The sequence below is a fragment of the Lytechinus pictus genome, chromosome 16, assembly GCF_037042905.1.
Source record: "Lytechinus pictus isolate F3 Inbred chromosome 16, Lp3.0, whole genome shotgun sequence".
Lineage (NCBI taxonomy): Eukaryota > Metazoa > Echinodermata > Echinoidea > Temnopleuroida > Toxopneustidae > Lytechinus > Lytechinus pictus.
Genome location: NC_087260.1, coordinates 4198604 through 4333647, shown reverse-complemented (window position 1 = coordinate 4333647; position 135044 = coordinate 4198604). Strand labels below are relative to the sequence as shown.

Below are 135044 nucleotides of genomic sequence, written 5' to 3'. Positions count from 1 at the left end.
CCCCCACCTTGTGAGGTGGGGGGGATGCATCCCCCTCATCCCCCCCGTTGTCTACGCCCCTGATTATCATTATTATTTTAATCCTTATCCTTACCATTATTCTATTCATTTGAGTTTATTAAACAAATATTTTGCGGTTTGTGATCGAGGTGGATGATCACGTCACTGGTCGATCAAATCAAAATCGATTGCTTTGCTGCCATCTACGACAATAAGTTATACAGCTTTTGTCAAGATGGCTAGTTCCAACAAAACCCAGCCCCGCGATGCCGAAATTATGACAGCTATTTTGAAAGATATGGGAGTGACAGATTACGAGCCAAGAGTGATAAATCAGATGCTGGAATTTGCATATAGTGAGTATTGTAAATGAAAATGAGTAAGAAATAAACTATAAGTCAAAAATATCTTGAAGAATCGGGCACATCCAGTGCAGTGGCAGTGGGACCATGTCCATGGACTATGACGATTTGCACTCGCGGGCCCCATGCCATGGGGCGCGGTGGGGCCGGGCAGGAGCTATGATAACCCAGGGAGCTCCCGCCCGCGCAGCGGGAGGGAGCCCAGGACTGGCAGGAGCTTACCGTGTATTTGACCATAGTCACCGGACTAGGCCTAGGGTGATTTATGGTCTAAATATTTCTCCAAATGAATTGTGAAAACAGAAAGTATACCACAATTATATGGATGAAGGTCTAACGAGTGGCAGTTTCCGGACATCTGGGCACAGACTGGAACCTCAAAAAAACGAAAAGTTCTCTCCTCTACCCCAGTCCCCAGTCTCGATCGGCCATTTTGTTACGATTTTTAACAAAAATGGCCGATCGAGACGGGGGTAGAAGGAGAGAACTTTTCGTTTTTTTGAGGTTCAAGTCTGTGCCCAGATGTCAGGAAACTGCCACTCGTTAGACCTTCATCCATATAATCGTGGTAATTGTATACTTTCTGTTTTCACAATTCATTTGGAGAAATATTTAGACCATAAATCACCCTAGTCCGGTGACTATGGTAAAATACACGGTAAGCCCCTGGGCTCCTGCCCGCTGCGCGGGCGCTCCCTGGGTTAGGGCTATGACTGAGTATGACGGCGTCCGCGTCAAGGACGTGGACGTTTTATAGTAATAGTGGCAAGGTGCCCCAAGACTGTTCAGTGCCCTTTAGGCTTTAATAAAAAGAAGATACCAAAGACCACAAAATATAGAATCTACACCCCTGAAATACATACACAGATAGGCGTGTTCATTAAAAAATCCGACTCAAAATGGTGGAAAAATATTGAATTCAGATTTCAGGCATTTCAATGTCACACTGGGGTCACGGCCTCAAAATGCAGCCTTTTTTACTTTATCATCAAAATCGTGTGTAACGTTAAAGTAAATGGGTGCGCGGACAAGTCAAGGGGCACCTTCTTTTGTTCAATCTGAAAATGACTGTCCGAGGGTTTTTCCAAGAATTTAATAGAAAATCATATATATTTTTTTCAAATTTTCACGAGATTTTTGGCTTACGGTACCCATTAAGAATATAGATAAGGAACAACATCAACTGAAAACTTTTGTGGAATAAAATTCATGTTTAACTTTAATCTTAAGTTAAAGTTTTAGGTGCGCAGACATGGGGCTCCCCTTCATACTAGTGGATCGTATTATTACCGATTGCTTTTCATGAATTCAATCATATCAAACCAAATATTCTTATAAAATTCACCAAACTTTCACCATAAATGCATGAATACCTAAGTTATAAATAATCTAGAACCTATGTAAAAATTTTTCCAAAATCGTTTTCTTTTTTACGCTATCAGCATCTAAGCCAAGGCAATTGGACCCCTCTTCACAGTCCTCGGCTTTGCATGTCGCCATGTGAACTGAAATCTACTACTGAACATACTGTTTTCTATGGGTGAAGTTGAGAAAGCAACAAAATCGCTGTTGAGCTAATTATTTTTAAAATATTGTATGAGTTTGAGAATAAAGATCTAGATCTGACAAAAGACTTTGAAAATGTATTTTGGACAATTTTCATCATCTTTCTATTCAATTTCTCTTTAGAATGATGTTGCAAAGTTTTGAGGGTATGAAATTATACTCTGACGCATCCTTTAAGTTTGGGACGTTGAGCTCTTTTGTTCCCCATAATCAGACTCTGGGCAGAAGATCCTATTAGGTTATATGAGTGATGCGCGCGTTCTCTAGACTGTAGACTCACTAGACTACTGACTTTACACTATTATTCCTATTAACAATTTTTTTGTTTTCTTTGTAGCCTAATGCTAGGCTCAATTTTTGTACTGCTTTTCTTTAAAATGTTGATCCCTTAATTTGTATCTGATTTATATTTGTATTTGGAATAATATATATATTAATAGTTGTTTGTATGGAAAGCAAATAAGAATCAAAGAATGGAAAGGTGTTTCAATGTGAAAAAGTTCCTTTATGAATGATGCAAAGTAGGTCTAGGCTACACCCTTTCATGTAATTTGCTTCTGGGTCACAATACTCCAGACTTTTTTATCGGATGGGCGAAAACATTTTTCAGATATTAGATTCAGGATTCAATTATATTTAATTGGTTGATGCATTCATGCAAGCTTACAAAGAAATTGGCTTTCAAATGCACAAAATACACAAAAGATGGAGAATACAATGTATCATAACAATTGAAACCTAATTTCAATTTCAATTTATTGACCATTAAAAAAAACATCAAAATATTTACAGAAATAACATGATACCAACAAAATAATACAAAATATAATGGGTAAAAAAAAGGTTATGAATAAACACACACACCCACACATCATCACACAATGCAAAAACAACACAGAAGATAGAATAGAAGATAAGACAAGAAAAAAAATGATAAAATACAATTACATGGGGGGATTGGAGTTGTTTAAATAATTGAACAAAAAATGACTTTGATAGTGACTTAAATCGCGAATGTTGTGCTGTTTTTTGATATCATATGTGAGAGAATTCCATTCTTTCACCCCGATATATCTGATCGAATTACGAATAAAATTAATTTTAGAAAAAGGAATACGTAAGTTGATATGTTGTCTAGTAGGGTAATTATGAATTTGAGAGTTTGAAAGATTGGGGAGAAATTTTCTGGAAGGGTGGCTTTGTGAAATTTAAACATGAAAATCCATGTATTTAAAGGGATGGTCCGGGCTGAAAATATTTATAATTTAATACATAGAGTAGAATTCACTGAGCAAAATGCTGAAAATTTCATCAAAATCGAATAACAAATAATAAAGTTATTGAAGTTTAAAGTTTAGCAATATTTTGTGAATAACAGTCGTCATGAATATTCATTAGGTGGGTTGATGATGTCACATCTCCACTTTCCGTTTTCTTATGTTATTACATAAAATCATAATTTTTTCATTATTTCATACTTGTGTGAATAATATGTCTCCCTTATAATGAAATAAGTTGCAGCAATAAATATCTAATGCACTAAATCAGTTGTCAATCCAATTTTTCTAGTTCTTGGTGGAAAAAATTTGAATAAACCTTATTTCATATAACAAAATACAAAAGAACAAGTGGAGATGTGACATCATCAGCCCACCTAATGAATATTCATGACGACTGTTTTCACAAAATATTGCTAATCTTTTAGTTTAAAATTCAATAACTTTGTTATTTGTTATCCGATTTTGATGAAAATTTCGGCATTTTGCTCAGTGAATTCTACTCTATTTATTAAGCTATAAATACTTTCAGCCCGGACCATGCCTTTAAATGAATTAAATCAAATAAAGGTAACACCTTGTGTTTAACAAAAAGTGGTGCACTTGACTCATATAATGAGAATTTGTTAACAAACAAACAGCTTTCTTTTGTAAAATAAGCAATTTAGATAAATTTGATTTAAAGGTGTTACCCCAAATAATATTACAATAGTTAAGATGGTGAAATAATATAGAATAATAAATATTAAGTAATACGCTGAGGGGCAAAAATCCTTAAGTCTGTACAGAACTCCCAATACATTTTAGAACTTTGTTACAAACATGATCAATGTGTTTTTTCCAAACAAAATAACTTTATGCTTGTAAGTTTCTTCAAGAACTTGATACCCTTCAAATTTCATTGGTACAGCGTATAATGATTAGATTACTACCATGAGGCAGGCAAAGAATAGTATTTCATTTTCAGGGGCTACTTTTCACAATCTGCTTCATAAATCTGCAACATTGGATTTATAAGCTTTAACACTGCAGTGATTCAGGATTTTTCAGGGCACTTTAGACAATTTTGGGGGTGAAAGCAACATCAACCAAAGCCCTGGTGTAATTTTTCCCCTGTTGCAAATAACATATTTGACTGCATATCTGTTTTTTCTCTGACATATCACCAGGGTATGTGACGGATGTCTTGGATGAAAGCAACATCAACCAAAGCCCTGGTGTAATTTTTCCCCTGTTGTAAATAACATATTTGACTGCATATCTGTTTTTTCTCTGACATATCACCAGGGTATGTGACGGATGTCTTGGATGAAAGCAACATCAACCAAAGCCCTGGTGTAATTTTTCCCCTGTTGTAAATAACATATTTGACTGCATATCTGTTTTTTCTCTGACATATCACCAGGGTATGTGACGGATGTCTTGGATGAAAGCAACATCAACCCGAGCCCTGGTGTAATTTTTCCCCTGTTGCAAATAACATATTTGACTGCATATCTGTTTTTTCTCTGATATATCACCAGGGTATGTGACGGATGTCTTGGATGATTCTCAAGTGTACAGCGGACACGCAGGAAGGAGGGACATTGATGTCGAAGACATCAAATTGGCAATTCAGACCAGATTAGATCATTCATTTACAACACCGCCCCCTAGAGAGGTAAGGCTTAAAGGGATAATTAACGCTACTTGTTTTAAGAAAAGCTGCTTCATCATTTGGATTGGCACATGGGAAAATCATAAAATCCAACCTCTGTTTATTTAAAATTTTTACTTCACAAACTACTGTAACCATGATAATTTAAGAGCAATACAAATTTTCATATGAAGCACAAAGCGCAGATGAATCATTTTGGGAAGATCCTGCATATAGCAGTCTGTGGCCTGTAATACAATACTTAGCAATCATTGTAGAACATTTTTCTATAATCGATTGCATGACTACAATGTACAATTAATCATGAAAATCGTACGATTAATCGCTGATCTTCGTGTTATGGGACCCAGATGTATCTAAAAGGTTCTAATTCTTGGAAACAGCAATTTGTTTCCAGGCACAAAGTTATAATACTAATAAATGTGATTTGTATAGTGCCAAATCCACTCTGTAATGTGCCCAAGGTGCAGTGAAAGAAAGAAAGAAAGAGAGAGAGAGAACAGTACAAATAGAAAGATAAATTAAGGAACAATTAAGAAAAGGAAGCATTGAACAGACGCATCTTAAGGAAGCATTGAAATGTGTCAATGGAAGTGCAGTCATGGATAACCAGGTTATCTAAGTTATCCGCATACTTTGACTTAATACATGCTTCATAGTATTATCATGAAAGTTTTCTTTTCTTTCCTGCAGTTCTTGATGGAGATAGCCAAGCAGAAGAATAGCAGTCCTCTGCCAGCCATTAAACCTCACAATGGACCCAGATTACCACCAGATAGATACTGCCTGTCTTCTTGCAACTACAGACTCAAACCACCTCATAAGAGAGTAAGTGAACAGACACCGACTTACAACATTCCATGGAAATATAAACACAACGAGAAAGCCAATAAATGACGTATTAAAAGCCATTGAGTTGGGATATGTGGTGACAATGAAGAATTTCGCACATGCAGGACACATTTTGTAGTCACTAGGCTGCACTAAATTTGGACTGATCAAACTTTGTGAGAACCAGTATCAGTTCTGAAATATCCATTCTATTCAAGACTCCTAAATATTTATCTCTGTGTGAAACAGCCCCCTTGCCTTGTCTAAGGACCTACATCAAAGGACAAGGCCAAGGCCATTTCTTCAAGGTTAATCATATCCTCGAGGAGCACAACTCTGCTTCCAACACTGTACGATGTCTTACATTACAGAATTATTGAGGTATAAAACCAGTAATCATGGTCGCAATTTGCGCAGTTCAACAGATCCTCTGCTTTTACAGATTCCATCCTTCAAAACAAAAGGAAAGCTTAGGTGATCGAGCATTTGCTCGTGTAGACCCCAAGCTCTGGAATAGCTTACCCCTGGAAGTTAGGAAAGCACCATCCGTAAACAACTTTAAATCAAAGCTCAAAACACGTCTATTTAATCAATAACAAGTCCCATGAAGCGCAGTAGAATATATACTTTATGGAATAGTTTCTGTGCTCTATAAATTTATATATTATTATTATTATTACACATTATATCACTTTTTTGATTTCTTGCAGCCCACTTTGACACTACCCCCCAGATTATCTCTTGGCTCAAGTAAGTAGTATGGACCCTTTTACCTTTATTAATGAAATATTATAGTGTTTACATCACTTATTTACGATGTAATATTTTTCTGGCTACTCTGTTTTTTAGTAGAGCTTGTCATTCAGAGCTGTCCGCCCTTGCCGCTGCCCCCACCCGCCAAAGGAAAAATTTATATTTCCATCGTTTAATGGAGATTTTCCTTTATTATATTAATTATTGGTATTTATATAGCACCATCTATCTAGAAATAATCTATTGTATGTTGTTATAATTATTATTATAATTATTATTATTGTTGTTATTATTGTTATCATCATTATTATTATTACCCTGGCTTTAGCTTTACTACTGACACTCCAATCCAATCCAAAGGTAATTTGATATAGCCCCTTTTCCTTTCTGTGACAAAGCCCTTTAAATAGCACACAAATACCCATGTTTGGGCCACTTAAAGGCGACCGCACACCTTACGACTGGTCTGTGACCCGATTTCAGAAAAAAATGTAGTAGAATTTGATGCTAATATTGAGACTTGGAATATTTACTGTGTAATGTTCGAAATCATCATACGAATACCTATGTTCAAATCTGTGACTATGCTATCATCCTTCTTAGAATAAAAGCGAATTTAATATCTAGTCGTAATGATTTCATAGCAGTCGTACGATTGGCTATGATTTGAAACTAATTTGGCCTTTACTCCAAAATAAAGGCTTGCAATCTTTCAAAATTGTGATATTAGTATACTTTCAATTAATTTTAACCTCAAATAAAATGATATGTTCCATTCACATTTTCAGAAAATGAACAAAATGCGATTTGTTCAAAAATCGGATCGCGAACAGTGGTAAGGTGTGCGGTGGCCTTTAAGCAATAATCAAACACCTCAGAATGGTCAGCTTAGTCCATGCAATTCATTGTCCATTGTTACCATTAGATTATCGTTTTGATGCTTCAGGTATAGGTTCCAAACCAAGTCCTACTTTCTCCATCGTCTCCAAGAGTTCTTCGTTCAGTCTGAAGAGTAGTAGTTCATCCTACACCATGGTCACTCAGTCACCAACTGTCAGTAAACCAGCCATTAATATCATCTCTGGACTAGGCAGTAGTTTAAAAGGTAAGTCATACAATGTGATAAATTGTGAGCAGCCACCCTAATACCAATAATAAGTCTTCCGGGAATGGTCTCTGTAAATGGTGACACAACATTTGCTCGTGCGACAATTGCTCCGGTCATAATATCACAGAGGGCATAGGATTAGAGATAGGATTGTAATACAGTTTTTGGTTCAGAATATTGTAATGATTACGATTAGGGTTTATTCAGTTTTGGAGGTTAGGTTTTATGTTTCACTTCATGTGTAGATTTTCCATCGGAGCAATTGTCGCCGGAGCAAATGTCATGGAACCCTGTAAATAGCCAAAGCAAAAAAATAGAAAATTAGCTTATCTGAAAGAGTTATTTTTTGTCTTCATACTGTCAGACTTCAAGTTCTAAAGTTGAATATAAAACAAAATACAAGAGGGCTCTTTGACATCAGTTTTGTGGACTACTTGGAAGTTTAACTGAGGATGCACAGTGCACATCTCATGTTTGAGTGAACCCTGAACTTCAAACATTGTTTTCTCCTGATATTTTGAAGCTCTTGCTGAGTTTCTTTTGCCTTCAATCGAGTACATATGTGGGTTATAAAATGAGGATGTGCACTTCAAACTCTATGAAATCCTCAAAATTAATTTTGGACGACTTTTTGTTGTTTTTGGGGGTGATGGTCACATTTTTGCATTTCAGAATGCATGTGCCATCAACGTTCATTATCATGAGAGACCTGTTAATAAAATATAGCACCTGCCGCGAGTGACAGTTGAAGTGTTTAATGATTATTTTACTGAATGATGAATCCTAAATGCAGGAAAGAGTGTTGTGTTGAAGTACTAGTAATGTTTGTGATGGCTTTAAAAGAGAAACACTGGATGATATTAAGTCTGGTGTTGGTGTTGGTGTGGAATCACACAATTTTGATTGCGTTTCTTAGCTCCAAAACTTATTCTGAGTTTACCCAAATAATCCAGATCACAATATTGACAGCTTAACACCTAGTGAGTGACTTTCAGGACCATCTTTTTTTCATGTTTGGTGTTATAGCTGTGCTTCCACTTTTCAAAACAAAACATCCTGGAATTGACTCTGAAAATTACTGCAATTTTACAAAATATCTCAGAATTTTACAAATGTTCTCCAGTCTTTCGTAAGATGTTGTACTTCTCTTCTATACACAAAAAAGATGAAATATAGGGCCCAGTGCTGTAATGAGACAAACATTTTGAGGGGCGAAATATGACTAAAGACGTATATCGGGCAAAAGAATTGCGAACGAAGCAAGCGAGCAAAAATGTTGACATTTTCATTACAAAGATCCCATTTTGAGATAGATTTTGACATAATATTCAGAAAAAAATATCATTCTTGGAAATGGAAACTTCCCGGAATTGCTCACTTCCCGAAATGATCTTGGAAAATAGCAAAACTTCCCGGAATTTCCTGGATTTTGGGAAGAGTTTGAAGCTCTGTGTTATAGTCATGTGAAGATTGACCTATATTGTAACACCAACACCAAAAGGTCAACATTGAACTTGAAGTGACCCACTGTGAGTGATGTATGGTGTAGAGTACACAGCGGCCAACCAATCTCTGGATTGACACAGATGCATGACGTCACAATATGGGCGCACCTTGCGCACATGTATTATGAAACATAAATTGTGTGATAGTTATTGGCCTCAGGGGGAAAATAATTTTCGGGGGCTACTTTTCACAATCTACGGTCTTGAGCCCATGTGTATTTTTTTTTTTGGGGGGGGAGTAATGTTTTGTGCATGTCACCAAAGCACAGAACTGGCATTTCAGGAAACAGAAAATTGGGGTCTCTATTCGAGCACCTTATGAATTATCTAAAGATGCAACATTGTATGAGTAATATTATTCTCATAAACATTGTTTTATTTACAAAGTAATTCTTTTCTGTCCATACAGGTACCTCCAGTAATCAAAGCGATGTCAAGCCTGATGTCAAACCAGTTATCATCGACATGAAGGCAGGTGTGAAAAGGAAACGTGAAGAGAATGACTGAGGTGGCCATCAAACCTTCATTCTTGATGGCAGCATTCCATGCACTTCTGCTTGCAAACATTGTCTTTGAGCTGGTACTCTCTTCACATGGACAAGTAGACGTTGGCTCAAAAGCAGGTGTGAAAACTAAACGCTTCCAGTCTTAACTGGAAATTTACATGCACTTCTGCTTGCAGACATTGTCTTCGAGCTGGTACTCTCTTCACATGGGCAAGTGGACATTCTTCTAATCTGCATTATTTACCATAAAAAAACTGGAACTTATCATGCAGTTCTGCTTGCAGACATTGTCTTCGAGCTGGGACTCTCTTCACATGGGCAAGTGGACATCAATTCTAAGCCAGGTGTGAAAATGAAATGTGAAAAGAATGATTGACTGAGTTGGCTGTCAAACATTCATTCTTAACTGGAACTTCACATACACTTCTGCTTGCAGACATTGTCTTTGAGGTGGTACTCTCTTCTCATGGACAAGTGGACATTGACTCTAAAGCAGGTGGTAAAAGGAATTGTTAAAAGAATTAATGACTGAGTTGGCCATCATACCTTCATTCTTATCTGGAACTTCCCATGCACTTCTGCTTGTAGACATAGTCTGCTGTGCGAACTCTTCACTCTAGATAAGGGTCTGAATGTGCAGCCTATAATGCCTTGTGTAACTGAAGGCCCCCCCCCAGCAAGTTTTAAATATGCTAGTCTTTGCGTGGAGGCCCACTTGTTTTTCAAAGTTTCAATCAGGGTCTGTGCCTGCAGACTGCTCTTTTCACGTGGAACAAGTGAACATTGTTCTCTGAATTTACCATTCTTTACTGGAACTTTACATGCACTTCTGCTTGTAGACGTCTTCGATTCAGTACTCTCTTCAAATGGACCAGTGGATATTCTAATCTGCATTTAATATTACTATTAACTGGAACTTTACATGCACATCTGATGGCAGATATTGTCTTTGAATTTATACCCTTTCCACCATATAGGTGTACCAATCTTAGATATGTTTGATTGATGTGACACAACAGTTATTCAGTCTGTATCATTGCTGGCGAGTAAATGTGAAAAGATTGAAAAAGTTGGGCAGTCCCTCCAGCAACATCTGTACATGTCATTCAGTGCACTTGTTTTCAGAACAAGCTAACAACTTATGGGTCATTCCATGCCAATTCACCCAATCAATGTGCAATTTTGGACCCGACCCTCTCAGAATTCGTTGTAATTTGGTACACATAAAATTCCCCATGGCCCAAGCACAAAACAAAATAATTAGTCCAATCGGTCCGTCGGTTCTCCCGCTACAAGGAGAAAAGGGCGGGTCATAGCACGAGAACCGACGTACCGATTGGACTAATTTTGTTTTGTTTTGTGCTTGGGCCATGGGGAATTTTATGTGTACCAATTTACAACAAAAACTGAGAGGGTCGGGTGCAACCACCGGGTGAATCCAGATAGAATGACCCTTATGTTTCTCTTGAATTTTCTTCATACTATTCTATTTGAATATTGTTATCACTTGGGTAGCATAACTATCAGTAGAGAGTTTCTGCAACCATTACGCAGATGCTTTCTGGAACGTAGAGAATCTATTGTCAAAAGCCTGTCACGACAAAGCAGTCTTCGTTGAAAATTGGTGAATCAAAACAGCAGTTTCATCCTTATCTCTGGACAAACGACATATTTGCATTGTTTTGTCAGCTCTGAATCTTAAGACGATATGCTGTCATGGTGGGTGTTTCATAAAGCTGGTCGTAAGTTAACAGCGACTTTAAGATCGACTGGTGATCCTTTCTTACACGCTAAACCATCGCCAATGAATATACCATTTACAACAAGAAAGGATCACCAGTCGTTCTTAAAGTCGCTCTTATGAACAGCTTTATGAAACACCCACTTGGTTCACCATTTTTTGACAAAGGCCTTTCATCTGTTCATTGTGATTTTACAGGCATTTTCAATGCATTTACTAATTATGTTCTAGAATCTGTCCCTTTTGCTATTGCGAAAACTCGCTATTTCACCTTGATAAGAAGTTTGCTTCAGTTCACTTGAATTTGATAGAAATATGGACCAGTCCTAGGTGTTGATTTGAGGTTGATATACAGACCTAAGTCTGCTAGTGGGTGTTTCATAAAGCTGTTTGTAAAGTCAAGCTTAACTCTCAGAATGACTTTATGAAACACACACCCGGTTTGTAAGAAATATATAGAAGTGCATGCAGCTGTATCTACAATGTATATGGGGGGGGGTACTTGAATTATAACATGATACCTATTTGCCACACCAAAGTCGAAATAAGGGCCCCGGAATTAAATCTTGGTCTTAAAATGAGGGGGTCTCCGGAACGGCTTTTGGATCAATGATTGCTAAAAATGCAATGTTCTTGAACTGACCACATAAAAAAAGGGGGTCTCCTGAACTCATTATCATGTGCGTCTTGCTAGATTCATATCAGGCTACAGCACTAGCTAGCTGTGGTCGCAGGGAGTTTCGGCGGCTTAGCACTATGGCTCCACGCTGATCGAGCTTGCCACTCTGACCGGCCGAGTAGTTCATGATGGGTGTGCACTGGAACAAGAAACCACAAATTTGAGGGTCTCTGGAACGGGGAAAATAAGAATTTGTATGGCTTTCTGAATTGATGATGCTCTGGACCCGATATTTAGACTGAAAATTGGGGTCTTGACTGTGCCACATACGTAAGATATATTTATACCGAGTAGCCTACCCCCTCCCCCCCCCCCCCCGAGATTTCTTACTATATACTGTTGTAGATATGTAAATTGTTATCTGGAAGAAGATAAAAATTGTAAATAAATCCTATCTGCATGAGTTTCCATCGTATTTATGTAATAAGTCCAAAATACTAATAGAGAAAACAAAGATAAAAGAGATAATAATCTTAGGAAGCAGTTAATAATAAAGAAAGGTATTCAAAAGCAGAAAGAGAAGATAGAGTGGGAGAGAAAATATGAGTAATAGATGGGTAGGAAGGAAGGAGGAAGATAGAAGGGGGGCAGGTTAAAGTGAGAGAGAGGGAGAAAGGCAGGATAAAGTGAGAGAGGGGAAGTCTGCTGTGCAAACCCTCCACTTGAGTTAAGGGACTGAATGTGCAGCCTACTCCTGCCTTGTGTACTGAAGGCCCTTGAAACAGCAAGTTTTGTATGTGCAGGGAGACGAACTTTTTGATCAAAGTTTCAATCGGACTGTGCCTGCAGATGAGAGGGGGAAGAAGGGAGATAGATGGGGGAAGGGCAGGATAAAGTGAGAGAGAGTAGGAAATAGGAGTGAGAACGGATGGGGGATCAAGGGAGAGAGATGAGAGAAGGAATTTCTTTTTAGAAAGGGTATGAGAGAGAATGACATTAGCCCGGGACATGAGGAAGAGAGAAAGAGGGAGATCACGCATAAGGGGGAAAAAGATGTGGGGAGAGAATATAGGAGAAATAAATAAAGACTGATAACTATATGAAGACTGAAACGTGTTACAAAAGTCAGGAGGTAAACAAGAGATGGAGCTCAAGAAAAAATAGGAGATGGGAAATTAAGGGTAACCAAGTTGAAGGGGCAGGATCCCATCATTTTATAGAGGGGGAGGGGTGCAATCCTCCTGACCCCCCGGGCCTGATGACCCATGCACCGGTCGACCAAAATTTATACACAAATTAGAATGTTCCCCCCCTTTCCCCCTTAGAAGAGAGGATGGGAATTAGTCTCCCCTCTTGTTTTTCTTTGAATATAATGAAGACAATTTTGGCTAACTGCTATACCCACCAGACCCCCCCCCCCCCATGGGCATCCAATTAGGGCATGATCACCCGGCCCCATCAGGATTTTTGAGGGGGGATCCATAATATAGATGAAGATCACAGGAGGCCATGGTTATCACCGGAGGTTTATCATTAGATTATATGTATTTTAATAGTGCATATTTTCCAAAACTACAAAATAGTTGTGGACTCCTACACGCGGGAAGATCACTTGCTCGGAGACCGTGGCCACCGGATCGCGGAGCGGCGGGCGCGGCTGGCCTCGGCCTCGGATAGCCGCGCCGGTCGAGAACTCTAGTTGGCCACCACCAGATGCATGCTCCCGTGACTTGAGAAATCATGGATGAAATAGAACTATCAGATTTCAAGTATTCCCATTTAGATGATGATAGGAAAGAAGCGATAGAAAATGGTCATCTTGAATCAGAACATGCATGCCTACTTGATTCGGAAAATGGTGAGTACCGGTACCGTACCGTATCTTGAAATTTTTATTTTTCTATCTGGACTGCGGTGAAGTGCAGACTACGGAGTTTCACCAATTGTCAACCCGCCAGTACCGGGTCAATTCGTCGGTGATTTTACGATCCGGCTCAAACATCGGCTGGTCTCCAAAACACGATTTCGAGATTGATTCTGATCGCGTTCAAAGTCAAACCATTTATACTTTTTAGGCTCCAGAATTGATTTTTTTGATGGATTAAAAAAGAAAGAGAGAAATCGAGAGAAGAAAGAAAGAAATGGATTGGAATGAAGGAAAGATAGTCATGATAAATCTATTAATTATTTAAATGATAGTGAAGTGAGCTACTTGTCCGCTAATCGTTTACGAAGCCCTCTTTGCCAAGATCAGGGACAACAACCTGACTAAATATTTATGACAGCTCCGAACCTGTCATAACTTCTCTCTTAATGACGTAGTGGCATCACAGTGTAGGTATGTGACAAAAAAAATGAAAATCATCAAATATGAATAAATTTGGTATCACTTGAAAGCTCTTAAATTAAAAAGACCTTTAAAATGATACCAAGAACTTTAGTTTTCATAAAGAAATTATAAAGTTATTCCAGTTTAAGTCGCACATATTCATCCAAATTTGTGGTCATTGTCTTAATGTAAAGTCAATGGAGTACAGAATCGATTTTTGTGACCATTTTGTCATTTTTGTGACCATTTTGAACCCAAGTCTTCAACAGGCTCTAACTTCTTTGTTTTTGAGCCCTATGAAGTAATTTAGGTATCAATGGAAAGGTGAGAGAATGCTTAATTGATGTGTATCAATTCATCTAGTAATTTTTCTTATTATGTGTAAAATAATTTCTTCTAATTAATTCTAATTAATTATGCAAATAACAGAAAATCACAATTACTTGCCTCTTTTTTTTTGCCAAATGAAGGTGATTATGATAGATAATTCATATAATTTAGTTGGCATCAAAACAGCATCATGTAGATAATTTCCTAATGAATTTGTCTAAAGTATTGTTTTTGTAATTTCTAATGTATTTCTTTGTTTTCTGATATAAATTACAAGCTCTTTTTCAACTTAGTATTGTAATTTTGTATATGTGTTTGTACGGGGGTCCTTTTTTACATATGAAAAAAAAATCTTTTGTACTTTGTATGACCAAATAAAAATATGTGTGCTTTTTTCTGATGTATTTTATTGTTTCACCAATTCCTTATGTATTCTATTGTTTCAACAATTTGTTATAATATGTAGCTTTTGATTTGAGAGACAATGGACATGTGATTACATTTTTAGAAGGAATGAGCAGCTGAGTGTAAAATATGTATGTAGAATTGTATGCAATTTATTTCAAGTATCAAGAAGGACGAAAATGAAGTTTTAATATATTGTATCAGTTGTCAATTTCTTAGATTTGTATACATACATTGTATTACAAAAGCCATGTTTGAGCTCTCTTTTTAAAGAAAAATAAATTCAAATTATTAGTCGAATCCAAAAGAAAAGGAAAAGAGTGGTCTATTTCTTTCAAAACAAAGCAAAAAACAACCAGGGAAAATATATAACAAAGCTTTAAACAACAACAACAAAACAGACATCAAAGCTCCAAACAAGCACTAAAAACAAGAGAAACAAAAACTTGTACCAATCCCATCCCCATTTTCCAATTCAAAATACAACCCCCACCTGCACCCCTAAAAAAAGAAAAGTGAACAAAAAAATAAATAGTACAATTAATAATAAACATAAATACAGGACTCAGACCCATCTGGAAATGAAATATTCTTTCCTCTGAGTTTTCATGTATTTTCTTACAAGAGTGAAAAAAATTACAACATAAAATAAACAACATCTAGTTCGTGCATTTTAATAAAAAAATCAACATTTAAGATATTCTCCTTTCAAAAGCAAATCCAGTCTCCAAATAATGAAATATGAAAAAAAATGAAAAAAATAAACAATACAATAATTTAAAAAAGAAACTTGAAAAAATATATTAAAAAAAAAGAAACTAAAAAATAAACATAATTTTTGCATTTTAATTAAAAAGTCAACATTTATGATATTCTCCTTTCAAAAGCAAATCCAGTCTCAAAATAATGTTCTACAAAAGAAAAAAAAGAAACACTATAGATTTTGCATTTTAATTTAATAAGTCAACATTAATATTCCACTTCCAAAAGAATCCAGTTTCCAAATGATAAAATATGATTCTATAACCTTAGGAGGAAAGAATGTTTTTGTGACAAAATGTATATATTTAAATCAATATCAGAATAACAATCTACGGTATAATGACAGCCATTTTCAGAAAAAGGCACAATATTATCAAGTGAACAATTTAGATCCAGTTCAATCCAGCATGAACGACTCACTATCGACCACTCCCGTCACCAAGCCCTCCGCATCGGGTACCGGTAGCTCGACTGCCGAAAGACCGTCGGGAGCCCACCGCATCGGGCAGCTCGACTGCCGAGAGACCGGCTGTGACAAGGGTAGCTCGCGCCGCTTATAATCTGGACTGCTCCACGAAAGAATCTTTTGATTTTAGTTTTTTTATCAATTTGAATATATTATCTAACAGTGAGGATACATAATTGGATCGTAGTTCTACTTACAATAAAAAAATTTCGATCATTTGCGCATCCAAAAATTTGATGAACTTTCAAGCTCCGATATCCACACTTCACAGGCGAGTATCCACATTGAAACTTATATGTACAGAAAGAGCAAGTTTTCAACTGTCTGTATCAAGGCACGAGATTGCATCAACTATGTGCGCATGCGCATGAAACCCCATTTTCGATGAGCCGCCCAGACAGAGGCGATGCCACTTGCAGCAAAACCCGCGCGAAAACCGTGCAGCCAAAACCAGCGCTCGCGATGCGCCCGTATTCACACATACCTACGATCACATGGGTAGACCACTCAATACTCATTCAATGTCAATGAACAGTCAAGATTATGAATATGATATAACCTTGTTCTCAGAACTTTAGATTACATCTCCATGTGTGGCAATATAAGGGTGGCAATTTTGGCTTATTTTCTCTTTTTCTATGGGACAAATTGTTGATTTTCTTACACTGTCGGTTTCCAATACAGCTATTTATCATATAACTTGGCTCTTATGTAAATTTGATTCTTTAAATTATTTTTTCTTAAAGGAGAATGAAACCAGCTGAATCCATATCAAAGAGAAAAATCAAAGAAACATATTGTTAAAAGTTTGAGGAAGATTGAATGAATGATAAGAAAGTTATCAGCATTTGAATATTGAGATCACTAATGCCATGTAGTTCCTCCCATTGGCAATGCGACCAAGATCTGTGATGTCACACACGTACAACTCCCTCTTTACTTTAGTACTTATTTCACTTATATTCTCACTTTTTATACCTTTATACCGCATCTACTGGAAAAATACAGTTGTTCCTGCAGTCAAGTTTCCAGGTCTATCTTGTTGTCTTCCTATCTTGTTGTCTTCCTAGCTTGTTGTCTTCCTAGCTTGGATAAGTTCGAAAACTGAGTCTGTGCTATTTGTGCAATGTGCTGTGCCAATTAATGTATTGGAATGAAATAGGCACTATTCCCATGCGTGAACATAATGCCACGCAGACCAGAACTTGTCTAACTTTGTCTTGAAGCCATTGATTGTTGATGCTGTGACTACCTCAGTAGGCAAAGAGTTCCAGTCATTAACCACTTTAACACTGAAGGTGTTTTGTCTCACTGCCAGTCTACTCCTTTTCAAAAATAGCTTGTAAGGGTGGCCACGCGTTGCTTGAGTGGTAGCTGATGTGAAGAATAGGTCTCTATTCACATCATCAATGCCATAAATTATTTTATAGGTTTGTATCATGTCTCCTCTGCGCAGTCTGTACTTGATGGAGGGTAATTTCATTTCACGCAGTCTTCTGCCATAGTCCATTTCTTTCAGGGCTGGTACTAGCTTGGTCGCTCGTCGCTGGACTTTCTCAATAGCCTTCAAGTCAGAAGCATATCTTGGGTACCATATTCCATTCGCATATTCAAGAATTGGTCTCACGAGTGACTTGTACAACCTTTTGATGTTTTCTTTGTCTCTATGCAAGAAAGTGCTTCGAATCATAGCAAGCACACGATTAGCTTTCAAGACTGCGTTGGCTACTTGGGAATGGAATTTCAGTTGAGAGTCCATAATGACTCCCAAGTCTTTTTCCTCTGAAACTTCCTCCAGCACATCTCCATCTAGATGATACTGATGATGGGTATTCTGATGACCTAGATGGAGGGATCTGCACTTCGTTGTATTAAACTGGAGCTGCCACTTCTTGGACCACTCAGCTAAGTTGTCTAAGTCAGCTTGTAGCCTGTCATAGTCATCTTCCATTCTGATCTCTCTGAAGAGTTTGGTGTCGTCAGCGTATATCTTTACGATACTGCTTACTACCTCAGGGAGATCGTTGATGAATACCACAAAAACTGTCGGTCCGAGGACACTACCCTGAGGCACTCCACTTCTAACAGGTAACCACTGTGAAGTTTTTCTATTTTATAGAGTCTATCACAAGGTGAGGTGTTCTCTTTATGAGAGGACAAGTACAGAGGTTTCACAACATTATATCATTGATGAATCGTTTGTCATATGATTAGAACGAGCAAAAAGAGATGTTTTGGGGTATATATTTTCAGTGTCCAAAAGGGGAGAGTTGTTCATCTGTGACATCATAGATCTTGGTCGCATTGCCAATGGGAGGATCTCCATAGCATTAGTGATCTCGACATTCAAATGTTCATAACTCTTCTATTGCTAGTCCTATTTTACTCAAACTTTTGTTGATGTTATTCTTTGATTTTTCTGCTTTCACAAAAGCTAACTTGCTCCAAGAGTTTCATTCTCCTTTAATTAAAAATAGAGATTGAAAAATGAAAATTTTCTTGCCATATTATTATTACTTTGCACCAATAGAGGGCGTACACAAAAATTTGCCAAAAATTCATGTTTTTGAGTGCTCTGGTGAATATAAAAATTATTCCCAAGTTGCTAATTAATGAAAAATAAATTGCAACTGTATGGAAATTAGTAATTTTGGTCACAAAAGTGATATTTTTTAAATTGTGTGCTATGACAGCATTGGCATATTATAGTCCTACCTGTACTATAGATTCCCCACAGGCAGGATGGTTGCAGTGAACAAGTGGGGTATACTATGACAAGCAAAAGTGCATCAAAATTTGAAAATTATTATCTTACGTAATCAATCATAGAAGTTGATATTACATTGCAAAACATCATTCAATAATAATGTTGATACTCAGATAAAAAGCCACTAAACCATTTAATTTGAAATAGTAAAATAATTGAATCAAAGATTATGCCATGGTATGTTTCGGTATCTAAAGATATAAAAAGTTTATGTTACTCTATATCTTGAAGATGTTTGAAATCATAGAAAGGCGTACCATCATCATTTTACAAAGGGAACCTTTTATGGTTTACTTTCGTAAACGATTAAAAACTATTAAAAATCTCAACGTCCATACCGGTATGTGATTTTTGAGTCATGAGATGAATCATTCATAATGTAATTTTCTCATCAATTGAATGCTCCAATCTTTACGGTTTGAGTGTATGATGTATAATACATATTTTGCCTCTGCTACAATTTAATAGATGTATTTCCCAATTTCATCACAATGATAGCTGAGACTGGTTTCCAAAAAGTTGACCAAAATTTTTGACCCCCTATTACAACGGAATGGTAACCAGTCTCGGGGCGCCCCGAGACAGCTTTCTGTGCATTTACACCAAATTACCAAAGCTGTCCGAGATAGGTTTGGGAGGTTGCCAAGTGCGTGCTGTATTTGTTGTTTGGATAATCGTTCCATGTGTAGGACATCAAGTGTTACCTGTCTTGGACCAATCTCGGGCAAGTTTGCGTTTACATTGAATCCAATGCAGTCTCGGGGCACCCCGAGACAGGTCTCGGAATACATCGCGAGGTGATCCGAGATAGGTTTGCTCAGGAGGGGTCTTGGGTAGGTTTGTGCGTTTACGGTACACCGAATCAGAAACCTACCCAAGAGTGGTCTTGGGGCCGTGCCCTGAGACTACTTAAGAAATCTGGTGTAACAGGGGTCTGAGTAATATTTTTGTACTGGTAGTGGTAGATCTCCTCATTAAGGCACTCAAAATCTGTTATTTGAAGTATGATTGCTTTTTAGGCCATTCATTGAAGAGAAAAAAAATTATCACACAATAGCATGACTTGTACATGTATGCCACAAACATTTTTTTTTTACACAGACAATGGAATCAGGAAAAGCCTTGATCAAGGGCATTGTGATAAGTACTGTACCGTATGTAGATGTACATGTACATGTAGCAAGTCATTGTTCTACAAATCTAGCATTGACCGAGTAGATATATAGGCCTAGAGTATTTAATAGACGAAATGTTTGTTAACCTTGGTCTAGTTCTGGCTTGATATACATAGTGATACAAAGGCAAGATGTTTATTAAAGATGATCAATTAGGTTGATTAACCTACAGTATGTAGATGACTATGATTTTGGCTTTGACCAATTTGAGGGAGCCCTGGGGCCTGTTTCTCAACACCTGGACAAGTTAGTCATATCTTTATATGGGTGCGTCGTGGTCTAGTGGTTCTGACTCTCGCCTTTGAAACAGAGGGTCGTGTGTTCGAATCGTAGCCATGACGTATTTTCCTTCAGCAAGAAATTTATCCACACTGTGCTGCACTCGACCCAGGTGAGGTGAATGGGTACCCGGCAGGAGTAATTCCTTGCATGCACTGAGCGCCGGTGATGGTAGCTCGAGCTAAAGCCGGGGTAATTATAGCAGCGCTTTGTATCCTCTGGCAAAAAGCGCTTTATAAATCCAACTATTATTATTATTATTATTTATCCACCAGCCACAGAGTTAGTTCTAATCTTACTCAACCCGTTTCACGAAGGGCTTCCTAACTAGAATCCCTTGATATCGATACTATCGGTAGAAAGAGCAGACGAGACGTAACCTTAGTCACAAAAAGCATAATTAAAAAAATCTAAATTATTATAAAACTGCAACTATTGTGATGAATTGGGAAATGCATCTAATCAAAATAATAGTAGAGGCAAAATATGCACCATACATACTTAAACCATGAAGACAAAGCATTCAATTGCTGAGAAGTGAAATTATGAATAATTCATATTTATTGATTCAATTATTTTACTATTTCAAAATATTATGGTTTTTTTTGTGGCATATTACCAACAGTTTTTAATAGTTCCTTTACATGACAATATTATTGAATGATCGACCACTCTTATTTTGCAATGTACATGTAATGATGATTCTATGATTGATTACATTTAAGATTATAATTTTCAAATTTCCAGGCACTTTTGCATGTCATAGTCTACCCACGTGATGCCACTACGTCATTAAGAAAAAAGTTATGACATGTTCGGAGGTGTCATAAATATTTAGGGCTTCGTGAAACAGCGGACAAGTAGCTCACTATCTCTGATTTAGTCAAGAAGTTAGACTTATGACGGTGTTGATAAACGGGCCCCTGTACAGTATGCCTCAAATACCAGTATAATAAAAAAAAGACATTTATAAATATAATGCGCAAAACATATAGTATATAAAAGGGTGCTCAAGTATTTTTTTTTAAACTTAAAATCAGAATTAATGATTCCAAATGTTCTTCACCCTCCCCTTCGGGCATGTAGTGAGAAGCACTATGCAAATTGCGTTAAAATAGTCCTTCCATAAAGTGTTTCGTAATTCCAAAATCACCATATTTTTCCTTATTTTTTTTTTGGGGGGGTATTAAGCCTTTTTATTTTCAGTTTGTTTGTTTTTTTTCTTGCTTTTTTTTTCTTTCTGTTTCAAGTATATTACCATTTTTATTGGCCATTTTATTACAGGGATCAACATCTTATAACTGGCTATTTTGCTGTTTTTGTTAACTAATTCTCATGAAATCATGCATTTTTATCTGTTTTGATGATGTACTTTGTGTACATGTATGTCCATTAGGTCGGGTTTTCTTTATGATTATTTGCTCATGTATGATTGTATTGCATTTTTATTACGGAGAATGAACTTTGAATTTGATTTGCTGTCAAGCGTCCTATCTGTAATAATGATTTTTAATAGCCTCTAGATAGTAGTAGAGTAATGGGCATGTTGTGCTTATAGGTTCGTAGTCAGCAATTTAAATGTTTTTTTTTGTCGTTTTCAGATGATGAAAAAGAGTACACCGTTGAGGAAGCAATTGATGCCCTTGGGTTTGGTTGGTTCCAAATCAGAACTGCCAGCATTGTTGGGTTTCATAGTGTGAGTATGAGATAAGATGGGTTCGGGAGCATTTCATGAAAGGACTTGTTGGGTGTTTTTATCCAACAAGTCACGGGGGGAGAGGGGGGGTCAGAGTCATTGCTGACAATTTCAGAGACATCCTTCATGTTGATTGGAGGAGAGGCACTGGCCTCTGACTGTTGCTATGGTATCTGTTGGAGGAAGAAAACTTGTCAGTGCTGACAACTTTCATGAAATGGGTCCCCGTTTTATCCTAAAGTTACCATGTAGTAATTTGATTCGTAGCCAATCAAAGTCCAGGAAAGTGTTAGACAACAAATATTGATGAAATGCTCCCCTGTCCTGTTTGCAAAACATATCTCATAGGGTGATTTCAAGTTTGGTGTTGACCTTTTGGTGTTGGTGGTAGGTCAAATTTTACAGGAGCGTAGCACTAAGCATTCAATGAAGTTGGTCCAGAAAAGTCACTCACTATGTGTTGAACTGTCTATATTGTGATTTGTATCATTAGTGTGAACTCAGAATAGGTTTTGGTGCTTGGAAATACAATCCAAATTGTGCTTCACCAACACCAGCACCAGACTTGAAATCGCCCATTGAGTGTACATTTCAGGTTGGGGACAGAGGGTAGGGAAAAGTAAACCCCCCCCTTCCCCAACCCTCTCACTTCTGTGTATTTCTACATACATCTTGCTCTATTGGAAAATCCCCCCCCCCACCATCCAAAAATATGACTGAATACACAGAAATACCTATTGTATAAAATATATCCTTCACTTTGCTCTTTAGGTTTCTTTAAAGACCACAAAGAATTCGAACCCCCTCCCCTTTCCACCTGTGATGAAAAATATGCACATTTGTTTTCTATTTGATTGCATTTTGTGTGTTGTGACCATTTCAGGGTTTTAATGTTCAATTAATTAGTTTTGTCAAATCTAGCATGAATTGAATAAAATTTACATAATCCTTTGTAATGATGAAACAAAACTGAATATGTATATAGCAATTTCAAAATAATATACACAACAAAAAAAGTAAGTCCCCCCTTGAACAAGCATCAATAATTTCCGAACCAATGCGAGTTTTTTATATATTTTTACATGAGCGTGTAGGTAATTTTATAAGCTACCATCTGAGTAAATGTTATGGGCGTATTTTACGTCATGCTTCAGTGATCACCGTCAGAAGGCAAAAATGTCACCTTTCAAAAGTCACAAGCCAAATATCATGACTTTGAATCCATTTTATTGGAACCGATTCCACATTCTCATCATGAAAAATAGTCAGAAGGCTTGTAAAGGTTACTTTCTAAAGGACGATACAACTTTTTTGGCGAAATTTCACGGTTGAATAAACACAAGTCCAAATTTGCTATAATTTGATTTTTTACACATTTTTATCACTAAAAATGATAGAATATTATGACAGTTATTTTTGGGAAGAGTATCTTCAACAATATTCTTCGTTTCACGGTTCAATGAACATTTATTGAAAACAAAAAATACGATTTTCAAATATCATAGGAAAGTATTGTTTAATTTTGGTAACTGAAACTGATCTTTTATCAACTTTTTCGTTATGTTCATGACCAATTAACATGCTTCAATGATTCTAAGGCGTTTGATTAAACATTCACGCTTGAATGAACATGTGGAATGTGATTAGCTCTTTTTTACGTTATTGGAAAAAATGCAATTTGTAACTATGGATATCTGTCACAAACCTCCTTGCATAGTTCATTTGATTTGATTTTTATGAAAATCCCGATGTTTAATGCATCAGTGAGCACACAATATTCGAAAATTATGCAAATGAGAAGAAAGTTCAAGGCCTTGGCCCCACTCTGTGCCGTATTGAATTGTTATTTTGGTGTGCGCGCCTTTTGGATAGTGTTACTCTGAAGCCATGTGCGAAGTTTCATGAAATAACTGTTGGCAGAAGTAACAAAAACCGTCCATGAAACAAACCCTTACATGTATTTCATATTTGTTAAAATTTTGACTACCTCTCTCATAGACTTGTGTACATTATGGGTGCATATGTTTAAGAATAAGTAACCTCTTATTCAATATGGTGGAACTTTTTTTCAAGGCTGTCTTTAGCAATATCATTCGGCAGTAATGTTTATCAACCTATGGGCAGAATTCTGTGCAAAAATGAAGTAGATTTGTTTATTTATGGATGAGTGAGCACGCATCACAGTGGGAAAATTGGTATTTTCAATGTCACAGACTCATTTTAAAGTGTAATAAGGTGAATATTGGGGGCAAATTCGGTTTCAAATGTGACTTTAATTGCTGTTGTTTTTATCATCCATCATTTCTATCACCACACACTTTCCGAACTTATAACATTTTCATGGTTGAGCGAGCACATTCGAAAACTTAGGAATGAATACTCTTTATACTGCATAAATGTATTCTTTTCCTAACAATTTCTCATGATCAGTTTAATTTATGGACAAATCAGGGGTGGATCCAGAATTTAAAAATGGGGGAGGGGCCTATAATCGGGGGAGCCACCAACATTTTCAAAATTTAATATGACCTAACAAGTTGTAGAGGATACTACCAAAAACCTCTATGATGATACGTCACAATACAGGGGCCGCGGAACGGTGTTCAAAGTGTGCGGGAGGGGCTTAGCCAAAAGTGGGGGGGGGGGGCTGACCATGCAAAAAATCACAATTGTATCGTCATTTTTACATTTTTGTACATGCTTTTGGAAAAAAGTGGGGGGGGGGGGCCTCCAGCCCCCACCCCGCTTCTGTGGCCCCTGCAATATTGTGCTCACTCAACCATGAACATACGATATCAAAATTGTGTGTGGAGTGGCTAAATGATGGATAGTAAAACAGCATTAACATCATAAAATTCACCTAACAACAACTTTTGCCCAACTTTGTATTCGCACAATCTGGAAAAAGACGCTTGTGACTTTTAAAATTGGTCATTTTTAATTCAATCTTTAATTACTCATGCATGACTCGACCGATCAATCTCATTTTTCCCTAGGAGTTGCCTAATGAGTGTAAAAAACCACCTACGAAATATCATATCTCAAAAAATTCCGTTCAAAAGCTACATCAATTTGATTTAGGGGGGACTTACTTTTTTTGTTGTGTATATTTGATTTGTACTGCAGTGAGTTTATAAGGCTCCGAAAACAGATATATTTAAATGTTTGATTTGTTTTATGTTCCTTACACTTTAGATGGCCGATGCATTTGAGATCATGCTGGTTAGCGTGCTCTCTAACAAGCTCAAGTGTGAATGGAGATTGTCGTCATGGCAACAGGCACTCTTCACCACCGTGGTGTTCGGAGGCTATTTCTTGAGCGCTCCGCTGTGGGGTCTGATCGCTGATAGACTAGGCAGGAGATCAGTAAGTAGACTTCATGTTGATACAACAATTTGTGCAATATTGGCCTTTGTTTGTGTAATATTTCTGGTACTGAGCCATCCAGTATCATGATTAGTCTATGTACTAAAGGGGAAGTTCACCCTGACGAAAAGTTTATTGTAAAAATAGCAGAAAAATATTAAGAAGTATTGGCAAAGGTTTGAGGAAAACCCATCAAAGAATAAACAATTCATTCGAATTTAAATATTTGGTTTGTGACGTTGTATGCGAGCAGCTTTCGTACACATCATATGGTAAACAAATCAATGAATAGTCATTTTCTGGGAAAATTGAAAATGGTTATTATTGTACCTTCAGTATATGAATACACAAATCATTTCACAAGCGCTTCTAAAGAGAAAATAAAAAATAAGTCATCATGAACCATTAAAAAATTAAATTTATGCATGTTATATTACGTAGTATGGGGTAGGTGCTTGTTTATGACGTCACAAATCAAAAACATTAAATCCTTATAGCTTTTTTAATATTTAATGGATTTTCCTCAAACCTTCACCAATATCATAAAAATCAGAGCAATGTATCTAGAGAGGAAGCCTGTGTTTAGAGTTCTTGACAGCTTGACTTTCTTTGAAATTTACAATGATTCATTTGATTTATTTTTTTATTTTACCAATTAAGATACAGTGTAGTTCATGGATTATTTTGTCATAGTTTTATTTGGAAATTGTCCTTTCATTCCCTTATTATTCCAAAGCGTGCCAAGGATTTACAGGTGTATACTAAATGGACTTGTATACATGTTTTCACACAAATACCCTATAAGGCATATATGAGTGGGGCACATTGTTTATTAAATCACAAATGTGGAATATTCAATAGGGCACTACATTTGTTTTTTTGAAGGGGACAGTGAGGCCGATCAATAGGGCATCCAAATATTGGACTTGGATTATTTACATTACCCGGTACATGTATTTTCAAAGGGCATATATAATTAAAAAGAGAAAATGTTTGATATTTCAACATCACATAATCCACACTGCTACATGTACATGTACTTTATCAAATTATGTAATGCTGACGAGAATGCACAGGTATAACATTTTTTTACTTCATATTTTTAATTCATTGAAATGTATCATTTTTCGACGATTGGCGTACCATATTTGCGATCTACAAACATAGTATCCAAAAGTATGGTATGTCATATCTTTGTATGAAAACATATCAATACAGGTAATTTCTATCTCTTTCAATGTTTTTCTTTTCATCCAGACACTTGGTTTATGTTCATTCTACATTTTCTACTTCGGAGCTCTGAGTTCATTATCGCCCAATTATTTATGGCTTCTCTTCTTGCGAGGACTGGTCGGGTTCGGATTAGGAGGGGCATCTCAGGGGTATGCATGGTGTCTTTAAAAAGAAAATTTCATTTATTAACCACTCATTCTAGCAGCATAGGAAATACATTAGGGCCACCGGTGACATTTCCCCTCTTCACAGCCAAAATTACCCAAATTCCCCAAATTGAATGCTTTCTTGGGACCATCTTTTGTAGTGTCGCCCCCAGATCTTAAACGAAATTTGGAAAATATGTGGAAAATCACTATTCTACATCCAGCAGAATACTGATATTTACATACACCAATTAATTGCTTGTTACAACAAAGAAGGAGCACTTAAATAAAAGAAATATCTCCCAAATTTTCAGTAATTACCCCAATGCAAAAAAAAAATAATAATCCCTAGAAAATGAAAATATTTCCTACCTTGCATTCTAGTTTTGTTCATTGTTAAGTCATTCAAGTCATATTGTTTTTTTTTGTTACTTTATATTATATTGAAATGGAATAGGACCTTTCTTATTTTTATTTATAATGTCAGTCTTCTTTTTTTTTTAATTTGTATATTTTATTTTTACATCATAATCATTACATTGTTGAATATACTACATGTATGCCTCCATCATATGCATGTACATGTACATGTATATTTGGATCATTATCTGTGGAATTGATATTTTTCCCATGTAATGTTCTGAGGCGTGTGTTCCTATCATCAATTTGAAGAGGGTTTTATGAAACAATCATAATTCATTCATTCCTTTATTTTTTCATTGATTAATTAATTTGTTAATTGTAAACAAATTAGAACCAAGCAGCCACCTTATTACTGTAACAGTCCTATCTAACAAGCATGATTCCTGTTTCTTCAACATTTTTCATGAAATAAGACGACACACTTCTCACTTTCATTCATTTCCTATGTTTGTGTACCTTTGTTTGTTTGTTTTGTTTAGAGTTACAATTTTAGCAGAATTCTTACCCTCGAAGACAAGAGGCCTGTGTATTGCATTCCTCTCTGTGAGTAGAAATTGTTTAAGGCCTTCTCACTAGTCATAAGAATACAGGGTGCTACATATTGCTTTTTTGAAGCACTTGCCCGGTCAGGCTAGTAAATTTCTAAACAAATGGAATATACTTGACTGAACATACATGTATATTTTACTTCCCCCCCCCCAAAAAAAAAAAAAAAAATCCTTCAAAACAAAGGCTTTAAAGGAAACCAAAACCCAAGAAGAGAAGCAATTTTATTGGAAAGAGTAAAATGAGAGGAACAATTTAAAGCAAGTTTCATCAAAATTGGTTACGAAATAAGCAAGTTATGGACGTGTAAAAAGTCTTGTACTTTCTATGGGGATCCTCAAATTGGCAAACATGCTTCAAAATGGCTGATTTTGTGGACAGCTCTCCATTTGTTTTGTACACAAATTTTAAGATTTTTCCCTTGATTTTACATATTTCACATTATCTCCTCCTGACCTTGACATATGTGATGTGAATTATATTTTCCCATGACATATGCAATTTGAAAGATAATGAGGAAAATCTGAATATTTGTGTACAAAACAAATGGAGAGTTGTCCACAAAATCAGCCATTTTGAAGCACGTTTGCCAATTTGAGGATCCTCATAGAAAGTACATCAAGACTTTTTAAACCTCCATAACTTGCTTATTTCATAACCGATTTTGATGAAACTTTTTGTTTAATTGTTCCGCTCATTTTACTCTTTCCAATAAGATTGCTTCTCTCCTAGGGTTTTGGTTTCCTTTAACAACATTTTGTAAGTGCATGTCAGACCCGAAATTGCTCAAAAACGTGATTCCGTGTACAAAGTCAATGCAAATTTTGTTTTTCAACCAAAAATCATAGATGTATGATTATTTCTACTTTTTTTGGTTTAAATGGATTTATTTTATGCTATTTATGATCGCAGAAGGGTCCCTGACAAAGTTCATTGGAAAAAACAATAAAAAACAAAGGTTTGAAAAAACAAAGAAATACATAAGAATTTAAAAAACAAAATACATAAGAAATTAATTATGTTTTTGCAATTTTTTTGTAGATATTTGTTAGAAATGTAATAATTGATACTCCAACCAAAAATTAGCATTCTACTAGCTATATAAATTGAGTTAAAGGCAAAAACAAACACAAAAAACAAAATTTAGGGCAAATTTCATACGCTTATTTGCATAGTTAATTAATTAAAAATATTAAAAATTAATTTTTTAAAAATTTTACCATACAGTCTTGTAGTTTACATCCGGCTTTACGCGCGTGCAAATTTTCACAGCGATGGCGCGATCAGCGGCGGAGATCTGAGGGAGGGTCAAATTGACCACCCAGTATACTGGTCTGAAATAGCCCAGTTAAGATAGGGTTAAAGGACATATTATGGTTTGTATACCATTGTCTCTCATATTATAGTTAACATGTACTGATGTGCCTTGTTGAATTTTTCTTTTCAAAGGGATTTTATCTTGCCCGCCATGACCAAAATTATGGTCAATATGCAATCTAATCAATCTCCTCTCATATATTCTCATGTATTTTCTAGGGGCCCAAGGCATAAACAATAAAAAGGGGGAACAAATTTCTCACTCTATCTCCTGTATTTTTGCTTGTGAAATATGGGAAAACTTCATAAAATTGTATTTCTCTGTGAGAATTTTGCTTGCCCGATTTGGGGCAAGTAGTAGTTTTTGTCTTTACTTTAAACGCTTTCCCCGGGCAATCAGGCAAGCAGGTGCTTATGTTGCACCCTGTGTTAGTCATAGGGACTGCTAGAGATCCTACATGTACATTATATTTACAATGAACACAACCTGTTCATGGTATTTTTTTTTTAATATTTCATTGTTTCCTTTTGTCTAAATCACTTTTTTATTGTTATTTTTTCAATGGAATCATCAGCAAATTCTTCTGATCACAAACCCTAATAAATCAATGAATTTGATCGGTAATTAATTTGCATGAGATTTGTACATATGAAATCAGGTTTTTGAGCAATTTGGGGTTTGACATTCACTTGAATAATGTTGTGTACGGTAATTTTTGGAACTACCTTCCTGGATGTCACAATGTTGGTATTAAAAGCTACGTGATACCTGAAACAAGAAACTAAAGAAACGTTGCTGCGTGAGCATTTCATGTTAATGATTTATCTCACAATGCCCCCCCCCCCTCCCACTGACAAGATTGAAAGAAAGAAAACATCCAATCAGCACATGCTCTGTACAATAACTCTGGTCATGGTTTATTGGTTCTGACTAATTTTTCCAACAGAGGGTTGCGGGTTCAAATCCGACTCATGGCATGTTTTCCTTCCGCATGAAATTTACCCACATTGTGCACTCGTCCCATGTGAGGAGAATTGGTACCCGGCAGAATGAATTCCTGGAATGCTCTGAGCACTGCATATAGCAGCTCTAAGCAAAGCCAGGTTGACAGCTAGTAATTGCGCCATGGAACAATTAAATCTAGATAGATGGAGCTATACAAATGGCTATTATTATTATTATTTTTATTATTATTATTATCATTATTATTATTTTTATTATTATTATTATTATTATAACTAAGGAAATTCAAAACCTATCATGCACAAATAAATTTTTCATATTCGTAATCTTCTGTCCTCATTGATGTCTATCTTTTCAAATTCCCCAAAGATGTTGACTAGTTCTGTTGTGTGATTCAGGAATGTTTTACCATTTTGCCTCATTTTTGCTTCTTCGGTCCCATATATTGACATTTTTGTGATTGTTTCTCTTTTTGTACACGTACATGTATGTAGGTGTTTTGGGTAACGGGAGTATGCCTCCAGGTGGTGCTATCATTGATTGTAATGCCTTGGCTGGGATGGCGATACCTCATGTTCTTTTCATCCTTTCCACTCTTTTTCTTCTTTTTACTGCTGAAGGTAAGTAGTCAATAATCCAGTTCAATTTATTTTTTTTTAAGCTAAAAAAATCATATTGTAACAATTCATAAATATTGTGGTGTAACCGGGCTCTGTCGGGGTAGCGTTCTTCCGTCTTGCAGTCTCCAGAACCCGGTCCACGCTTCTCCTCACTTTGATATCTCCTTTTAGGCAGATTGCTCTCAAAAGTCTATTGTGCAACGTGATACACTCTCAAATATACCAAATCACCTGCTCACTCAACCCAAATCATGCAAATGAAGCAAATTGGGAGATATTCGGTATACAGTTCAACTGAATTTATTCAGAGCTTACATGTTACAACCGCACGCCACCATGGCTCCCAGCGAACTGACGTACTTCTCCAATAATAGCAAAGTATCACAACATAAATATATTGCCCTCTACGATCAATGACATATTGAGGTACAACATATGGACATACAATGTTCATGAATATGTAGGGGAAGGCGGGGTAAGTTGAGCATAAGGGCAAGTTGAGCCACCGCCCCCAGGCCAATAATGAATTAGTTAGACATTATGGTGGTGTCATGTATTGATGACCCATTACATAACCCTTAACCCCACAACATTGTTTTCAACTTTGAAACAAAAAGTACTTTTTTAGAGGGAAAATTACAAATTTCAGCCAAAAAAGTAAAAAAGGGTGTGAAATAGATAAGTGTTTTTTACACACACACTTCTTTACATATAATAAAGCATATGAACAACATTGTCAGTCCAGTTATGGATCTTCATTCTTGTCACAGTTTTTTACATGATGGATACATAAGAAATGTGTGGATGCGAAATTATCGCATTAAGTTCGGACTGGGGTAATAGTCTGGTCTGTTAGCGGAATTATGTGGACACGGTGGACAAAAGCATGATTTTTTCTCCAGACCTTTGTTTATGTATGAGAATTAAAAATGGGGTATGCTCCAAAAAATTTGGCTGCAGGAACAGTGAAAAAATGGGTGAAAATGTCAAAATTTATGAGTTTAGATTGGTCTGATATATAGACTAGCACTAGTGCAAAACTCAATTACAGTGCATTATTTTGCATTGGTTTAGTTCTTGAATTCAGACCCTTTTTGAACAAATATTCTGTTTGTCCTCACATCTCAATGCACTAAATATCTTAATGCAGATGCTAAACAAGCCGGAGGGTGGTGGTGGAGGGGGTTGAATGTTGGTGTGTATGTACATATTTTGGTCTTGGGGTAAAGATGTGCCATACACATTTTTTGCATGTGTTGGAAATTGTGTTGCCATGGTAACAGTGTATTATGGCAAAAATAAGGTACAAATCTTGCAGTTAGAACTACTTCCTCTGTTGTCATCCGATTCTCATGATATTTGGCACACACATTGGTCTTGAGGTGAAGATGTCTAAGACACATTTTTGTGTGTCTTTCAAAAATCTTGTTGCCATGGTAACAACATATTATTTGGTGAAAATTGGGAAAAAAATTACAATTCAAACTGCTTCATCAGTTTTAAATCAATTCTCATGAAATTTGACACACACATTGGTATTAGAGTAAAGATGTACAAGGCACTTTTTGTATGTGTTTCAGAAATTGCGTTGCCATGGTAACAACATATTATATGGCAAAATTTAGGTAAAAACCTTGCAATTTGAACAACTTCATCAGTTTTGAACCATTTCTCATGAAATTTGGCTCATACATTTGCCTTGAGGTAAAGATGTGCAGGAACCATTTTTTGTGTGCATTTGTCAGAGAGTATATTGCCATGGTAACCACATATGATAGCCAGAAATGCAGGAAAACTAATTGTGGATCAAACAACTTCCCCTTTTTTTAGTCAGTGCTCATAAAAGTTGGAAGAAATATTCATCTTTGGGTAAAGATTCATATCAAATTCTAAACTGCATTAAAATATATGAGTGTGGGGGTATTAATCACCTTCAGTAACATTTCTAGGTTTTGGGGGAGGAACGGGATTGGTCCTTAAAATCTGACATCAAAATAAAGGTTAAAGGGGGTGTCCATTAACACTCTTGAAATAACTATCCCCTCAAGGGCATAGGCTGGGGGTTCACTGGGTGAATGTGAAACCTTCCGCTGTGGCAAAGGAGTTCCAACACTGGCAAGCAAAACAAAATGTGTACCCCTTCTACTTTCAACGGCTGATTTTCCAAACCTTAGTTCCACCTCCCCAAGATGTGCATACCACTTCTATCTCCCCATGCTCAACCAGTCTACGCCTTTGCCCCTCAGGGGTCTTTGGATTTTAAAGCGAGACATTACTCCCTTTTTTTGGGGGGGGGGGGTCTTTAGAAAATGACCTCATAAAAGTAAAAGTTAAAGGATTATGACTAGGAACTTAACCCCCCCCCCTGAAAAAATAGGGGGCTGATATATTTTTTTAGCAGAAAAATGCCCCCCCCCCCCATTAAAAGGTAAGAAGAGTCATTTGAACTTCAGAGTTCAGACCGTTCATTTGATGTTTAATGCATTCTGCTTTGGTAAAAAATTGTTTACAGTAGCCAATTAATCATTGTTTATTTATATTCTCCTACTCAGTCTGTTATTCATATTCCATTCCTACTCTTTCTTTTTAACTAGATCACATCACTCTTGATTTTGAGCTTCACCATACAATCTTATGGTTCCTCTCTTCTTTTTTACCCTCTCTCTCTCTCTCCAAGTATATTTTTTCTGACATATTATAAAGTGTACCTTAATCATGCAACTAATTATAGAAATATATATATACAAAAATCTCTGCACTTGTTTTAGAAATTCACTTGCAAATCCATGACTCAATAACATACCATATCAAAAATATGCATATGTGCACAATAAATGTTTGCCTTCTATTTTCTTTCATTTAATTTTTTCAGTATATTTCTGTGACAGCCCCCTGCTTTATACATCCTACATCTCCAATTGTCAAAAAATGAATATTATGTTTCAGTAGCAAAATTGTTGGATGCAAGATCTGACTGTCACAAAAAATGCAAATAATTTTCCATTGGAGTAAGGACGGACGTATTCACTGTTCATTGAGCAAATGATGACTTTTATTTCTCTACATATATTCTAGTCATATCCCTTTCAGATGGTGGTAACTGCAGGAATGGGAAAACTCAGTGATATAACTAAAATTTTCACAGAGGATTTTCGGAAAAAAACTAAATCCATTTTTTTTTCAAGCAACAGTTATTCCATTCTGAATGCTGCAACTATGAATTTGATGCACCTTTACCAAAATATAATATCATGACAGCCATTTCTTCAATTATTTAAACTAGACATTAAATATAGCTAATAGTATTATTTAGGACAGAGTGTAGCCAAAATAGAGTTTAAAAGATTATGAAGAAAATAATAAATGTCATGGTATTATATTTCAGTGTAGGTGTAAGCATTCAAAATGGAATAATTGTTGCTAGATAATAATGATTTAAAATAGCAAAGAAAAATGTACTTAGAGAGGGAGAAAAAGAGGGGGGGGGAGAGGAAACAAAACAAGAAGGTATGGTAAAGCTCTAAAGTGCAAAAAAGTGCAAAAAGTGATGTAAGAAAGTCAGAGTAAGAACTGAAATGAACAAATACTGAGTAGGAGATAAATAAAACATTGATTAATTGGGCACCGGAAATGATCTTTTATCAAACCAGAATGTTTTAGGCTTTAAATTAATACGCTGAAGTGTAAAGGATTTTTCTTCCCCCCTTTTTTTTTTTTGGGGGGGGTTCAGTTCCTAGTTGTAATTATTTCCTTTTAATCTTTATGTGGCAATTTTCTAAAGGCCCCCCCCCCAAAAAAAAAAAAAATGGAAGGGGTGCTTTCTTTAAGAGTGTTTAAGTTCCTAATGGCCATGGCCTTTAACCTTCTATATTTTTATGTTGTCAGTTTTTAAGGACCTCCTCCGCCCCCCCCCCCCCAAAAAAAGAACCTATAAATGTTATTGAATGTTATTAATACCATGATTACCCTGCGCTATTTTATGATGTTAAAGGGGAATCCAACCCAAATAAACACTTGTTTTTAGAGGAAAAGGAAAAATCAGACAATAGGTCAAATTTTAAACAATATCAGACAAACCATAAGAAAGTTGTGAATATATAAAAGTTGTAAACATTGGTAATCACTATATACCCATGAAGACTTCAAATTGGCCGCATACGTGATGTCATAATGATGTAAGGGAAGGACCACTCTTCCATGTACAGAAATAATTAATTGACTAAAATGTCTTTTTCAAAAGTTTTACTTCAAATTGTATCTTTCTTTCATGAGGACATAAAACATTATACTAACAGGTTTATATTACGGCCCCAATGGAATTTAGGAGAAAACCAAAAATCAAAGTACAAGGCCAATGGGAAAGTTGTCCTTGTAGCCTCGCCCCTTGTCATAATTTACTTACCCATTGTCAATTTGAAATCTACATACTAGTAGCCTTAGGGATCTTAATTTTAAAGCAGCCATAACTTTATTTTGCTTGTCCGATTGCTTTCAAACTTTCACCATTCTTATTTTTCTCCTTTTCCACACAACATTTTATGACCAAGGCTGGATTCCCCTTTAACACTGAATATGAATCTTTACCAAAAATGAATATTTGTGTAAACTTTTCTGAGCACAGGCTGAAAACAGAGAAGTAGATTGATCCACAATTGATGAGTTTTCCCTGCATTTCTGGCTATATGTGGTTATCAAGGCAATGCACTCTCTGACAAATGCAAAAAAAAAAGGTTCTTGCACATCTTTATCTCAAGGCCAATGTGTGAGCCATATTTCATGCATGAGAATTGGTTTGAAACTGATGAAGTAGTTCAAATTGCAAGGTTTTTACCTAAATTTTGCCATATAATATGTTGTTACCATGGCAAAACAATTTATGAAACACACACAAAAAGTGCCTTGTACATCTTTACTTTAATACCAATGTGTGTGCCAAATTTCATGTGAATTGATTGAAAACTGATGAAGCAATTTGAATTGTAAGGTTTTTTTCCCAATTTTCACCAAATGTTATGTTGTTACCATGGCAACAAAATTTCCGAAAGACACACAAAAATGTGTCTTAGACATCTTCACCTCAAGACCAATGTGTGTGCCAAATTTCATGAGAATCTGATGAAAACAGAGGAAGTACTTCTAACTTCAAGATTTGTACCTTATTTTTGTCATAATACACTGTTACCATGGCAACACAATTTCCAACACATGCAAAAAATGTGTATGGCACATCTTTACCCCAAGACCAAAATATGTACATACACACCAACATTCAACCCCCTCCACCACCACCCTTCGGCTTGTTTAGCATCTGCATTCAGATATTTAGTGCATTGAGATGTGAGGACAAACAGAATATTTGTTCAAAAAGGGTCTGAATTCAAGAACTAAACCAATGCAAAATAATGCACTGTAATTGAGTTTTGCACTAGCGCTAGTCTATATATCAGACCAATCTAAACTCATAAATTCTGACATTTTCACCCATTTTTTTCACTGTTCCTGCAGCCAGATTTTTTGGAGCATACCCCATTTTTAATTCTCATACATAAACAAAGGTCTGGAGAAAAAATCATGCTTTTGTCCACCGTGTCCACAAGTAGGGTGTTTTTGACGCTAACAGACCGGACTATAAGTTGAGCCAGCAAACATGGGGCAAGTTGAGCCATGGTAATTCTTATGGTAATGTAAATGAAAACACAATCAAACCTTAAAAAGCCATCGATATGCAGGCAGAAAAGAGCAAATTCACATGACAGTTCTTTTACTTTTAGAGAATGTTAGTATTTTTAGAGAATTAGCAAACTTTGTGAAAAGAATTTAAATAAAAAATTGACATGCTGGTTCTTCCCGCATACATTTTGTACATAGTTTTTGTGGCTCAACTTACCCTCGAAGGTGGCACAACTTACCCCACAGATGGGGCAAGTTGTGCCACTTGACATCGTTTTTTTCAAAGGTCACAACGACTTTCAGTGTGGGGGTAGAAAGTTGAATATAGGTGAAAAAGATTTCCCAATAATCATATTTAAAGGCAAGGTACTTATTTCTACAATATTATTAGTCATATCAATTCTATCATGCAAAATGCAAAAAGTGTCACAACTTACCCCGCCTTCCCCTACATGTATTGTGATAAACTCTTTCAACTGTGTGTTAGTACATTAAAAGGGATTGTGACAAAGAGGTGTGATTGATTCGATCAACCATAACTATGGAAAACCAGCAACATCAACATCTAAAATTTTCTTGACAATTCAGTGTACTCCTCTTTGTTTACAGAAGGACATTGTGCTATTAATTTCCTGTAGGACAAAAATATGACAATGATAGATTTCCATATAGTTAACGTTGATTGGATCAATCGCAACTCTTTGTAAGACAGGGCCCAGGGATCAATTTGGTGTTTGTCCACCAACCATCAGTTTACTACAGAATCATGAATAACTGATAAATGATCCAGTATCAGTAGAATGTGGATGAAAAATCGATCATACGATTTTCAAATCTTGAAAGACGTGTTGTTTTCGCGCATCGCATGTGCGCAAAAACGCCCTTAACAGTGTGCTTTAACCCTAAATAGACTGGGCTATTTCAACGCCTAAGAAGACTGGGGGGGGGGGGGGGCTGATTCAGCCCCCCCTTATGATCTCGGCCGTTGACCGTGCGATCGCGACGAAAATTGGCACGTACATTACCCATGGCATTATCTACAAAACTATAATATCAAATTCTGCAAAAAATCTCATTGCTCATTAATTATGCTAATTTATGCATAAAATCATAAGTTTGCTCTAATTAATAAAATAATGCCCCTAAAATGCTCATTTTTGTTTCACATACTCTAGATAGGCATCTGATCAAATTTATTTTTTTTTAAATTCAACATCACATTTATTTTCTTATGTATTCTATTGTTTTCTTAATTTCTTATGTATTTCTTTGTTTTTTTACTTTTTGTTTTTTATTGTTTTTTCAATGGAAATTGTCAGGGACTTTATTTTGACCATAAAAAAGATAAAATCAATTGATATTAAGCAGTAAAAGGAAAAATAATGATACATATATAAATTTTGGCTAAAAGCACTATTTGCATTGGATTTGTACACAAATTCACGTTTTTTAGTAATTTTTGGTCTGCATGCACTTACGAAATGTTGCGTAATTTCAGAACCGCGTACCTGGGGGTCACAATTTTGGTCTCAAAAATTGCGCGAGACTTGAAAGTAAAAAGTCAGCGAGCGACGTGGTCAAAAAATTTTGCACGGCAGATTTATCGCGAAAAATGTTGAGGGGGGGGCTGAATCAGCCCCCCCCCAGTCTTTTTAGGGTTAAGTGCATTGCATAAGGGTGTTACTGCACCGTACAGCACCGATGCGGGTGCGTGAAAATGTTTTGTTTAAGGCGTTCTTGCACAAAATATGTAATAAGGTCATAGGTCACCAGAAGAATCAATGACCTATCTCAGATCAGCCCAATGTTAATTTTTTTCAGCAAGATTTTATTGTGACCCATGACAATAACTATATTGAACAAGTCATGAAAATAATATATAGTATTTAAGAGGGGCTGTTAATCTAGTTGCCTATTCCATGGCCCACTGTATATTATCCCGGCTTGAGCTCCAGTTGCTTAACAGCACTTGGAGCATTCAACTTGGAATTAATCGGCCAGCCAGGTGCCTCACTCACCTCACCTGGGTTGAGTGCAGCACAATGTGGGTGATTTTCATGCCAAATAAAAAAATGCAATGGCTAGGATTTGAACCTATGACCCTCTGATTGAAAGACAAGAGTCACAACCACAATACCCCACTTTATCAGTTTCTTATTAATGATTAATTAATTGTAGATGATAATAATACTAATAATAATGAAAATAATAATGATAGTAATAATAATGATTTAATAATAATGATAATAACAACTTTTTATAAACTTTGATTTATTTCAGTTTGTTCCCGAGAGCATCCTTTTCCAGCAGGGCACTGGAAATCTCGAGGGTGCCATGGCAACGCTTAAAGTGATATCTCAATTGAATGGGAGGCCGTTGCCTCCTGGGCGTCTCAAAAGCAATATTGAAATTGTAAGTCATTTTCAGATCAGCCTGTCTTCTTTAATGGTGTCCTTAAAGTTCTGGTGAATTTTCAAATTGCTTATGATTAAGATTTTTTCTGGCTTTCCTGAGATATCTTAAAATAAAATGTTTAGTTTGTGAGGTAGTTATAGTTATTTTTTTTATCCTAGAAAGATCACCTACTTAAAGATAACATGAGTTCTTTTAAAAGGCTATTTCTAATTATGAAAGTTGAATTTTGTATAATTTCATGTTTCATCTTGTCTATACTCTGACGTAGAAACCAAAAGGAAAGCTTGCAGAACTTTTTAAAACCAGAGATTTTACAGTATCCACCTTCATTTTATTACTTATATGGTAAGTAGCACACTAATATCCAAATGCTTTCGATGATTTGATAAAAAAAAACATGTAGTAGATTGAATAACACATCATCTATTATTTGCATCCAAGATAAAATTCTTAACTAGATCTGATATGTATCTATTACATAATTGTCTATTGTTCTTGTTATTGGGGAGCACAAAGGTAATAATTTAGGAAAACTATATAGGAGCTGTTATTTTTGCAAATATTGACACATTATAAGAACTTGTGCGTGTGTCCACAAAAGCAAAGCTTAGCTATTGAAAGCATTCTGTGTGGTGACCTACCCAAGATATCCACCAGCCAGACTGCAGAGCCCTGAGCAGATGAGCAAGATTTGTTCTAACCCCCGTCCAAGGGGACAAAACCAGATTTAAAACTTTGGAGTGATGATGATTGATGATTTGTCAGATTACATTGTCCTACAAATCCTTTGATGAAATGCTCGCTAGGGCCCGCCCCCTTCTTACAAAGAGTAACAATTGATCCGATCAACCTCAACTTTATGGAAATGTCATAATTTTTTTAACAGGAAATGGTCACAATGTCCTTTGTTAAAGGACAAGTCCACCCCAACAAAATGTTGATTTTAATAAAAAGAGAAAAATCCAACAAGCATAACACTGAAAATTTCATCAAAATCGGATGTGAAATAAGAATGTTATGATATTTCATAATTTCGCTAAATTTTACAAAACAGTTATATGCACATCCTGGTCTGTATGCAAATGAGGAGACTGATGACGTCATCCGCTCACTATTTCTTTTGTATTTTATTATATGAATTATTCTAATTTTCTTCTCATTGTCAGGTGAAACAACGAGTAATTCCTCACTGAACATGTGGAATTAGCATTTTTTAATATTATATGATTCAGTCAAGTTGGTCCTTATTGTGAAATCTGTAAAAAAAAAAATGAAATATTGTATAATTCTAACAATAAACAACAGAAGAAATAGTGAGTTAGGGACATCATCAACTGTCTCATTTGCATGTCGTCACTGATTTGTGCATATCACTATTTTGTGAAAAATAAGCGAAACTTTAAAATGCCATAACTTTCTTATTCTAAATCTGATTTTGATGAAACTTTCAGCATTATGCTAGTTTGATTATTCTCTATTAATTCAAATCAACATTTTTCTAGGGTGGACGTGACCTGTCACAGCGCGCCAAATTGACGCCTGTTGCCGTGGTTATCAACGCTGTTTTATTCATGAGTCCACTCTTTTAACCATTAGAAGTACACTGAATTAAAAAAAAAAAACAATGAATCTATGAATCTCCATAAAATCTAGAAAATCTTTTGAAGACACATGCAATTTAGATGTTGACATTGCTGGCTTTCCGTAGTTGTGATTGATTTGATCAATCATATTTCTTTGTAAAATGGGGCCCAGATATCCATTATGATGTGCAGGAAGACGGTGCCTTGTATTGAATTCACCTTCCTGAGAACTTTGTGCCTTGGTAACCGGAGTGCAGGCCATGTCTATGGCTGCGTGTGGACACTTTTTCTCATTTTCATCTCTCTGATGATATTAAAGTATCTCTAGAGTCTGTATGAATGTATTCTGAATAGATGCATTTTTTATTTTTTATTTCTTTGCAGGTTTTCTATGGCCTTTTTATACTATGGTATGGTTCTTATGGCCACTGAATTATTTTCATCGGGGAATACTTGCGCATGTGAGTCCAATTTCTATACATTCACAAAGATGTAATGATACAAATCTTGTGAACATGTCCTAAAATCCATCACGGCATGTGGTGTGAACCATTTATAATGGTCACACAGTTTGAAGCCATCAGGTTTAGGCGTTATTAATGTATTTTTATTTCTGCCTGTTACTAGTCTTCAGAAGGTGGTGCTGCACCAGCCCAAGTATGCTCAATCTCGAGATTTTAGCCCCATCTGCCCTCTTCGCGATTAATCTGGAGATTCAAGAAACCCCATCTCCACCATCGCAAGAAGAGCGATTCCTGCTCGAGCGAGGCATCGATGCATTATGGTCTGACGCTATGAATAAATAATCCAGAGTGCGTCTGCACCAGTGAATTAGCGGGCTAATTCGTAAAATAGCGCGCTATTTTGCAAATAATCCCAAGATGACTTGGGATTGCAATCTCGAGAATAATCCTACGCACTAGTGTGATAATTGCGTCTCCTTTACAAATAATCTTGAGATTGTTCAGATCGGGATAATTTGCCGGATCAGAAATAGTGCGCTAATTTTAAAACTCGGGCTGGTGCAGACGGCCCTTTTGAATGTTGGTGTTACTGGCTTTCCATAGATGTGGTTAATCGAATCAATCGCAGTTCTTTGTAAGATAGGCCCTGATGAAAGGATGCTCGCAGGATTCTTATAGGAAAGACCCATCCCTCACTTATGGTATTAAAAGTACTCAAATACAACACTGTATAAATGTTTTCCCTTTCACATCCCTCCTCTGCCAGATTCACTGAATTCTTTATTGCCTTTTTTTTGTAAAACTGTTTTCTTTTTCTTATATTTTAGCTGAACCTGAGGCAGCAATTGAGTGTTTTGCTGCTTGCAGATCACTTGATAAAAAAGGATATCTTCAAATTCTTGTCACATCCTTGGCAGAATACCCAGGTAATTAATGCATTGATTTGCATATCTATAATTCTACCAAATGGTTATTGGACCAAATAGTTGATGGATGGAATGGCATTAGACTAAATGAAGATAGACCATGTGGTGAGTGAACAAGTTGGCAGTGGAGGAATTGGCAACTTACCAAACAGTATACAGTGTATTATTATTGCTTAAAGGAGAATGAAACCCTTGAAACCAGCTGAATCCATATCAAAGAGAAAAATCAAAGAAACATATTGTTGAAAGTTTGAGGAAGATTAAATGAATAATAAGAAAGTTATGAGCATTTGAATATTGAGATCACTAGTGCCATGTAGATCCTCCCATCGGCAATGCGACCAAGATCCGTGATATCACACACATACAACTCCCTCATTACTTTAGTACTTATTTCACTTATATTCTCACTTTTATAGAGTCTATCACAAGGTGAGGTGTTCTCTGTATGAGATGACAAGTACAGAGGTTTCACAACATTATATCATTGATGAATCGTTTGTCATATGATTAGAATGAGCAAAAAGAGATGTTTTGGGGTATATTTTCAGTGTCCAAATGGGAGAGTTGTACGTGTGTGACATCACAGATCTTGGTCGCATTGCCAATGAGAGGATCTCCATAGCATTAGTGATCTCGACATTCAAATGCTCATAACTCTTTTATTGCTAGTCCTATTTTACTCAAAGTTTTGTTGATCTTATTCTTTGATTTTTCTGCTTTCACAAAAGCTAACTTGCTCCAAGAGTTTCATTCTCCTTTAAAGAGAAATTCCAGTAGTTGCAGTAAACACTGATTTCATGAGAAAGTCTGTAAAACCAGGCTTAATTGTCAGTATATCATCGAGGATCTAGATCTGGTACAGTTACATAAACTGAACTTTGTGAAATCTTGAAATCTACGCTGAATAATGTTCAGACTGAACTTCCCCAACACAGATAAGCGCACGTGGGACAGTGTATAATTATTGCTTTGAGCGTCGGGCCCGACGCTCTACCCGAATCCTGTGCTTATTTGCTGATTTCTCAGCAATTACACAATTTCTTCCAGAATCCTTTGGCACATGTGTTTTATTCATACAAACAGACACTTTGGTGGTCATTTCATTGGATTCTGTACGAACTCATTTTGATATCGTTACCAAAACTAGCATTTACCTTTAAGAACAAATCTACACCTATATGCAATGCTTATTTTATCACTTTCCAAATAATGTACCCTGTGTCCTTGCGATAAAATGAAAATTGTTCTTCAACCAGGCCCTGTCATTACTATTACCCCAGCTGTAGCTGGGCTGCCTAGGCGCCTTAATCATTGACAAATTTCTTCCTGCTATACATGTAGGTACCCATTCACCTCACCCAAAGAAAAACACGCCATGACTGGATCCGAACCAACGTCCCCCAGATTGGAAGACGAGAGTCATAAGCACTAGATCACAGCACCCTTCCAATTCTCGCTACCCCAAATAGGAACAAAAATCTCATAATGCGCGAGACGAGATAATTTTCACTCCGTCGGGTCGTCATCACCACTTCCGGTTCAGAGTCATGCTCGCGCGAGGTTCGCAATACTGAGTTTTCCACCACGCTGAAATCGATGCCAATCAGCGTAATATGTACAGATTATAATACTTTTTATCTAATTTGGTCAGTTTTGATTCCATTTGAATTATAAATAAAAATAAAAAATATATTTCACGAGAAAATGTGAAAGAGAGGGTTGTGATCACGAACTTTCCGAGCGAAAGCGACGTTGTGCATGACGGCACTGTTGATCTGAATGGCAAAACAGTGCATTGGACTTCCGATAAGGAAGTTGTAATACCGAAAAGCTATCCCATAATGCAATGCGCGTTACAGGGATTTTCCCGGATCTCGGTGAAATCGCTATTTGGGGTAGCGAGAATTGTGTCAAATTGCCTTTTACACCTAATATTTTGCTTCCAACACTGAAACTTTGGCCACATGACGTGACCATATTCCAGTGCTTATCAATGTCAACACTTTTTGGTTGTGTAATTAAACAACATTATTGTTGCAGATATTACATTATAATGCAAAGACTCTATGTAATGGTACCAAATTTTTGAAATTGCTCTTTTCCAAGTACATTTTGTTATACAGTGACAGCCAGGGGCGGATCCAGAATTTTCCAAAAAAGAGGGGGGAGGCTCATTTGTTCGGGAAAAAAAAATTGACTAGCCCCCCCCAAAAGGTCTTCATTCCCATTTAATGGTGATTTATTTCAGCAAAAATTTGATAAGCCAAAAAATGTCCTTACTTGCATATGCGCAACATATTCCTCTAACAAATATTTGTCATGGCTCTCAAAGGGGGGGGGGGGCATGCACCAGGTGTGCCCCTGCCTTGATCTGCCACTGGTGACAGCAAATGCTTCCAGAAATATATATTTAATTTATTTTTCACTTTTTGCAGGAAGCATTATGACATTCATAATTATTGAGTGGTTTGGAAGAAGAAAAACGATGAGCTTTGAATTATTAATCGGCAGTATATTCTCTTTCCTGCTCTTCCTATGCACATCAAGGTAAGTCAGGTACAGTGTGTCCAAGAAAAAAAATGCAATTTCAAAATCAAGTCACACAATTTTTTTCAAGTTTTGTAACAATTCTCTTCTCTTCCTTTCACTAAACATGCTATGAGATTGAGCTTATATTCACTATTGAGTTTCTGCACATATTTTACTCTGATATGCCTTAGTTTTATTGTTTGCCATATGTATCATATATGAATGATTCTCTACATACATGTATGTTGTCTCCCATAATAGATTGAATTCAAATTTCACTCTGTATATAAGTGTCAAACAGATTATCCATTTTTTTCAATTTATATAACTCTCTAAAATGGATTTTCTTTTTTCTGTGTTTCAGTGTGTGAATTATTCTTAATTGAGATATATCAAACTTTATAAAGGTGATTGTAAAATGTATTTATTGGATATAGCCAGTTGCACATTCACATGTCATTCCTTTCTTGATTTGCCTGCTCTCAGATCCCTTACCAAAAGACAGAGCTGTGTTTTTCACATAGGAATCCCACGTCATCTCAAACCCTCACATTCACCTTACACAGAACAATAGGCAGAGATAGATGAATACGCTTTAAACTTTGATTACCCCGGCTATAACTTGAGTTACCACATTTATCAGCAGTGCATTCAAGGAACTAGTTCTAAGAGGTACCTGTTTAAATAACCTGGGTCAAGTGCAGCACAGTGTGGATAAATTTCTTGGCTGTGATTTGAACGGTTTACTTCCAATTCATCTACTAGTCTACTATCCTTCAGTCTACCATCAGTTCGTCCACTATCCACATGGTCTAATTGCCAATTTGTCCACTCACCATTTCGTCTAATAACCCGTTGGTCCAATAGCCCTTTAGTCCATATACCATTTGGTCTAATTGGACTAAGTGTTAATTGTGTAAAATGAATGAAAATGAAATGGATATTAGACCAACTGGTTATGAGATGATATGGTCATACTAATGAAATGGTGATTAGACGAAGTGATGATTGGAACAAATGGTTATTGGACCAAATGGTTGTTAGACATAATGTTGATAGATAGAATGGCATATTAGACTATTAATGAAAGTAGACTATGTGGTGAGTGGGCGAGTTGGCAGTAGACGAATTGGCAATTTACCAATTCGAACCCACAGCAATCTGTTTGAAAGAAGAGAGTTAGCAGGCCTTTGAATCCAGCTGTAGTGCTGTACATGCATTTAGCATAAATATTTTGCAGCAGTTTTTCCCCACATACATGTACCCCATTGTGTTCTGTATGATGAATGTTAGAAGTATTGAAAAGACGCTTTCAGGATTTCTGTATGAAAGTCCTGCCTTTGACTTTTAATCCTATTTAACACTGCTTTGCCCTTAAACTAACATTTCATTTTCAATTATCTTATTTTTCAGTAATATACAAATGATCTTCATCTTCGTAGTCCGAGCAATGATAGCTGGCTCCTTCCAAACGCTATATGTTTATACACCAGAGGTATGCATTATGAAAAAAAAATCATTACATCTTGTATATCCAAATTTACTAGCCCATCAATGTAGCAGATCCTTTCCATTAGGATTAATGAATTTTTTTTGTTATATTTGTAGTAAGATAATTATCGGGGTTTAATCCAAGATTTTTATAAATGCTGAATATTAAAAATTCATTGAAATACTTGTAGGTCAATAACAAAAGTTTTAAAGAAAATATAAGATGAAGAGGCACAAAATCTGGCTTGATAATTATACTGAAGACCCCCCCCCCCCCTCCATGTGTACAAGGAATATAAAGTTACAAAGCTTAACCCTACATGTAGCTCAGGCTGTTTGAATTGCATAGCATTGGGGGGGGGGAGCTTCCCCCCCCCTCAGATCTCGGATGTTGCCCATGACGTAATCGTCACAATTCTATTGTCAATTGTACCAAAATTATTCAAATTTAGTTTTTATTACTCAAGTGTGATAATTACTGCACAAAATAATAATTTGGCTGTAAATCTTTAAATATTTTGGTCTGGACACTCTTCTTTGGATTATTATCAAATGTATATTTAAAAAAATGGCAATATAAATTCTTTTTCTTTTGTATTTTATTGTTATTAAAATTTATTGTGTATTTTTGTTTTTTACTTTATGTTTTTCATTGTTTTTTTATGGAAATTGTCAGCAACACTATTTCAGTCACGAATAACGTGAAATCTATTGCTTTTAATCAGTAAAAATAACATTGGTTACATACAGAATTTGCATTGGACTTTGGACATGAAATCACGTTGTTGAGCAATTTGGGGTGGGGGGCCGCTGTATAGGGTTAATACATAACTGCTAAAATGAAATGAAGTAGATTTGTTACAAATAATTTCTTTGCTATGTATGTGAAAGAATAAACAGAATCCCTATCTAAAATTTCCCTTTTCTTTGTCAGGTTTATCCAACCCATGTGAGAGCATTAAGCCTTGGTGTGTGTGTGTCGTCATCAAGAATAGGGGCCATTCTTACTCCATTTGTAGCACAGGTGAGTAAAACCACAGTGAAGGAAATTATAATAATAATAATAGTGATAAAGGGTATTTGTTTAGCGCACGTATCCACCTTGATAGGTGCTCGAGGTGCTTCTATTTTTACCCATGCTAAGCTAGTCTACCGATTCCAGTGCTCACAGCTTTGTAAGAAATTACTTCCTGCTGGTACCCATTTACCTCACCTGGTTGAGTGCAGCACGTTGTGGATAGATTTCTTGCTGAAGGAAAACATGCCATGGCTGAGAATCAACGTCCTTCAGATTGAAAGACGAGAGTCTTAACCACTAGACCACATGCCCCCGTGCGTTTAACCAATGTGCAGAACCAAGGGTGATTGGCCTTGATAGGTCTTTGGCAGTTGCTAATCCCCTATATCCACTGCATGTTGGTTCTACCCTTTCTTCTGTCATTACATGTATATTGATTTGTTAATGTATTGATTGTTCTTTTTATTGTTTATATTGTATGTTGTATAATTGTACATTTTTAATGGATGTTAATAAAGTGTAATGAATTGAATTGAGTCTTTAGATGTGGGCAATATTGTTCTTTTAAAGGTGATGTATGTGATGTTCCCCAAAAGAGGAGTCGGTCAATATTATCATTATTTCCTACAACTAGATACATTGTAATGCATAATTCAGGCTATTGTTTTGAATAATTTATATGACTGTTCGCTTGGTGACACAACATTTGCTCCGGTCTTAATATTTCAGAGGGAATAGCATTAGAGTGAGGATTGTAATAGAGTTTTTGTTTCAGAATAACGTCAAGATAAGGATTAGGATTTATTCAGTTTTTGGAGGTTATGTTTTAATGTTTGGCTTGACGCGCAGATTTTCCATCGAAGGAAATGTCATGGAACCATTTGCTTGTCACTACTTCTGATTCCAGGTCATTCATTATAAACTCAATGAAGTAATCCTGTGCTAAATAATTGTGACGTAAATTGCTACCCCAGTCATCGAAACCTGACTTGCCCACACACAACGTATGCATGCCCTTTCTCAACTCCCCGGGGAGCATCCCAACTTGTATTTTCAAACTCAATTGCTAGGCATACTACATTCATGTTTTTTTTTTTTTTTTTTTTCCAGGTAATGATAAAAACATCTGTGCTGACGGCCATAGGTGTGTACGCAAGCTTCTGCCTCCTCTCTTGCCTAGTGTCATTGTTTCTACCCATTGAAACAAAAGGAAAGATTCTCAAATAATATATGAAAACATCTTGTCCCATATTCTCAAGTCAGGATTAATGTAAACTCAGGTCTAAAGTTGCGGTTTATTTATCGATAACCATTTGTGATATAAATCTCACAAATTATTGACTACTCCGCTGGAAAGTTCAGGTCGGATCCCGGTTTGTTTACTTTTCATCCCATTTCATGTCATAGTGAAACAGGGGCTTCTCCGGGTAAAGGACCGCTGATCCCATTGTTCTCCTTTGAAATGAAAACGTATTTTTGTGTATGTTCTTGAAATTATGAAGAAGGGGTGATTTAGTTCGTAAAATTTTATTTGAAATGCAAAAATGGGAGTGGTTTTAAAGGTTAATTTGTAGCCATTTTCGTGTAAAAAATAAAAAGGGGGGGTGTCAAAATTGTGAAAAATTATTTAAAACTTCAGGGGAAAGGGGGTACTTTATGACTGTGGGTACGATCATGCATTATGCCGTTGAATAGGAAGTGACGCCAGTGGGGACATCTCTTGAAGGATTTCATGGAAGTTGTCAACAGTGACTTAAAACTGTCCGCTCCTCTCACAATTTGAGTTAAATCCTTGGCCGAAAAGCACTGGTTTATGGCTGTGACTGTAATGGTACGTAGTAGTAGTAGTAGTAGTAAATCCAAAGTTTTTAATCCGGTTTTGTCCATGTGAATAGTATGATGTCAAGGTCAGTGGTCAGTTCCTTAGACCCTCATTTCAGGGTTTTGTGAGGCACACCCCATCAAAATATAATTTGAGTGCCCCCCCCCTCCCTGGCCCTCCTGGGTAAGTCACCAGGATAGGTTCTCTATAATTAACAAAAACAGTAATTTAGATATGAAACAAGCACAATTATAAAATTAGCTTAGATGAAAGAGTAATTCTTCTTTATACTGTCAAAATTTTGTTAAGTTAAATGGAAAACAATTTTGTAAAGCAAGTTTTTGCGGATTGCTTGGAAGTTAAAGTGAGATTGCAAAATGTGCACATCTCATGCTCAAAGGAATCCTAAACCTCAAATGTTGGTTTCTCTTTATTTGTTTGAAGCTCTTGCTTATTTTCTTCTCCGATGAATCAAGAACTTTGTGGGTTATTATTGATCAATTTTGACAAGTAATGTATCATTTTAATTTCTTTTATTTTTATCAAACTTAATAAAAATCTTTAAAAAATCATTTTCGGCAACCTATCTTTGGTTTTGGGGTGACTGTTAATTACTCGTCTTACTTCGCACAAATTGTTTGTTTGTTTTTTTACTCTCAGTTTTTACACTCTAGTTTCAAATTTAGTATAGGCATTAATAGTTATTATTTTTAAAATAGTGAATTTGATAATTAGCGCTCTAAATACACATTTGTTGTGTTTGATTTCTACTGATAACCCCTATAATTATAATATCAAGTGCAATTCCTCAGCTGTATAAAGCTGTGAAATTTATTGCACTAATTATGTGTAGAGTGATCTTGCATTATAATTGTGTACACAGTGTTGATTCTATATTACTGAAATAGTTTTGAAACTCAATGTGGAATCATTATGATGTGCAGTAATATTATCATTGTTTTCTAATTAACTTAAATTTGAACATGTATTTGATAACTTTTATCTGTCGCTTCTTTGATATCTCCATTTTATATTATGAATTTTGATATTTGTTGACCAAAATTGAAGACTGAATGTATACATCAGACACGGGTGGGTTAAAAGACCATTACGAGTACAGATATCAATTGTCTTTCTCTGTCTATAAAACATTTTTAATAAGCCAGTGTTAGAAGGCCACCACATTAAATCTGAACATTCCAAGTATAAAACAGCCAGCTTCTGAAGTCTTTCTAGACATTGTTGTGTCTGTGCATGAACGCCCTTTTTAGCAAACATTTTCGTGCACCGCATTGGCGCAGAAACACCTTTACCCGAATTACTTATGTAAATAAGGGAATTTTTGTGCCCATGCAATGTGTGAAAGTGTGGTGTGAAGGCTGTTCTTGCACCAAAACGACAGTATATCTAAAAAACACCCCCGCCCCCGCATAAAAAGGTCAAAGTATTCTTTCAAACTTTCACCTGTATGCTTCTCTGTAAAAACAATTCCCATATTGGTTGGATTCATCTTTACACAAATGTGGGAACTTTTCCAGTCACTAGCCATATCTATCTAGTATGAAAAATGATCAAAGCTCAGATGTCATGCTTGTAAAATTAGATTTCAATATTTATAAATATTATTTAATAGAATAAAAATAGTTGACACTGACAGGCTGGGAAAAAAGTACTGCAAAGCGAAAAAGCTGGGAAATCTTTTACACGTTTGTATTCCTAACATGAAGTTAAGCTACATAATTCACTGCACTGGCGTAAATCCTTGCGTGACACCTATTGTTCAGGGGGATGGAACAATAGATAATTCCCCCCCCAAAAAAAAAAAAAAAAAAAAAAATAGGTGTGATGCAATGATTTACGCCAGTGGTTCGCTGTACCTCATATGAGAATAAGTCACACCTCATAAAACAAAGTACATGTACAGCAGTATTAATTGATGTGACTTGCTCCAAGATAATATTATTTTAGGGGCACTAACCTTTGTAATACCTCATATGGCTTTGTATGTTAACATATCCTCCTATATCATAATGATTAGATGAGATTTATATTTATATATAATTCTAGTATTTAAATTATTTTGTAATAAAATTGGGACTATATGGCATGTAATAAATAATTGCTGTATTGACTCTGTCATTGATCTCTGTTTGTTTTTTTTATGGTAAAGTTTGCAAAGAAAGGAAATGGGTGCAAAGGAGGAGGAAAGAGGATGAGGAAGGAGGAGAAGGAGAAGAAAAGAAGAAGATGGAGAAGAAGAGGAGTCGGAGAAGAAGAAGAGAAGGAGGAGGAGAAGAAGAAGGAGGAGATCGAAGGATGAGGGGGAGAAGAAGAAGAAAGAGGAGAAGATGAAGGAGGAGGAGAAAATGAAGAAGAGGAGTAGAAGAAGAAAAGAAAGAGGAATTAGAGAAAGGGGGAGAAGAAGAAAGAAAAAGGGGAAGGAGGAGAAGGAATTATTTGTACTTGATATGTGCACTTCAGATAAAGGGAGAAAGAAAGGAAAAGAATATGAATGAAAGAAATAAAACGTTAAATGGATGAGTAAGAGAGAGAAAGAGCATGTGGATCATGCAGGGTCTGGTGTAGGTTTTTCAAGGGAAAATGCGCTCTGTATATATAGACCGGGTGCATGCATGATAAGATTTTATTCACTCGATCTATCTTGCGGTACGAGAGTACAACATATAAAGTAAATAAAAAACAAACATATGAATACATTCATACATGTATCTACACATTTTGCAGTATATTTACACAAGAAAACAAACTGGTCATTTCATTAGCCTACCACCACGAAGGAGATGTAATAATAAAAATGTATTACGCACGTCTTGATTATCGATTTAACTGGTAGGGGAAAGCCAAATTTCCATCTGTTACAACTGAGGAGATAATGATTAAAAAAAAACAGGAATTTATTTACATGCATGCCCAAGTGTGTGTTTTCATCGTGCACTGTCAAAATAGTCTGCTATGCAGACTCTGAATGGCTCGTGAAGTGGGATCTGCAGCTGGTTTGCGAAGCAAACCAGCCTGAAAGGGCGAGCGAAGCGAGCCATTTCAGAGTCTGCTTCTTCTTTGGAAATCTTGTTCCCACGGTCAAAATAAGTCCCACCCACCCAACATTTCAGAGAGCTTTCATTGGATAACTTCATCTGTCTGTAAACCAAATTTTATGACCACTGAGGAGTATAGATAATCCCCTACTTCAACCACAGAGCCATGAGCAGGGTTATTATGTAATACCCTCGCTCAGGCCATCAGACAGTGTTTACATATGACATTCCACTGAGCAGCTGCATGTATGGCCAAAACCTTGCTCCATGGCCCAAAATAGTGGATGGTTTTATCATAGCTCTATATATATATTCAATTCAATTCAATCTTTATTTCGCAAATAGGATAAAAATACAAGGAAACATCAAATAATGTGATTAGATAATAAAAATAAATTGCGTGGCTTCCCATGAAGGTAATAAGAAACATGTGAGGCTCGCCAAAACATAGTAAAAACAAAACCACATTAATACAAAACAGAATATCATATCATTATAGTTAATAGTGTATATAAAAAGGAGAAAAAAACACGAGTTGAGGGGGGTAGATACGTTACAAGTATGCATTGATATCATGTGTGAGAATTAATAATAATTTACTAGAAAATTTGAATACTGTTTTCTAAAAGAATATATAAATTGTGAATTAGTTATTATTTGGGGAATCTCATTCCATTGTTTGGGACCTACATAACTCAGCTTCGTGACTATAGACCATAAATGAAATTTATTGGAAGAACGGGTATTATGGTTATGAACTTGATTATTGCATTGAAAAATATCTGAAAACTACATGGGTAACAACTACCTCTTCTTGAACTTATAGATAAATATTGTGAGTTCTCGCTTATTAAATAAAGGTGCGGATGGTGCTATTAGAATAGGTAATTATTCTTAAACATTTCTTTTGAATATTGAGTCCAATTTATATGAGGTTACATTGGTATTGCAATATTTTAAATAAGAGAAAATCATGGAATGGTATAAAGTTATCAGATTTTTATGAAGCAAACTAAGCTTAAGTTTGTAAATTAAACCAGTATTCCTTAAAACATTTATCATACCCAAAATATCAAACTCAAAAACACCATTCTCATAAAATTCAGAACTTAAATATTAAATATGATAGTTTACAAAATGAAAATCTTAAATTTCACGATTGTAAGTTTGTAAACTATCATACTTTTAATCAAACAGGATAGCTATGTTTTATTTTGTTCCTGTTTGGAATTAACTTCTAACCATAGTTTCTTGATTGGACCTTGTATTTGTAGTCACTTCTCCATGCTACTGTATTCAACCTGTTTTACTGTTATGTTAGCTCAGTTTGATATTAATTAGCCTTAATTAGCCTTGTGTAAGTTGTCATGCCCAGCAACATTCGTTCACCTTTGTATTAAAAGTGTTTTTATGCCAGCCATAATGTATGTGATAATCAGGTACTTTCAAACTCAAAAGTATGCTGAATGAAAATGTTGGCAATTTTTTTATATAAACCTAAATCGGATCTATTTGATTTAAATCTGATTTTTTTAAATTTCAATCTGATTTTTTCTAACAATTTTTTTTTAACAAAGTGCAAACACCCAAAATATAACCCTTCACACTGACATCAATTTTAAAATTACGCATTTCACCACCAAAATTATTCTTAACTATTTCATAATCAAATCCAGTCAAAATATAATTTATAGAAAATATTAAAGCCATAAAGAAGCTGACATTTTCTGCTGTGTCTAAAGTACATGTAGAGAGCTTCTACTTATTGGTTCAAAGGAACTGTCTTGGTACAGCTAATGCTGCAAACATGCAAAGTTGGTGCTCATTTTCAAAGCTCTTGGTATTTAATGAGGATCAGTTTATTTGGAAGAATTCCATGACTCAGAGATTCAAGTTCTCCAAAGAGATATATTTTTTAAATTTTATTTTCAGGTCAAGGATTGAAGACCATACATGTTAAAGAAAACTGCATTTATCTTTTGTTTGTTTCAGCCCCAAGTTGTTCTTTGAGCCACAGTTGGAACGACTGTTTCAAAGCATTGGCTTTCAAAGCTTTGACCGACTGTATTTATTTTTGTTTGTATCAACCTTAAAGGAATGGACCGGGCTGAAAATATTCAGATCTAAATAAATAGAGTAAAATGATGAAAATTTCACCAAAATTGGATGACAAATAACAAAGTTATTGTATTTTATTGTAGTTTATCAGTATTTTGTGAAAACAGTTATATTTACATCGTCATGAATGTTCATTTGGTGGGTTGATGATGTCACATCCCCTCTTTCCTTTTTCTTATAACATGAAATCATAATTGTTTCATTTTTTTTTATACATGTGTAAATAATGTGTCTCCATTATGATGAAATAAGTTGCGGCAATAAATAACTAATGTACTTAATTAGTTGCCAATTCAATTGTTTTTAGTTCTTGGTAAATTCCTTTTTAATAAACCTAATTTCACATAATCATAATCAAAAGAACAAGTGGAGATATGCCATCATATAAGCCCAACTAACGGATATTCATGAAGACATGCCTAGAAATGTTTTACCGGAATAATCGAAAAGAAATCTTTAAAATTCAATAACTTTGTTATTTGTTATCCGATTTTGATCAAATTTCAGTATTTTACTCTGTGAATTTTACTTTATTTATTGATACATGTATCATAATTTCTCCAGCCTGGACAATTCCTTTAAGTTCTTCTTTGAGCCATAGTTGGAACTATTTGACTGTTTCAAAGCATTGGCTTGCAAAGTTTTGACAAACTTGCAAGTTGATTTAAATGATTTCGTTTACAATAAACTGGAAAACTAGTATTTTAGCAGCAGTTTTGCTAAAATAAGAAAACGGGTTCCCTTATACTACTGTGTCGGCCTATTTATTTGAATACAGGAACATGTAAAGGAATAGAAATGTTAAAATATCGGTGTATTGGGTAAGCAGGGACATTGTCGATTTTTACTTTTATTGTACTCAATTCAAAATATTCACTTAAAAATGTACAAACATAAATCATTTTGGCAAAGGGCACTAAAATGTATAGTTGTTATGATTTAGTCATGTTAGTGCCCTTTGCCAAGAACATTCATACATATTTTAAAATAAATGTACATGTACTTAATTACTGAACCTTTTTCAGTGAACTGGCTGAATGAAGCACAATCCTACTCAGAATGGCTGAACAGGCTTTTTCTAGTATAGGATCCATGGTTATAACCCACCCTGGCAAAAATCTATCATGTTGAGATTCAGCCTAATAAGTTCAGAGTTCCTTTACTTTCTTGAAAACTGCCCTCTAAAACACTTTTGAATTTTGACATAAAGAAACAAGAAATTTGTTTTGCTATTAACAAAGTCTACTCATACATACAAGTTGAGTAGGGGTCGCATATAATGTAGGCTACATGTTCATCTTTGGTTTTGCAAGATTGACTTGATTTCATTGATTTGATTTCAATTGTTCTGAGTAGATATGAAGGAATTATTCCTGTTCTCATGATATAAAGTTGGTAAAATCTTTCTCTTTTTAAGTTAAAAAGTAAAACTGCCACAAACAATAAAAAATCCCAAATAATTTGTACATGTTTCAATGGAAGTGATTTAAAGGAAAAGTCATGCACCCCAACAAAAAGCTGCTTTGAATAGTAAGAGAAAATCAGACAAGCATAACGCTGAAAATTTCATCAAAATCCGATCTAAAAGAAGAAAGTAATGACGTTTAAAATTTTTGCTTAATTTCACAAAACCGTGGTTATATGCAAATCCTTGTCGGTATGCAAATTAGGGTGATGACATCACTCATTTTTTTTTTTTTTTTTTATTATGTGAAATATGAAATATTTTTATGAAAAAAATTAATTCCTCCCTGACCATGTGGGATTACATTGTTTTAACATTTTGTAGTTCAAACAAGAGGGTCCTATTTGTTAAATTCGTAAAAATTGAAATGTTGTATAATTCAAACAGTAAAAATGCAAAAGCAATAGTGAGTGAGTGACATCATCGACTCTCTAATTTTCATATCACTGAATTGTCATTATAACTGGGGGCCGTTTCATAAAGCTGTTCACAAGTTAAGAGCGACTTAAAGAACGACTGGTGAACACTTCTTACGCGATAAACCATCGCCAATGTATATACAATTTACCACAAGAAAGGATCTCAAATCGTTCTTAAAGTCGCTCTTAACTTACGAACAGCTTTATAAAACACCCATCTGTTTTGTGAAAAATAAGCGAAACTTTAAAATGTTATCATAAACTATTTTACATCCGATTTTGATGTAGTTTCCAGCGTTATTCTTGTTTGATTTTTCTCTATGTTTATTCAATCAAACTCTTTTTTTCTGGGGTGGATATGACCTTTAAATCAATGATTTGAAAAAAAATGATCACAGTGATTTAAATCGCGATTAAAATCAACGTGATTTAAATCAGCCAATCCTGCTGAATGAACTGAATATGAAAACAATTAGCTTTGTCAACACATGCAATGTCGATGCCAAAGATGTGAAAGTTGCATATTGGTATGCCCGGGAGCTATATGCCTTGATGCTTTACTCATTAGTGCAAACTGCTTACATGTACTATGCCCCATTGCTTTGAAGGATAATTATTTTGTTTCAAAATATTAATTTGTTGGATTTGAATTGTGGAAAGTAGGTAATTTTTTGTTGTTGTCTGTTAAATATGTGCTTACCAGTTATATTGGCTGTAGTGCACTAGCGTACCTAGGGGGGGGGCAATCTGCCCCCTGACGAGCTTGAAAGACCTTTATTGCCCCCCCCCCCTGACAAACTTGAAGGCCTTTTTCTTTTTTTTTGCATGTCAATATTTTTTCTGGTACGAAAACCTTTATTTTCGATGGAGGACCTTTTCTTTCTTTTTTTTTTTGCTTGTCAAATTTTTTGGCGGGCAAATTTTCCCCTCCTGTGGAAAATCCTAGGTACGCCACTGCTGTAGTGTATGCTACTTCTTCTAAAAAAAAAATGCATTTCATAGGCGGATCCAGGGTGGGCCCGAGGTGTCCGGTGTGATGATGAACAGTGTATATTTCAGGGGCCGTGGAAATGGTTTTCAAAGTAGGGGGGGGGGGCTGATGACGCAAAAAATCACAATCATATGGTCATTTTTACGATTATGTACACGGCTTTGAAAGTGGGGTCACCCCCCCCCCCCCCGCTTCCGCGGCCCCTGTATTTTATGTGCAATGGGGATGTCTGAATCTCATCTGTAAATGAAATATATATAATTTATCTTTATTTGATATTAGCCATAAAACAAAACATTCACAATAGGCTTAATGAAGAAGGAAACATTGAAGTCGAAAGAATAGAATTATAAAGAAAATGTGAAACTAAATGCTAATGGCAGGGCAAACAAAACTTAATTTATGAAGATGTAAGAAGAAGGAACGGAAAAGAAGAAAAGAGACAAAGAGAAAGAGAAAGAAAAAAAAACAAGAAGGAAAGGAAGGGGAAGAAATAAAGAGGGTATAAGAAAGGAGAACAAGTCATATCTTATGTGAGTAGTACATAAGGTTAATGTCGCACGCTAAAATTTCATATAATTTCTTATTTTGTACTTTAGAAAACGGTTTGGTTCATTAAAGGTCAAGTCTACCTCAGAAAAATGTTGATTTGAATCAATAGAGAAAGATCAGACAAGCACAATGCTGAAAATTTCATCAAAATCGGATGTAAAATAAGAAAGTTATGACATTTCCAAGTTTCGCTTATTTTTAACAAAATAGTTATATGAACGAGCCAGTTACATCCAAATGAGAGAGTCGATGATGTCACTCACTCAATATTTCTTATGTTTTTTATTGTTTGAATTACACAATATTTCAATTTTTACGAATTTGATGATTAGGACCTCTTTGCCTGAAGCATAAAATGTTAAACGTGTTCAGGGAGGAATGAAACTTCATTTCACCATGACAATGACAAGAAAATAAAAATATTTCACATTTCATATAATAAAATACAAAAGAAATAGTGAGTGAGTGATGTCATCAGTTCCCTCATTTGCATACCGACCGAGATGTGCATATCAAACTGTTTTGTGAAATGAAGCGAAACTTTTAAATGTCATAACTTTCTTATTTTACATCCGATTTTGATGAAATTTTCAGTGCTATGCTTGTTGAATTTTTCTCTTTTTATTCAAATCAAGTTTTGTTGGGGTGGACTTGTCCTTTAATCAATCAGTTCCATTATATTGTAGAAATGATAAAGATACACATAGGATAATAAATAACATTTAAAAAAACAGGACATTGGAGGAAAGGAAGAAGAATGAGAGAGCAAATGAAATAAAAATGAAAATAAAATTAGAAAAAATAAGAAAGGAGGAGGAAGGGAAAGAATGAAAGAAAGAAAGAGAGAGAGAGAGAAAGAGATAAAAATGAAAAAAAAGGAAGGAAAAAATGAATGAATGAAAGAAAGAAAAAGGAAGAAAGGAAAGGAAAGAAAGGAAGATATAAAGAGAAAAAGAAGAGAGAAAAAAGAAAGAAAACAAAAGAGAAGAAAAGAGGAAAAGAAAAAAAATCAAGAAGAATGAAAAGAGGAAAAAAGAAAAAAAGGAAAGAAAGGAAGAGAAAGAGAGAAAAAGACAAGGTTTATTCCATGTCACTTATAAAAGACCCGGGGGGGGGGGTGATCAGGGCATCTTCTACACATTCATATACTGTATTAGTTCCATACACGTTCCTTGCTGTAACAAAAAATGTTTCAAAATATGCCCTATGCTATTATAACCATGAGCTATTACAGACTTTGGTATCATCATGGACCTATCATCCAAACCATTCCATCTCCTGACTACTCAAGTACATTCATATATGTATCTATGCATATATATGGATCCTATGTGTATGTAGCAAGCCCCAAAAGTGAAAGAGGAGTATACCCTATTTGTTTAAATTCCACAAGATAAGAAATGGTCAGAACAGCTGGATCCTAATCCCTCTCTTGCCCCTACTTCCACAAATCTGCTGTCAATCATGGTATCTACTGGCAACGGAGGGTTTCAGCAAGCTCCGCCTTGTGTACACGTTTCGTGTACATTGGTCAAACATGTTGTAGACCCAGATCTGCAGGCTCTATAGTAGACCTAGTCTGCTATGCAGACTCCTTGAATCAGCTGTGATACACACACTGCAGATGTGGGTCTACAGTTGTAGACTACTGTCAAAAGGTGGCAAATGTATTCATATAGGCCGGAGAGAATGGATCGAGGGAATATCTTATTTTGGGAAGCAGAAATGTCCAACCTGTTATTAGTAATTAATTAATTCATTTATTTTTTCATTCATTTAGTTTATTTGTTTATTTATTTACTATGTGTGATGATGATGTGTGTCCATGTGTGGGGTGTCGCACATAAAACCATGCACTAATCACTTGCTACGCATATATATATGCGAATGGAAATAAAATAATCGTATGAGTGTGGAAAAAGCCTAAGTTAGCAGGGCATGCTGGAAAAATAAACAAAAAAGAAATGACGAGTCTGTAGTAATATATAAATAGAATATTACTTAATTGGGCATTAAATCGTTTCTTGTTTTTCGGCATGCTACTTCATTCTGCTCCATCATTCCTCATTTCAGCAAAGCTTGAGGACACTGGATTTCAATTTTGGTGAATTAAAAAGTACCTAAAGCCCGACCAGACCAGACGCCGTGGCCGTGCTTGCTTGAATACATACGGAACCTCCTCAACCCTCCCCGCCGGAACTCTGGCTCAGCTCGACTTGGGTTGAGGTGGTGGACGTGGGTTGTACTTTTCTTGCCTGGCTTGAGCTTGGACTTGGTGCACTGCACTGGTGGGGTTTCCTCTTACTTTTCTCGAGTCGTCGGGCTCAGCTTACGCGCGCCGACAGGAGGCAGGCGAGAGGACTAACTTTAATACTAACGTAGGTAAGTTAGATCAGCATTGCCATCGCCATTCATTGTCTTTGAGCAGTTCGTTTGGTAATTGGTTGGAATTGGACAGGGTCAAGACTCAAGTCCATCCAAGAAACATGTTGATTTTTGTAATTAATCAATACTAAAGTAACGGTATTTTTTTAAAGGATGTTTTATTGTATTCTCTCAAATCAAAGTATACATTCACATTCCATAGGCATAGCATAAGCAAGTTGTACAAACTATTTGAAACATGATTATAAATTATACAATAAATCCATAACATTAACAAGTATAAAAATTATACATCAAACTTCAAAGATACTATGCGTTTCAGCAATTACAAAATAAAATATTAACAAGATGTATGAAATGATAAGATAAAAAGTGATGTTCTACCCTCCCGGCGCGGCGGGGACTGTCGAATGCTTGCCGCTAAACGTGATACATTTCAAGATTATGAAATATTGAGATAGAAGGAGGAAATAAACATTGCAATTAAAAATAGACAAATATATTCAACAAACATTGATGCAAATTTCATTTGGTGAAAAGACATTTTATAACAAAATAAAATACAAAAAATATTACATGTTGAATTCTGGGCAGCTTACAATATTGATAGAATACAAAAGAAATAGTGAGTGGGCGATGTACATGTATCAGTCCCCTCATTTGCGTACTGACCAGGATGTGAATATCAATCACCATTTTATTTTTTGGGAAGTAGGATGGGGGATCGGGTGTCCGGACACTTTATATTTTTGAAGCCTTCTTTTTTTTCCTTGGAATACACTAAAAATACGAATTCAATCGTTGTAATCATCTTCTATTTTGTTCTCTATAATATTTCCTAACATTTTGTACTAAAAATTAATGAAACTTCGCTTGTAAATTTTTCCAAATGACTTTCTAAAATTGATCGTCCGGACACACAACCTGTCCGGACACACAACAACTGGGTATACCTAGTCCAGGGCTCCGTAACACAAAATGTTTGCGATGAATTGGAAGTATGAAAGAAATTAATGCACCGATTGGTCCCCGGTCAGTATTTTAAACACAGTGCTCTTGCAACGACGATCTTGATTGGTCATTGGTATTTAATGATTGATTGCAAACCTTTGTGTTACGGAGCCCAGGACACCATTTTAGAAAAGTTGTTATGATAGCAAGTCTTGCTGGAATCTCAACACCATGACAACACTATATAGTGAGAATTCTGTTTTTTATTAGCTCTTCCATTGGAAGATAACATTCCAGCAACAGTTGCTATCATTGAAAATTTGTTCAAATGGGTCCATGGGGCCCAGGAAAGAAGACGCATGATTGTGAATCCCCCCCCCCCCCCCGAGTCCTCTCTCTCTGTAGTATAATAAGCTTTAAGTGTCCAGGACTTGATGATAGCATCCAACATCTTTCTTGAATATTTTAGAAATAATTTCATATTGAATTTCAAAATCATCTATGGTATTAGGATCAGCTGTCTAACAAACGAAGCAGCTCTTAATTAAAAAATACAATTTCACTCAAGCTGTTCTCATCCGGTATCACACATGACCCCCCCCTCCCCCCCCGATATAAAATATTTTGAAAGTGACCTTGAAATAGATCTCCACAATCCACAAAGGCTGCTCCAACACTCTCCTGATGAGTCGTTAACCTTCTATTCAATCTACTTATGGCAACATTAAACATGTATTTCCTACACAATTGGGTATGTTTGGCTAATTTAGAAATGTGCTTTGTAGAATAATTGTCTTCAGAATTTTGTCTGCAACTTTAGGCGTACATGATTCATTCTGAAATCTTATTAACAGATGAAAGATGTTCAACAACAACAAAACTAGCAACCCACGATCTTTGTCTCAAGCTCCTCCAGCATGTACAGCATCGGGTGATGGAAGGAGGAGATGGCAGCTAGGAAGAGTCACTAGGGGTCAGAAGAGGTCATCAAACCTTGGACCAGAGGTCAAGCAAGAATGGGATAGGGTCCAGGATGACTTGAAACGGTTTCAGCAGAGTTTTGATGCTGGGGTGCAGAATTTGGAAGAACAGTCGGATGCTAAGTCAGGTCAGTGATATCTAGTTTTATGACGAGACCAGACCAGGGTCCCCGTCTTGCAAAGAGTTGTATACTGGTGGGTGTTTCATAAAGCTGTTCGTAAGTTAAGAGCGACTTTAAGAACGACTGGTGATCCTTTCTTGTGGTAAATGGTATATTCATTGGCGACGGTTTAGCGCATAAGAAAGGATCACCAGTCGTTCTTAAAGTCGCTCTTATCTTACGAACAGCTTTATGAAACGCCCGCCAGGTCCGGTCACTCTCAACTATGGAAATCCATAAATGACCATTCTTAATGTACACAAATACTACAAAAGTACATTGGAAACTAAGTGGAACACACTTTATAGTTGTCAGGACAATGGTGCATGCATGACTATTATGCATCATGTGTTGAAAATATTTTGAAAGAAAGAATGTGTACACTCTAGATGTTGACGCCATTGGCTTTCCATAGTTGTGATCAGTCAGGTCAATTGCAACTAAAATCCAAAATGGCCGCCCAAACCCCCCAAAATCACAGTTTTGGCCACAATTTTTTTATTTGGTGGTCAATTTCTCTGGTTTTGGTGTCTATTCATATGTTTTGGGGGGCAGGCAGCTTGTTTTATGTATAATTAGTACTTTTAAACCATTATTTGTAGAGTTTAAAGGTAATTATACCAAAATTTTCCCATTTTTGTAGCCTTTTTTCAGCCAAAAAGTGGGTTTTATCATCCTGGGGTTCTGGGATATTAGATGGTAGGAGGTCAACAATAGCAAGCAGCTTCATGTAGCTATATTGCTTTTATTCCTCCACTTTGGGTTTTACAGATATTTGTGAAATATATCTTATCAAATAAAAGAAAATGTCAATTATCCATAGGGGCTATACGGTGTACAATGCACTGTACATACTACACTGCATATATCCATGCATTGACCACCATGGCATATGACAAGGCCTGTATATAAACTAGTGTCATAGAAATGAGCTTCAAAGGTTTAGAATTAGATTGTGAATTTGATTCCTTGTCAGCTGATGTACATGGTGAAACCAGCAACGTAAATTACACTTACATGTATATATCACATACATGTATATACATGTACATCACATTTTTAGCCTTATCTTCTTCATTTGGAGGCTTTTTTTTAAACCTGGTTCTGGTGTCTAACTGGCCTATGTTTATGGGGTCAGGTAACTACTAGTATCATGGTCACGCTGATCAACAGCCAATCAGAATAAAGGATTGCATGCAAGTTACCATTAAGTTAACTTAACATAATGGTAAATTTTTATGCAACGGGGCCAAGAATAGCTACAGTGTAAATTACCTCTCTCCGCCCCCTGAATTAGCATATTTGACAAAACATGTCCTCAATTTCTGAGACAAAACATATCTTCAATTTCTGAGGCATCTAATTCTAAACCTGAGAGCTCATTTCTATGACACTATAGTTTATACAAGCCTTGTTATCTGTCATGGTGGCCAATGCATATATGCAGTGCAGTACATGTATGTATGTACAGTACATTGTACATATGTATACTGTATAGGCCCAATGGATAATTGACATTTTTTTATTTAATAAGATATATTTCACAAATATCTGTAAAACCCAAAGTGGAGGAATAAAAGCAATATAGCTATATGAAGCTGCTTGCTATTGTTGACCTCGTACCATCTAATATCCCAGAAGCCCAGGATGATAAAACCTACTTTTGGGCTGAAAAAAGGCTACAAAAATGGGAAAATTTAGGTATAATTACCTTTTAACTCTACAAATAATGGTTTAAAAGTACTAATTATACGAAAAACAAATTGCCTGCCCCCAAAACATATGAATAGACACCAAAACCAGAGAAATTGACCACCAAATAAAAAAGTTGTGGCCATAACTGTGATTTTGGGGGGTTTTGGCGGCCATTTTGGATTTTGGCCCGGCACACTTTTTTCTCGGACCCGAGACAAAAAATATTGTCATTTCATGTTGAGATACATTACAAGGAATAAAAAAAAACTGTTGTCATATTGAAATTACAAAAAAAGTATTTTTAACCCATGTATAGCCCACTCCTAATACTATCATGTAAATTAAGAAGAATACTTTAATTTTGAGAAAACACATAGCTTGTCTCACCATTTCAACTGCTGAAACCTAGTACATGCATGCAAATGATAATATACGTACATCTTATTCAAAAACAATCTTTGCAATTAAAGAGAAAATTTGGCACATTTACATGTAACTATTCCTTTTATATAACAATAGGCCTGTATTTTTTTTTCAGTATTCAGTGTTGGGTATCCCATACGGAGGAAAATTAAAAATGGGGATTCCCAAAAGGAAGTACATACTAGACAAAAAAAGGGGGGAATCCCGGAAGAAAGTGTGTAAACATTGGAAAGTTCCTGAAGATATAATAGGTTTCATCTGGGAATTCTATTAAAATTTTGAAGGGTTAAATGAATTTTTAGAATGGTCAACCAAAATTTTGTGGTCAATGCTGGCAGAGAAAAAAATTGCAATTTGTATTTTGTAAATTGAAAATAAAATGAACTATCAAATATTCCCCCTCCTTGTCTCCACCCATTCTTGCCACATACTGTTTCTTCTCCCTGGCTTGTTATATCACCCATTGTAGGTAGATAAAATAACATACCTTGTCGGTAGACCATGTGGTGAGTGGATGAGATGGCAGTAGACGAATAGGCAATTTACCAATAAAATAATACTACAAATACAGAGAAGGATAATTCAATATTCACAGAAAATCTAAAAGAAAATGATATCACATTTTAAAAAATTGTCATATTAACATATTTCATTTCTAAGACACACTATATTTTATAAGAATAATGGCAGATACAGAATTAACCATGGGGGGGGGGGCAAGTCAAGTTGTGTACGGTTTCCTTCTAGCAAAAGAAAAGAGGTAAAACAAATTTAAAAAGAAGAAAATTGTTCTAGGGGACCAAAGGCCACCCTTCCACCCCCCCTGCAAACGACAACGGTAAATACACACATATTCCAAAGTTTTTAATCCAGTTCAATACACATGTTTTTTACATTAAATCTATTGTGAGTTTTTTTTTTTCCATTCATCATGTTATGTATTTCTTTTATATAGCTGTGACAAGAAGTCATTGGGTGCCAAATGCAGAGTGCAATAATTGCAGCAACAAATCATGCAAGCGCCCTCTCTGGGCGATGTCAAAACACCACTGCAGAAAGTAAGTTGCTTTCTCTGTAGGGGATTCCCCAACCTTGAAAATGAAATGGTTTCTGTAAAAGAGGGGAAACAAGAGAACAGAGTAGTGAAAGTCGGAAAAGTCAGACCAGGAATAAGCTAGTTATGGGTTTTTGAAAAATAAAATATCTGAGATTATGAAAATTAGAATGGGCAATCAAGTACAATCATGTATGTGTAGATTTTGACAGGTGGCTTTATCAAATTTTTGTTTTTCTCCTTTAGTACCTTTGCTGTTGTGCTCGTAATGGAACTTTAAATAGTATATTGTTATAGTTTTTTATTCTTTTATTAAACAGGAACGTATTCTGATTAAAACTTGTTAAATAAATAACATTGATAGTAATTTTTGAGTCTTGGGGCAAATGGAGGTGTCCGGACAAATTGGATAGTGGATGCAATTGTTTACAATAAAAAAAAACTCAATTCTCACCTACATGTATCTGCTTGAAGCATTTTTTGTTTATTTTTGTTTTGAAAAAGGAAATTCCATTTCGGTGGGATTCTCCTTTTGTCACACATTTAAAAGTCAATGACTGACTTTTGATAAGGATCATAGATTATTGAATAAATGATGAAGGAAATAGGGAATATGAGAAAGATTCATAAATGAAGAATAATAATTTTGGAATGAATTGAGAATTGAATAAAATGATGTCTTATTATGTGGTTATAACTTTTAAGAACAAATCTAGGGTTCTTAATTGCAAAGAAGAGCAATTCTTGAACATATGATTCTGATGATCACTAACACAAAAAGCCATATGTGGGACAGTGTATTAACATTGCTTTGAAAAATACCCAACATTTGATGGAATTCCCTACTTATTTTGCTTATTTCCCACCAATTACACATTTTCTTCCAGAGTCATTTGGCACATATTTATTTTGTTTTTTTACAACTAAACACTTGGGTGGTCATTTTATTTGAATCTGTTCAAACTCATTTTGAGATCATTACCACAACTGGTATTTATCTTTAATTTGTGTATTAGCTGGTATTTTATAATGGATTAGAAATCATCAGTATGGAACTTGACTTGTTTATTTCTGTGTTGTTCTCATCATATTCATTAACCTTATTGCAACATAATTTTCTTACAGATGTGGCCTTATCTTCTGTGCAAAATGTCTGCAGTTCAAAAGAAGACTATCATCCAATGCAGAGTATGATCCAAACGGATGGATGTGCAAAGTAAGAGAGTCATATACTAGACCCCCCCCCCTCGTTGAATTTTATGATACGTCCCACTCAATGTGGCGTTTGATTCAATTGGATGGATGTGAAAACTAAGAGAATAAAAAAATCTAAGCATAACAAGCCCCCCCAGTCCAATTCATTGCTTTGTAAGATCCAAACTGATGGATGTGCAAATTTAGAAACTCATAAAAATTATGACCATAGTTAGGTCCCCAGCCAACACCCCCCTCCCCCTGTCGATTTTTGTGCGTCCTACTGCAATGTGGAGTGTGATCAAAACGGATAAGTGTGCAAAGTAAGAAACTCACTACTTGTCTGATAAATTTGAAGGAGAGTCCACTCTTTTGCTTTAATTTGTAAATTGTGAAAAAAAGAAAAAAATGAGAGAAAGATGTCAGTGAAATTTTGATGAAGAGTAAGCTACAGAGTAGCACTATAAACGATTTTTAACTTCTAATCAAATACTAAGTAGAAGAGGAGCAGCACCTGTCTCTTTCCGGGAACTCCTTGCTGTCAAAGACATAATTCATTTGAGTAATCATATCATCACATTTATTACTTTTGCTGTAAAAGAGTTATGCTTCATGTTGTTCAGATCTTAACCCTAACTAGGCCGGGCTTTTTTGGCTGTTCTGTGGCCGGGGGGGGGTTGATTCAACCCCCCCCTGAGATCTCGGCCGCCGATCGCGCGAGCGCCGCAAAAATTTGCACGCTGGTAGTGTGCGATGTAATCTACAAGGCTGTATGGTAAAATTTTCCAAAATAATGAAATTTTATTTTATATGAATTAATTATGCTAATTTATGCATAAATCATACTTTTTGCTCTAATTCAATAAATAAAGCTCCTAGAATGCTAATTTTTGGTAAAAATATTCTTTGTAGCATTCTTAACAATGGCAATTGAAAAAAACTTCGGTTTGGAAATCAATTTCTTATGTATTTTATTGTTTTATGAATTTCTTATGTATTTCTTTGTTTTTCAACCTTTTGTTTTTCTTTGTTTTTTTCACCAGATTTATTGCACAACCTTTTTGAAGCATAATTATGCTAAAATCAATTGCTTTCAGCTGTTTAAAGTATAAATAATCATATCTTTATGAATAAGATGAGAAAACTCAATTTGCATTGACTTTGTACACAAAATCACGTTTTGGAACAATTTTTGGTCTGACATGCACTTACAAAATGTTGCGTAATTTCGAAACCGCGTACCCGGGCGTCGTAAATTTGGTCTCAAAAGATGCGCGAGACTTAAAAGTATAAACTCTGCGGGTGGCGCGGTCAAAAAATTTCGCGCGGCGGAATGATCGCAGAAAATGTTGAGGGGGGGGTTGATTCAACCCCCCCCCGGCCATTTTAGGGTTAAAATTTAAAGCATGAATATTCTAAGCTCAACTTTACCTTAAATCATGATAAATATCTCAACTGAAATTATGGAAAATTTGTCAAAGTTCAGTCAAGCATTTGTTTACACTCTATGCTTCTTTTGAGTATTGGGATCTTTCCAGTAGTTTCATGGCAAAGAAAACTAGTTTATGTATCATTTCATGTTGGTTTGTAATTCTTGGAGCGCCAGATGTGATGATAAATTGACCTTTTAGTATTAATATAGTAATGAATATTTGCTTCATATTTGGCTACTTAGAGTTAAACCTTGACTTTGGACTTCAGGGTTTAGAATATGGGCCTTTGAGATACTTTGTGCATCACTTTCCAGTTTTAAAATAATTTTCATTTTGATTTGTTCCAGGTTTGTGAGAAATGTTTTGATGCCAAAGAACAAGAGACTGGCCATTCACGAAGGTGGACCTATGACCTTCAGCTCTTCCGTGCTGCTCGTCAGAAACGGGACAGTTCTAAACTTACCAGGTGTGTACTTTCCAATTTTCAGTATAATCGTGATATATTTTGATATAATGTTGATTTTATTTTTCACTTAAGGTTAAAATTTTTACAAAACTCGCTGTCCAATTTCCAGCTGTATTGTACGGTCTAATAATTATAATCATTTATGTTGATAATATTTTATAAATAATCCATTTATTTCTGGTATTCTATTCTGAGTCTATCAATGAAATATAATTATTGTAGAAGATCATAAGACAAGAAACATGATATATAGTCGGTTTTATTGATATATATTTTGTTGTTGCGTCATGCAGGTCTGTCATAGAAAGAGTATGTAGGAACCTTGTGGGAGGATTCCATACGCATCATTCGTCCAACATCTCCACACCCCAGACGGCCGGTCCATCAACAGAGACCAATGACGGAGGATCACCGACGAAAAATCCATTCAGCTTTTTCAAGCGCAGCGTGTCAAAGGTCGTTAGTCACGGTGTACCCGATTGGCAGAAACCACCAGGTTGGGTGGTAAGTGTTATCTTGTTAATTGCAAGAGTTTCCATTCAGAATCCATTCAGTCTATTAACACAGCATATCGAAAGTTGTTTGTCTTGTTAATTGCTGTAGTTTTTGTATTCATTACCAACCAAAATGACGTAAACATATAAAGAAATATAAAGATATATATATGATACAGGCATGTGCATAATTACGAGGTTTTTTTTCTCATGTATCACAGGCTGAAGGAACTAGCTGCCAATGCTGCGATCGTCCCTATGGTAAGCTGGAAGGGAAGTCCAACTGTCGGATCTGTGGAAGGCTAGTCTGCAAGCCACAGTCTTCGAGGGACTTTCTGCTGTATACACCGGACAAATCAGACCGGACTGAGCTTGGTTCAGACCCTCGCTGGGCTATCATCAGAGTCATTGGGGTAAGGCATCAAGTGGGGCGTCGAAGAAACTGACGTTCAATTCTAAAAACAAGTCTAAAAATTAAGGGAAAGTCTTTATGATTAAATGCCAATTTGTAGTTGATTTGTATTTAATCACAACTCAACTTTCTTACAGTGTTTCACAGCATTTGAATGTGTTTTGCCTCTGAACCTAGGTTTTTTTGCATTGCCCTATAGTTTTTGTCACAATACCTTTAGTCATACTTGGAAGACCCGCACTCTGGCCTGGTCTATTAACACTTATTCTGCTAGACTCTTAGTTTTACCCATTTTGGTCTAATATTATTTGTCTTCATTCAGTTCATCTGGTTACAACATGGATCAAAGGTACTGGTGTACAGATGAGCAGGGCCAGGCCCCCCCCCCAAAAAAAAAAAAAGTTTCATGACCAAGAAAAAAGGTGAAAAGGAAAAAAAAAAGAAAAATGAAAAGGATGAAAAATGTCATTTTCTGAAAAGTGTTTCAAAATCTTTAACAAAATTATATTGTATTAAAAAAGATGAAAATTTTGCTCACTCGCCTCATTCACAGTGTTGATTAAAATTTTGCCCTGATACCCCATGTCTGGCCTCCTCAAAATTTTTAGCGAGATCTTGAGATTGTCACACTAAATATTAAATCCTTGATTTGTTAATCATCAGTGTACCTTCCTTGCACCTAGAGCCCAGAAGTTGAACCCGATGACTGTCTTTATCTACGGGTATGCCATTCATGTAAAGAACAGCTTACAGTGATTCAGGTTGAGGATTACCAAAGAGTGAGCGAGGAAGGGGGTATGACGTATATCTGTCTGCAACAGCTTGCCGAGATCTACTCAGATATCATCAAAGTTCAGACGAAGATTGATGCCAGTTTACCTGAGGTAAATGAGTGTTTTGATCATTGACATAGTAGGCACTCTAATCATAGATTCAGTACAAATGGAACAGGTATGGGCCTAAACTAGATCCTTGGGATACCCCACTGAAGTTTTTTTTTTATTAGTGAAATAGTAAAGGCATTCTCATCATAGATTCAGTAAAAATTTAACAGGTAAGGGCCTAAACCAGATCCTTGGGGTACCCTTCTAGAATATTACCAGAGAGCGACAGAGGAACAGGGTATGACGTATATCTGTCTGCATTAGCTTGCAGAGATCTACTCATTTGTTGGCATGGTTAAGACAAAGATTGATGCTATTACATGTATAACTGAGATAAAAGAGTGTTTTAATCATTGAGATGATAAAGGCGCACTCATCATAGATTCAGTAATAATTGAACAGGTAAGGGTATAAACCCAATTATTGTGGTAACCTTCTAGAAGATTACTGGAGAGTGACAGGAAAATGGGGTATGACGTATGTCACTCTGCACCAGCGCTTGCCGAGTTATAATCCGATATTACCATAGTTCAGCCAAAAATTGATGCCAGTTTACCTGAGGTAAATGAGTGTTTTGATGATTGACATGGCAAAGGCATGTGCATTCTCATCATAGATTTTATGAAGGTAGAACAGGGGCGCATACATTCGTAATTCCGAAGGTTCGGATATTTCGAAGGTTCGTTATTCCGAAGGTTCATAACTCCGAAGGTTCTTTAGTCCGAAAAAGAAATGAGGTTCGTAATTCCGAAGGTTCGTTGGTCCGAAAACTAAATGATTAACTAACCTTATTTCGTTTTCGGACTAACGAACCTTTGGAACAACGGACCTTATTTCGTTTTCGGATTAACGAACCTTCGGAACATCGAACCTTATTTCGTTTTCGGATTATCGAACCTTCGGAATAACGGCACAAATGTTCGGATTAACGAACCCTTTTACATTTTCGGATTATCGAACCTTTGGAATAAAGAACCTTCGGAATTACGAAGTGTAACCGAACAGGGGAGGGTCTAAACCAGGGCCCCATTTTACAAAGTGTTGCGATTGATCCGATCAACCACAAATATGGATGGCCAACAACATCAACATCTAAAATGTATGTTCAAAATATTTTGTAGATGTGATGTATATGTAATGTATACACATTCATAGTTTTCTTGAAAATTCAGTGTGATTTTCTTTGTTTACTAAGGAGATTGTGCAAATTTCCTGTAGAAAGGTTATGGTATGGATGGATTTCCACACAGTTGAGATTGATTGGATCAAACGCAACTCTTTGAAAGACGGGGGCCCTGAGGTTAATACATGTGGCGGTGAGGATTCGATCCAAAAAGTGTGTGTGTGTTGGGGGGGGGGCTGAACATGCATAAACTCACAATTACATGTAGATGGTCAATTTCACTTTTTTGTATATGGCTACTGGAAAGAGTGAAGGCACTCTCTTCCTCATGACTGCGTGGCCCCTTTGATAATAAAGCATTGTTCATAATTGGTAGAATCATAGAACAATTAAACCCCCCTTGACACTGTAAAACATATTGATACTATCAACCCAAACATGCTTTTATGGTGATAGATCATTTGCTCTAGCTGGACCAACCCTTTGGAACAAATTACCCCTAAATATCAGACAGGCATCCACTTAATATTCAACTTTCAAGTCCTTACTTAAACCCATCTTTTTCGTAATTCATAGCTAGGTGTAATACAGGAATGGTAATTATTTTATTGGTAATAATTGTAAGCTCAAAATATTAAGTAATGCCGCAGTTTATAGGTCTATTTCTTTGTATTATTATGATTTGTATTTTTGTTTCCTCTATTTTAAAGTGCATAGAGAAACTTTCTGTTTATTATGTGCAATTTGAGTGATGTATTATAATTAAATTAGTAGTATATCAACCCTCAATGCCAATGACCTCTTTCTCATTTTGAGAGAGAAGTAGGTCAGAGAAGTACTTTGATTGACAGGTTGTACATTACACAGGACATGCTTTCCTGAAATGTACATTGACAAGTACATGATATACACCAGCACCTGTGAAATATACCCTGGCTTGTATGTTAAACAATGACAGTATTGTAGATTACAGGAGGTTGGAATTCTACAAGACATAACTGTGAAGTTGATTTCTCTCTGAAGCTGTAAACAAGGAGGAATGTAATTGACAATAAGTCACTGACCTGAGACTAGTGTTTCATTAAGACCTAATAACAAATGCACAATTATATAACAAGTTACCAACAGCCAATCAAATTGAATTTTTTTCAGTACACTTAAACTGTCAATTTTTTTATCCTGGTAAAATATTTATTTTCTAATAATTTCTTATTTCACACAAAATAAACTTTAAATTAGATTCTGTGAAACACAGGAAAATGATTTAAAAAGTTGAAACAGAGATTCTCCTGTTGGAGATTTAGATTTCCAAAAGATTAGAAATTCACATTTGTATCTTCATGAATATTGTTTTGATTGCTGTTTCAGATCTCCAAACAGAATTTATGTTTAATTATACTGATAGAATATTTTCTGTACGTATTTTCACACAAAGTCAACTTTTAAATGCTATTCAGAAAAATGAAGTCAAAATAGATTCAAGTGTAATTCTCTACTCAGAAAGTTTAATTTGGAACTTTAAATTTTAAGTTTATTTCTAACTTCATAAAAATTGTTTACTCATTTCATTTGCTTAATAGCTTAAAAGCCAGAAAAGGATTTGTACATGTACATTATTTGTTGCTACATGAGACAAATTGTATAGTCGTAATGTTTGATTGCTCTAAAAATGACAAAATATATCGGGTGAATCAACTTAAGAGAAGTTCTGGGTCCCGCAACTCAAAGGTTAGCGATTGATCGTACGCTTGATGTTTATGATTGATTGTACATTATAGTCAATGGAATCAAATCATAGAAAAATGTTCTACGATCATTGCTAAGCTCTAGTTTAATTGTATATCTTTTTTTCAAGTAGAAGCAAATAGGGAATTAGGGATCATAGAAATTTACATATAAGTGCTTTCAGTGGAAGTTTTTTTTGTTTAATATATCAATTTCTAAATTCCTCTTGTACTTTCACTCAATTGATATAAGTAAACGTAAGTGACCTAGAATTGATTTGCATACCTAAAAAAAATGTCCTTGATTTCCTTCTGAATTTCTACTAAATACTGGTTCTTTTTTCAATTACTCATATTATATCATAATCATATCACTCTATTGTAATTATATGTCTATTTCTTATGTTTTGTATATTATGTTCTCATGTTTGTTCTACACTATGTATTTAACAGGGCCCTGATTGAAAACAGTGTTTTAATCACTCAACAGGTTACCCTTGGTGAAGAAGACAAATAAAATGAAATAAAATAGATAGCGAAGAATTTTTAACACGATCATAATTGCAAGTGATATAGGATACCTTTGTTTATTATTCTTAGTTTCACTCATAATTGCAAGTGATAAAGAATATCTTTGTTGATTAGTGTTAGTTTCACTTATAATTGTGACTGATATAGGATGTCTTTGTTTATGGTTCTTATTTTCACTTATAATTGTGAGTGATATAGGATGTCTTTGTTTATTATTCTTAGTTTCAGAAATTGATTGATGGTCTTGAGATTCAGGCAGGAGCACCTACCAGTCTACCACCAAACAGGAACAACATGCAGCTACTAGCTAAACATCAGGTAGATACTCTAATTCCATTCATATTGAGTGATTTTACTGAACTGAGGTGACACGACATTTGCTCCTGCGACAATTTCTCCAGGCTTGATTTTTTTTCTAATATGTCGGGTTAGGTTTCCAATTTTTTTCTATAATGGTGTTTTATTTCACAAATGTAATTGCATACGTGGCAGCCAAGTGGCTGAAATTTTAGCATGCTTACAAGAATTCCCCAACACATTGCATTTCATATTAGATGACAGAATATACTACAGTAGCATGATATCATTATACACATACAAACATTATGAGGAAAATGAATTTCATTATGAATTCTAAAAATCGAAATTAATTCATTAATCAATGCAAATAATATTTGTTGAAAATTACCAATCCTGAAAGTTAACACATTAATCAAAAACATCTGAACAGAAAATGCATGAATTACATTAAAATACATGTAATGAGGTAAAGTACAGTGTTATAGTGAAGGTGAAAGACTGGTAAAAAGTATTGCACAGACAAACATATTGAGAATTAGATTTATAAATTATTGTGAATTTAAAAGACTTATCATAAAAGGTAGCTTCTGTAGTAATTTTCAACTCATCATTACCTATCAACATAGGTTAGTTTTATTGTTCTTCAATAAAGGAGATATGCATCACAGAACACTTAATTGGGTTAAGAAGCATATCATTTCGCTGCGACCAGGTACTTAGCTTGTCAAGATCATCTTGTATGTAGGATGGCTGAGTTAACATGCGACTTTCAACAAGGGATAAGTCATCTACATATTCATAACAAGTTACTCTTGAGTTAATACATATACATGTATCATTACTCATAACAAGAAATAGAACAGGTCCAAGTTTTGTTCCTTGAGGGACACCTGCATGGATAATACTGCAATCTGTCAAGGCCCCTTGGTACTTCACACATTGTCTAAAGTTAAATCTAAAAAACTTAAAAATCGGGTCAATGATACAAGAAAATTAGGGTTTTATGTTAGGTTTAGGGTAGGGTATAGTGTTGAACCCAGGGTTGAAGTTGGTCATTCGATTATTGTGTGTAATGTAGAGCGGAGCAATTATCGCTGGAGCAACTGTTCTGGAACCATCAGATTTATACATGATGTAGGATGATGCAAGTTGATTCAAGGTAACGTTGGTTTAGTAGTGACCAGTCAGAATAGTCATTTGGTCTTCAAAATGCAAAAATTTGAAAATTCAAAATGAGCTCATGTAAAAGAGTAATCCTCCTTCTTTGTGTAAAAAAAACCATGAAGTTGTAAAGTTGAATAAACGACACAGAATTTCTTTGACACCACTTTATGTAGACTGCTTTGAAGTTTCACCAGAGATCGAATGGTTCTTGAGTGAACCTAGAAATTCAAATCTACTTTTCCCCTTATTTTTTTTATTTCTTGATGAATTTCTTCTGAATTTAATCAAATATTTGTGAATGTTTTTGTTGATCACTTTTGAAGAGTTATCATTTTAAATCATTCAGTTTAGATTTTGAATTTGATGGCAAGTCTTTCTTCTTGATTTTGCCTCAGGGAGATTTATCGGATCACCTTTCTTTGTTTGTTATCACCGTTGGTCGATTGAAAAGACTAGAACCACAGAGCAGGCTGCAAGTGAAGCTAGTCAAGAACCTTATGTCTGTGAGTATTCCTTTTACTTCTTATGAGAATGGTTATTTAGACTGTTGAATAATCTAGTCATAGCTGAGTGGTCTGAAGTTGAGTCATAGAATTAATAGACTCAAGTGAAATTAGTCAAGAATCTGATGGCTGTGAGTCTTCCCAAATACATTGGTCAAATTTTAGTCATGGTATCAACAATGACTCAAGTGAAACTAGTCAATACTCTAATTGCTATTTAGTTTTCCCATTACTATAAAAATGATTATTTACATGTAGAGTGTTGAATTTTCCAGGCATCTGATTGGTTGAAAGTTAAAGACATGGAATTAACCATGACTCATATGAAACTAGTCCAGAATCTTATGTTTGTGAGTATTCCCATTGCTATCAAAATGATTATTTAGAGTGTTGAATATTCCAGCAATCTGATGGGTTGAAAGTCGTGTCATGGCCTCTAAAATGATGCGGGTGAAACTAGTCAAGAATCTAATGACAAGAGAGTATTCCCTTTAATATCGGAATGGTTATTTAGACTATTTAATTATCAAGTCATCTGATTGGTCAAAAGTTGGGCTATTGAATCAAACCATATCTAATGACTCTGAGTATTTCCCTTACCCCTGATAAATGGATGCTGAATAAATGATTTCAGAATGTCTTTTTTCTTCAGAAATTTCTCTGTTCTTTGTCGCACCTTTCCTTTCATTTTCAGTTCTGTTCAAATTTTTTTTTTTTTACATGTTCAAAAAATTCCCTTTTGTTCTGTTTAATCAGGTCTTACATCCATTATATACCCAAAAAATATCCTCTAGAAATTTGTCTGTTCATTATTTTCTCTAATAATAATAATAATATAGGGTATTTATATTGCGCACATATCCACCTTGTTAGGTGCTCAAGGCGCTCCTATATTACCCGGCTAAGCTAGGCGTTCATAGCGCACACAGCTTTTTAAGGAATTACTTCCTACCGGTACCCATTTACCTCACCTGGGTTGAGTGCAGCACACTGTGGATCAGTTTCTTGCTGAAGGAAATTACGCCATGGCTGGGATTCGAACCCACGACCCTCTGTTTCAAAGTCCGAAGACTAATCCACTTGGCCACAACGCTCCACAAGTCATTTACGTTCTCTCTTTTTTTAAATCCCAAATGCATGTACCATATTCTAGAGCAAATTCAGCTACTACACTGAGATAAACACTTTGCTTTTGCAGTTAAAGAGGCAATGCACAGAAATAACACAGCACAAAGGCAACTAATCATTAATTTGCATCTATTCAATATGATTTTCAATATCTTTATTTTCTAGAAACAAATATCATACAATTCAATAGATCTGCTATTTAGTGCTTTCATGTCCTTTTCACATTCCTTTTTGGTTTTTGTCCTTCAATGAAATCTTTGATCACGATTTTCTTTCATACATGTAGTTCTTCCAGAACCCATTCTCGTTCCACTTGCTCATTTTCCTTTTTTTTTATTGTACAGAAGAGAGAGAAGGAAGGAGAGAGAGAGTATACAAATAATGAATGTTTATGAGTGCAATGGACAGAATACTTCATGAGGTGAAAGATGAAATGGATCATTATTTTATCCTTCACCGAATGAAGTATTCTGTCCATTGCACGAATGAAGAAGCATTCATTACATGACGTGTTTCCTCCGTTTAAAAAATACCCCACCAGCTTATAACACAGGAACCCCATTGCCTTGCGTGTTATGTCAATGGGAGCTAAAGTGGGGGATATGACACCACACTTTCAGTTTTTGGGTGAGTTTCAGTTCTCTCGTTTAAACTGGGGAGGGGTGGACTGACAGCTGATAAGAGCTGATAACACACAGCAACCAATGATGACCACAGCGGGTGAAGTTGGATTGCAGCTGTCCATCTTACGTAATAGTAAAAACTAACTTTTAAGAGCTTCCTGGCCCTTCCTGGCTGACAGAAATCTAGGAATAATTAATTTGTATTCTATTTGTTTTAGGACATTGGCATATTCAAAAACGATTTGAAATTTAGATGAAGATCAAAATGAAAGTTTGAATGATGCAAAATGACCTACAATTGGCGAAATTAGAATAAGTAAAACAAAATAAGTTCAGGACTATTGCATGTCTCTCTTCCTCTCTCCCTGCCAGTTAGGAATTCAAAATAGGGGTGTCATGGGTGTTGATAGTTTAAATGATCATTTTCCTAATGATTTGGTTTATATGACACCTAAAAATTACAGTACGACAATACGCACAGTACGACAATACGCCAGATGGTGGCCTGTGCTTATAGAGAAGAAGAAGAAAAATTGATTTTTTTTTTTTTCATATGAAATTTATGAATTTCGATGCAAAACATGCTCATGCAGGGCGAGTTTGGTCTGTTGATTGTTACGTCGTTACAACATGCGCACTGCTTGTGTCTGCAGCTGCAGTCTTGGTGCGCTGTGCAATGGACAAATCGTATGGATCCAAAACTGCACGATGAATGGATCCAAGATTGCATGGTTGATGACGTCATTGCAAAATGGGCTGAATGAACGATATCAAACAACCAATCAAATCACAAGGATCTATCTAGGTGTCATATAAATAAACAGAGAAAGAGAGAGAGAGAGAGATCTAGGGAGCTTTTCATGCAAAGCTTTTTTCAGTGATTATCACTGACTAATTTGCTCTCAGCCAACCAGATGCAAGTATTTGTAGTAACTTATAACACCTGTCAAATCACTGAAGAACCTTTCTATTAACTCTCCCTCGTATAACGGTCCATCTCAATCCACTTCCACCAAAAATTTCCACTTAACCAATCCCACTATCACTTCCTTCATTTTTATCACCAGATTTTTTTACTCCATACATGTTCTATGCCTTTATGTTTTAAGTTTTCTTATTATTTAAAGCGTTTGGTTTGCTTGCTTTATTTTGGTTTCATCAGTGTAAACTCAGCTTCTACCAAGAAACGAACAGTCTTTATAGACAACTCAAGAAACAGCTTGGTGAAATCACCCCACAGGAGGTTCTTCAAGAAATACAGACCATCGTAGATGAAAAGGTAATGGTTAAAACATATGATCTTATGCGACCCAAGTTTTAAACGAATATATGAAATATCAAACAAGTTGAATCATCTTATTCAATAATAATAATAATAATATAGGGTATTTATATTGCGCACATATCCACCTTGTTAGGTGCTCAAGGCGCTCCTATATTACCCGGCTAAGCTAGGCGTTCAGAGCGCACACAGCTTCTTAAGCTTTAAGCTTGGAATAATGTTAAAAATGATTGATTTGAAACTCAAGTTCAAATCTGTTGCTATGATATCACTAAGATTTGGAATTGAGTTCGCTTTTAGTCCTACTGGGAAGCTTGCAAAACTGCAATTTTGATTATAGTATTCATATCACTATTAAGAACTTTGATCTTTAAAATTGCATATAAGCTTCAGTGCTTACATAACTTGTATGTGTGTATCAAATGCTATTACAGATTACCCCGAATTCCGATGGCAAACTGCTTGAGTAGCTAGAAGCTGTTAACCAAATTTCACAGAAATTTAATTTGATATCACTGAAAGTCACATTAATTGGATTTCATATTTTTGAAAACATATTTTGTTACTTGATGATTGTATAGGTACATGCATGTACATGTATAGGATTATTGAAAAGATATCAATGTGAAGTCTTACATTGTAATGGTAATAAATAATAATAGGCATTTTTATAGCAGGATCTATCTAGAAATAATCTATTCCAAGGTGTACTATTATTATTTTTATTCATATTAATGTTTATGAGAAGTATAACATTTCAAAACAAGTCTAAATGTTTAAGATTGTATTAAGTTTCTTTGTGAAATATCATGAAATTCTAAGCTAATGTTTAAAAACCATTCTTAACAATTACAGTGTATGCTAAATGATCAGTGAGATTATAATTTCAATTTTTGAGAGAATATTTTATATTCTAAAATCATCCTTTGGTGTATCTGATGTATTTCATTTTGAACTTATGCTGGTTTCAGTCTTGTCCATGCCTCATGTAAGTAGCTGTGAAGTTGTCTGAAATATGTGTACATTATTGCCAAGTAGATATATTAATCAAAAATCATTTATAGCCATTATAGGGAGAAATCAATTAATTTATAACCTATTGAATGCAAGTTCTGTTTACCAATAGGATACTGTATGCAGGGACCACCCAGATTTAGTAAGCAGTAAGATATTTTCACAAGCATTTACCTTTTCTCTCCCTTTCTTTCAGGCCATCAACTCTGCTTGTTTATCCCTGAATCAGCTTGCCTTTGAGGTCCTTCATCTGTGTCTCAAACACGACCTAGAGCAGAGCTTACCACTCACAATCAAACAAGCGGCCGAGGTACATGTATACAACTTAATGCCACCAGTCTCACTAGCAAAAATAACTCCTTGCAGACCAAATCTATGAGACACCGTTCTCATTATAATTTCTAAAACTGGCTTATTGGAAACCAGTTTGGAAGATCGCTTTGCTAGCGTTCCCATTTGATCACCCGGAAGTGGTTTTCAAAACCACTTCACGTAAAGCGGTCTTGTTGCTATGGGATCACTCTCAATGGGGTGACATGATTTGTGCGAAATTTGAAATCGCAGCGTATTAGTATTCACATACAATGTACGTGTGGAGTAGCGTGCTCGAAATGTGCAAAGATCACTTCCCGAAGAACGGTTGTGTCATCACTTATGCTAAAACCAGTTTAACGAGGAAAAACGATTTTCAAAACTACATTGCAAGGTGGTTTTCTGAACCGGTTTGGAAGATTACACGTTAAGCTAGTTTCCAGTAAACTATTTTTAGGACAGTAGTGAGAACGATGTCTTACATTATTACCAATGGCATGTCATTGGTCAGTTTGGAGTCAGTTTCGTTAGTATGACTATAGCATTACTTTTGCTTTCATTTGGAGTGAATTGTAATTTGCAGACTCTAAACATTGTGAAAAGCAATGGAAATACCTATCATAAAAGCTGCATCTGTGGGTTCAGCCAAACTCGGGTCCCGATTCATAAAGACTTGTTATAACAAATGCACAATTTCTATATCAAATTTACTTTCAGCCAATCAAATTGAAGGATTTCAGTAGCTTTTAACTGTTATTGCAAATTTGATATTACAAGTTTTATGAAATGGGCCCCTGCAGACCCACTTCTCTGTATCAACATGATCCAGAGCAGACCTTACCACTCAGTAGCAAACAAACAGCTGCGGTACACAACTTTATGCCCCCAGTCGAACAATCAGAGTTTGGGCTTAACTTAGTATTTCTCTAAATATGTCCATCTCATTGGTGTGATGACGACATAAAAAACATGATTAAAAAAAAAAATGAAATCGCTGAGCTTTAAAGGGGTGGTCCAGGCTAGAAATATTTATATCTCAATAAATAGAGTAAAATCCACAGAGCAAAATGCTTAAAATTTGATCAAAATCGGATAACAAATAACAAAGTTATTGAAATTTAAAGATTTGCATTATTCCAGTGAAGCAGTTCTTGGCATGTCTTTATGAATATTCATTAGGTGGGTTGATGATGTCATTTCCCGACCTGTTCTTTTGGATTTTATTATATGAAATCAGGTTTATTCCACATTTTTTCGCCCAAGAACTAAAACATTAGTTCTTTATTGCCGCAACTTATTTCATCATAATGGAGACACATCATTTACACATGTATGAAAAAATGAAAGATTTATGATTTCATGTTATAACATAAGAAAAAGGAAAGTGGGGATGTGACATCATCAGCCCACCTAATGAATATTTATGACGGTGTGCATATAACTGTTTTCACAAAATATTGATAAACTTTAAAATTCAATAACTTTGTTATTTGTTATCTGATTTTGATGAAGTTTTCAGCCCGGTCCATCCCTTTAACAGCAACTGCGCCATCTCATACAATGGTTCTATGAAGCTGGTATCCTTGCAAGTGAAAGGTGGAGGTGTTGTGGTCTAGTGGTTACGACTCTTGCCTTTCAATTAGAGGGATGTGGGTTCAAATCCCAGCCATGGTGGTTTTCCTGCAGCAAAAAATTTACCTGCATTGTGCTGCACTCAACACAGGAGAGGTGAATGGGTACCGGCAGGAGTAATTCCTTGAATGCACCAAGCACCTTCAGCTGCTGGAGCTGTAGCCAGGGTAGTATACAGTGGTGCTCAAAAATTTGTGAATCCCACCATAAAATGAACGTATAATACAGGCTAAGTTCAAATTTGGAGTCCGCAGGTCAAAGGTCACAGCTCATTGAATATGCGAGTTGGTTTCTGCGCAATAACTCGAAAAATATTTAAGGGATTTAGAAAATGTTTGGTGTGTAGGTAGATGACACCAAAATACAGGCTTAGTTCTAATTCGGAGTCCGCAGGTCAAAGGTCGCAGCTCATTAAATATGCGAGTTGGTTTCCGCGCAATAACTCGAAAAATATTTAATCTCTCTTCCTCTCTATCACTTTCTGTCTTTTAATCCCTCTTTACCCTTCTCTCTTTGGTGTGAAGATAGATGACACCAAAATACAGGTTAAGTTCGAATTCGGGGTCCGCAGATCAAAGGTCACAGCTCATTATATATGCGAGTTGGTTGAAAGGTCTTAATATGTTCATTATATGCATATTGGTTTCTGTACGATATTAAGTTCAATCATATTGAATGAATTTCTAATCGCGTTAAGCGGGGGCATCTGAGTCCTTTGGACACGTCAAATTTCTAGTTATTTATTTAATTGTGAAGTCAGGTGATATTACATTCAATAAAGTTTGTTTCTCTGCGCATGCCAAACATTGTAGTGTTGTCGTTTGCATTCAACACTCACCATGTAGGAGTGCATTTTTTTGGTTTGGTTAACTAACTTTTGAGCAAAACTGTATAATGCCCCATTGGTTAGGCCTCATACATGTAAATGCTATATTTTATTATTACGCTTATCAAAACGGGTAAAATTTTGTGATTTGTTAATATAACATGTTTTCTTCATGTATTAAATGTAGTATTTGTTCATTTGTTTGATAGGTTTGTGAGTCGGACCTGAAGAAAAAGATGGAATCATCAGGAGAGGATTGGGAGGAGCATAAAAATCAGATCAATGCCTTTGTCAAAATACAAATCAAGGTGAATAGTAACAAATAATGCACATCATTAAGGGCATTAGTAAGAATTATAAGCTACAGCTGGGGTAATAATATCCAAGTCCTTTGGAAGCGCATAGAGACATTATTCATAATTGTGATATGCGCTATACAAGAACTGTTTATTATTATTATTATTATGCACTGGGTACTTTGAGAACAGTTCTAACACATTTGGATTTTTCCTAAGGTAAAAAAGATGTGGGTAATTATTCTAATAAATATATCACTGAAGTGATGACATCACAAAAAACTTTTTTTGCATTTCTGCGTTTTTGATACCATGTTTTGGTGGAGCAGATGAAAAACCCCTACAACCTAAATTTGGTAGGAATCGATCCATGGGGCCTCAAGATATGACCTCATGAATACATGATTAGCCCCATTGAAGTCAATGTATTATTGGCCTGGTTCTAAAGATAAGGAACCAGGCCAATAACACATTGAATTCAATGGGGCTATTATTTTGAGGCCCCGTGGACCGATTCCCACCAAATTTAGGTTGTGGGGTTTTTCATCATGCTATACCAAATTATGCTATCAAAAGCACTGAAATGCAAAAAAGTAACAATTGTTGACGTCACACTTTGGTCACACTATACCTAAGCGAAATGATGTGTATTATATTGAGGGGGGTCAATGATTTATGGCCCTTCCACAGAGTTCTCTCTATTGAATAAAAAATAAAACACAAAAATGATCAGTATATATCATCAGCATTGATCAATGAGATTAAACCATTAGCAAAAAATATATCATTGTCATTGCTTAAGATCAAACAGTAAAAATGTACATAATAGAGTGAATAGTTGCAATACATTCAGATTAAACCACCAAACATTAGAATGAAGGTGAGTATTATTTGTTTTATAAAGTGATGTGGATCCTTGTTATTTGATTCACCATCCTCATCTCAAAACAATGGCCGGTCAATAGAACTACAATCATGAATACCAATCTTTCGCAAATATTCTGGTGTGCTAAAATACTGTAAGCGATGCGTCACATGAAATAGATTTCAACCAATCGTTTAATTAGGATCCATAACACCATTTTATGATAACATCTTTGATTAAAAATAATGATGGTTATGATAGGTAAATGTATGTTTTATAATTTTGAATCTGTAATTGCATTTCAGTATGGCTTAGAATAGGATAGATGTAGCTTTTTTAAGTGTTGTAAATTGACCTACAGTGTAAACACTATGATATAGTGTACTATGTATAGCGTTCCTAAATGCCTTATTATTATGGCTTTAATGTTATTACATGTATGTTATTGAGTACTAATAATGTAATGAAAATGCTCATTAATATGAAAGATGATGAAGTCTGTAAAAGACTTGCACCTATATTTGTCCAAGAAGTCATAAACAAATTTTTGCATTGAACTGCTCCTTTTTTTCTCCTTGATCTCATATTCTATCCACCCACAGGGAGATGAGGAAAATCATTTCAAGCCGCGCCTTTACATTCGTCCTTCTCGTCGCAGAACGAAGAGAGAGGGCGTGCTCTACGTGGAGTGGTTTGTCAACCAGAGAACGTCGGAAGTCGCTGAAAAGATCCATGCTCAGTTGGTGAGCAGGACTGCCGATCGTAGCTTTAAACGAACAAAGTCATCCATAGAAGAGCTCAGATCAAGCTTCATCGATGAAGACAAAAATGATGACAAGAATGGTTGGACGCTTCTTTAGTACTCAATATTCTTCAGTGGTACATAATGCTGCAGAGGTTTAAGCCACCGCACACCTTACGACTCGACTAGTCTTCGACTGGTCTGCAACTGAGTGAGGGGAAAGGAATCACAAGGTAGTCATAAGCCTCGACACCTTGCGATCCGACAACCATGCTGTCTGCGACTCACGTATGCGCTTCTTGCTTTTTGCCATAGCACTTCGAGAAAATACATGTAACCCCTTCTACTAGGTAATCGAATGCGCGTTGCATATCAAGCACGCATCGGTATTTAAGTGCGACTCTGCTGTCTGATTGGCTGGAAGTTGGATTAAGCTTGCGATCCAGTTGTGAGGATTCGACAGGTCAAATCCTTACGGTTTTCCTTTGTGATTTGTCTCTAACCGGTCGGCGACTCCCAAGCTGACAAGAGCTGTCAGTGACGTCAAATCTCCCTTCACTCAGTGGCCGACCAGTCGGGTCGTGAGGTGTGCGGTGGCCTTTATACTTATAGGCCCGTATGCTGAAGTCGGGTTTAACTTAAACTCAGGTTTAAAGTTGCGGTTTAAGTATGGATAGCCAATTGTTACATAAATCATTAACAGTACAGATACCATATTTCAGCTCCTTTGGCTCTCAAATCATTCATAATTGTCTAGGAAGTATAAATAGATGATTGTCTTCACCATCAATGAATCGAGAAAGAGCACAGTAAACATAAGATACATACAACTTAATAAAAATTTTGACACTTTTGGCTTCCCATAATTTCAGCACAGAGTTTGACCATGGTCCAAGTTAAACCTGACTTCAGAATACGGGCCTCAGTGTCAGTTGCACTTGAGACGCTGGTGGGTCTGATTTGTGTGATGGAAATAATGTCCATGTTTTAAAGGGGGTACTCCGGGCTGGGAATATTTATATCTAAATAAATAGAGTAAAATTCATTGAGCCAAATGCTGAAAATTTCATCAAAATCTGATAACAAATAATAATATGCAATGTATTTTGTAAATTGCAAAAATGTTGTCGATCATAATGACTGATTGTTTTTCCATTGTATTTAGAAGAATCCATGAAATGATGTGTTTGATTTTAAATTTATTGGTAAAATATATGTAAAATTAATTTCTGAAAACAAAATTGCAACTCTTGATATATGGGAAAGCAGCTTGCAAGACGTCACAAAAATAAGTTTAGGAATATCACCTGTATGTAATATTTATTGCTTAAGGTTATACATGTAGCACAAATGTAATATTATGACCGACTTGAAATACTTTATACCAATCCACTTTCAAATAGCAGTGTACTTATATATTTGATGCATTATATGTACTATTTATTAAGTGTACTTATTTACACAAATCATGAATGCAATCATGTACAATCAATAATTTATAATTTATAAGAAGGAATACATGTAGTATACCTATGCCTGAAATGTATTAATCTACGCAAAATATCATGAGTGAAATAGACTCCTTGCATGTTTCTTTCCTGGGAACCTATACTGTAGAAACAAGGCATTCCTGACACCTGTGAGTTATAAATGAGGTGCATTAATAAATATATGCTATGTCAGTTTACCCTAAATAGACTGGGCTATTTCGACGCCTAAGAAAACTGGGGGGGGGGGCTGATTCAGCCCCCCCTTATGATCTCAGCCGTCGATCGAGCGATCGCATCGAAAATTGGCACGCGCGTTACCCATGGCATTATCTCCAAAAATTATAATATGAAATTCTGCAAAAAATCTCATTGCTCATTAATTATGCTAATTTATGCGTAAAATCATAAGTTTGCTCTAAATAATAAAATAATGCCCCTAAAATGCTAATTTTTGTTTCACATACTCTAGATAGGCATCTGATCTAATTTATTTTTCAAAAATTCCAACATCACATTTATTTTCTCATGTATTCTATTGTTTTTTCAATGGAAATTGTCGGGGACTTTATTTTTTACCATGAACAAGATAAAATTAATTGATTTTAAGCGGTAAAAGTGAAAATAATGATGCATTTAAGAATTTAGCTTAAAACACTATTTGCATTGGATTTGTACACAAATTCACGTTTTTGATTAATTTTGGGTCTGCATGCACTTACGAAGTGTTGCGTAATTTCGAAACCGCGTACCCGGGGGTCACAATTTGGGTCTCAAAAGTGCGAGACTTGAAAGTAAAAAGTCAGCGAGCAACACGGTCAAAAAATTTCGAGTGGCGTATTTATCGCGAAAAATGTCGAGGGGGGCTGAATCAGCCCCCCCCCCCCAAAGTCTTCTTAGGGTTAAGCCTCTGGCAAGCTCTCAGGTTGATAAGAAAAACCTTTAAGGTGTGCATCAAATTTGAATATGTGAGTAAAAAGGTCTATTCATAACTTCTGTAACGCCAAAATAATTTAAATGCAGAATTTGTTACACATGTATTTATATACAATGAATGTCGTGAAAGTATTATTTATAAGTAATGTAAATAGATAATACATTATTTATATATAATAAATATTGTGCAACCATTATTTTTAAATAATGGAAATTGTAAAATTCATCTATCTAGTTCACTACAGAGAAGGCTCATTATAAATGCTGTATTTATTATGAAACCATTGTTTATGAATAATGAAACAGGCTATTTGTATTTGTAAATGACATAATTGTTAAATAGCGATTATATAATACATGTATATGATTTACAAACGGCGTCCCATAGTTTAGATACATGTATGGTGGTATCTCCCTAATAGCTAGTCAATAATCACATACTATATGTTTGACATAAAAGTATATACATGTGTAGGATAAAAATAACAATGAAATTATGTACTTAAATAAATCATGGAGCTGCAAGTGTGAATCAGTACTAATTTTTTTTTCTGTGAATGAATGTACTTAAGTTTTTTATCAAACATATTCCCCTTTTATATGATTAATCTGATTACATTCCATTTGTTTTAAACTGTGTTCAGATGATTGATGTATTTGTGTTAACCATTGGAGGAGAATAATACTCGTAGGCGAAAATTAAGTGGACATTTCAGTGATTTGCCAATTTTTTTAGATTTAAAATTACAAATCTAAGTCTATTGCTGCAATACCTGCATCAAGGTTTTTATAATTGTGAAAAATCTGAGCTTGAATAAACTTTACCATCATGGTAAGTTGCAATCAAATGGTAACTTCTATGGAATCCGTGAGTTTGATTGGCTGTTGACTTGAGCTTTATTACCATGGTAGTTGCTTTTTGATAAACGGCAAAGTGTTTGTTTGGTCTTTCATGCAACAAGGCCCTAGCTGGTATCATTCTGCTGTATTGATTCTTGAAATGGTCATTTTAATTTGCAATTTCAAGTTGCATTTAGAATTGAATGAAGAAATGATTTTGTCAATTTTAACATAAAATGATGCAACGTGTGAGTAATGCATGTGGTTTAAAAAAGACAAATCTTTGTAATGTCTTAATTTTTAATATCCATGTGATTCTTTTTATAAAGTAGTGAAAATTGAAAAGTGAGAGTAAAGAGTAAATATCTATCAATTCTTCAATTGGCAGTGTTGAGAGGAAAATTTAGCAGTTTTTCAAAAAAAATTGAGTCATGCCTCTTTTCTGCCATATCTATTAGAGTTGTTGTGTTTAAGTAGGAATATTAATGTTGATTTTCAGACTACAACACATCTATTCCCCTTATACCAATTCTTTTTGTTTCTTTCATTTCAATAATCTGTTTAACGACCGACCATTGCTTACATGTAGCATCCACATAAACTTGATCATCTCGGGACTTTCTGTCATAATTATTATCACAATGCCCCCATCATCACCATCGTTATCATCACCATCGCCGTCTTCATCATCACCATCATTATTATCACCACCATCATTATATCTTCTTCACTACAATAACCACCATCACCACCACCATCTTCATCACCATAACCATCATCTTCAGCCTTCATCATGGGTGATCAGTGTTGATCACCCTTATCATTAGGAGTCAGTAATGATCTATCATTTCATGTATTTATCTAGGTTTATTTCCAATTGGTCTAATGCCAATTCCTCTAATTGCCTACTTGTTTACTATCATTTGGTCTACCATCAGTTCGTCCACTATCCACAAGGTCTAATTGCCATTTCCTCTAATCACCAGTTTATCCAATAGCCATTTAGTCCATTTACCATTTGGTCTAATGGACTAAGTGTTAATTTGGCAAAATGAATTTTAAAAAATGGGTATTAGACCAACTGGTTATAAGACAAATGGTCCTAGACAAACTGGTGATAAGTGATGATTGGACCAAATGGTTGTTAGACGAAATGGCATTAGACTAAATGAAGGTAGAGCATGTGATTAACTCACTTGATTATATGATATGACAATATTTAAATTACATAATGGGCAATGCATGTAGGAAGTCCAATTAATTGTTTGCTTTTCAAAATCAAGTGAATATGTGTTTCTAGTTTATTTATGAATTTTTCTACCAAAATGTCAAAATTACCAGAAAGTGAGTTAAATGTCTTTATGTCAGTCACTTGACCCTCAGATAAAAAAAATAGTCACTCTCTTAAATAATTATTGACACAGATAATTTAAAAGTAAAAACCAAATATTGGTCTTGCACAAGTAACTTGTTTTTAATGCACACAATATATACAAAACTTTAGTGTATATTTCTATGACAATGTACATGTACATATTGTATTACATGTACGACTACATATACCTTAATAGCACACACAAAAATAACCTCATTTGGGAATTGATACACAAAAGGCATGAGCAAATTTATGATTTCTAAGTGAGGTATTAAAGTAAATTCTATAAAACTTGTTCAAACAGGTATATATTACTTTTATTACTGTATTTAACTGAAATACAATTGCACATTCCTTTATAAAACATTTTATTTTTTCATTCAGGACACTTAATAATCACAATCATTGTCACTTATGAAAGGTCCAAGTACATGTAGGTTCTTTAAAGGTCAAGTCCACCCAAGAAAATTGTTGATTTGAATCGATAGAGAAAAATCAAACAAACATAACGCTACAAATTTCATCGAAATCGGATGTAAAATCAGAAAGTTATGACGTTTTAAAATTTCGCTTATTTTTCACAAAACAGTTGAATGCCCAATTAAGCGATATGCAAATGAGAGTCGATGATGTCCCTCACTATTTCTTTTGTTTTTTATTGTTTGAATTTTACAATATTTCAATTTTTACAGATTTGACAATTAGGATCAACTGGACTTAACAATAAGTGTTAAAATAATGGTAGCTCCACATGTTCAGGAAGGAATATAATTTAGTTTCACATGACAATGAGGAGAAAATTAGAATTTTTCATATTTCATATAATAAAATACAAAGGAAATAGTGAGTGGGTGACGTCATCAGTCTGCCAATTTGCATACCGACCAGGATGTGAATATAACCGTTTTGTGAAATTAAGCGAAACTTTAAAATGTCATAACTTTCTTATTTTACATCCGATTTTGATGAAATTTTCAGCGTTTTGCTTGTAGGATTTTTCTCTTGTTGTTAAAATTAACTTTTTGTTGGGGTGGACTTGTCCTTTAAGAAAAAGAATATATTACTGTTTTAGAGTTCATACATGTATATTAAAGTTAAATTGACTTGCATGACGATTCAGGTATTCAATCATTTTAAAGCTTTATACCTTTGAATAGAACAAGTGCTATTCTATCATCAGAATATTAGAAAGGTCAGACCATCGATATCCATTACTGGTTGGACCTTGCATGCACGCAATTCCATGACACATGCTCCCAATGCAAGCACAATCACTGAGGCCAGAGAAAGTAGTTCATGACACCATAACAGTACATGTGGCCATACCAACGCGTGAAGTACTCCAAGTACGCACACGCAAAAGAAAAAAGTGTGAAACTTTTGTGCGCGCTCGACCTTATGGAGTACTTTAATTGCTTTCGGTGGTCTCAAGAGTGTAGAAGCTCTATTGATATCAATGGGCCAGACCTCTCTCACAAACCTCAATAGCCACTGATTCTTTGTGGGTTTTGATTCTAACTCTGGGTCATTATTAGCGATCAATAGACCGGTTTACTAACATATGCAAATTTTATGCATACCAGTTTAACAAAGGTTGCCTCTAACAACCGGAAAGCTTGCCGAGGTTTGCCCGACATAGCAACAACTAATGTATGCAAAGTGGATTCCAAGTATTGAAATACCATTGTTAGGTACAGGTTAATGGAATAACTCGTTACTAGGCCCCGAGGGAAGAAAGTCAAGAAACATCCATAAATTTGACTACATTAGTAAACCAGTCTATTGTTCAAATAAAACTACCATCAATCGCCATTCTCACAGGGAATACTTGTGTTATCTTTGGTTTGTCATGGGCTCGGAATACATTATAAAACTATAGAGGCAATTCAACACAAACAGAACATTCTAGTTATAAATGTATCATATGCATTTGATCTTTTAAAGACAATTAAACTAATGGGAATATAAACAATATATTGTTGATAAATGTACAGTAAGTAACATATTGATCACATGATACAAGTATATTGTAATTTAAGATATACATAATGTACTAATGTAACATAAGTTTAATGGATGGAATTACTAATTTTGGTGGTTTTTTTGGTTTTGTTTGACCAATGCTTAAACCCAGACTTAAATGGGCAATTACCCCCCCCCCCTCAAAAAAAAAGTTTTACACAATACAGTGATCTGTGATGACAAGAGCCCATTTCTTGAGCACTGTTAACCCCCCCCCCCCCCCTTGGTGATGAGGATAGTATTGGAAACAGTATCTGCTTCTATTTATGAGGGATTATATATTACCATTTGGGGGATGACCTTTTGCTGTCAAAAATACAGGTAAACTTGTTGGAAGTTGACCTTCAAAAGCCAAATATTCCCTCAAGTTGAATTAAGTTACATATATACCTCTTCTACAAAGTTAAATTCATGTATTAAAATTGATCAAATGCCTGTGGTCTCATGAGCTTTGACTTTATTTTAGGCAAAGTTACCGGTATACAGTGCCCCCTACTTCAAATTGTGAAATCCTAGAAATACTGCACCTGCATGAATATATGTTCATGCTAGTAAACGTACAGTTATGTACAGCACTTGTAATCTTGTCTTCAGGTTTCATGAGAAACCAATAATCCCTGAAGGAATTCTACCAGAGCTTATAAAGGCTATACACAACTGCAAAAATATTATCTAAAATTCTATATACTGTTTATATTCTATGTATGCAAAGAAATATTTACACAAGAACCTAAAACATTCAAACTGGTTGGAATTTGAAGTATGATATCATGTAATAATTTAAGTCATTGCTCAACTAATGCTGATGTACAGGCACGCCAACAAAACCAACTCCGAACTGATCAATGGGACGTCAGTGGTAATAATGTAATATTTTTGATCAGTCAGGAGTCAGTTTTGCCTGTGTGACCAAGCAATTTTCTAACATTTGCTCCGACGACAATTGCTCTGGCGACAATTACTCTGATGGACAATCTGCACTGTTATAAAGCCAAACATAAAACTAAACCTCAAAAACTAAATAATCCCTAATCCTTATTTTTACATTATTCTGAACCAATAACTATATTACAATCCTAGGTCTTTTACCCATAGTCCTCTGAGATATTAGGATTAGAGCTGAATGTCGCAGTCCTGAGCAAATGTTATGTCACTGACTGAGCATTAAGAATAAAAGTAAGTTTTTGGCATCACTGTTACTGTTCCACACTTTCTATTGATTATATATTTCTGATAAATATCAGAATTGCTAAAGACAAATCACTGATTTATAAACCACTTGAGGCTTTATCATTATTTGATACTGTTTTAAGTATTTCTAGCAGACATGTTCATAACATATCACAGATTGCTAAAGGCAAACACTTCTACAGGCATCGATTCTCACAGACCTGCCAACCTCTGTGATAAAAAAAACTGTATTTTTCCAAAAAAAAGTGTATTTTATAATAAAATGCGTGGCGCACTCGCTCATCACGGCGCTCAAGCTGCATGCAAGCTAAAATGCGCAAAGCTCTTGCAGATGAAAAAAAAACATTGAAACATGTGTATATCTTGCCCTGGTTTTAACAAAATGATTGAAAAAAAACCAAGTTACCTGAAATTACATTGATCTAATAACCATATTTGTGTAAGTTTTATGTAATAGAGACATATAGAGATGATTTTTCTCAATCAATTACGATTTTGTAAAAAAAAAAATAATAATTTATTTTTAACAAAAACATAATTTTTAAAGAAAAAACGTACTGCCGTATTTTGGTTGCAAAAACGTACTAAATACGCCAAAAACGTACTGGTTGGCAGGTCTGTTCTCATATGTACTTTGAACTGTGTCTTGGCAATTGTTTTCATAATTAATGTCTAAAATTGCTTACAAACTAAGACTGCATCTTTACAGAAATTGTTATACAACACATTTACATGAAATTAGTCATGTTTAATCAATCACAACTGCAGCAAAATACAATTTCTATTGGCAAACACTTTTTACTGATTTACTTGGCAGAGAGATTTTCCTAGCTCAGTCCAATCATATGAATTCAAGATAATCACACTTTAATCTGCTTTTTGATGAATGGGGATGCAACAAATGCATCTCCAATACAGTACCTGAGCTATAAAATGATGAGCATGGCATATTAATGAAATACAGTAAAATATAATATCTTGTTAGCTGTTCACACTATATAGTTTACAGAAAATACATGTATAAATGTTAACTTTGCAACTAGAAAATTCATCAAGGGCCTGTAACACAAAGCTTAGCAATGATTGTAGAACATTTTTCTACAATTGATTGCATTGACTACAATGTACAATCAACAATAAAAATCAAGCGTACGATTAATCGCTAACCTTTGTGTTACGGGACCCAGAAGTATTTTGTTGATGAAAATTTTGGTTTTCACATATATTTGTTAATTTGGTTCACAGAGTAAAATGCTCGTGTCCCATTCAGAGTATATATGTATAATGAATTCATTTTTAAATATCTGTATTTAGCTCTTTCTATATACATGTACCTCTACATGTATTTGAAACACATTTTTTACATTATAATTCTTAACAGGCCTCCTCCTTCCAATGACATGAATATTCCTATAACAAATCAAGTAAAAACCAATCAAAGCTTCAGCTTCTATTAAAATCTGTTAGAACAAATAAAAAACAACATGGTATATAAACTGTAATATACATAAGCAGCAAACAAAGCATTGATTATCAGGCAAATTTTTCTAGTTAATTGATAGATGTTCCTTCTTACCTTCTTACACAATAAAAAAATCATACAAGTACATTGTACATGTACATAATGAATAAGACAAACTACGGTAGTACAAATCATGCGACTCATCATAATTTACATTTTCATTGGAATTTAGGCCTACATAACATTAGAATGGTTGTAGTTTCATGAGCAAGCTAGTACATGTACCTTGTAAATCTACATGTACATGACTGAACTCTCCAAAATTATCAATATCCACACAAATTCAGATTGGTAAAAGCTCAGATTACCTGTACATGTATATCTGTCTTGATGATAACTCTAACAAATATTAAATTGTTGGCTATATAAAATCTAAAGGGATCTATTTCTAGATTATACGATGTTTGTCAAAAGCCAATCAGAACAACCTAAAATACTACTTGTAACTTTAATTAGAAACATTAATTTTACATAATGCATATTCCCACACAGTTTTCATCATACATATTTGTCACATAATATATTACTTTGTTGGATAAAAATAAATTACTAACCTAACTATATGTGTACAGTGTACATCATGTGCATGTTTACATTAAGAACTTTGATGCAAAATTCATATCTTGGCAACTTACTAGTCCAACTCACAATCTACATACACGTACGTACATAACATAATTATATTGTACACTGTAAAATTAAGGTACGATGTACATTAATTGTCTGGAAAAACAGCTAGGAATGGAATGCAAAAAAGTACACCTGTACGTTAACACACTATAGACTACACATTTATGTAACCTCCACATTGATCAACAGGTTCTGTATGTGGGCTACTGAAAGCCTGGATTACACCGGGACCGAATCAGCTACAAATCCATCCGAATACACATATTTGGGATTATTCTGTTCTCCAAGACTTCTCCCTCCTCAAATGAGAGAAAGTTTGGGACGGATTCGACTCATTTTGAAATGTTCAAAACCAGCTGATTACCCCAAAACACTCTCGAATGTGGGCATGACAATTTTCATTAGAGGCCAAATTCGGGATGTATTTGGATGGAATTAGTGCTGTAGCCGAACCGCCGAACCGAACGGTAGTTCGCCGAACATGGCACTTCCGAACCGAACAGAACCGAACCGAACACTAAGACTTGGTTCGGAAGTTCGGCAAAAAAAAAAAAAAAACCGGCTTTCAGCTAATAAATTTATAAGTTTACACTCTTTCTAATCATTATATTTGCGCATTCTCTAATCTTCTTTGCAATTGTATGTTGGAAGTATGCGCTTATTTTGCGGTTACTAGATTTTGTTTTCATTTTCATGTTGACATTGTGGTTTTCACGGTCCTGATTAAGAAAGGAGATCCGATGAATGATGTTGCGCGAGCTTGCGCTATAATCATTTTACTGGCTTTCATCATCTCTCGCTCTGTGGCCGAATCGCCGAAGCATGGCAAAGAAAACCAAAACTGTATGAGTGTTCATTGGTTAAATCTAATTATTTAAATATTGTTGTTTTTAGGTGGCGAACAAGATTCTTGTTTGAAAATCTTCAAAGTATTTTGAATGAACGAGCTCAATAAACTGAAAGTGAAAGATGAAGTACCATTAATATTACGAATTATCGTAACTCGTGTATTGTTGCGGCGGAGAATAAAGATCTGATTGAGGTGATTAACATTATTATTGAGGTGTCGGCTCGTTACTGTCTAGTTTTCATGATTTTAGAGAGAAGTAAAGAGTTTTGAAAACGAGAGATCCAGTGAAAGTGGGAAATAAAGTGAGTGACTGTTAGAGATGATGGAAAGGAGAGACGCAAAACAAATAATATAGAAATGAGATGAGGTGAAGTTATCTTTTTTATTATTAACAATCAGTTGAAAATAAAAATCAAACACTCATGAATGATTACGGTATAGCATATAGCAAGATCCCCTTCCCCTCGTTGAAAAGTTGAATGAAGATAAAGCGGAAACATTCATCTCTTGGGGGAAAATGACCCCCAATCTTTACTTTTTTCCCTTTCTTATCAACTTCTCAAATTAACCATAAACAATTCGATGATCACTCTACTCCCCCTGTCCCATTACAGTCGTAAAACTTTGCATCCCACTTTGTCTGTATGTTCATGGTCGAAGGAAATCTGACCAATGAAATCATAGAAATCTCGGCAATTGCTCTTCAATCGGTGAGCTGAGTTTCGCGGGCAGACAAAGCACGTGGCTGTATGTACCAATGCGACAATCAGCGACATGCGATTGGTGGTTTAGTTCACCCATCGAGCCAATTAGCGAAAGGCGCATTACATAAGCACGCTTTCTTCGACACGCCCCTGGCCCTACTATGCCTGCAGTTCAGTGCACTGGCGCTGGCCGCCTCGTATGTGATGCAATGGCCAATCACGTTTGGCCGGAATGTAAATATAAATATTCATGAGCTCAGAGTCCCGCTAGCCTACAAGGGGACTGCATGCGCTGGCCTAGCTGGTACCGGTACCGGTACGAGTACAGTGCGAGCGTAGTTAATTTGGCAAGTATCCAAAGTGTGGTCCAGGGACGACGAGGAAGAGTCGCCATTTTAGAACTGTGAGTTACCCAATAAATCTGTCATCAGATAATCAAATTCGAGATAACAGTTGATTCGTTGAGCGCTATAACTTTCATAGTTTCATGTCAACAAGATAGAGATAAAATGGTTTGATGTGACAGAGGACACGCGAGCACATGCAGTCAATCAAGTACAAATTGTCTACCGGTACGCTACGTATACCTGAATGAACTATAACTTTATCAGTCTATCATTACCGAACCCCGAACCGAACCAATGTTCGGCAATTTTCTGCCGAACCTTCCCGAACCGAACCGAACCCGAACATGGCGCCTGACTTGCAGCACTAGATGGAATTTGGTTGGATTCTGGGAGGCATTCGGGGTATTCTGGGCAGTCGATTCTTGACCATTCTGCTCTGACTGGACCTATTCCAGACCTATTTGCCTCTGATTCGAGATGGCTCCCGAATCAGAGACGAATAGGTCCTAAATCCATCGACTCGGGACATATAGAGGCAGTAAGATAGAGTACACATATACAAAACCTAACATAGAAAGAAGGGAAGACAGTTCTTCCTTAGACTAGTGCACTTGAGAGTCTGAAACCAGCAAGGGTCTACAAAGGAATCTTGGGTTATCAGAATAATAAGGATAATATTGATCATAATACGACAATGAATATTGGACTGGTAGACTCTTTTAGCACAATTTGAAGAAATAAATGGAAAAAATCTCAGAAAACAGATTGATTAGGGTTGATTGATTGAGACTATACCTGTAACATTTACATTTCACTGCAGAACCAGGAAAATGGCTCCTATTACTGACGACATACTCTTGGTGACATCGGGATCAATCATGGTGCTGCTGTGTGCCATTGGACTAGGACTGGCACTATTACAATGTCATAACGGGAGGCTTTTTCTCAGAGGGTTTGAGGATATATGGGGCGGTATGTGGATTTTCGCGAAGAACTTGAATTAAATGGGTGTAAGGGCAGCAAGAAACAGAAACAGACCACCCCTATCACTTTATAGTTCAGGCGATTCAGCCCCTGGAACTCCACCGAACCCTCTTCTCAGGCCGATAGCTAAGGAGCCGGCGGAGGAGTACCCTCCTTCTTCAGCCAGTAGATATATCCCTATGCATAGCCCAAAAGAACCCAGGTACGATCTGCCACGCCCAGAAGTCAACCCTGCGACCATGGAAACGGCTGTTTGATAAGGGGATTTGTACACACCCGCATCCGATGGAGAACGGCTACCCACGACTGACTGTTCACACCGGTTATCCCAGCACTCCACTAAAAACTTGAACAAAGTCCCTCTGGCGCAGTTATGATGAGCGAAATCACCCCAAATGACTTGTGTCTCCAAGTGATGGACAGGATGTACTTGTCCCCTATAGACACTATATTAGGGAGAGATAAAAAGGACTGCATTGTAATAACAAGATGAATGCCTCTGGCCGTCTCACCTGCATCACGCGATTCAATATAGCAGCAGTGCTGATTTTGAAAACTACTATAACTCGCACAAGATGTTCAGTGATACTTGGTTACTCTTATTTCTACGTTTTATGAACTAGACCCATACACTTATAGAGATATGATGGTAATTCAACAAATACCCCCAACGTGGCCAAAGTTCATTGACCTTACATGACCTTTGACCTTGATCATGTGACCTGAAACTCGTACAGGATGTTCAGTGATACTTGATTACTCTTATGTCCAAGTTTCAAGAGAAAGATCCATCAACTTTCCAAGTTATGATGGTAATTCAACAGATACCCCCATTAAGCCAAAGTTCATTGACCTTTGACCTTGGTCATGTGACCTAAAATGCGCAAAGGATGTTCAGTGATACTTGATTACTCTTATGTCCAAGTTTTATGAACTAGACCAACACACTTTCAAAGTTATGGCGGTAATTCAACAAATACCCCAATTTGACCAAAGTTCATTGACCCTAAATGACCTTTGACCTTGATCATGTGACCTGAAACTTGCACAGGATGTTCAGTAATACTTGATTACTATTATGTCCAAGTTTCATGAATCAGATCCATAAACTTTTAAAGTTATGATGGTAAATCTACAGATACCCCCAATTCGGCCAAAGTTCATTGACCCTAAATGACCATTGACCTTGGTCATGTGACGTGAAACTCATACAGGATGTTCAGTGATACTTGATTAACCTTATGTATAAGTTTCATGAACAAGGTCCATATATTTTCTAAGTTATGATGACATTTCAAAAACTTAACCTTAGGTTAAGATTTTGATGTTGATTCCCCCAACATGGTCTAAGTTCATTGACCCTAAATGACCATTGACCTTGGTCATGTGACGTGAAACTCATGCAGGATGTTCAGTAATACTTGATTAACCTTATGGCCAAGTTTCATGAACTAGGTCCATATACATATTAAGTTATGCTGTCATTTCAAAAACTTAACCTCAGGTTAAGATTTGGTGTTGACGCCGCCGCCGCCGCCGTCGCCGTCGGAAAAGCGGCGCCTATAGTCTCACTCTGCTATGCAGGTGAGACAAAAACGTTCCTGAGTACCCCTGTTTGGGAAAGGAGTAAATAATTGCAATAAGGAGCCCCTTTGAAACAGGCTCTGAAACAACAGCGGCACCAGGACTGATTCTGATGTATATATACCTCCTTGCCGAGAAAAGTCTGACATTACAGCTTGTTGAAATATACACAGCAGTCAATTACACCATTAAGATGTAAGCAGCGTCGGACCAAGCCAGTTTCAAGTGCAGAACATGCGGGAGGATATTTGTGACTAAAGATGCCCTCCAGCGGCATGTGAATGAGAGGCACATCATACACAACTTTGAGTTTAGGTGCATGTAGTACAAGGGGACGACGAAGCGAACTGGAGCCCCACTATCACCTAAGGCATCCAGAGCATATGGCGGAGACAGAGCTGATTGCGGGCAAACCTGTGGAGAGGCCCCCAGCCAAGGAAACTACATCGAGTGACAAGGGCACCAAGAAAAGGCCTCACACTCATGAGGCCTCTTTGAGTGAAACATCACGGCCTCCCAAAAGTCACAGAGAGCGGAGACTCCAAACCAGGATGAGTGTCACCAGCAGGCAAACCAGAAACAATGGAAGCCCCAAGAAATTAAGGCCAAGGCAGCGAAGAAGCTTTCTGCACCATCATGCCCCGTCAAAGGAAGGAGGGTAGCAGCTTCCCTGGACCCAACGCCAGCCGGGACCGGGCCCCAACTTCCGTGCAGTCGACACCCAGAGGTCGGACGGAAGGCAGCAGCTCCCCCGAACCCATCACCAGCCGGGACAGAACCCCAACCTCCATGAATTCGGGACCCGACAGTGGAGAAGAGAAAGAAAGCTCCCCCGGACAAGAGAGCAACCAGGGTCGGGCTAGCTCGCCGGAGCCTGGCATCAGGAAGAGAGCAGAAAGCCTGGGCCTTCTTAAGGAGCTATGCCTGGTTGTTAGCAGCGACGAGGAGAACCCCCACCGATTGACGCTGGCACCAGCGCCCCAAGGAAACCAGATGAGAAATCACTGCCAACGACGTGGACTGGAGAACAGTTACCACTTTTTGGACCCCTACCACTACATGCAGTGATCAGTCGGCATTGTTTAGAAATTGAAGAAAGGACGTGGAAGGAGACATCAACGAATAAGGGTAAATTGAAGAAAACACTGACATTCCGCCGAAGCTACAAACTTAAAAATATAGATGGAGATTTATTCGCCAGAGGGAAAGACGACAATCCAATAGAACTGTAAACATAACTATGAAGAACTCAAATAGGACTCAGTTCAAATATGTAGGGTCACATATTGATCTCGTCTAGCATCATCAACGATATTATATGTGAGTACGTTCCTTGTTAATTTTTCTTCGCTTATTGAGTACATAATATTATCACCTACTTTAACTCCTCTATTCATTTTCCTTTATCACTCCCCATGTGTACTATCTTACTCTATCTTCCACTGCCATCAAACTGGCAGTAACAAACTTTCACAATTTTTCTTTTTTTTATCGAAACTGTCCTATCACCCTTGATTGATCGAGGGAGAAGCGCCCCGTACCCCATTTCCCCAGTACTACCCATAAACCCCCTTGAACAAAACAAAAATGTAGTGTAACCCCAAATCCCCTTTTTCGCCAAAGTAATATTGTGATGTTAGGTAAAAACAGCTTCCCCATTAACTATATTAACAAAATCTTATTCCAAATATTAACTTCGAATGAGATCCCCCCCCCCCATTTTATGGACCGCTAAACAGCATGCTTTATATGTTATACTGTATATCGAGTATTGTCGAAATAAAAATTTGTTCAGGAAAATAACCTCAAATTCCTCATTTAAAGAGCCCATTATTTGGCCTACATGGCATTATTATTACTAATAATAATGGTATATTTACCCAGGGTAGCCACTTCAGTTCCGAAAACTGTTCGACCAGCGGGTCCTGCTATTATTATTACCCAGGCTAAGCTAGGCTACCTATTTAGGTGCACACAGCTTTTTGATGAATTTCTTCCTGCCGGTACCCATTTACCTCACCTGGGTCGAGTGCAGCACACTGTGCATGAATTCCTTGCTGAAGGAAACTACGCCATGGCTGGGATTTGAACCCACGGCCCTGTTTCAAAGTCCGGAGACTAATCCACTGGGCCACGACGCTCCACCCTCCCTACATGTGAATGATATAATACAACATAATACTCGGAAGTGTCTTTATCTTGTAACAATACTATTTTCAGCCTAAAAATATAGTACTTTAAATAAACGAAACATACATACATAGTATGTAAACAGATTGCAAAGACAAGATTCTTTCTTCTCAAGATTAAAGCAAGAAAATCATATGGATGGCACATAACATTCTCTATAAAGCTCTTACTATAAGTACAGCAAACAACATTTTTTTTTTATTCAAACAGTTACATTTATGCTCAAGTGATGATGAGACCACCACAAAGTATAAATATTATATCGTTTTCATACAGTATAACAGTAAATGTGGCATATCCGTAGTGTGGACACTTGCGCAGTTCACCAAACATGGCAATGGCACTGAAATGTGATCTATCAAGATCACGAGTCAGGATTTTGGGGAATAGTTTCAACCATTGAAACATGACAAGAACCTGTTCATAAAGTCCACCTGCCCTTTTGCCTCCCTTGTGTGGTCTTCATATATATACAGGTTCCACAATACAAGCTATCTGATTTAAAGGTAAAAGAAAGTAGTTGCACGAAACAATTATTTTATGAGAACATCTTTAAATTAAGGTCAAATGCCACCATATTATCAAAGATCTAGTTCTGGTTCATTGAAATAAAGTTATCTATGTGAAATCATAAAATTTTAGCTAAAACCCGTAATCATGATGATCACTAACACAAAAAGGCATATGTGGGACAGGGTGTTAATACAAATTTTTACATAAGTTCGGAAAAATACCCAACATTTAAAGAATTCCATTCTTATCTTGCTCATTTCTCAGCATTTACACATTTTTTTCCTGAGCCATTTGGCACATATTTTGTATTTATATACCCGGTATACAATAATTTTGGTGGTAATTTTATTGGATTCTGTTTGAACTCATTTTGAGATCGTTACCACAACTGGTATTTATCTTTATACTGTAAACAGCAATCTACCTGACATGGTTAAAATGCAGTTGGCTTGCTCCTGCCTCAGAGGAAAGGGCGGTCCTTACTTGGAACTGTTGTTCCAACTGTTTGAACATCCGTTCAAAGTATGAAGAAATATGGGAAGAACAGCAAGCACATACCCTTGAGGAGAAGACAGAACTGGAGGCAAAGGAACTGGAGAAGACTATGTATCATCAAGTCAAGAGGAACTGCAAGGACTCCGCCGAAATACACGTAGATAAGAACTTAGCTTTCTAGTCCAACGAAAACCTACTGACCATACTTACATCCTCAATCAATCTTTTTGATGTCCCCCACATGACCGTTGCAATCTTCTTGGTCTCGTAATACAAGGCTCTTTGCCACGTAGGTGTACGTCTTGATATGGAGGGGGAACAGCATATGCTGGTGCGTGAACGCGAACGCTCGGTAGTATAGACCGTAGAAAGGATCATTCGGAGCCGGGCAAACCATCACGTTGAGGTTCACTTCGGTCAACTGAAGAGAAAACATCAGAAAAATTATGGTCAATGCAGCAGACTTGAATAGAATTATGATACATTTGAATGACTACACTAGATGTGCAGGTTGAACTTGAAGAATCATAAAATAGTTTCAAGCTACAAGGATGGTATTGATGAACATTTTGACTTTGGTAGTGCAGCACAACGTGGATTGATTTCCTTCTGAAGGAAAGTAAATGCAGTGGCTGGGGTTTGAACCCACGACTCTCTGGTTGCAAGGTCATGTACAGTATAAAACATTGTCTACTCACCAGACCTAACCCTTGTAGACAGATGAAATGATAATTGTGAAGAAAGCCAGCTGTGAAAAAACACCAAGAAAAGTCCCACATCCCCTCTGTCTTATAGACACCTAGAAGAAAAAGAAAAAAAAAATATCATCATACAAATCTGCTTCAAACACTAAAAGGTGTACTGAGGGAAATAATGAATTAATGATATTCTTCCACTTTTAAAGGTCAAGTCCACCCAAGAAAAATGTTGATTTGAATAAATAGAGAAAAATCAAACTAGCATAATATGCTGAAAATTTCATCAAAATCGGATGTAAATAAGAAAGTTATGACATTTTAAAGTTTCGCTTAATTTCACAAAACGGTTTTTTATATGCACATCCTGGTCGGTGTGCAAATGAGGAAACTCATGACGTCATCCACTCAGAATTGTTCTTTCAAGGGACCCAGAATGATGTATCTTAGTTTTTTTACAGATCGTAATGTAATGCAAAGAGAGTGTAAGGACAATGGTGGCTTGGGCTCAGTCAATGTTCGATCTTAAGAATAAGTCAGGAAAATCCTTGGACCAGCAGGAATTGATCCTGACATCGGTCAATTGCCAATTCCTCTACTGCCAACTCGTCCACTCACCACATGGTCTGCTTTCGTTTTAATAGTCTAATGCCATTCCATCCAACATTTTGTCCAACAACCATTTGGTCCAATAACCATTTGGTCCAATCATCACTTTGTCTAGTCATCATTTCGTCTATAGATGACCATTTTGTCTCATAACCAGTTGGTCTATAAATATCCATTTCATTTTCATTCATTTTGCACAGTCCAATTAGACCAAATGGTGCATGGACTACATGTAAATGGCTATTGGACCAACTGGTTATTAGACGAAATGGTGAGTGGACAATTGGTGATTAGACCATGTGGATAGTGGACGAATTGATGGTACATCATGTGATAGTACACGAGTTGGCAATTGGACGAATTGGAAATAAACCCTGCCATCTACTGCTTAATTCCCGGGCTAAACACAAGTAGTTGAGGTATACGTCACAAAGAAGGGTTATGGCTCAAAACAAATGACAGGGTTTCAGGCTTCTCCAACAAAGAGAAATGCAAAGCAAGTTGCTCTACCCGGGGGCGGATCCAGAATTTTCCAAAGGGGGGGGGGCAAAAAAAAAGGCCTTCAATTTCTAAAGAGGGGGCACACCTCTGTTAATAATGGCATTTTACATTTCAAATTTTTAATTTTGCTTCTCAAACAGGGGGGGGGGGGGGCAAGTGCCCCCCCCCCCCCTGGATCCACGCCTGCCCCCCCCCCCCCCCAAACTAGCCAAAGATCCTTAAAGGACAAGTCCCCCTTAGAAACAAAAAGATGATTTAAATAAAAAGAGAAAATCAAACATGCATACATTACACTGAAAATTTCATCATAATGCCAACAATGTCATAACTTTCTTATTTCCCATTTTTCTTTATTGATTAAAATCAATTTTTCTGGGGTGGACTAGATCTTTAACATGTAGATCCATCCTGGCATATGACTGAAGAATTAGGGGTTGGTTACCTATCAGGTGAATATCATTTGCAAACCATTACATTCACTTGCGATTTACGCTATAGATACAAAAAAATATAAAATTAGACAATAATTTATTTTTTTCAAGTTTTTTTTTTTCCCTCCAATATATTTGCATAAACATTTTAACAATGATATAATTGACATAATACCAAGCATATCATACACACATACATGTAGTATAATTTTGAACAAAGTATAGGCCTACAGGGCGTTTCAAACAAAAGGCAACCGATCCCTAGAGTGGCCATGCCCTACACCCATCCGTTCCGCCGCCGACACATGCAGCAGCAAAAACAAATGAGCACCGAACAAGGCCCCTCCAACAATAATTTATCACCTCTCACCCGAAACACACTGCATATTCATCATGAAAATATGTTTACATTAAACAGACAAAAAATTTAGACAATAATACATCTAGAATTAAAGAATAATGCATATTATGACTTACAATCATACAATGTGTATAATTTTGTCTGTGTCAATAGGCCTGAAGTTGTCTTCATGGAAGAACACCATCCAAATCTCCTCTAATTTCTCCAAATCAATGTCAAAATGAAGTTTTAAAAATTCTTATATCACCACACAAATGTGGACCAGAAAACGTATACTCCCATTGGACCCATTCTGCTGGTTAGCATAGTTAGTTTCGGGAATACTTCTTTTCTGCAGTCAGTTCTTCAAAGTTTCACCTATTTGTCCCTACTCTTTAACTTAAAACCTTTGTTCGGCCAATCAGAGTCACTTCACAGATCTAACGCACACCCTCATTGGAGGAAGATACATTGATTTGAAAGAAACTTGGTTTTCATTGGCTAATGGCGTATTCCCTGTCAGATCTCATAGGCCTGAGACACCAACCTTTCTCACACTACTGACATTGTACTCCTCCTCTTCCTTTGTTGGGTTTTATTATCTGTAATCCTAAGTTGTAAATAAACACATTTGAAGTGTTTTTCAAGGGTGCTTATTGTTTGATAGCACTTCTATTGATGAATTTTTACCTTTTGTTTACTCCAGTGGTCAAAAAGTCCACAAAGATTTTCTACTACTGTTTTCAGGGACAAAGAGTTACCAGTCTCTTGGTTTAATTACCATCTAAACCTGCAGTATAACTTTATGGATTATCTTTTAAGTGTGAACTGGGAGCTTGTATCTGCTGTACATGATAAATTTGTAAAGCACAAAGATATTTTCTACACTGCTTCAAGGACAAAGACAATCATCTCTTGCTGGGGCTAATGACCTTTTCTCTTCCTAGTTTACAGCCCTTTTCACATTCAAAAGAATAACTTTCAGGTGTGAACCACCTCCTTGGATCCACTATCAGACATGTAGCGCTTGATACATCCATGGACCTATTATCAGAGTGATGTCCCTACTGGGGCGTTTGCAAGAAACTTGCAATTACAAGTTTAAATTTTTGACCCAAGATCAACCATAAATCTTGCAATGGTAGTTCTTTTTTTAAATCTTGCATCATTTTTTATTTGTCTTCAATAAAACTGATCTATCATATAAAGTTTCAGATCAATTACAAATATTTTCTTGCAATGGACTCTGGGTATTTTATAACCTCAGTCATCTGATCTTGGCTTGCCGCTGATAAAGTAAAAACCATTTTGTCACAAACCTATTCATCATCTGCATCATTCGCGCAATGAAAGACAACACAGTAACAAGATCCAGGATTTCAAAATAATGGAGGCAAGATGGCAAGGCAAAACTAACACAGGGGCTCAGGGCTGGAAAACTATAAAAACACTCTAAAATGACAGGTCTAATGTAAACTGAAATGTTTTTCATTAAGTTTTTGCCTGAGTGGGAATGCAAAAAAAAAAAAGAAGAGGTGCAGAATCCAGATGATTTCTTTAAAAAGAAGCTATGTTTGGGTAATTCTCAAAATATAAAGGCTAGCTGTGCAACCAGCCTCCCCCCCCAAAAAAAAAAAAAAATAATAATAAATCTGGATCCATCATTATCAATGAAAACCAATGCTCCCTATGGATTAGAAAGTTCAGTCGGTGAAAGGGTAACTTACCTCCTAAACTAAGTAAGTAGGGCGGAATAATGAGGTATATCAATAAATGCTGTATCCAATAGATTTCTGCTTCAAAGGGTAACTGGAAACAAAGGAGAGAGGGTAAAAAACACAATAGATGAACAAGATATTAGCAATCTCAAAGTTCAAACAACTTTCACATACATGTATGAGAACAAAAGATGTGTTGTATGTATCAGTGAGTGTAGTAGCTGGTCATCATGAAAGGAAAAAAACACACACAAAAGTGAACAAGACATTAGCAAACTCAAAGTTCAAACCCTTTTAAAGCTAAATAACAGTAGTTGCAGTAAACACTGATTTCGTGAGAAAGTCTGTAAAACCAAGGTTAAGTATTACTATATCATCGTGGGTCTAGATCTGGTACAGTTACATAAACTGAATTTTGTGAAATCATAAAAACTAAGCTGAAAAACGATCACACTGAAGATCTCCAACACAGATAGGCACACGTGGGACAGTATATTATTATTGTTGGAATAAAGACCCGACGGAAGTGCCCGAATCCGCGCTTATTTTGCTTATTTCTCAGCAATTACACAATTTCTTCCAGAATCCTTTGGCACTTATTTTTTATTCATACAAACAGACACTTCGGTGGTCATTATATTGGATTATAAACCTCTCTTTAAGAATGTCGAATAATCCGTTCCTCTGATTGGTCAAAACTGAGGTCATGTAAACGACCATGCCTTCAAAACAACAAATTAAGGTGGTAACCAAGGGCAACGGGCATAGTTAACAAGATTTCTGCCCGTTGCCCCCTGACCCACCCCTTAACGACGGGCATGGCAAAATTTGGCCGAGATCCCCATTTGATTGCATGCAAAATGTTGCTTTCTGCGGTGATTGCGGATACCATAAATATCCGCGCGATTTGATCGGAAGTTTTAGACAATTCGCGCATTTACGCGCTAATAGCGCTAGTGCGCGCAACGGATATGTCACATCGATGGAAAGATGCCGATCTTTGTCTTTTGCTTGTTGATTCCTGTTAAAATATATGGCATTATTTAAAAGAAGACTAACTTATTAAGGACATAACGGATGTATCAATCATCAAGTCTAGTTGCAGTTTTTCATTGAAATGCATGCTCGCAAAAGGTGAGTCGAATGAAAAGATAATACCGTACTTGGTACGGTCACTGCACTTTCTAATTAAAGTTAGATTTATAAGTAACGTTAGAGTCTAACGTTAGACTACTCGTTAGGTACCCCGGTATGACAAACGACAACGTTAGGTCGTGAAATCTACCGTTAGCTTTTATAGGAGTTAAGAGTAGATTCAAGATCTAAGTTAGATCTAATTAACGTTAGGCCTAATGTTCCGTTTAATCTTACTTTGGATTTGACGTAGCCGAGATCTAACGTTCATGACGTCGGTTAGATCTAACTTATAATTTTATATAGGCCCTAGGCCTAGTCTTATAGACTGTAACGTTAATGGAGATTTAACGTTAAGTCAGTAAACCTTGGGGTAGCCTAGTTCAGACCCTAATTTGGTTCCTAAATAGGCCTAGTGGCAGTACTCAGTAGATCTAATTGGTATGGAATGCTTTAGTATTCGACTTCGAGACCTAACGTCAGGGGCAGGGCTAAGTTAGGGCCTAACGTTAGGCCTAATGTAATGTTAGCCTGTGGCTTAGGGCTTTTAGGCCTAAAACTTGTTTAAGATCTAGATCTAGCGTTAATTCGGTTCATAAAATATATATGGACTGCTTTTATATTCGAGACATGGTTGTTTCTTTCGGCTCGCGGGTACCGCATCGGCCAGACCATGCCCTCGGGCAAAGCCCTCGGGCATAGTCGCGCTGCGGCCCCCTTGAGCCTCTAGAAACAACCATGCCTCTCAAAGCAGTCCATATATCTATATTATGTAAAAAGTCATTTTGAGATCGTTACCACAAAGTCTGGAATTTATCTTTAATAGAACAATAATGGAGGCATGTTGCACCAGTGTTTGAATGAGCTACAATTATGGAATACAGATGGTTGTATGATACAATGAATATTTGCAAACTAAATATCATATGTACAATCTTCAGTGTAAATGTCAATAGCATTTTAACCTGGACAAGATTCAACCTTGCTCTAGAAGCCTGCCTCACAAGGAGTTATGTACAGCGGATTCAATGTAGGGCCTACATCTACAGTGTAGACTAGAGTGTGACTTATGGGGTGAAACTTGCGATCAATTGCAAGTCTATTTTTGGTCCTTAAATCAACCACATGTCTTGCAAATAATTGCAAATTAACGATTGATTGCTAATCTGCTCCTTGAAAAAAGGAATGTAAATCTGATTTGCTACAGCTAAAATTGATCTAAAAATTTGTAAAATTGCAAAAGAATATCTGCAATTGCAAATATTTTCTTGCAACACCCTATTAAACTCACAAACAAGAGGTTTCCCGTTGTCTTCATATATAATAAATTAATGTAGACTTTAATTTTCCCAAGGATACATGTATTCTGCCCAAAGCGCACAGATGGTTTACATGTTTCTTTCTTTTTTGGCAATTTAAATTAAATGCATTTTTATGAGAAGTATATAAAGTTCAAACAACATTATTTTTCTAGTCTTAGATTAAGGCTCCACATTAGTTTTTTTTGGTGGTGGCCTGTTCGAGCCACCAAAACCTTTATAATGTATTTTTTGGTGGCCTGAAAAATATAAAGAAAAACATTAAAAATTAATAAAACATACTTCTAAATATAGGCCTATTAATTCTGCAACTACGACCACGAAGTTACTTTCACTTTGTACATCTTGTATCTTGTTTGCTGTCATTATATGTTGCAAATTTTATTTGTGGTAGCAATTCTGGATAGATTACAGGTGACTGTAGTGTTAATTAACAGGTGTATTCTGCTATGTAGGTGGTATTCCACTTCCTCAATACAGTTTCATTAAACATACTGTAGTGTGTTCACTCAAACTCATGTAAATGAGGAAACAACAAATTGGGAATACACATGTATCACATCAATGTGTGCATTATTACTCATAGGTCTGCATTGATGAGAAACACTGAGTCTTGGATGTACATGTACATGTATGAGTATGCATACAGTGTACAGAATGTACTAATCGTTTAATAGAAGGAACAGGATGTAGAGCAATCTACCAAATGATAAGAATAATAAGATATGCTTGTAGATTACTTTTTTAAAGCTCGTCTGCCGTGTCCGTCTCCATTTTTATAGTTTGTTAATTAGTATTGAAACTAAGTTTAGGGACTTGCCTTCTATGTAAAAGCTTTGCTTTTCGTAATATAAATAAAATAATTGCAACTCACTTTACTTTTGTTTAATTTATCTTCAATATTTGTTATGAAATGTCATTGAACTTTCTGTATTATATTGAATACGTATTGTTACTTCGATTATATTTTGAAATTTTTGTTGAACGGAAATAAATAAATGTAAATCTCTAAATCTATATCTAGATATAGATTTAGATTTATTTATTTCCGTTCAACAAAAATTAAATTAGGAAGAACAGTAGCAAGGAAATGCAGCCCATATATACATGTACAAAATTTTACAGTATGCATATATATACAAGCTAAGATCTAATAAAGCTTGTATGCATACTGTACAATTTTGTACATGTATATATGGGCTGCATTTCCTTGCTACTGTTCTTCCTAATTTTACAACACAAAGCATGAAATCAAAGTTTCCTGTTAATAATAGTGATGTATGTTCCTGTTGAGCTGCTGAAAGATTATAAATTCCTCTCATTGGCAATTAGATAGGTCCTTACAACTGATCTAAATGAACTCCCTACATGGGCGGTTCTGTGACATTTGCTCCAGTGACAATTGCTCTAATCGAAAATTTGCACGTTAAGCCAAACATAAATCTACATGTAACCTCAAAAACTAAATAAATCCTAATCCTTTTCTTTACATTATTCTTATTATTATTATTATTCATTTGGCCATTCTGAACCAACAACTCTATTACAATCCTAACTCTAACCCTATGGACACTGAGATATTAAGACAGGAGCAAATGTCGTGTAACCATAGGCATTGGGTGGGTTTAAATAGCACAAAACTCAGATTTTATGAAAACAAAATTTACTTGAATGTTACTATTTATAGAGATCACCACTTGTGTTGTACAAGTTGATTTGCGATTCATGTTCATGATTCTAGCTTATAAAAGAATATTAAACACATGGATGTATCCATATAATTGTATGGTACTGTATACATGCGCTGCATAACTTAATTACACAGCTCCCCTCAAAACAAAATAGACCTTAATAGATAAAGCATGCCATTGAAGGTCCAATTGTGTGTAAATGCAGATAAATACCCTTGAATAAACTGACAGGTCACAGATAAGAACTTTGATAAGAAATGGCATGACCTTGAGATAAAAAAAAATCTGAATCCTGTGTTGGGTAGATGGTAAACAGTGGTAATTTTTAACCCTAATGCTAAGAAAGCATAAATGCTTGTAAGCAAACAGCCAGAGGACCGATGGCTTAAGGTCCTCTCTGAGAACCTGGTAATGAGGATAAATGCCTTACCAAAGTGCACTAGCACACCAAGTGGGAATCGAGCTCGGGTCACCGGAATCCGAATCACCCGCTTTCTGACTGAGCATTATCAAAACTTTTAATCCAAAACAAATTTATTTTTATAGGCACTAAATGCTTGAAACTTACATCTTGTAGCTTACCAGCTTTACACTAGAATACAATCTATCAATTCTGCATTTTGCTTTCAACATAAAAGATTTAAAAAAAAAACAACCTTGGTTTGCTTTCGAAACAAATATCAATCCAAGTCAGCAATCAAGTCAAGTCAATTACATAATTTTGTGAAAGTAACACCATTGATAGGCTCCTCCCCCCCCCCCAAATAAAAAAAATGATCAAAATTTATCCAATAATAGCCCTCACAAATACTTGTACTTGATTGAATGCAGAAGAAATATTGCAAGAGCTTTAAAAAAATAAGAAGAAAACAAGGTTTGAACAAAGTTTCACTCAAGCATCATGAGATGTGCACACTGTGCAATCCTCAAGGTAAAACTTTCAAGCAGCCCACAAAAAAATGTGTCAAAAGAAACTCTTCTATCTTGTATTTCATTCAACTTTACAACTTGCACAGTAGGGCCTACAGTGTAAAGAGGAAGAATTATTCTTTCAGATTTAAAAAAGCTATTTTTTTTTTAGACGAAATTACTAATTTGGCTATTTACAGAGAACCCCCCTCCCCCCTGGCAACTTACTGGTCACAAATGATAAATCAATGCTTACCAATCTTGTATTGACTACTGGCAAGAGGAGGGCTAGTAAAGGGCAACTTAATGAAGCCATCTGCATTCTGAATATGACCCGTACTAGCTTGCTTGGTGGGGCGGCTAGGAGGTAAATCTGAAAGGGAAGAAAGATATGCATGAATAGTTATCGGAGTGGCCATTGTCTTTATAGGGCATGCAGGATCTTTATCAGGTTTCGAATCAGTCAAACTATACATTAGCTAGGCACCGTTGAAGATTGAAGTCAGGTTTGACATAAACCAAGATCTAACTCTGTGCTAGATTATGGGAAGCCAATTATGTCAAAGTTGTATGCTCTTCATCTTTACTGTACTTATAAATTTATCCTTCTCAGTGAAGTATGATTTTAGAGTCAAATGAGATGATTTATTGAATCTCTACTGTTAGAGATTTATTTCTGAATTGGCTTTCCAAAGTTAAACAACAACGTTTAGACCAGAGTTTAATGTTAAATGTAAACCCAACTTCAGAATATTGGTGAGTGCATCCACATATGATTTTGTAGAGTTCAGAGGAGTGTAAATTCAAGGATTCCAGGAATTGACAAACTTTTCATAAATAAACACAGCATTTATTATATGCCATCTATCTAGTAAACTATTCAGAGGTGCAGACGGATGGAGGGATTACACAAAAAAATGTTTGTAGAAAGAGAGATTTGAATGTGATGAACAACACAGAAGATAATATTGGGGTCATGTAGAAAGAGGTGCTCTTTCAGTGCCATTTTTCCTACATGTAGATATGCCATCCTCTTTACATTACGTTGAAAAATGCTTCAGAGCATTAAACTGTTCATACTTACTTGTACTACTGTCAGCATATGACAAGGATTAAGCAGGTATATAACCGTCTTGGTAGCAAATTTGAATCCTATCTCAACTCCAAATGTCATACACAGGATAACCAAGAGAAAACGCTTTCCAAATCGTTCCCGCTTGTCTTTCGCTTCCACCTCAAACCGTGGGTCATTCACACCAAGCCTTTGCCATGCGTACCAGCACTCCAGAGTACCTAGAATTACAAAGATGATCGTCTCAATGACCCTCTGCTTCACGCTCAAGAAGTTATTGCAATCTGGTCCGCCATTCCCAGCAAACTTGGGGTCAACCCCTTCGTAAAGCCAACCTAATGAGTCCATAGTCCACATGTTTGGTGCCTCTGTTGTGTTCATTAGGTGGGTGAAGTGAAAGGTAGGTGATCCCTCCCACAAAGCTTTCAAAGTAGAGATTCCTTTTTATTCTACTATTTCAAGACCTGCAAAGAACAATTTGGAAGAGAAATTTTGATGATGGAAAAGATAATACCAAGGAGATCGATAAAAAAATAATTCCTTGGTGTGTCTTTGAAGAACAATTTATAGATAAAAAATATTATTTCACAAATACTAAAATTTAATAATGATCATAAAAAAAATATATAAATTGTTCTTCAAAACGGCATCACTAACCGCATGTACGTCATAACGAAGCGGTTCAAGGGTCAGGCCTAATTGTCTTTGCTTTGTTGACAAACGGATCGAGGGATCTACAGGAGGTTGGTCTAGTATTAAACGTCTCATTTTTACCATTTATAGTGAAATAATTTTTATCCCTTTATACGCATTAGGCGCGCATGAAGGTTCATAGATAAATAGAATTCACCCCTACAAACCGAATTCACCCTCTAACTATGGATTTCCTAGGGAACTCCATCTTTGTGTACATGTGTGTCTCTTATACATATATGACCAGGGGTTCAAGGCTCCATGTCTGTACTAGACTGTAGAAGTATATGTCAAAATATTAAAAAATATCAGACATGGAGTCCTCAAGGCTAGGACGGTGGATCCAGGTCCAGGACTTTCAAAAAAAAATTCCTCGTTGACAAGCCAAAAAAAAAGGGCCTTCACTTTCAAAGGGCAGTAGAGGCGCACGGCCAATATTGGAGACTATCTCCAATGTGGGAGATTATCTCCAATATCAGAGACTTTTGTAAAGAATTTTGGTATATCCAATTTTAGAGACAGTCTCCAGTGTTGGAGTCCAATTTTCTTTGTTTACATTTGCTGCAAAAGGATTACCTTGGCGGCAAATAAAAATGTGATAAGCAGATTCCTCATGAAAAATTACCCCATTTCAACGTCTACTTTAAAAATTCACCGTCTACTTTTGTTTTGATAAGGATTTTTGTTGTCAATCACACACAAAACAAATGGGCTTCTGAGTCTGACCTCAGTGAGACAAAATTTTGGGTGGAAAAAATCATGCTTTTGTTGGTGTTGTTTCTTTTGTCCTTTTGCAAAGCAAGTCTCCAAAGTCCAATGTGGGAGATTGTCTCCCCTAATTGGAGTCTCCCATATTGGCCGTGCGCCTCTACCATGTCTACTGAAGGGGGGGGGCACACTTCTGTTTTAACAGCATTTATACATTATTATATTACCCCCCATGGACCCGCCAGTGACTGCACATCAAAATAAATATGTAGACTTATTTGAAATACAGTTGATATAATTAGATCTAGCAATGAATGAAAATGTCAATGACATCCCAGGTAAAAAAACCAGTTGAAACCAATTGAAATTTTAACTGGTTTCAACTGGAGTCAACTGGTACCAGTTGAAACCAATTGGCACAACTGGTAAACTCCCACCATGCCAGTATATTCCAGTTGAAACCCATTGTCCCAACTGGACATGCTGAAAACATACAAGTTTATTCCAGTTGAAACCAATTAACTATACTGGTATAAATTAGTACACCAGTTAATACCAGTTAAAACCAATAGGCCTTTCTGGTTTATCTACCAATAGATTCCAGTTTAAAACCCATTAGCCAAACTGGACCATTTGATGCCAGTTGGAACCCATAGAAACCCAATGGGTGTATATACCAGTTAATGCCACCTTAAACCCATAAACCATACTGGTATATCATTAAACCAATTGATACCAGTTAGAACCAACATGCATTACTGGTATACCTACCAGTTGATTCCAGTTAAAACCCATAAACCAAACTGGATCAGAGTGTTCCAGTTGGAACCCATAGACCTCCCATAACCCCACTTGAAACCCATTAACCATACTGGAATATCAAACCAATGGATACCAGTTAGAACCAATATAGGCATTACTGGCATATCTACCAGCTGATTCCAGTTAAAAGCCATAAACCATACTGGAGCAGATTATACCAGTTGGAACCCATAGACCTCCCATAACCCACTAGAAACCCATTAACCATACTGGAATTTCAAACCAATTATTGATACCAGTTAAACCAGCATACATTACTGGTATACTACCAGCTGATTCCAGTTAAAACCCATAAACCAAACTGGAACATATTTTACCAGTTGGAACCCATAGACCTCCCATAACCCACTTGAAACCCATTAACCATACTGGAATATCAAACCAATTGATACCAGTTAAAATCAACATACATTACTGGTATACTACCAGTTGATTCCAGTTAAAACCCATAAATCAATTAAACTGGGACATATTTTACCAGTTGGAACCCATAGACCTCCCATAACCCACTTGAAACCCATTTACCATACTGGAATATCAAACCAATTGATACCAGTTAGAACCAATAGGCATTACCAGTATATATCTACCAGCTGATTTCAGCTAAAACCCATAAACCAAACTGGAACAGATTATACCAGTTGGAACCCATAGGCCACCCATAACCCACTTGAAACCCATTAACCATACTGGAATATCAAACCAAATGATACCAGTTAGAACCAATAGGACTTACCAGTTGATTCTAGTAAGAACCCGTATATACATATATAATATATACATATATATATATGTATATTAGAGGCATAGTGGTAATGCATTGTACTTATTTCCAACAGAGTTTATATATATATAAATATATATATTATATAAGAACTATGTTTTCATACCTTTGTTGTTTTATTTGTCGCTTCTCTTAAACTGTAACTGACTTTTGAAATATTTTTGTAATTGTTGATATCTGCAGTAATCATTCAAATTTCTTATCCGACAAGTCACTGGCTCAATATAGCTGTAACCCACTTTACATTAATATTTATATTTTTTGTACAGATCATATTACTTTAAATTCCTCTTATCTTTGTTTTTAATTCCTTTTGAGATAATTCTTTATGATTATCATTCATTAATGTGTTTCCTATAACTATTATTATTGTTACCATCAACAAAGCGTTACTTTTCTTTAAAAAAAGCAAGTATTATATTGATACAATCCACTCTTTAATCTACATGTATTGTTATTCATTCAACATTGGTTAAATATATATTTATGTGAAAATGTTCATTATGTTAAAGGTATATACATTTAGCCTACTCCCAACCTTTGCCCGTTCCTGCTTTTGACATTACTCCCCCCCCCCCCTCCCTGTATACTTTGTATCCCCTTTCCAATATTATACATTAGTATACTTTGTTTTTTTGTTGTTGCTTATTTGTTTACTGAAATTTTGCTCTGTACAAATTCATGTAATTCAGCCTTTTACCACAATAAATGCCATGCATTTATCCATCCTATACACAGCTCGATTGAGGATAAGGGGAAAAAAATATCTACATAATAACTAACTTAATTATTCTTTATGTTAATTTTAATATTTCCACCTTGAAAAGTTTCATTAAAGTATGTGGTTCGATATTACCATATAACTTAAATCGAAACATGTTATTCTCAGTGAAATTTTCTAGTTTACATTAAAAAAATTGTTATCCTAGATATTTGTTGCGAGAAAAAAATTTCTTCCTATTTAATCCCTTTTTTCTAATTTAAGTTAAAGAGGACTATTTTACACTATTTTTACAAATCATATAAAAATTAATGTATTTTTCTTTTTTTAACTCACTGATATTTTAAAAATATTTTTGAAGGTGAATAGAATAGCTATTTTTGATAGATATATTGCTAGTTTACAACCTTGCCATGTTAAGCAAGGCTATCTTTATCTTTCAAAGAAAAAGAAAATAAATAAAATATAAATAAAGAACAAATATTAAGCTAATTCATTCTTAAACTTTCAAAGAAAAAAAAAGCTCCAAAAGCAGAGGCAAAAATCGTCATTTCTTGACTGGTTGCCAACCAAAACCAAACAAGAAGAAATGTTTAATATGTTAAGAAGTTCGTATATCTATTTTAAAACTTCTTTCTTGCTTTAGACCCCCCCCCCCCCCTTCGTTATTCCTGACTCAGCAGATCTTCCTTCAATCACCGGGCGCGGGCGGGCCTGCGCATGCGCACTGAGTGCCACTGATCGCGCGCGCTATCGTCCGTATAATTATGCAAATTAACCAGCGCCGCCAAACGCAAACCGCCAATCTAATTTGAATTTGAAAGAGCCATCTTCGCCGCGCCGTTAATTTGCACCGCACTTTTATCGAGTGCTAGTGCGATGAAGAAGGGTAAAGAAGGCCGTTTAAATAATAATTCAACCACTGAAATCACACGGAACCAGATTTGGACAATGACTTGAAAGCTAAGACATTCGCAGTAGGCTCTACAGGTAAGTTAACAATTTTCTATGATTTTCTTTTCGTAGTTTTTTAAATGGCGCGGCTCGCAGCTAGCTGCGGGGCTAGCTGTAACGTTAGAATTCGTCAGGACATCCTGTTACTGCCCCTCAGCGCTGCCTGCCGGCCGCGACTAGCCGGGCGTGGATGTGTGGCTGCCATGCCGGTGCAAGTCTGCGCACATACATCATATTGACGATTTGTGTTAAGATTTAACATGAATTTCTTTTTATTTCACAAAATCTTTCAGTTGATATTGTTCCATATATTGTTATAAGTAAATGAGAGAGATATGTGATCGAATGTGAAACTGATTTTCTTGGTCTTGGAAAAAATCTGAGAGTCGAGACTCAGCCAGTTATGATTTTCATTTTCAGATTTAACATTATGATAGTGGCCAGCGCCTCGTGTCTGCGCACCAATCACTTTACACACGATTTGAGGATTTTGATGAGATTTTGAAATGCCCAAAATCGAAATTCATTATTTTTTCCACCATTTTAAGAGTCTGATTTTTTCATGAATAGCTGTTTATCACTTTTTGACTGTGTATTTCAGGAGAGAGGAAGACCCAAATCCACCTGGAGTCATACTGAGCCTCGAGGAGGAGATGAAGTCAGTGAACATGACCTGGGGTACCGGTAGTTTCCAGAAGAAGGCCCAGCTCAGAACCGCCAGGAGTGGAGATCCGAATACTTCGTTGCTGCCCTCCATATGAGGAGGCTGTAAGTTAGGTAATTCAGATGTCAAGTTTTCTTTTGGGGTCTTTGTTTATCTTCTATTATGAGAATTGTGGAAAAGAGATGGTGATTTAATGGTTTTAAAGATGTAAAATATGAAATTCTAGCACTTTTTTTAGGCCTAATATGAGTTCGGACACCCTACTTATAATTTTTTTTTGAGGAGCACGATATTTTTGTACATGACCCAAGCCTAGTTTCACCACAGATTAATTAATAGCTACACAGCTGTTGCATTTACAATTTTAATAACAATCTACAACAATTGAGCATTTTATAAAATTGAGTGTGTCTAGGAAAGCAAATTCGGAGGCATAAGGAGAGCCATTTATTGAGCTCCATGGAATTATAAACATGAAGGACTGATCTCTGCGACATCGATTTCAGAAGTATTCCCAAGACCAAGTCAAGTGAACTTATTTTTTAAATAAATATGATGATGTGCTGTTTATCATTATAGTTGAATCATTGATTCACAATCCCATGTATTTTTCTTAATGTGCAAATGGAATTTTACAACACTCTGTAGTAACCCTTGCCCGCCTTAGGTGTAGACATGTATTGCTATTCACTGTAATATAGACGTATTTTTATTCACTGTTCACTGTACTGATTATTTTTCTCTCCATTGTTTAAAAAAAAATTATTCAGATACATCGCATCTACCAGCAAAGAACGTGTGCCAGTACAGGGAAGGAATGTACCTGTCGCACGTGAACTCTTCAGAGGCAGTGAGGACAACAAGATCTGCAAGCAAGTGATCCTTTTTGTAAGAAAATTTCCAATTTGTACATTTTACAATTAATTTTTTTTAAAGCCTTTGTACACATTTAGAGTATCAAGGCTTACAAAATGTAAAAATTTAATGTTTGCCCAAAAATCATTATGGGAAAGGTGGATTTCCGAGGGAAATCTATCTTTGTTTACACAGTTGTACGAGCAACCTTATAGAAGGCTTGTCTAGGCTCCGTGATGAAAATACAATGTAAAAATGATAAAATTATCTTCATGGAGTCCTCTAGGCTAGCCAGTGACATTGGCCCATGCCCATCAATTTTAATTCATGCTTTTGCATAACCAAATGGCGTGAATTTGGAACTGGAAGTATAATTTCAGATTGACCTCCGAAATGAAACGTGCACAATTAGTCTGAACTATAATAACATTTCCTGAATTTTTTCTTAAATCTGGAGGCTGAAGTATTTTTTTATCTTTGAAATTAAATTGGTTCTCGTTGTTTTTTACCTCTGACTTACCAGTATGTGTGGGGGTCCCGTAGAAGTAGAATTAAAGGGATGGTCCAGGCTGGAAACATATCTCAATAAATAGAGTAAAATTCACAGAGCAAAATGCTGAAAACTTGATCAAAATTTGATAACTAATTAAGGTTTTGAGTTTTAAAGATTTGCATTATTCCGGTGAAATAGTTCTAGGCATGTCTTTATGAATATTCATTAGGTTGGCTGATGATGTCATATCCCAATTGCCCTTTTGTATTTTATTATATGAGATTAGGTTTATTAAGATATTTTTAACCAAGAACTATTGACAATTGGATTGACAACTGATTAGGTGCATTAGTTATTACCTTACCTTACCGCAAATACTGGAAGAATGCTGAATTAGCAGTCGAGCTTCCAGGTCTATCTTCTAATTTTGTCAGCTTCCTTCATGCTTCAATAAGTTTCAATAAGTTTAAGGAGGCAGTGGGGCAAGTTGGTGAAAATTGACTTCTCATATCCAGTTAAGAGTAGTGGGAATCATAATGCTTATCTTTCCAGTGTCGGTCTAGCCTGATTTTGAAGGTGTCTACTGTGGGAGCTTCAACTACCTCAGCTGGGAGAGAGTTCCAATCATTGACTACTCGGTGACTAAAAGCTTGCTTTCTCACATTTGTTCTGCATCTTGGCTTTACAAGTTTGAACCTATGACCTCTTGTAGTACTGTCAGCTAGCTGAAAAAAGTGGTCTGGGTTAAGCCTGTCGACTTCATGAGTGATCTTATACACTTGAATCATGTCACCTCTCTTTCTTCTGTACTCCAAGGATGGTAAGTTCAGGTGTTTAAGCCTTTCCTTGTATGGAAGATGTTTGATCCTGGAGATTACTTTGGTTGCTCTCTTCTGAACTCTCTCGACAGCCTTAGCATCAGCAATGTACTGTGGTGACCAGATGACATTTCCATATTCCAGGAGTGGCCGCACTAACCCTTTAAATAGTTTGGGGATAGTGGTCGAATCAAGACACTGGAAAGTACGTCTGATGCTGATTAGTACCCCGTTTGCCTTATTGACAGCATTTGACACTTGCTTGTGGAATTTTAGATCGTCGTCAATGATGATCCCTAAATCCTTTTCTTCTCTAACTGCATTCAGTGCTGTACTCCCGATGTTGTAGTGCTCTCTTTGGTCACCTGATCCAAGATGCAAAACACTGCACTTGTCAGTGTTGAATTGAAGTTGCCACTTTGAGGACCAGTCCATCAGTGAGTGCAAACTTGCTTGAAAAACTTCACATTGATTTGGAGAGGAGACAGAAGAGAAGGCCTTAGTGTCGTCTGCATAGATCCTTACAGTGGATTCCATAACATCAGAAAGATCATTGATGTACAACACAAACAATGTCGGGCCGAGCACGCTACCCTGGGGCACCCCGCTCTTTACCGTGCATTATTGCACTATATTATTGACGCAACTTATTTCATTACAATGGAGACGCATCATTTACACATGTATGAAAAAATCAAACATTTATGATTTCATCTAGTAACATAAAAAAAAGGAAAGTGGAGATGTGACATCAGCCCATCTAATGAATATTCATGACGAAGTGCATACAACTGTTTTCACAAAATATTGATAAACTTTAAAATTCAATAACTTCTTGTTATCCTATTTTGATGAAATTTTCATCATTTTGCTCTGTGAATTTTACTCAAGTATTATTTAGATGTAAATATTTTCGGCCCGGACCATCCCTTTAATCCTCGGATAAAATTTTGTATTTCATTTTTTTTTTTTGCTTTGTCTTGCGTTTTTAAACATGTTCTGGGAACTGCTTTTTGAAAGTTGTCAGCATTAACAAGTTGTCTTTTTCCGACAGTTACCATAGTAACAGTCAGAGGCCAGTGCTTCTCAGCCAATCAAAAGCAATGATTTCACTGAAATAGTCGGCACTGACAATCATGAAATACCCATCAGATGTTAGCAGATAATGTGCAACATAGACTCCTAGATACATATATGCAAACATACTTAGTCTAAGATTTTATTATTAAAATAAATGTATAGGTATAAGGTCGAGGCAATTTCATCTCTGCGATGTCAATTTCAGAAGTATTCCCAAGACCATGTGAACTTACTATACATGTTGTAATAAAAATGATGATATGCTGTCTATCATTTATAATTGAATCATTGAAATATGGAACTTAGAGAAGTTTCACTATCCCATGTATTTTCTTTATGTGCAGATATAATTTTACACCACTGAAATTTTGTATTACGGTATTCACTGTACTTATTATTTTTCATTCCATTGGTTTTTTTTTCTAATCTTCAGATACATCGCATCTACCAGCAAAGATCAAGTGCCACTACAGGAAAGGAAGGTACCTGTTTCACGTTTCCTCTTCAGAGCCAGTGAGGGCACCAAGATCTCAATGAATAATAATTAAAAAAAGACTCCTTTATCATTCCTTTAAAAATAGTACATATTATTTATTGAAGGTAAATGCTTAGATGCATTATATTCAAATTTTGTCTCCAAGCTAGCATGTAAACACAGTTTGTAACATAATTTTCTTTCATTAAATTCCTAGTTTAAATACCATATAGATGTTTTTTTTTACTTTTGTCATTCTCTGATGTTTTTTGGTACAGATTTCAAGAGACTGAGGGATTGATTTACCAGAGCAAGTTTACAGTCCAATCCTGTTATATTGTGCATGTGGAAATTAACAAGGTTTCAATACAATGCTACAAATTTACCTTGATTCATTTCATCAGTCCTATGTGCAAGGATAATTATTTCACTTGTCCATGCACATTGTTATAACAGGAGTGGACATTCAATGTAAAGATAATTGAATATAATTTATAATTGAAATAACCGCCTGAGAGGGGGGGGGGGTGTTGGTACCAATATTCTAATGTGTGTGTGCGCAAGGAAAACGAAGGAGTGATTATATGAGAAGAGTAAAAGATCGGGAATGTACATATCCACATGATTCATTTTTGTTTATGCTATACATTGCAGGGTGTTTCTAACTGGTACCACTTGACAATTTATGTTTCCAACTGGTCCTAACTGGTGCTTCCAACTTGTTCTAACTGGCACCAGTTGACAACTGGTGTTTCCAACTGGTTTTAACTGGCACCAGTTGACAACTCATGTTTCCAACTGGTCCTAACTGGCACCAGTTGACAATTGGTGTTTCCAACTGGTTTTAACTGGCACCAGTTGACACCTCATGTTTCCAACTGGTCCGAACTGGCACCAGTTGACAATTTGTGTTTCCAACTGGTTTTAACTGGCACCAGTTGACAACTCATGTTTCCAACTGGTCCTAACTGGCACCAGTTTACAATTGGTGTTTCCAACTGGTTTTAACTGGCACCAGTTGACAACTCATGTTTCCAACTGGTCCTAACTGGTATCAGTTAGGACCAGTTGTCAACTGGTACCAGTTGCTAACTGGTACCAGTTAGGACCAGTTGCCAACTGGTATTTCCAACTGGTACCAGTTACAATTTGTCAACTGGATTCCAGTTGATTCCAGTATTGGAATCAACTGGATTCCAGTTGATTCCAGTATTCCAATTTCCATATTGAATCCAGTTCGCTAACTGGAATCAACTGGTACCAGTACCAGTTGGATGAACTGGTCCTTAACTGGTTTTTTTACCTGGGATTGTCGAATTGGCTATGTTAAAATTTAAAAAATTTAAAATTTCATTGAAATCTGATGATAAAACATAAAAATAATTCATAGAAGCCTTCATGAGTGTGGCTGATGCTAAAAAGTCCTTATTTATTACATAAAATCAACACAAAATGAGACTTCCAAGACCAAGTTCCAGACAACCACCTACACCACCGCACCGCCACAATTTGACAGCCGACAGCTACATCCTGCTCGCGCTCCCAAATAAACCGCCATAGGCCACAGCCATACTGATGTGACCGCCTACCGTGCCGGTGCGGAACTTGCCTCGGCTGCTCTCGGTTGACTGAGATGAGACTGAAAATTTTTGACGTGCTGAATCAAATTATCGAACATTAATAATGAATCATATTGAAATAACCTTTACTTCTGATGATTATTACCTACATACCTTACTATGAATGTACCTTACACCAAAATCCTGAGTGCTACACTGATTTTAGAAGAAAATCAATAGATTCCTTGTCTGTCTACGTTTTCCCTTTTTCCGACATACCGGTACCGGTACGGTATTGTTTTATTTTTTCAAAGACTTTATATTCAGAGAGATCTTACTATACTGAATGGTTCTGTGACAAGTCTTACGCCATTCAAACTGAAAAAAAAAAGAAAATGGGCATCAATATTGATTTTCTTAAAATAACATAATGCTCTTGGCAAAGCGCCAATTGAGGTCTGGAGAAATAACTCGATAGGATATTTATTATCCAGGAGGATACTTCAAAAGACGAGAGGCGCTCCGCTTGGCACCCCCGCAAAATCCAAACAAAACGGGGGGAGGCGGGGGCGCGGGGTCATGCAGGGCGACGCCAGTGTAGGCCCTATATTTCATCAGGGGACGAGGTGGCTTCAATTTATATTTTTGCTCCTAAAATTAGTGTAACTATTAGCAGTCCAAATGTATATAACCTTAACCCTATAAGACTGGGCGGATCGAGCCCCCCCCCCTCCTCTTTTTTTTTTCTTTCTTTCTTTCCTCCTTTTTTTTTTGCTGGTCAAATTTCCCTCCACCGATATGCTTTTTATTTATTTATACCGGTATATTTTGCTTTCAAATTTACAACAGCATCCCATATAAAAAAAAAAAATCGTTCCCATGGCCCTGCCCTATTATGGATCCCGATGAACCCCACCCCTTAATTGTTAAAAAATATATAATGCGGGAGCGGACTACCGATACAACTGAGAAGGGATGGCCTTTTGCATAAAGATATAACGTGAATTTGTTTTGACATTATATTGAAAAGGTTTTTGATGCACTTATTTATACGTGAAAATACGAAAATACGATAGCTCTCAGATGATTGGTTAAACCATGGACCTACTAAACAGTGCGTATCGAAAAAAACGGGACAGTTTTGAAAAGTCTATTAAAAAAATTGTTTCAAATTATGATATCTATATTTTGATGTTAATAGATGCTCTGAAGTCTTATCTTTGAAATGCCATTTAAAAAAATAAATTTTGCTCATGCTTGAGTGAACACGGAACGTTTTTGTCGGGGGTTCAAAAAGAGGCTTGCGCCAAAGTGGCAGAAATGAGAAATTTGATGATCAGACTTCTTGCTAATCAGCAGACTTACTCTTAACCTTTTCATTATCTTTGCAATGATTTTGAATTATGCTGTCAAATTTCGTTTACATATTAATTTATTTACTTAATTTATTTTTTTTTCTTCATTTAAACTTCTGGCTTTGAATTTTCCTTCATAAGTAAGAAAAGAAGACTTTTTGTCAACCCGAGCAAGAAGATTTGCATTATTGATTGGGAAAACTTATAATTGTTCAAATCCTTTTATTATGTGAAACGAATTATGTTATGATACCATTAAAAGACATGAATCCTATTTTCAAGGGTTTATTGATTCCTTGACCAAGTTTGATTATATGCTTGACAGGACAAACAGGAAAGGATTCATGTATTTCAATGACAATTGTGTATTGAGTCAATTTTGAAGGAGCTAGATATGGCAGATCGGATAAAATGTATAAAAAAAAAAGTTGTGAGCGAGCAAAGCGAGCAAGCAAAAATTTCCACTTTTTATTAAAATATCAAATTTTGTGATAGATTTTGACATATTAATAATATTCAGAAAATAAATCACATTTCACTTTCTATCTTTCCTTTTATTTCCTTTCCACTTTTTTCTTGGTCATGATTTTTTTTTTATTGGGGGAGCACCCCTGAGCCCCGCCCACCTGTATGCCACTGTTTAAAGGCATAGCCTTTGTAGCATACAATGAAAGGATTTGAAAAGAAAAATACAGATATCATCATTTGAAACAAAAAATTTATAGACTTTTCAAATCTGTCAATTTTTTTTATACGCACTGTATACAATCGGCACCATAAATACTATCATCTTTATCACCTTTGGCAATGACAATTAATAGTATTGTAATATAATGAGGATTAAACAGTTGAAATTATTTCAAAACCGGTTAAAATAATGTTAGAAGGAATAAAATGAGATCTTGAATATCCAGAATAAAGGTGCCTTGTGAAATTTTTAGACCATTACAGACTACAATATGAATAATAAAAAAAAGAAATAGCACAACGAGGCAAATGAAGAAGAAAAGACTGCTGCAGAACGGAAAGATTTTGAATAATCGTTTGACCAGTGGCGTAACTACGGGGGCCGGGGGCACGTGCCCCCCCCCCCATCGGCTGGCAAAAAACGGGGAATAGGAGAAAAGGCGGGTAAAAGGAAGAAAAACGCCTTGTGGGAAAGAAGAAATTATTGTTTATTATAAGGTTATATTGTAATTATGTTATGCAGTTATATTACATAAGAAATATAAGGAAGGAAGGAAGGAATTAAGAAAGAAAGAAAGAAAAAAAGAAAGAAAGAAAAAAGAAAGAAAGAAAGAAAGAAAGAAAAAAAAAGAAAGAAAGAAAGAAAGAAAGAAAGAAAGAAAGAAAGAAAGAAAGAAAGAAAGAAAGAAAGAAAGAAAGAAAGAAAGAAAGAAAGAAAGAAAGAAAGAAAGAAAGAAAGAAAGAAAGAAAGAAAGAAAGAAAAGGGAGGACAGAGGGGGAACAGGAAAGTGGAAAGAGAAAAAAGGGGATAATTAGAAAGAACATTCAAAGAACAGAAAGGTATAAGATGGAAGGAAAAAGAAAAAGGGAAGGAAAGGATGAACATGTGAGAATTAAATTAAGAACAAATCATTCCCCGGGGGGGGGGGGGGAGGGGGTACTCAGTATAATGCGTAGTGGGAGAGGACCATCCCAAAATACTAATACATGCATGAGTGAGAGAAAGGAAATGAATTAAGAGTTGGCCAAATGGAACGGGAATTTTTGCAGGAGGGAAAGAACAGATGCTAAAATAAACAGAAAATAAAGATAGAATGGAATGAGCAAAAATGCTATTGAAAGATGAATTGAAAAATTAAGAAACAGGAAAAGGAAATTAAATAACGAGAATTTGTGAACACGGCCGAGTTGCTGACCCCCCCCCCCCCCCTCCGGGATCGATGGACGGCATGCGTGTTCCCGGATTTCCGGATTTGGGGGTCTCTAAGGGCAGGAAAAGCCAGCGAAAGGGGGGTTCAGGAAATTTGGCAGACATGAGATAGGGGGTGCTTTCAAAGGGAGGGAACGAGCATAGGCGAACCCTAAATAAAAAAGAGTGGGGGGGGGGGTTGCTGAGGATTCATGAATAAAGAACCGTAGAAAGAATGGGATGGCGTAATTGTGTGAATTAAATCTACACGCTTAATCAGTGCGGCTGAATTTCATGCAATAACAGTCGCAATGAGGACCAAAAAAATACTGAAGAGCCAAAAATTTCCCGGTCATAATTATCATGGTATGAACAGGCGTACTGGTGTAATGAGGCGACGATTTTGAGAGGGCCAGATATTGCGTATTGGGCAGAATTTATCTTCTTAAAAAAAGGTGCGAGCGAGCAAAATTTTTTGACATTTTAATACAAAAATCAAATTTTTTGATAGATTTCGACATGATATACAGAGAATAATTACTCTTCTCGCTTTCCATTCCTTTTTTGTGTGGTCTGTACGCCGCTAGCTGTGAATAGGATTGGCAGTGTATAGCGTGAAGAGTACGAAAAAAATGAAAGGCGCAGTATGGCGCTTGTGCTAAAAAAAAAGCTGCTGAATATAAGTCCAGAGCGAGCGAAGCGAGCGAGAAAAAAAAATCCCCTTTTCATGAGAATCTAACTTTGAGATATTTTTTGACATCAAATATTCAGTAAATAAAATCATATCCTCCACTTTTCCTATATGCTTTTCTTTCCTCCTTTCTTTGTTGTTCTTGGTTGTAGAACTTTTGGGGCCATGGCCCAAGCCTTCCACACTCATATACGGTAGTGCTATGCGGTTGGAGTCCGGGGCGAAGCCCTGGCAATCAAAGCCATTTAAACCTCGCAGATTGCCGCTATTTTAAATCAAATCGCGGTATATACAGAATATAGCTTTTACACAACACATTTATTCAACCCAGTTGCGTATATGAATGAACAAAATATTTTGAGGGGGCAAACAGTTAATGTGGGAAAATTTGTAAAAAGACGCCAGCGAGCGAAATTAAGCGAAAAGTTGCCTATTGAAATTAAATTCTAATCCCTGAGTATGTGATAGATTTTTCTATAATTATATTCAGCAAATAAATCATTTCATTGTTTCCAATTCATTTCATTATACGTTGTCTCCTATAATTTCTTTTATTTCCTCTTGGGTGAGGAACCAAGACCTCCCTCCCTAGCTGTACGCCAGTGATTGAACGTATAAAGCTTAAAGGAAGTGTCCCTAGCTACGGGGGGGGGGGGGGGGGGGGCGTTATAGAGCCATTTGAAGGTCGAAGAGCCGGGCCCTATATACTGCGTGGGGTCCTTGCAGCTGGGTTACTAATTAGGCCCGGGGTATAGCTTGCATGATTTAGTAAGCTTATAGCACAATGTTGTATGCTGTCCATCTTTCTTCCCGCTCTTTATTTTCAATCCTCGGCCGCCTGGTCGTGTTCTTGTACGTCCCTTTCTTTGTTTTCCAATTAGCTTTAAAATTTGACTAATTCCATTCTATCTTCGTTTCCCGCTATGTTTGCCAATTGTCGTCTTTTAATTTATTTCCCATTATGCTATTGCATTACATAGGCCTATATCTCGAAATGATTTGTTCTTTCTCAAATGTTCTTATTTCGTTTCTTTTCCCGCTTCCTTCCTTTTCCATTAAAAAAAAATTCTTCGTTTTCTCTCACTATTCCCTTGGCCTTTCCTTTTCTTCCTTTCCTCAGCTCTTCCCCTTTCCCTTTCTTTCTTCCTCCGGCCCTTTTGTATTTTTCCCGTTTTTTATTTTCCCGGTGAAATCCGACAGGGGGCAGCTTTCCTCCGGCCTGCCCCCCCCCCCCCCGCCTGTTACGCCCTGTTATACGCCACTGATTTCTCTGTGATATTTTATGGCTTGCAGTTTTCCTCATTTCCCCTTCGGATAGTTCGTATGTGTATTTTGAGTTTTGTCAGACGTGTATCAATCAGATATGATTATTTACGTCTGGAACCGACCTTTAACGTCACCATCCGAAAGACGTGACCAGGGCTCGAACCTCTGCATCAATTTGTAACTTCCCCACAGCTTGGATTATACAGGCGCACGCCACAACGCCCAGTTCGTCGACGCCGACGGGACTTGTAGCTATATACTACGAATTTGATGACGAGTTGAATGTCTTGGCAATAGACAGTCTACGTTGTCTTTGTTTGTCTGCGAGATTGGGATCGGGAGCGCAACACCGGGAACACCGTAATTTATTCGAGGATCTGAGGCCAATAAAGGCACACAAAAATCATCTCATCATGGCAGCTGAGGTGCGTTTGGGTTTTTCATATGATATCATGTTTCTTTTGTGTGAATAATTGGTTCTGGGGAATTTAATTCCGTGTTTGAGAAGAAGAGAGTAAACAGAAAAGATTATGGAAATCACTGTGTACGTTCTTTTCGGAATTGCCATGTTATGTGCAAGCAAAGCCGCTTTTGTTTGAGTGCGGCGGACTCAGAATTGGAAAAAAAAATGGTGGAAATAAAAAGGTGAAAATATCGACAGTGATCATATGTAATTTGAAATAGAATATGGCCTAGTCACAGTTACACTGATTTTAAATAAATATGTGTGTATTTTATATGTGATGCAAACTAGAATAAATGCCCAAAAAAGGCGAAAATTGGCCAAATTCGCTATTGTGCCCAAGCGCCATTAAAACTGCTCAGCCCAGTGAAAATTCTTATCGCCAGACGTGCGTAAGAGCATGTGCGACCGCGGTGTCACACATGACCGCACAATAACAAAGCTCAGTCAGCGGGATATCGGCGTTCAGTGAAGTGGCGTGTTAATGGGTATTTCAGCTGTGCGAGAGAGGGGCGGGGATTAGGGATGGGGGGGGGGGTGAAGGGGCACTAAAATATATGAAATCGGCGGGTTTTCAATAAAATACTATGTGCATCGTATTTTCGTTTTCTTTTTGTGTTTTCTGTATGATACATGGTGGGTGGATTTATTCCTCATTCATTCATTCCATCCAATTTATTCATCATACTGTACATTTCATTTCATATCATATTACATAACACTGTTTTACTAACCTTATTTTTTCTGTCCTTGATGGGAATCGAACTCGAACCTTTTGATCTGCAGTCCAGCATCGTAGTCAGCACGCCACATGAGATGAGCTGACAGCCGAAACTGGTTTAGCGCTCAAGTCGTACGGAGGTTTCCCCGGCGGCAGTTAGCAGGCCAGGGAATCAACGATCCGTGATTTAATTAATTAGAAAATATATATATTTAAGGATCCAGGGGCTATAGATAATGGTACCAATAATTCCAAACAGGATTTCGTTATTTTTTTCACTTCGTTTATATTATCGCTATGTATTTTAACACGATGTGCGTTTACTATTGAGTATATTGAGTCACCTGAAATAACACCCGGAACTTTTCTCTGTTTAGGCAACAGGGGGCCTAAACATGGAACAAAAAACTCACGCAACTAGTTTGCACTTGATGTTCGTAGTCGGCGTGTAGGCCTAAAACTTTATTTTAACATATATATAGCTTCCTTTTTTTCATTCTAAACTCCCAAGTTATCCCCTCTACAGCAAACATCATGTCGCTATCGGTCCGCCAATATACGATCTTCTCGGATATTTTCAAATAAATGTGGCATTTTGGTAGGCACGGCAAAATTGAAAAAAAAAATTTGCACAAGAAATTGTAAATAATTTCATATACTCACGTTTGCGTTATCCTTCTTGGTTATATATAAATGCCCCGTTATATTGAATTTTAACCTCCTTCACTCCTTCCGCCAAAATATTCCAAGTCAACAAATTTCCTCATTTTTTTTTCGCCCGGCAAGCTCATCAATCATCTCTCTCATTAAACCTTTCTTTCTTCACTCTAATCCTCTCAAACAATCCTCACTCTAATCCTCTGCGAAAAGTTGCGCCCTCCATGTCAATCGTGCCCCACTGACATCAAGATGTGTCTTGCCGCATCTCGCACATAATGCATAAACTTTTATGCATGATTTTATATATTCATGAACTTTCACTTTATGCTGTATTTTTATGTTGTTTCTTAATTTTCCTCCTTCGCGTTATTGCTTTATTCCGTAATTGTTAAACTCTATATAGGGCATTTTATTATGTCCAACATTGTTGCGTATCTTTTCTACTCTTCCATCGTCACCCTATCATAAATGGATTTTGTCAATGTTAGCTTATTTTTATTTTCCTCAAGAAAGAGCAAGACGAACTTTTAATGGTACAGATGTATATTTCAAAGGTGATTAGCTGCAAATATACGGAATAAAGGAAAAACACATGTTAAAACGCAATTTGATTTTTTTTGATGGGCAAATTGATTAAGGTGCTAGTATAGTGACAAACTTCACTAAATACGGGATAAAGCTTATCATGCTTATAGAGAAAACTTGGTGAGCATAGCGACGAATCAACCGAGATTCTAATAATTACTATTGACCGGAGGGCGGGAAAAGTGGTGTTCTGGGTTTGAAATGTCTGGCTGGGCGGGGGGTAAAGCGAAGGAAAAGTATATAAGGCAACAAAAATGGGAGGCATATTCGGGTGTTAGTATAAAATCTTCAACAAAATACGTAAAAACCGATATAGTAAAGTTGAAACGCAATAATAGATTTTTTTTTTTTTTTTTTTTGGGGGGGGGGGGCATAATTATTTAGGTGCTAATAAAGAGTGACAATTAAGCTTCACCAAAATACGGAATAAAGTAATAAAGAAAAGTTTGTGGGCATAAAGTACTAAGTGATGATCGAGCCAAGATTCTTAATTCTCTATTGCTTTAGTCCGTATCAATTTGATGCAGTATAGAGTGACTGCATAAAAAAATAAAATAAAGCAATACAGAAATGTTGGCATATTAAGGTGCTGGTATAAAGACAGTGACAAACTTATCAAAATACGGAATAAAGCGATATATAAAATTTTGAACACAATTTAATATTCTGTGGGTATATTAAGGTGCTAGTATAGAGTGACAAACTTCATAAATATACGGAATAAAGCAATATAGAAAAGTTGGGCATATTAAGTTGCTAGTATACATGCAGGCCCAAATTTCTTGAAATATGGAATAAAGCAAGAGAGAAATGTTCTCATTTCATTGATTCCTCAAAAATTGAATATGTTATTTTTATACAATTGTTTTACTAGTGATGATTCTGATTTTAATGTTATTGATATCGAATTCATTCACTATTTGTATAGAACCTAAGTTACACTTTTATCTTTTTGTATATATTGTTATTCCATTTTAACAGGACCATGTTTAAAAACAGTGAATCTGAACTTGTTATCCTGTATAAAGATATTTAAATAAATAAATAAATTTGTTACGTTTGTTTATAGTCTTCATTCTTTATGGTGTATATTGCTTTATTACGTGTCTCTGTGTTTTTTTTTTCTTTTTTTCATCTGTTCATGATTTTACTTATTCATAAACTTTCACTTTATGCTGTATTTTTATGTTGTTTCTTAATTTTCCTCCTTCGCAATATTGCTTTATTCCGTAATTGTTAAACTCTATATAGGGCATCTTATTATGTCCAACATTTTTGCGTATCTTTTCTACTCTTTCATCGTCACTCTATCATAAATGGATTTTGTCAATGTTAGCTTATTTTTATTTTCCTCAAGAAAGAGCAAGACGAACTTTTAATGGTACAGATGTATATTCCAAAGGTGATTAGCTACAAATACGGAATAAAGGAAAAACATATGTTAAAACGCAATTTGAATTTTTTGATGGGCAAATTGATTAAGGTGCTAGTATAGTGACAAACTTCACTAAATACGGGATAAAGCTTATCATGCTTATAGAGAAAACTTGGTGAGCATAGCGACGAATCAACCGAGATTCTAATAATTACTATTGACCGGAGGGCGGGAAAAGTGGTGTTTTGGGTTTGAAATGTCTGGCTGGGCGGGGGGTAGAGCGAAGGAAAAGTAAGGCAACAAAAATGGGAGGCATATTAGGGTGTTAGTATAAAAACTTCAACAAAATACGTAAAAACCGATATAGTAAAGTTGAAACACAATAATATATATATATTTTTTTTTGGGGGGGGCATAATTATTAAGGTGCTAATAAAGAGTGACAAGCTTTACCAAAATACGGAATAAAGAAAAGTTTGTGGGCATAAAGTACTAAGTGATGATCGAGCCAAGATTCTTAATTCTCTATTGCTTTAGTCCGTATTAATTTGATGCAGTATAGAGTGACTGCATACAAAATATACAGAATAAAGCAGTACAGAAATGTTGGCATATTAAGGTGCTGGTATAAAGTGACAAACTTATCAAAATACAGAATAAAGCGATATATAAAATTTTGAACACAATTTAATATTCTGTGGGTATATTAAGGTGCTAGTATAGAGTGACGAACTTCATAAATACACGGAATAAAGCAATATAGAAAAGTTGTTGGGCATATTAAGGTGATAGTATAGAGTGACAAGCTTCATGAAAATACGGAATAAAGCAATATTGAAGAGTTGTTGGGCATATTAAGGTGCTAGTATAGAGTGATGAACAAGCCAAGATTCTAATAATTCGTGTTGGCCCAGAGGGCGAGAAAAGGGGTTTTCATTTGGGGGTATATAAGCAGCGGACAGGGGGATTGAAATGTCTGAGGGGGGATAGAGCGAAAATAGAAAAGTAGGAAAGCATATTTTAATCAAAATTCTTTTGGGCATATTAAGGTGCTAGTATAGAGTGACAAATTTGATGAAAATACGGAATAAAGCAATATTGAAAAGTTGTTGGGCATATTAAGGTGCTAGTATAGAGTGACAAGCTTCATGAAAATACGGAATAAAGCAATATTGAAAAGTTGTTGGGCATATTAAGGTGCTAGTATAGAGTGATGAACAAGCCAAGATTCTAAGAATTCGTGTTGGCCCAGAGGGCGAGAAAAGGGGTTTTCTTTTGGGGGTATATAAGCAGCGGACAGGGGGATTGAAATGTCTGAGGGGGGATAGAGCGAAAAGAGAAAAGTAGGAAAAGCAAATTTTATTCAAAATTCTTTAGGGCATATTAAGGTGCTAGTATAGAGTGACAAGCTTCATGAAAATACGGAATAAAGCAATATTGAAAAGTTGTTGGGCATATTAAGGTGCTAGTATAGAGTGATGAACAAGCCAAGATTCTAATAATTCGTGTTGGCCCGGAGGGCGAGAAAAGGGGTTTTCTTTTGGGGGTATATAAGCAGCGGACAGGGGGATTGAAATGTCTGAGGGGGGATAGAGCGAAAAGAGAAAAGTAGGAAAGGCATATTTTATTCAAAATTCTTTTGGGCATATTAAGGTGCTAGTATAGAGTGACAAATTTCATGAAAATACGGAATAAAGCAATATTGAAAAGTTGTTGGGCATATTAAGGTGCTAGTATAGAGTGACAAGCTTCATGAAAATACGGAATAAAGCAATATTGAAAAGTTGTTGGGCATATTAAGGTGCTAGTATAGAGTGATGAACAAGCCAAGATTCTAATAATTCGTGTTGGCCCGGAGGGCGAGAAAAGGGGTTTTCTTTTGGGGGTATATAAGCAGCGGACAGGGGGATTGAAATGTCTGAGGGGGGATAGAGCGAAAGAGAAAAGTAGGAAAAGCAAATTTTATTCAAAATTCTTTTGGGCATATTAAGGTGCTAGTATAGAGTGACAAGCTTCATGAAAATACGGAATAAAGCAATATTGAAAAGTTGTTGGGCATATTAAGGTGCTAGTATAGAGTGATGAACAAGCCAAGATTCTCATAATTCGTGTTGGCCCGGAGGGCGAGAAAAGGGGTTTTCTTTTGGGGGTATATAAGCAGCGGACAGGGGGATTGAAATGTCTGAGGGGGGATAGAGCGAAAAGAGAAAAGTAGGAAAGGCATATTTTATTCAAAATTCTTTTGGGCATATTAAGGTGCTAGTATAGAGTGACAAATTTCATGAAAATACGGAATAAAGCAATATATAAAAGTTGTTGGGCATATTAAGGTGCTAGTATAGAGTGACAAGCTTCATGAAAATACGGAATAAAGCAATATTGAAAAGTTGTTGGGCATATTAAGGTGCTAGTATAGAGTGATGAACAAGCCAAGATTCTAATAATTCGTGTTGGCCCGGAGGGCGAGAAAAGGGGTTTTCTTTTGGGGGTATATAAGCAGCGGACAGGGGGATTGAAATGTCTGAGGGGGGATAGAGCGAAAGAGAAAAGTAGGAAAAGCAAATTTTATTCAAAATTCTTTTGGGCATATTAAGGTGCTAGTATAGAGTGACAAGCTTCATGAAAATACGGAATAAAGCAATATTGAAGAGTTGTTGGGCATATTAAGGTGCTAGTATAGAGTGATGAACAAGCCAAGATTCTAATAATTCGTGTTGGCCCGGAGGGCGAGAAAAGGGGTTTTCTTTTGGGGGTATATAAGCAGCGGACAGGGGGATTGAAATGTCGATGGGGGATAGAGCGAAAGAGAAAAGTAGGAAAAGCAAATTTTATTCAAAATTCTTTTGGGCATATTAAGGTGCTAGTATAGAGTGACAAATTTCATGAAAATACGGAATAAAGCAATATATAAAAGTTGTTGGGCATATTAAGGTGCTAGTATAGAGTGACAAATTTCATGAAAATACGGAATAAAGCAATATATAAAAGTTGTTGGGCATATTAAGGTGCTAGTATAGAGTGACAAGCTTCATGAAAATACGGAATAAAGCAATATTGAAAAGTTGTTGGGCATATTAAGGTGCTAGTATAGAGTGATGAACAAGCCAAGATTCTAATAATTCGTGTTGGCCCGGAGGGCGAGAAAAGGGGTTTTCTTTTGGGGGTATATAAGCAGCGGACAGGGGGATTGAAATGTCTGAGGGGGGATAGAGCGAAAGAGAAAAGTAGGAAAAGCAAATTTTATTCAAAATTCTTTAGGGCATATTAAGGTGCTAGTATAGAGTGACAAGCTTAATGAAAATACGGAATAAAGCAATATTGAAAAGTTGTTGGGCATATTAAGGTGCTATATAAATATAGTATAGAGTGATGAACAAGCCAATATTATAATAATTCGTGTTGGCCCGGAGGGCGAGAAAAGGGGTTTTCTTTTGGGGGTATATAAGCAGCGGACAGGGGGATTGAAATG

At 36.1% G+C, this 135044-nt stretch overlaps 4 protein-coding genes across 8 annotated transcripts; 3 read left to right on the top strand and 1 right to left on the bottom strand.

Annotated features, from left to right (window-relative positions):
• Positions 1-224: 224 nt before the first annotated feature.
• On the top strand, positions 225-10630 carry LOC129279395 (transcription initiation factor TFIID subunit 9-like). Its single transcript, XM_064111055.1, has 6 exons — positions 225-356; positions 4729-4865; positions 5556-5690; positions 6404-6443; positions 7393-7551; positions 9469-10630. The coding sequence occupies exons 1-6, from the start codon at positions 236-238 to the stop codon at positions 9564-9566; spliced, it is 690 nt and encodes a 229-aa protein (XP_063967125.1). The 5' UTR covers positions 225-235; the 3' UTR covers positions 9567-10630.
• Positions 10631-13296: 2666 nt separating this feature from the next.
• LOC129279396 (synaptic vesicle 2-related protein-like) lies at positions 13297-50807 on the top strand. Of its 2 annotated transcripts, XM_054915489.2 has the most exons (14): positions 13297-13783; positions 22040-22134; positions 25330-25500; positions 26758-26882; positions 27782-27845; positions 30624-30749; positions 38700-38831; positions 39103-39179; positions 40802-40878; positions 41709-41807; positions 44246-44357; positions 45753-45834; positions 46765-46854; positions 47959-50807. In XM_054915489.2, the coding sequence occupies exons 1-14, from the start codon at positions 13666-13668 to the stop codon at positions 48073-48075; spliced, it is 1485 nt and encodes a 494-aa protein (XP_054771464.2). In that variant the 5' UTR covers positions 13297-13665; the 3' UTR covers positions 48076-50807. The 2 variants fall into 2 exon arrangements, with proteins under 2 accessions (XP_054771464.2, XP_063967124.1); XM_064111054.1 differs by lacking the exon at positions 38700-38831 and having other exon boundaries at positions 13418-13783.
• Positions 50808-59161: 8354 nt separating this feature from the next.
• LOC129279397 (uncharacterized) lies at positions 59162-87145 on the top strand. 2 transcript variants are annotated; one of them, XM_064111517.1, is made up of 14 exons: positions 59162-59653; positions 61462-61715; positions 64822-64924; positions 66046-66136; positions 67895-68013; positions 68307-68517; positions 68729-68920; positions 69603-69803; positions 73404-73499; positions 75041-75148; positions 78062-78178; positions 79392-79505; positions 82175-82273; positions 83729-87145. In XM_064111517.1, the coding sequence occupies exons 2-14, from the start codon at positions 61469-61471 to the stop codon at positions 83984-83986; spliced, it is 1956 nt and encodes a 651-aa protein (XP_063967587.1). In that variant the 5' UTR covers positions 59162-59653; positions 61462-61468; the 3' UTR covers positions 83987-87145. The 2 variants fall into 2 exon arrangements, with proteins under 2 accessions (XP_063967587.1, XP_063967588.1); XM_064111518.1 differs by having other exon boundaries at positions 59565-59649.
• A 9971-nt stretch (positions 87146-97116) lies between these two features.
• LOC129279402 (transmembrane protein 164-like) lies at positions 97117-119409 on the bottom strand. Of its 3 annotated transcripts, XR_010296140.1 has the most exons (7): positions 119011-119409; positions 111970-112421; positions 111142-111258; positions 105842-105923; positions 102237-102337; positions 100200-101959; positions 99753-100153 (listed from the first exon to the last, which is right to left on the bottom strand). XR_010296140.1 is itself a non-coding variant. In XM_054915495.2 (6 exons), the coding sequence occupies exons 1-5, from the start codon at positions 112336-112338 to the stop codon at positions 101753-101755; spliced, it is 876 nt and encodes a 291-aa protein (XP_054771470.2). In that variant the 5' UTR covers positions 112339-112417; the 3' UTR covers positions 97117-97202; positions 101749-101752. The 3 variants fall into 3 exon arrangements, 2 of the variants coding, with proteins under 2 accessions (XP_054771470.2, XP_063967589.1); XM_054915495.2 differs by lacking the exons at positions 99753-100153; positions 119011-119409 and adding an exon at positions 97117-97202 and having other exon boundaries at positions 101749-101959; positions 111970-112417; XM_064111519.1 differs by lacking the exon at positions 119011-119409 and having other exon boundaries at positions 99831-101959; positions 111970-112417.
• Positions 119410-135044: the final 15635 nt, after the last annotated feature.

Coding starts and splice junctions, on each gene's coding strand:
- LOC129279395 (XM_064111055.1), top strand. CDS start 236: ATGGCTAGTTCCAACAAAACCCAGCCCCGCGATGCCGAAATTATGACA. Junction 4,866..5,555: donor CAACACCGCCCCCTAGAGAG/GTAAGGCTTAAA, acceptor TCTTTCCTGCAG/TTCTTGATGGAGATAGCCAA. Junction 5,691..6,403: donor TCAAACCACCTCATAAGAGA/GTAAGTGAACAG, acceptor GATTTCTTGCAG/CCCACTTTGACACTACCCCC.
- LOC129279396 (XM_054915489.2), top strand. CDS start 13,666: ATGGATGAAATAGAACTATCAGATTTCAAGTATTCCCATTTAGATGAT. Junction 41,808..44,245: donor ATCCTTGGCAGAATACCCAG/GTAATTAATGCA, acceptor CACTTTTTGCAG/GAAGCATTATGACATTCATA. Junction 44,358..45,752: donor CTCTTCCTATGCACATCAAG/GTAAGTCAGGTA, acceptor CTTATTTTTCAG/TAATATACAAATGATCTTCA.
- LOC129279397 (XM_064111517.1), top strand. CDS start 61,469: ATGTTCAACAACAACAAAACTAGCAACCCACGATCTTTGTCTCAAGCT. Junction 61,716..64,821: donor ACAGTCGGATGCTAAGTCAG/GTCAGTGATATC, acceptor TCTTTTATATAG/CTGTGACAAGAAGTCATTGG. Junction 68,921..69,602: donor CTATCATCAGAGTCATTGGG/GTAAGGCATCAA, acceptor CCTTGCACCTAG/AGCCCAGAAGTTGAACCCGA.
- LOC129279402 (XM_054915495.2), bottom strand. CDS start 112,338: ATGAACACAACAGAGGCACCAAACATGTGGACTATGGACTCATTAGGT. Junction 102,338..105,841: donor CTACTTACTTAGTTTAGGAG/GTAAGTTACCCT, acceptor TTTTTCTTCTAG/GTGTCTATAAGACAGAGGGG. Junction 101,960..102,236: donor GTCTACAAGGGTTAGGTCTG/GTGAGTAGACAA, acceptor TTTTCTCTTCAG/TTGACCGAAGTGAACCTCAA.